We start from the raw sequence: 104,993 nt of genomic DNA, 5'->3' as shown, positions 1-104,993 counted from the left end.
GGAAAACTATGTTTTAAGTGTGAGTGGGCATCGGGGGAGCTGAGAGATAGTGTGGTTTAAATTCTTCATGATAAGCTGTCATTAGTTGCTCTCTTGAGTTACTACATTGAGAAACAGAGGTAAACATATTATTAAATACTCTGAAGTTAAAACTCTGGAATAGCTAAAAATGGAAAAAGTTCTGAGAAGTGGAACTGGGTGTAGGGAATTGTGTGTGTTTTTTTGCTTTGTCCCACTCTGTACTGGTTGAATTTCTTTACCGACACATATTATACCCTATCAGAAGCCCCCCACCCCACCCCACCCCCAGGCCCCACCCCCTATGGGCCCATGGAAGGTGGACACTCCCTTCCCACCTCTTTCTAGCTTGGCTTCCTGTTTGTACTGCAGGGGCTAGAGTTACATTTCCCAGCCTCCCTTCCGGCTACCTGAATGCCACCACCCCATCCCGGCATAATTAATTCCCCACTTCACCAAACTGGTCAAATAATAATCTCTCCCAAAAATGTGGAACTGGAAATGAGAGACACTATTTGGCATCTGCTTGTAGCTGGAATGAAGGGCAAATAGATTCAGGAGCTGTGGGATGATCATGCATGGAGAAGAAAAAACAAAAGACAAACTCTTAAGAGTATGAAAAACAACCCCAGACTGGGGGGAAATATTTGCAAAACGCATATCTGATAAAGGACTTGTATCCAAAAAAACCACAAAGAACTCTTAAAACCCAACAATAAGAAATCGAACAACCCCATTAAAAAGGGGCAAAAGATCTGAACAGATACCTCACCAAAGAAGACATACAGGTGGCAGATAAGCATAGGAAAAGATGCTCCGCATCCTATGTCATTAGGGAAATACAAATGAAAATAACAATGAGAGCCCACCACACGCCCATCAGAATGGTCACAACCCGGAACACTGGCAGCAGCAAATGCCCACCAGGGTGTGGACTCTCGTTCTTGGCTGATGGGAACACACAATGGTATGATCCCTTTGGAAGACAGTTGGGCGGTTTCTAACGAAGCGAAACATCGTCTTCCCATACAACCCAGCCACCATGCTTCTGGATATTCACCCAGCTAAGTTGAAGACTTGTGTCTGCACAAAGCCCTGTACACGAATGTTTACAGCAGCTTTATTTATAATTTCCAAAAAACTGAAAGCAGCCAAGTTGTTCTTCAGTAGGTGAGTGGATAAATTGTGTTACATACATACAATGGAATATTATTCAGGAATAAAAAAAGAAAAAAGCTATCAAAGCCATGAAAAGACATGGAGGAAACTTGAATGCAGATCTCTAAGTGAAAGAAGCCAATCTGACAAGGCTACATCCTGTATGATTCCTACTATTAGACATTCTGGAAAAGGCACAACTTTAGAGACAGCAAAGAGATCAATGGTTGCCAGAAGTTGGGGAGGAGAGGGATGAAAAGGCAGAGCACAGAGGATTTTTAGGGCAGTGAAAATACTCTGTATGGTACTGTAATGGTGAACTATGATACGTATTTGTCAAAACCCATAGATGTGGTCCTACCTGGTTTGGGTCAGTGGATAGAGCGTCAGCCCAAGGACTGAAGGGTCCTGGGTTCGATTCCAGCCGAGGGCATGTACCTCGGTGGCAAGCTCCCCAGTCCTGGTCAGAGTGCATGCAGGAGGTAACCAATTGATGCGTCTCTCTCACATCAATGTTTCTCTCTGTCTCTTCCTCTCCTTTCCCCTCTCAAAAAACAAAAACAAAAACAAAAAAGCATAGATGTGTAACATGAAGAGTGAACCTTAATGTAAACTATGACCTTTAGCTAATAAGGTATCAAGATTGGTTCATTAATTGTAACAAATACACCACACTAATCCAAGATGTTAATAATAGGGAAACTGTATGGAAAAGATAGATGGGAACACTCTGTACTATCTGCTCAATATTTTTGTAAATCTAAAAGTGTTTTAAAAATAAAGTCTTGCCAAAACCGGTTTGGCTCAGTGGATAGAGCGTTGGTCTGCGGACTGAAGGGTCCTAGGTTCGATTCCGGTCAAGGGCATGTACCTGGGTTGCGGGCACATCCCCAGTAGGAGATGTGCAGGAGGCAGCTGATCGATGTTTCTCTCTCATCGATGTTTCTAACTCTCTGTCTCTCTCCCTTCCTCTCTGTGAAAAATCAATAAAATATATTAAAAAAGTAAATAAATAAATAAAGTCTTGCCTTAGCCAGTTTGGCTCAGTGGATAGAGCATCAGCCTGTGGACTAAAGGTTCCCGGGTTCAATTCCAGTCAGGGGCACATGCCTGGGTTGTGGGCTCGATTCCCAGAGTGGGGCTTGCAGAAGGCAACCAATCAATGATTTTCTCTCATCATTGATGTCTCTCTCTCCCCCTCTCTCTCCCTCCTTAAAATCAATAAAAATATTTTTTTAAAAATGAATAAGGCCTTAATTTTTTAAAAGGCAATTTGCAACATGAGAAGAAGGTAGCAGACATGCAGAGAGGAGAGTCCACGTGGCAACAGAGGGAAGAAAGTGGCCAGGGCAACAGCTCCCTGACTGGTGGCATATGTCTGGTTCCCTGTTCCAGGCACTTGTGAAGCCCAGATGTGCTCCTCTGCCCCCAGATCCTATGACATACACGCCCCTGTGCTCCTTACTTACGCTGCTCTAAGGGGGTTTGTTACTTGTGTGGTCACACTTCTAAAGCCATCATCCAAGAGGACCAGTCTCGGTGAGGTGATGACACAAGAGGTCTAGTCTGGCAACCAAAAAGTAATTTCCGCATACTTCAAGTTCAAGTACGTTCCTGAGTACTATAAAAGAGATACTTGCAACATCTTACAGAATCTTCTTTTCTTCTCTGACCCACGTTGCCACACACCATAGTTACTCCTACAATTCTTTCTTTAAAAATTCCTCACCTGCCAGGGTGAGTCTGTTGGTTGAGCATTGTCCCGTGCACCAAGAGGTCACTGGTTCTTTTCCCAGTCAGGGCACATGCCTGGGTTTGGGGTTCAATCCCCCAGTAGGGGGCATGCAGGAAGTAGCCTATCAATGTTTGTCTCTCATTGGCATTTTTATCTCTCTCCTTCTCCCTACCTCTCTCTAAAATTAATAAAACCATTTTAATAATAATAAATTTTAAATATATACCCCAGCCAGTGTGGCTCAGTGGTTGAGTGTTGACCTATGAACCAGGAGGTCATGGTTTGATTCCTGGTCAGGACACATGCCCAGGTTGCAGGCTTGATGCTCAGGAGGGGGCATGCAAGAGGCAGCCGATCAATGATTCTCATCATTCATGTTTCTATCTCTCTCCCTCTCCCTTCCTCTCTGAAATCAATAAAAATATATTTTTTAGCCCTAACTGATTTTGCTCAGTGGATAGAGCATTGGCCTATGGTCTGAAAGGTCCTGGGTTCCATTCTGGTCAAGGGCACATGCCCAGGTTGCAGGCTCAATTCCTTGTAGGGAGTGTGCAGGAGGCAGCAATCAATGATTCCTTCTCATCATTGATGTTTCTATCTCTCTCTCCCTCTCCCTCCTTCTCTGAAATCAATAAAAATATTTTTAAAAATATATATACCCTAATATATATAAAGAGCTAGGTGCCATCATGACCGAACAGGTGACCGGTCACCATGAAGTGCATGGAGCACCTCTCGGTCCCTGGCCCCTGAGCCGCTCACCATGAGCGGGTGCTGGTGGCGGGGCGGGACTGGGGACTGTTGAGCAGCAGTGGCGGCTGCTTCGTGGGGTGGCCATGAGCTTAGCGGAGCAGTCACCCGAGCGGCAGTGAGTTTCGCGAAACAGTCACGGGGCGGGGGAGTTTCATGGAGCGTCCAGCAGCTAGCTTCACGGGCGGCAGCAAGCTTGGCAAAGCAGTGGAGGGGCGGGGGGAACCTCACAGAGCAGTTGAGGGGCCGTGAGCATCATGGAGCTTCCCAGAGTGGCGAGCTTCACGTAGCATTGCAGGGCGGCAAAGGCCGTGCGACGGAAGCCAGGATAGACCTAGGGACCCTAACTGCGCACGATTTTGTTCACGCTGGGCCTCTAGTATATCTATAATAATAAAAGCATAATATGCTAATTAGATTGGACAGCCAAATGACCTTCCGGACATCATTCCGGACATCCTTCCAGACGAAGCCACGGTGGTGGGGGCTGCAGCAGAGGCAGTTAGAGGCGATCAAGCAAGCAGGCAAGCAGTTAGGGGTGATCAGGCAGGCAGGCGAGTGGTTAGGGGTGATAAGGCAGGCAGGCAGAGTGGTTGGGGTCAATCAGGCAGGCAGGTGAGTGGTTAGGGGTGATCAGGCAGGCAGGTAGAGTGGTTAGGGGCGATCAGGCAGGTAGGCAGAGTGGTTTGGGGTGATCAGGCAGGCAGGCAGGCAGAGTGGTTAGGGGCGATCAGGCAGGCAGGCAGGTGAACGGTTAGGAGCCAGTGGTCCCAGATTGTGAGAGGGATGCCCGACTTCCGGTTTAGGGATCCCTGTGGGATCAGGCCTAAACCAGCAGTTGGACATCCCCCGAGGGGTCCCAGATTTTGAGAGGGTGCAGGCCAGGCTGAGGGACCCCACCCCACCCCCGTGCATGAATTTCATGCACTGGGCCTCTAGTTTTTAAATAATAAAGAAATAAATAATAAATAGCAAGTCCTCAATGCCCTAGCTGGGTGTCTCAGTTGGAGCGTCATCCCAAAACCAAATAATGTTGCGGATTTAATTCCCAGTCAGGGCACATTCTTAGGTTTCAGGTTTCTCTCTCTCCCTTTAATTTTTTTGTTGTTATATTCACCCGAGGATATTTTTTTCCATTGCTTTTTCAGAGAGAGTGGAAGCGATAGAGGGAGAGGAGACAGAGAAAGCAAAACTGATGGGAGAGAGACACATGGACTGGTTGCCTCTCACATGCACCCCAACTAGGAGCAGGGAGCAAAGCCATAACCCAGGTACATGCCCTTGACCAGGAATCAAACCCAGGCCAATGCTCTAACCACTGAGAACACTGGGCAGAGCTCACTCGCATGCTCTCTCGCTCTCTCCCTTTTTCTCTCTCTAAAATCAATAAAAACATATCCTTGAATGAAGATTTAAAAAAGAAAAGCACTCCTCAAAGCAATTTTCCCAAACCCTAGTCTCTACACCTTTTATCTTCTCCCAGCCTCCCTCCATCCTCATTCTGCATCATCAAAGCCAAGAAGCCTCCGGGGAGACCGAATCCTCCTGACATGGTGTTGGAAGGGGTGGATGAGGCTGAGTGGAAAAGCTAGGATCGTCTGTCATGGGCACACTCTGCCTGGGTGATCTCATCCCTCGCGTGGCTTCAATTACCATCTCCATACGGATGGCTGCCAAATCTCTGCCCGCAACTCCAGGCTCTGCTCCGAGCTGCAGATCTGCGTACCAACTGCCTCATCAACATTTCTCCTTGGGGTCGACTCGGGTAGGGTTACATTCTGCTGTGAGTAACAGAGACCGAAAATACGGTATCCTGAACAAGAGAGTGTGTTTCTTTTGCATGTAAAAGCCTAGAAGCACACAGCCCTCGGCGGGCATGGGGGCTCTACTCCATGCCAGTGTCCTTGCAGGTCCCTGTGACACTATCATGAGCGTGTGTCCCTCAACCTTATAGTCCAACTTGGTAGGTGGAATTACAGTCATCCCATCACATTCCAGGCAGCAAGATGCAGAAAAGCAGAAGGAGGCACGAGGAACAATGGGCAGCCAACAGCGGTGTTTAAAGGCTGGAAGACGCCACATAACATATCTCATTAGCCAGAACTTAGTCACACGTCCAAGCCTAGCAGCAAGAAAAGCTGGGAAATCCGTTCTCTATCCTGGGTGGCCATGTGCTTGGCTAAAAAGAGAAGATTCTATTATTAAGAAGAAGAGAATCGACATGAGGGAGGAAGCAGCCAGCATCGTCTACACAGCAGGCCCATAATCTCCTCCCGCTTGCCATGACTGAAGTGGAATTATCATCTTCCACCAACATTTCCTTTTCCCTCCAGGTCTCTGTACCCCTACACCCTAGCAGAGGGTAACTCTGTGGGGCAGGGGCAGGCAAGGGGAGGTGTCCCCGGAGCTAAGTGAAGGGGTGAGCAGAGAGAAAATTGTGCAATGAAGCTAAACTCCCAGGGGTCTGGAATAGAGGTCGAAGACCCCAAACAAGAAGGTACCCAAGTGCAGCAAGTAAGGTTGGGGTTTCCTGAGCAAAGGGCCAAGGGTGCCTGCTGAGGTAGGAGACAAAGATAGCACCAGGGACACACACACCCAGCTCCTCATCCGGCTCAGGGCTGATCCTGTCCATTCCATCTGCCTCCTGTTCACTCCACCACCCATGCCTTTGTCTGCACCCTTTCCTTCTGCTGGCCTGCCCTTCCTGCTTCCCCACATGAGTAACTCTCTCAGTCATCTTTCAGGGCTCAGATCAGGACCACCTCCTCCAAGAAAGCGCCCCTGTGACCCCGCTGGGAGCTCTAATAACATCACACTGGGGAAGGGGCTGCCGGTGGGCAGTGTCCATGCAGAGTTCTTAGATACGGGGGGATGTGGAGGACCAGTGTCATACGGGGTAGGGTATTAGGGAGGTGGGACCCCAGGGCCCTCTTTGTATGAAAGAGGAGGTGCCAGCTGCCCTTGCAACCATAGAGGTAAGGCGCCACCAAGGCTGAGCCTTGAACTCCTGGCCACAGCAGGGCCTCCCACATTCCCATACCCAATGAGGGAAATTATGCAGACAGAGGCTGTGAGCCAGAGAGAGGAAGTCCACCAGGGTGGGGGCAGGTGGAGCAGTTCCCGGAAGGAAGCCCGCACCTCAGGAATCTGATAGAGGAATACTCTAGAGGCCTCTGTCCCAGGAGCCCCACCTCCTGTCCCCAGCCATTCGGGGAATCTGCCTCTGGGTGCCCGGGTACTCCCTCCCCTCACCAGCCTCCTGCAACATGTGGCCCAGGCAAGAGCACAGACTCTGGGACTGCCCCTGGATCTGTGCTCCGTTCGGCCTAAGTCTCAGCTTTCTCCTCTGTGGAATGGGGGTGGAGGGTCCTCCCCCTGCTCCCCACAGGGCGTTGTGGCAGCAGAAGTGGCAGTGTAAGGTACCCAACTAGGTACCAGCACACTATGAAGCACAGTCAACAGGGTCTATTGGTGTAAAAAGCCTCTGCCCATGCCCAGCTGGTGTGGCTCAGTGCTTGAGCATTGACCTGTGAACCAGGAGGCCACAGTTTGATTCCTGGTCAGTGCACATGCCTGGGTTATGGGCTTGGTCCCCAGGAGGGGGTGTGCAGGAGGCAGCCAATCAATGATCCCCTCTCATCATTGATGTTTCTGTCTTTCTCTCCCTTCCTCTCTCTGAAATCAATAATACACACACACACACACACACACACACACACACACACACACACCAGGGGCCCAGTGCACAAAATTCGTGCACTGGGGGGGAGGGGGATCCCTCAGCCTGGCCTGTGCCCTCTAGCAGTCCAAGACCCCTTTCTCCTTACCGCTCAGCACCCTGCTCCTTAGCGCTGCCACAGAGGTGGGAGAGGCTCCCGCCACCACCACTGCACTCGCCAGCCGAGAGCCCAGCTTCTGGCTGAGTGGCACTCCCCCTGTGGGAGCACACTGACCACCAGGGGGCAGCTTGTGCATCGAACATCTGCCCCTTGGTGGTCAGTGCACATCATAGCAACTGGTCGTTCTGGTCATTCTGCCCTAACGGTCGCTTAGGCTTTCATTATATATGAAAGCTCTGCCCACCCTACCCTTCCTTCTGAGGTAGGCTGTGGGGGCATCTAACCTGCCCCCTGGTGCTCACGCACTTGAGTTCATGTGTGTGTGCATGTGCCCCAAGCTCTGGGGCAGAGCAAGCAGCCGGCTTGGCAGGGTGGAGAGAAGACTGAGAAGTTTCCTCCACGGCCCCTCAGCACACGTAGGCTTAGGTGGGGGGATGACGTGTCCTAAAGACAAATGTCACCTCTGCCCTAAAGCTGCCGGGCCAGGCTGCCGGGAGCTGGTCCATGCTTGCTGTTTCAAGGGACCTGGCATATATGGCATACTGTTCTTAATATGTTTGCTCACCTTCTAGGCACTATGTGTTTTAACCAATGTCTCTGAGAAAGGTTGTTTCCCCAGGTAGGGATTTTCCCCTGAAGTTAGGGAGGGAATAAAACCTCTTAACTAAGTGCCAGGCGGGTAATTAATCACTTTAACTACGAACAATCATGCTTAAGCTACATAATCTTTACTCCCTGGAATGGAGATAAGAAACGCCCTAACCTTTGAAATAGAGATTGATAGGATTGAATCAACTGGTATAAATACAGATGTAAGAAGACAGAGAGAGAGACAGAAATTGGCACAGAACCTACACAGAACGTTCTCTAGAGACAGAAGAACTTCGCTGGAGAGAACATGGCAAAAGATCCTGGACAGACACTGGCCTCAGAACCTAGAGACAGAACCTAGCGAGAGAACATAGCAAAAGATCCTGGACTGAACCTGACTACAGAAATTGGCAAGAGAACCTGACTAGAACCTGGTGACTGAACCTGGCTTGAGAACCTGGACAGAACCTGGCTGGAGAACCTAGCGAGGGAACATGGCTACAGAACCTGGCTGGAGAACCTGGAGAACCTAGCAAGAGAACATGGACACAGAACCTGGCTGGAGATCCTAAGCAGAACCTCTCTGGAGATCCTAACCAGAACTTCGCTGGAGATCCAGACCAGAACTTGGCTGGAGATCCTGGCTAGAGATCCTGGCTAGGCTGCTGATCAACTGAACGCTGTCTCCGTGTCATTCCTTCTTCGCCGACTCCGTCTACGCCTTTGGGAACCCCTGGACCTGCTGGGGTTGGACCCCAGCACCAGGCCAGGCAGTGGATCCCAGGAAAAGAGAGCCTTACTCCTGCCTCTCAAACCCAAAGTTTTCCTAAGTGCCCCACCCCGTGGTGACCAGGACGGGGGCTCTCTGAGAAGACACAGCACCCACAATAGGACCCAAAGGGCCAGTTTCTCCCTGGGTGTCCAAACAGAGAAGGATGTTTCCTCCCAGCAGGTCAGGACTGGCCCAGGTGGAGCAAAGGAGCAGGAGGCAGGTGTGCTGGAGGGCAGGGGATGGGGCTGGAGGTTAGGGCTGGGAAGGGCAGCTTGAGAGGTCAGTCAAGGGCAGTCCACACCTGGGATCTTCTGCTTTAGCTAATGGGGAACCATGGAAAGTATGGGAGTGGTGAAGCAATGAGACCAGATTTGCACCTTTTTAAAAAAATATTTTTTGGGTGGTTTCAGAGAGGAAGGGAGAGGGAGGTTGAGATAGAAACATCAATGATGAGAGAGAATCATTGATTGGCTGCCGCCTGCACGACCCCCACTGGGGACCGAGCCCTGACCTCCTGGTTCATAGGTCGACACTCAACCACGGAGTTGTGCCGGCCAGGCCAGGTTTGCACCTTCAAAAGTCTCCTCTACTTGCATGACAGGGACGGACCGGAGGGGCAGGGCTGGCTGCACTGTCACCCACGGGACAAGATCCTGAGCAAAGGCCAGAGGAGGGAAGCCTGGCCTGAGAGAGATGGCTCCTGGAGGACACTCTCAGAGGCTGATCTTCCTCGTCCTGCCCCCACGGGGAGAAGCAGGAAGCCGCTGAGGTCGGCGGGTGGGCCCACAATGGCGCCCAAGGGAAGAGGAGGGAGGTGCCAGAGCACAGAGAGGACAGTGAAGGGCAGGGGCTCTGCAGGACACTTGTCCACGCCCACCTGGGCCCAAACCTTCTGATGGCAATTGACTGGAACCTCCTCTAACTTGGAGCAGGATTCATGGGGATTATTTGCTATCCTCTGTGTCAGACTGGAAGCTGCCCAAGGGTGGGGGCCTGTGACTCCCAAGTCAGGCTGAGCTAAGGGGGCCTGACATGGAGGAGGGGGAGGGCAGAAGGCTGCCAAGCAGGAGGACGCCCAGAGATCCCCACCCATGAGTCTTCATTCCTGCTCAGAGCCTGCTGCCAGCCCCCCAGAGATGAGCCAATCTGTGGAGCTAAAGATGGGGATGGAGGAAAACCGGGAGGAAAAATGAAAAACAAGAGGCAGGTTGCATTTGAGGGGCCAGACCTTCCGCCTCTTCCCCGTGCACTCACAAACGGCCACACTTCCATCCTCCCAGGCTGTTCAACCTCTGAACTGAAAGGAAGGCCTGCCAGCCCCCATCGCACACTTGTTACACACTCACAGACAGACAAATAGAAACACTCACACACAGCCCTAGCTGGTTTGGCTCAGTGGATAGAGCATCGGCCTGTGGACTGAAGGGTCCCGGGGCGATTCCAGTCAAGGGCACATGCCTAGGTTTCAAGCTCGATCCCGAGGGTGGGGCATGCAGGAAGCAGCTGATCAATGATTCTCTCTCACCATTGATGTTTCTCTCTCTCTTTCTCTCCCTCTCCCTTCCTCTCTGAAATCAATAAAAATAAAAATATATTAAAAAATAAAAATATTATAGGGGACTGTCTAGGGCGGGGGGATAAAATGGACACATATGTAATACCCTTTGTAATACTTTAAGCAATAAATTAAAATTAAAAATTAAAAAAATAAAAATAAAAATATTAAATAATACACACATCACAAGAGACTCACTCAAACACAAGCATACACATACACACAGTCACAGATACAAGCAAACACACCCACACACATACACATGCTGCCACACCAACAGATACCCACACTCAGAGCAGCCAGTGGAGGTTGCTAACTAGATACCTGGCTGGCTTACTGGCCAGGTGGTGACATCCAAAATTGTCTAGTGCAGCACTCCCCCTGCCCCCAACCTCCTTGCAGGTGGCTCTGGGGCTGTGGCAGGGCCGGAGGGGCAGGGCTGCAATAAGGACAGCAAGCCTAGGGGAGGTGACAGCTCAGCTGGGGAGCCTTTGAGCTGGGCAGAGAGGAGGAGGGAGGAAAAATGGTTTGGAGTGGGAGGCAACTGTGATGCTCAAAGAACTGTGGGAGCCTTGGGAACTGTGGGAGGGGGTTGGGAGAGCAGACAGAGACCAGGTCCCTTCGTGCGGAGAGCTGGGCTGAGCCACCCTGAGCCTCGGGGCACATTTGGTGGCGGGAAGGGGCCCGCTCAGGCCCTGCCTGAACAAGGAGGTCCTGGGCCCTGCCAGTGGCTCAGAGGGCTGCAGGTTCATTCCTGGTCAGGGCACTTACCTAGGTTGCAGGTTTGATCGCCTACAGGAGGTGATGGATTGATCTCTCTCTCTCTCTCTCTCTCATCAAATAACAACTACTCGCCCAGCCGGAATAGCTCAGTGGTTGAGCATCGATCAAACTGTAAACCAGGAGGTCACGGTTCGATTCCTGGTTAGGGCACATGCTTGGGTTGCGGGCTCCAGCCCCAATGCAGGAGGCAACTGATCAATGATTCTCTCTCATTGTTGATGTTTCTGTCTCTCTCTCCCTCTCCCTTCCTGTCTGAAATCAATAAAAATATTTTTTTTTTAAAAAAAAGGAGGTCCTGGGGACACAGTCAGCTGCCTTACAGGGGCTCAGCAAAGGGGGTCTCCACCCTGCAGACCCCCTTTTTGGAGGCCACATCCCAGCATCCCCAAGAGGGCCTGAGTTAGGTCAGGACGAAGTCTGTGCGACCCCACAGGAGAGGAGGTAAGATGAGTTCTGGGTGAGCCCCTCTAGACAGCGGGGACCCAGCGGGTGAGCACCCTTCTCTCCAGGCCTCAGACTTCAGCAAGGACAGAGCCAGGCCCACTCCAAGGGCTGCCTGCACCCTCAGTTGGGCCTCCTGTCTCTCTCACCCTTGGAGACCAAGCTAGGGGTGGCAGGGTGGGCGGTCTGGGTCCAGGGCCTGGGGGTCTGGGACAGGGTGCTGCGAGGGGCCTGGGGCGGGCTGTCCCTCCCCAGCATGTAGGCTCTCCCCGTGGGTTGCCTAAGCAGAGGCCGGGTGGCCCTGTCGGGGAGGCAGGGGGCCCCTCCGCCGCCCGCCGAGCCGCAGGAGGCCGACCAGGGGTATGGAATTCCTCTCCCCTCCCTCCCCCTCCGCTCCTCACCCTTCTCCCCCACCCCACCCCCCGGGCTGCCGGGGAGCCGGCCGCCAGGCGCTGGAGAGGCTGGGGAGGGGCCCTGGACGCCGGGCCAGGCTGGCCCCTCGGCGGAGGCCCCGCGCAGGCAGGCCCCGCCCCGGCCTCGCACATCTGGGCTGGGAGCGCGGGGCCCACCCGGCGGCGCAGCCGCGCGGCCATCCGGCCTGGGGGAGGGGGCGGCGGGCGGGGTGGGCGGTGCGGGGCGCGGGCGGGCGGCGAAGGGACGGCACGTCGAGGGCTGCGGACGCCGCTCAGGGCGCTGCCGCGGGCTGTGCGGTCGCGGGCGAGGCAGATCGCGCTGTCGGAGGGCGGAGGTGAGTCCCGGGCGAGGGGCTGGCGGAGAGGAGAAGGGCGCAGAGGTCAGCCCTCCGCCCCGGGCCGCCCCGTCCTGGGCTGTCGGCTGAGACCCCGCGGGGACTTCCTGAGCCCGGGACGCCGGGTTGGGGACAGATCGCAGGCCCTCTCTCCAGCGGGGCTGTGGCTGTGGGCTCCCCTCCAGGCGTCGGACCCCGCACGCTCCACAGAGGGGCCGGACAGACTCCTTGCTGTGGGGTGGGGGTGGGGGGTGAGGCTGGGGGCTGCACCAGGGGCGCATTTGTGGAGAGCAGGCTGCCTAGACCTGAGGTAGATACCTGGTGTGTGTGTGTGTGTGTGTGTGTGTGTGTGTGTGTGTGTTGGGGGGCATCTTGGATGGGAGGGGCGCTGGTCCCGGGCCCTGTGGTCCCAGAAGGTCTGGAGTGGCTGGGTGGTCGGGGTGCCACAGTTGCAGACTGTGGACTGGCCTCCTGAGCGGGGAACTCTGGTTTTCCTCTGTGAGGCTAGCTTCCGGGTCCAGGTGGGGTGGGTCTGGGCTCCCTGCAGGCCGGTGGAGCTGTCTGTGAAGCAGGCTTGTGTGGGGGAGAGAGCCTGGGAGGGAGTGGGCGCTAAAATATGGACTCCCTGTGAGAGCAAAGGCAGCCAGTTGCCCCAGAAGGTAAGGGAGGTGATGGGGGACTGGTGGGCAGAGGATGGGAGGGGCTTCAGGCCCGGCTCTGTGGGACAGAGGTTGTTTATGAACTGGCTGCTCCCATGATGAGGACCCACTGGGTGGGGCAGGATGCGTGGAAAGACGGGAGGGGCCATTTCTGTCACCCCTGCCCCAGTGCAGAAGGAGGCAGCCTCCCAGCGGTCCCCCCAGGAGAGACTGGACTGGAGCAGCCCTTTGGGGTTTCTGATCTGCCTCTTGGGCCCTGGTTGGCCCACTCTCTGCCTTGAGAGACATGCCTGTGGCCTCCCTTTGCCTGCTGAGTCCAGTCCTGTGCCATTAAAGGGCTGGCAGGAGGCTGAGAGAGAGCAGTGGGTGGGAGAAGCTGGAATATGTGGGAGAGAGGGGGGAGCTGTAAAGATCTGGGTGGGCTCTTTGTCCTCATGGGCAGAGGACAGGTACATGTGGAGCCCTGAAATCCAGCAACATCACGTGCCCCCAGCCTCGACACCCTCACCCCAGGAATAGATCCTTGGAGAATTCTCTCCATCAGGCAAGAAGTCCTAGGCCTTGTGATTTGGGGGACTCTCTAGGATGGGGATCTCCAGTTTCAAGTCCCTACTCAGCCACACCCTGTCCTGGTCCCCAATGACTGATTGATCATGTCTGTTGGATAGAAGTCAGTGCCAGAAGTCATAGTGAAGCTGAAGATTAGAGGTCGATATGAGGTCAAGGGCCAGGGGTCATCAGTCTGCGGGCAAGGATGGGTCAGTCCATGGGCAGGGTTAAGGATCTGTGTCTGTGGGTAGGGTAGGGGTCAGGTTGGGGCCAGAGTTTAGCCTGTGCTTGTAGTCAGGAAATGAAGTTACTTTCTGTGTAAATCAAACTGCCCCACCCAATGATTCTTAAACCCAAGCAGCAGTAATCTGAAATTAACAGGCCCCTGGGACAGCGTCTTCCTCACCCCATTTCCAGCCATGGACTCTGCGCAGACATACAGCTTTGGGGAGCGGAGGTGGTCCTAGCCCCATGTTCATCATTCTCCTTAAATAGTTCTGAGTGTGTGTGCATGATGGGGGTGAGGGGGCATGTCCTGAAGACAGGTGGTGCTGCCACCCCCTCCACCTCCACCTCTCAAGGAATCAGCAGGATCCTCCTTTTTAAAAAAAAAATATATATATATATTTTTTTTATTGATTTCATAGAGGAAGGGAGAGGGAGAGAGAGATAGACACATCAATGATGAGAGAGAATCATTGATCAGCCCCACCCTGGGGATCGAGCCCACAATCCAGGCATGTGCCTTGACCAGGAATCGAACCAGGACCTCCTGGTTCATAGGTCAACGCTCAACCACTGAGCCATGCCAGCTGGTAGAATCCTCCTTCTTTAACACAAATTGATTCCGGTCTTCCCTCCCTCCCTAAAGAACGAAGCATGACTAGAATAAACTCTCAATCAGACCAAAAGCTTCTAAGAAGAGAAATTCAGAATACACATCATGAAGGGAAAGAATACTATTCACGTCTGTCCAACTCCCTGTCTTTTGTCAACCACCTACTTTTTAAAAAAACATATTTTTATTGATTTCAGAGAGGAAGGGAGAGGGAGAGATAGAAATATCAAATGGCAGCCTCCTGCACGTTCCCCACTGGGGATCAAGCTGCCCTTGACTGGAATCGAACCCGGGACCCTTCAGTCCCCAGGCCGATGCTCTATCCACTGATCCAAACCTGCCAGGGCTCAACCACCTTTTTACCTGAACTTGATCCTCACAAGCCCCCTGTTTGACCCATTTTTCAGAAAAGGCACCAGGGCACAGAGAGGCAACCAGGATACACTCCACCCAGATGCCATTATAGGTCCTTGCCAGCCCTGAGACCCCAGTGTAAGGGACTCAGTGAATCACACACTCAGAAATGAAAGGTAACTGGACCAGCTTCAGACAGTTGGCGAGATTATAGGCACTCAATTTAGATGTGGAATCCAGCTTAGAGTGACGACTCCTAACTCTTTTTTCCTGGTGGTTCTAGATTGTTTCTCCTCCAGATATAATCGCCTTGGTCCAGAAAATCCATCCATTCATTCAACAAAGTGTTTCTCCGGCACTTAGTTCAGAACTTGGCACAAAGAAATGCTCAGTAAATTTTTGCTGAAGAATTGAAATGATGTACAAATAGGGCTGCCAGCTTCTCCTTTGTGGCCTAGATCCACTGTGTGCTGGTAAATGTTTTACAGTCAACACTACAAAAGGGAGAAAACCCAGATTTGTAGTGTTTGCCAATTTCTGTGATGTAAATGCTCCCACCATGGCTGATTTCAAGCTAGCAATGTGGTGTCAGTGAATGTGGAATTGGGAAGAGATGCAGAGAATCTGCTTTTGCCAGCTGGTGGGAATCAGCTCCAGCATGCCACTCCATCACCCTGAACTGGGCTCCTGTCCCTGGCTCTCAAAGCCTGTACACACCCCATCTATTTGCTTTCCCTTTCTCAGCATCTCTGTGCTCTGTGAACGCCCATGACCCGCCCCTGTCTTTCCCCCTGATTCTGATTCCTGGACATCCAACTTTGCACCTCCAATGATAGCAGGATTGAATGTATCTGGAAATCTCCATGATGCTGGCCATGTGGTATGATCCTGGACATGCCTGGATGTCTGTGCATGACGGGGCTGAGTTGTGTGAACTGTGCATTAGCAAGGATGTATATGTGCATGTGTGTGTGTGTGGGTGGGGGCGGTATGACAGTGCCCACCTGTGTCTGTTGGTGTTCTATTAGCAAAACTTCCCGGCTACAGAGAGGGAGTGGGCTCTGGGCAGCTCCCCTTAAGCTTTTTGCTCCTCCAGGTATTGCCCATACATCAGCTCCTGATCTCAGCCACCTTCCTGGAAGTGCTAGCTCCATTCGCCTACCCTCTGCTCTCTCCTCACCTAGGCTTACCTGACTCCCACCCCTTCTCGTCATTCCACCCAAATGCAGCCCTGGGCCACAGTTGTTTCCAGTCTCATCTAACAACTGAGATGCCATGAAACCACAGCAGACATCTAGGTCTCCTCGGCCATCCCACCTTCTGGAGTCAGCCTTTATGCGAAGGGTCCTTTCCCTTCCCTTCCCCCACTCTGCTTTCTGCCAATGACCCCCAGACACACATCTCCACCTCAGCTTCTCCCTGGCCTCTAGAGCATAGATCCTCTGGCTCCTCTGGCAGTTCCTGAACTCCAGCCGGAAACACTGCCCCTTGCGCCCTGCAGGCCTGTGTCTGTGGGTAGGGTAAGGGTCAGGGGAGCTTGCCCTTCTCCAGTGTTCTCCATCTCACCACCCATCTGCCAGTTTGAATCAGATACTGTCATCCTTGACAACTTCTTCCTAATCCCCATATCCAATCCTGCCACCTCCATCAGCCCTGCTGGTTTTAACCTCTAGCTTAATTGTACCTACTTCTGTTTCAAGATACACAGCCATGAGCATCATCAGTCACCTGGAGCCCTGATTGGGCTTCTGCTTCCGTACTGTCCCACTGCAACCCACACCCCCAAGCAGCCAGAGGAACTTTTAAAAACGCAAATCCAGTCATGCCCCCACCTCCACTCTGCCACTGCAAAACTTTCAAGATTGCCCAGCCAGTGTAGCTCAGTGGTTGAGCATCAACCGATGAACCAGGAGGTCACGGTTGAGCCCCGGTTGGGGCATATGCCATGGTTGTTGGCTCGATCCCCAGCGTGGGGCCTGCAGGTGGCTGCCGATCGATGACTCTCTCTCATCATCGATGTCTCTATCTCTCTCTCCCTCTCCCTTCCTCTCTGAAATCAATTTAAAAACTATATTTTAAAAAACGTTCAAGATTTGTTGTTGCCCTTTATTTAACACCAAATCTAAAATAGGGTCCGCGAGGGCCTGCCTGCAGGGCCGGGCCAGGCCAGCCCCTCTCTCCAGCCTTACCATGCTCTCCTCTGCCGCGCTTGTAGCCAGCTGTGACCTTGGCTGCATCATTTGTAACCTCAAATCCACTTGGGTGTTTATCTGATGATAAGCAGTTCCCCGACAGGTTGTGGGCCCCTGGGGCAGAGACAGTGTCTCTGGGTCTGTCTCCGATGTCCCCCAGCACCTGGCACAGAGTGGGCACCAAAAGCATTTAGGACCATCCTGATTCCAACAAAGCAACTGTTAAAAAAAGACCTTTCTGAGAAAAGCTGGGACGGTGGACTGAGCGTTAGATGAGATTAAGGAATTAATTTTGTTACACATGATAAGGGTGCTGTGGCAATGTTTTTAAAAGTCTATCTGTTGGAGAGACATAATGAAGAATTTATAGGTGAAACAACATGGTGTCTGGTATTTGCTTCAAAAGACTCCAGCCAGAAATAAATAAATAAAACAAGTAAGCATTCCATGAGGGAACAAAGGAACAAATAAATGTTATTTGCATGTCTGTTCCTGTTCACAGCCTCAGGGCCTGCGAAGATGCTGGCTGTCCCGGAGCTGGGCCTGCAGGGGCTGTACATTGGTAAGAATCCCTCACCTCTGCCCCCACCCACCTTCCACTTGCCCTTGTCTGGATAGGGGTGCCTCTCCCAGAAGTTCCTGAGAGTGTATGTGTGTGCACACAGGACTGTGTATGTAAGTGTGTGTGTTTGTGCACGCTTCACTCCTGTGTGCACACAGAACATATCTGTTCATGGGACCCTGTGCGCGCATGCACATGTGTGCATGTGTGCATGTGCGTGTGTGTGTGTGTGCGTGTGTGTTTGTTTCTGTCTGTCTATCTATCTGTTTGCTGTGGGCAGATCTCTGTGCAGGGCCTTGTGTGAGACTGTGTATATCTGCAAGTAGGTCTATGTGCACGGAATTCTGTGTGTGTGTGTGTGTGTGTGTGTGTGTGTGTGTGTGTGTGTGTAGGGGCGGGAGGCCAGGAGGCAGGAGGGACACTCCTCAGGAAGTCCACTCACAAAGACCTGGTGGGCTGGGCCTTCCTTCCTGCCTCCCTTCCCAGGCTCACACCACACAGCGCCTTGGCCCTTCAAGCTAGAGCTGGTGGCAGGGCCTAAGCCTGTGCTGGTCGCCTGAGAAAAGGGAGCTCTGAGGGTGTGACCAAAATGCCCTGCCTCTCCAGCACCCCAAGACAGACTCCAGCCCTGTCCCAGGCACTTTCTAGAGTCCCCCTCATTTCCTGCCCCTCACATATGTTCCCAGGGTACCCAAGGCCAGAAAGGGCTGGGAGCTGTCAGGGCCACCGCCAGGGCAGCCGCTGAGGGAGCACAGGCCCTGGGCCCCGGCTCAGCCTGAAGCCAGACAATTTGCTTTGCCCGTGGGTCTTTATGCCAGACTCCATCAGCCGCCCCATCCCCATGCCTGAATCTCAGGGCAGCCCCAGTCCTCCTCCCAGGAGCCCTAGGAAAGCCCAGAGTGGTGGCGACAGGCCACCAGCCCACACCTGGGGGATGTCTAGCAGACAGACCCCTGAGCTGCCTGAGCCTCCAAGCCAGGCTTTGGGCTGCCTTCTGGGGCTGTGTTGCTTCCTTCCACTGAAGGCCCAGCTCGGTCCTGGGCCTGTGAGTGAGGCTCACTGGGGCCTCATGCCCCCCAATGCTGGCTCCACGTGCATGTGTTGTTGGGGGGGTCGGGGGATGACTTGGGCTTCACTTCCTATTTTTGTGGACACCCCTCAGCTCAGGGCTGGGCTGGGGCGGTGCTGCCCAGCCTTGATTCTCACAGGCAGCCAGCTGGGCCTGTCTTTGGCCCTTGGCGGGAGTACTGGGTATACTGGTTAATAATGCGGATGTTTTTCAATAGATGAAGTTACACATATGTTGATATATATGCGATTTGATATCTATGCTATTTTGTTGTATTGCTCCTTCAGATTACCATTTGTTCCGGTCGATGGCACACGCACTTTCCGAGCAGCACTTCAAAACGTACGAAGAAGTGGAAAATTAGGTCTCTGAATGGTTTGCCTAAAAACAAGAAAAGTTCTATTGGCAATATTAACCAGTTAATAGCCAGTCTGCATTATTAACCGGTTAATACGGATTTTGTAATCAGAGAAAATACGATAATTTCAAGAGAAACATCAAAAGTGCTTTATTCAAAGTAATGTCCATCCCTAGCTACACATTTCCCCATCTTTCAGGTCATTTGTGGATACCGCCCCAATAGAAAGAAGTTTTCTTGTTTTGAGGCAAGCTATTCAGAGACCCAATTTTCCACTTCTTCGTACGTTTTGAAGTGCTGCTCAGGAAGTGTGTGTGCCATCAGTCGGAACAAGTGGTAATCTGAAGGAGCAAGTTCTGGTAAATACGGCGGGTGGGTTAATACTTCCCGGGCAAGATCTTTTAACGTGTCTTTACTAGTAGAAGCGGGCTGCTCTCTCAGGTTCTGAGAACCATGTGGCTGAACTCTAGGGGGAGGGGAGCAGTTAGGTCTGTAGCTCCCCCACCTTTCCTGGTTTCTCCACCTTCTACCCCAACCCAGGCAGGAGCTCACCCACCCCATCTCTCCTGCTCTTCTATCTCTGCATTCGGTCTGCCCCCACATACGCTTCTTGGTCTTCCCCCCCCCCCGCCCCCGTGTCTGAGGGGTGCTGGGGGAGATGAGTAGTCCCCAGGTGAGGCATGGGTCATCCTCCAGGGATGGTCACCCTCAGCCCGCTCCTGCCTCAGGTGCCCCTGCTCAGCCTCATCCTTCCTCCCCTCCCACCCATCCCCCTTCTTCAGCAGGGCACCCCTGCCTTGGCCCAGCAAGGACCGATGGGAGAACCCCCCAGGCCTGGGGCCCAGCTGCCAGCCCCCTACCCTGATCGTGCCACAATGTCTTCCCCTCTCTTTGCAGGCTCCAGCCCAGAACGGTCCCCCATCCCCAGCCCACCCGGCTCCCCAAGGACCCAGGAAAGCTGTGGCATCGCCCCCCTCACACCCTCGCAGTCTCCCGTAAGCCTGGCGTGGGCATCTGGGTGGTGGGTGTCCAGAGTGGTGTGGAGGGGGGTTGGTGATCCAGAAAACAAGACCTGGCAGGGCCTGGGCAGGGCCGGGGGTACCACTGTGCCTCCTGCCCCAGCACACCCCAGTCACGCTCTCTGCAGAAGGGCTACCCTTACGTGACCTTGCACTTAAGGGGTAACAATTCTATTGAGGTGAGCCCCAGTACTAACACCCAAATACCCCCTCCAGGATGACATCCCGGGGCTATTGCAGCTCACCTGCCGGGGGCAGGCGTATTTCTGAGCATATGGTTTTTTCAGGGTCTGCACTGGCCCTCCCAGGGCTACCCCGCCCCCCTCCTGTCCAGTATAGCCCCACCTGAGGAAGAGGAGACACGCTGCTAAAAAAATACAGAGTTTGGAAATTACTAGCTTGAACTATCCAGGACATAACCCTCCCCCAAGCTCGCTGGGTCATCTCACTCCAGACAGCCTCACCCAAATTATTGAGCCTGGGGGCCCCTTTGTTCTCAGGGAGCCAGGCCTAGGAGAAGGCAGGGGCCGCTCTGGGCACGTGCACGGGGCCTCTCCCCTCTGCCACAAAACCGACAGTCTGGTTGTGTCACTGTGGCCACAAAGAGCACAGGGTCAAGTATACACAGGTCCATGTGCTGTGAAGCTGCCAGGAGGAGCGTAATTGCTCCCAGCTGGACCCGGGCTGTGAGATGGTGTGAGATGGGGGTGGGCTAAGGCTGTGCAGACAGAAGGTGGGCAGAGAACCAGGAGCCAGGAAAACAGGAGCTTGAGCTAAAAGCTGCGCAGGGCTGCCTGAGAGGCAGTTGGCATCTCCAGGGATCAGCCGGGAGCCTGGGAAGGGAAGGGAGCCCAGGCAGGCAGGTGGGAGGAGGTGAACCAGGGATGAGCTGGACCTCAGTCAGGACAGGGGGTGGGGGCTCCCATGTACACCCAGCCTGGCCCTTGGGCTGCTCCCTAACTCCAGGTCTTGCACTTGCAGAAGCCTGAGGCCCGAGCCCCCCAGCACGCCTCCTTCTCTGTGGTGGTGGCCATCGACTTCGGTACCACTTCCAGCGGCTATGCCTTCAGCTTTGCCAGTGACCCTGAGGCCATCCACATGATGAGGTGAGGGCCACTGGGCTGTGAGATTGGGTCGGGGGAGAGGGGTTGGGCCTGGTCCCAGAAGTACTGTCACTGAGGAGACATGGGGTACCCTCAGAGCTCCTGCCACCCCAAGTCTGGGCTCCCCTCTGGGGTAAAAGTTTGGAGGATGGCCCTTGGCCTGTGCCCCCAGCCTCCATTGGAGCAGTTCCCTGCCCTCTGCAGGAAATGTTGGGCTTTATTTTTAATTTTAAAACATTTTATTGAGATATAAAAAACATACAGGAAAGTACACAAATATCTGGGCTTGCTTACAAACACATACTACTAGTACACACATATATGTATGAATATTTGTGTGTTTTAAATAAAAACGGAATATCGCCGAAACCGGTTTGGCTCAGTGGATAGAACGTCGGCCTGCGGACTGAAGGGTCCCGGGTTTCGGTTCCGGTCAAGGGCATGTATCTGGGTTGCGGGCATATCCCCGGTGGGAGATGTGCAGGAGGCAGCTGATCGATGTTTCTCTCTCGTCGATGTTTCTAGCTCTCTATCTCTCTCCTTCCTCTCTGTAAAAAATCAATAAAATATATTTTTTAAAATAAATAAATAAATAAATAAAAATGGAATATCATACAATTTGCTTTTTTTATTTTTTATTGATTTTAGAGAGAGAGGAAGGTAGAGAGAAAGAGAGAAACATCAATATGAGAGCATAACATTCATCGATTGCCTCCTGCACGTCCCCTGCTGGGATTGAACCTGAAACCCGGGCATGTGCCCTGACCAGAATTGAACTGGCAACCTTTTGGTACATGAGACGATGCCCAACCAACTGAGCTCACTGGCCAGGGCCAATTTGCCTAATTTAAACTTTCAACACTATTCTGTAGACATTTCATGTCAATACATAAAGCTACCACTTTCTTTTTAACAGTTGCATAGTTTTTCCATAGTATGGATGTTTCAAAATTTATCCATTATTCTACTGATTGTTTGTTTGTTTGTTTGTTTTGGGGGGTCTCTAAGTTTTCACTATTACAAAAATAATGCTGCAAGGAATCTCCTTCCTTGAAAACTTGTGCTGAGATTTCTATGGAGCAGATTGCTAGAGGCAGATTCCTAGGTCTGACATCTCAAATGAAATACAAGGACATAAAGGACCAGAGGGCTAACCGAGTTGACACAAGTCACACAGTTGTTATGAAAGAGATGATCAAAAAATCTATCCTGATGTTGAGTTTTAGTTGAACAAAACATTTCTTTAAACACTCCCTCCAGCGCTGATCACACTCCCTGATCCTTAGAGTGTGTCTTAGTGGGGCTGCAGCCAATAGGTGGAGCTCTAGAAGACCCCAAAGCTCCCAACTCAGACTGGAATGGGGGATCAGGGACTTGCCCAGGGCCCCGGAGGCTGGATGGAAGGGTGGATGGAGAGACCTATAGTCAGGTCCCTGCCTCACAGGTACAGGGACTTGACCTCCATGAGCCTGGACTGTCGTTCCCCTTTCTCTGCTCCCCCATACCCACAACGGCTCTGAGCACTCACAGTCCCCCAGGGTCAGCACACGGCAGCCGAGGCCACGCTGCGCCCCATGCTGGAGCCAAGGACACATGAAGGGACACTGCCTCTGTCCTGTGGAGGTGACAGTCACAGGAAGTCACTGGGGGACGTCCTGGCCTCCTCCCAAGCCTTCCCCACCCCTACCAGACACCCAGTCCCATCACTTCTGTCTCCTTACTATCTCTGGAGTACCCATCCACTTCTCTCCACGGCCACCACCCTCTCTCACCTGGATGGTTTTTATTCTCTGCCCTCCCTCCCCTCCAGGCTGTTGCTACATGGGGACCTGTCACCTTTCTCAAGGCCACTGTGATCATGCCTCTTCACCCCCCCAACCTAACCCCCAGCAAGAGAGAATTCCGATACGGCATTTGATGTTCTTTAGCTGACCTTAACACTCCTGTCTTTTCTCCTGCTGCATTTTGAGCTAACCTACAGCTAGTTCTCCTGTTCTTTCACATCTCTAAGCGTTGGCACATACTGTTCTTCTACCTGGATTCCCAGTACCTTCCCCAAAGGGCCACAGTGGCAAGCGTGGCCTAGAGGAGTCAGGAAACCAGGGAAGATTTCCAGGTCAGAGAACTGGGCAGGGAGTTCTGGGTGGCGGTCTGCTTGTGCCTGTGAATAGGGAGGTTTGGAATGTCATTCAGGTTTTGGGGGACCTGGCAGAGGTGCAGTCAGCTGGGGTATTGCTGCTGAGGTGGGTCAGACAGGAATGTCATGAATGCCCTAAAGGAGCTTGGCTGTGGAGGACGGCCCTGAGCGAGGCGAACTAGCTGGCAGGGAGAAGGCCTCTGCTAGGATGCTGGAGAGACACATGAGGAAGCCAGACCCAGGCAGATGGATGGATGATGGCCTGCTGCTCCGTGTTAAGGGTGCAGGGAGACAGGTCAAATGATGAAGGGAACCCAGAATGCCGGGTGCGTCCCGAAGCCCCATGAATAGGGAGGATCCAAGAGCAGCATTCATGGAGATTGAACTGGATTCCAAGCACCATCTTTCTTTTCACAAGAACCCTAAGAGGCAGGTACTGTTATTATTCCCATTTTACAGTAGGGAAGGCTGAGACTGGGGGGGGCTAAGTGGCCTGCCAAGGTCACATAGCTCACCCCAACGCCGTTATCCAACCCTCCCCCCCAAGTGAGGGTTGCTGCTGACCCCACTGATAGCCCTGTCTCTACAGGAAATGGGAGGGCGGGGACCCCGGCGTGGCGCACCAGAAGACCCCCACCTGCCTCCTGCTGACGCCGGAGGGTGCCTTTCACAGCTTTGGCTACACTGCCCGTGATTACTACCACGATCTAGACCCCGAGGAGGCTCGGGACTGGCTCTACTTCGAGAAGTTCAAGATGAAGATCCACAGCGCCACTGTGAGTCACATTCTGGCTCAGGACCGTTCAGGCCAGGGAAGCGGGGTCAGGAGGGGAAGGGGCGGGCCTAATGGAGGGTGGATGGGGTGTGGTGGCGAAGGGACGGAGCTTGGAAGTAAAGAAGGGATGAAGGCGTGGCTGAGGGTGAGGATAGGGTTAGCAGAGAGGCGGGGCTAAAGAGGGGCTGGGGACAGAACTAAAGTGAGATTATAGAGCAAGTGGGACGGTGCCCAAGAGGATAAGCACCAGGAAATGGGGTGGTTTTAAGAGAGAGGTCGTCAGGAAATGGGGGCAGAACTACGGCCTTCGGCAGCGTGGCCCTGTGTCCCTGCCAGGATCTCACCTTGAAGACCCAGCTGGAGGCGGTAAATGGAAAGAAAATGCCTGCCCTGGAGGTGTTCGCCCATGCCCTGCGCTTCTTCAAGGAGCATGCTCTTCAGGTGCGCTGCGGCCCCATCCCCAGGCCCACCCTTTCCCCTTAGCCATCCCTGGCCCCTGGCAGAGGTCAGAGGTCATCTTCTCCACTCCCCTGCCTTCTTGTCTGGGAGAGCCTGCATGGGCCATATATGTGTTGGTGGAGGGGGTTAGCGTTAGGGATTTTTCCAACTCTGCTGGAAAGCCCTTCCTGAGGCTTGATTAGTTCTTCCAGCTCCCACAGAGGGCTGAGGACACCCCACTCAAGCCAGCCGCTCATCTCACTGCCCCTCCTGCCCCAGGAGCTGAGAGAGCAGTGCCCCTCGCTGCCGGAGAAGGACACTGTGCGCTGGGTGCTGACGGTGCCCGCCATCTGGAAACAGCCCGCCAAGCAGTTCATGCGGGAGGCTGCCTACCTGGTGAGGACACGCAGGCAGAGGGGTGGATGTTGCTCAGGAGGGCCCCAGGGATGGCCCCATACATCCCCTCATTCACCCACCACCCTTGGGACCAGAGATGCATTGTGGGAAGACCTCCAGCCTTTACCTGCTGGGCATTTTGGCGGTTATGTTGCCACTGGGGGAAGGAGGTGGCTGCAGGAACAGAGGACTGAGGGACAAGAGGCCCTGCCCAGGCCAGCTTAGCCAGTGTCTTAGGTCAGGTTTGCTGAAAGCAGAGCCCAGGATGGGAGTTGTGCGTTGGTCTGTTGAAGAAGGGCTCTCAGGGGGTGCGGGAGGCTGAGCAGGGCTGTGGAGTGTGACCTCAGCCTGACGCCGTGGAGAGCTCTGGAGGGAGAACTGTACCCCCGCGTTGGCCACACCGAGGCAAGGGGGCCAGCTTTTTGTTACTGGTTACTGGGTAGAGGGGGATCCTCTCCAAGTGAGGCGGTTCCCATTCGGCTGAGGGCAGCTCCAGAGAAGGGGGCAGCTGTGAGCCAAGAGCAGCCACACTCCCAGTAGCTGGGCAGGGTACTAAGAACATGCACGTCATCCAGCATCAGTATTTTCAGGAATCCACCACCCCCACAGCCCCAACCACTGTGAATTCCTGCGCACAGGAACCTCTGAAGGGAGGTGGTCTGGGCCAGTGTTTGCTGGTTTTCCTACCATAAGAGATACCCGAAGGTCTGGAGAAAGATGGGTGGCGCTCAGGCACTGCCTCTCTAGTAGAGATGGGGGGAGAAAAGGGAACAGCCTTCCAGAGCAAGACTCATTGCTTGGTCCTGACCCTGGGGCTTTGGAGGACGCCCTAGGACCTACAAAAGGGGTCTCGGGGCTGCCTGTAGACCCCTTGGAGGATACCAGGGCCCCCCATGGGTCAGGCATGTGCCCAGGTGCCTATGCTTATCCTGGAAGAAGCTAACCCTAAGCCTAGTGGGCATCCCCCTGCAAAGACCAGAATGTAAGCGAGGATGTGCCCAGCTAGAACAAACACACCCCCCCAGCCATAGTGCCCCTCCTCCTGCCAGTTTACCCATTCTGCTTCCTCCCACACCGTTCCCGGGCTGCCAGCTCAGGAAGGGCTGGCCCTGGCAGGAAGTCTGGATACCTACCCCTCCCCACCCCCCATCTCGTCAGAATCCAGGGAATCCCACAAACTCATAAAAGACTTTGCACAGGGACTCCCCCATCCTGATGCAGGAAGTAACAGCTCCCAAATGTTTTTCTCCCCCCAACTGGCCTGTCTTGGTGCCTGGAATTTCACTAGGAGTTTCCTTCCTCCTACATGAGATTCCCCAGAAACAAAGTTCCCCTGGGAGTGGGGAGGCCTGTGGCCACTGTGACACCAGCCTGGTGAAGGAGGGCTCAGTGAGCCAAAGGGGTCCCCACCATCTCATTGGGTTGATGGTCTGCCCATTATTCCCCCCACCCACCCACCCACCCCCCCCCCCACACACACACACACTATGCTAGAGTCTCCACTAACACCCTCGGCCAGTGCCCAGCTGGCCGGCCAGCCCTGCTCCTGTGAAGGGGGCCTTGCTGCAGCCCAGGCCCTTTGGGCAGCTCAGAGGGCCAGATCCCAAGGTGCTCTAGGTTTCCACTCTGTCTAGGGTCTCTCCCTGCTGGGCAATCCCCTGGTGTTCTTCAAGGGCAACTGTGGGGCAGCTCCAAATTTGTGCAGCATGCCGGGGCCTGAAGGGCTAGCATGCGTGGGGTGTGATGGGGAGATGGGAGCCCCCACAGGCCCTGGGTGCCTGCCCTGGGCGCCATCTTAGGTGTGACAGCCCACGGGGCTCCTGGCCCTGCCCACAACCTATCTCCAGGCGGGCCTGGTGTCCAGAGAGACTGCAGAGCAACTGCTCATCGCCCTGGAGCCTGAGGCCGCCTCGGTCTACTGCCGCAAGCTGCGTCTGCACCAGCTCCTAGACCTGAGCTGCCGGGCCCCAGGCAGCGGGCGCCTGGGCGAGCGCCGCTCCATCGACTCCAGCTTCCGACAAGGTGAGCCATCTCCAGGGCCCCTGAGACCAGAGACTCAGCCTTGTCCAGCATGGAGGAGAGGCCCGCCTCCCCTGGAGCAGCCCACGAGGGGGCAGAAATATCCTACCTGGAGGTCCGGTGGAAGGGGGAGGCACAGCCCTGACCCGGGGGAGCCCAATCCCAGGGCAGCCCAATCCCAGAGCAGAGGTTTCACCTTGCCCTAGGGGAGGACTGTCCGAGGAGGGACGACTCAGCCCAGCCCTGAGTTTGGGGTCTGGGGAGATAGCCTACCCTGGGGAGGGGTGCTTGGGTACTGACCAAGGAGGACGTCAGCCCCCCTCTGAGCCAAGGGAGGTCTCCAGGCGCTTTCCCCTAAACAACCCCTGGATCCTCTGCCCCCCTCATGGCACATCAGCGGCTCCCCTCCACCCCCACACCAGCCCAAGCTCCTGCTGCAGGACCAGGCACTGAGGCAGCTATAGTCGGCCTTGTTCATTGTGACCGGGAGAGGCTCCAAGTCCTGGGCTCCCTGGGTCCCCCAAGACCTACCGGCACACACACACGCAGCTCCTTCAGACCCTCCCAGCCCCGATTTCCCACAGCCTGAGCCCTGGCCCTGCGGCCAGAAGTGCTTCCCCTCGGCTGTTGGTTACTGAGCAGGAGATCATCCCATCAGGTTCCTCCAGACCCTTAGGGGGTCAGCACCCCCTCTCCCACTCAGGAGTGGAGCAGGAGTTTCAGGAGCGCCGGCTGCTCATGGAGGGCGCTGGCGGGAGGATGAGGATTGAGCGTGGTAGCTGAGACACCTCCTTCTAACCTCACTGTCCTGCTCCCCCTCCACCCCCAGCCCGCGAGCAGCTGCGAAGGTCCCGCCACAGCCGCACGTTCCTGGTGGAGTCGGGGGTCGGAGAGCTGTGGGCAGAGTTGCAAGCAGGTGGGGAGACCGGGAGATGTTGGGATATGTCTTGGGCCCTCCAGGCCCCTATATACTGATAGGAGGAAGGGAACATTCAGGAAGTTGGCTCCAGCCCCTAAAAACCCCTCCCTCCAACATCTGCTGTGTCTAACCTGGCAGTCCCTTCACAGTCACCTGCACCCTCACCCCACTCACAACCATGCCCCTAACTCATGCTCCTTGCAGAGTTGCAGAGCCCTGGACCATCCCCCCCTCTGCGCCCCGCAACCTTCTCAACCCCCACCACACACACACACACACACTCATATCTCGTGCCCCTAGCCGGTGGCCTTAGGTTCAAGAACCTGAATGAAGCCTCTCACACCTCCACATCGCCACCCCTGCAAGTAGGACTCAGGACCTGCTTGGAGCAGGGCTGGAGGCTGGTCGGGAGGAGGCGCAGGGCTGAGGGTGCAAGGCAGGCCACAGCGTGTGCTCACGCTCGCCGCTGCAGGAGACCGCTACGTGGTGGCAGACTGCGGAGGAGGCACTGTGGACCTGACGGTGCACCAGCTGGAGCAGCCCCATGGCACCCTCAAGGAGCTCTACAAGGCATCAGGTGAGTAGCCAGGCAGCGCCCTGGATACCCAGCCGCCAATGCCCTCTGGCCAGATGTCTGCACTGGCGCCCCCTTCATCCCCTGCCCCACCCCAGGTGGCCCCTATGGCGCGGTGGGCGTGGACCTGGCCTTCGAGCAGCTGCTGGGTCGTATCTTCGGCGTGGACTTCATTGCCACCTTCAAAAGGCAACGGCCAGCAGCCTGGGTAGATCTGACCATCGCCTTCGAAGCCCGCAAACGCACGGCAGGCCCTCACCGTGCGGGGGCGCTCAACATCTCACTGCCCTTCTCCTTCATCGACTTCTACCGCAAGCAGCGAGGCCACAACGTGGAGACGGCCCTGCGCAGGAGCAGGTGCTTGCGGGCCATGGACTCAGGCGGGGTGTGCGGATGGGGAAGGCCCCTTAAGGGAGGGTGTAGGCCGCAGGGAGCAGTGGGAGTCAGCCTAAAGCACAGCTCTAGCCAGCCCTGTGGCCGGGGCGGAGCATGAGCAGCCCAGCTAGAAGAGAGGCCCCAACTGGAGCAAGGGCATCATGGGCCTCGGGAAAAGGGCCAACGTCTATATCTTCTCTCCCCTTTCCACCTACACACACACACACACACACACACACACACAAACACACACACACTCACACACTCACACACACACTCACACACACACTCACACACACACACACTCACACACACACACACACTCACTCACACTCACACACACACTCACACACACACTCACACACACACTCACTCACACACACACTCACACACACACACACTCACACACTCACACACACACTCACACACACTCACACACACACACACTCACACACACACACTCACACACACACTCTCACACACACACACCGTACTAGGAGGCTAGGGAGGCTCCTCTCCCGGGACCTCATGCCTGGAACAGAAGCAGGCCCTGGCTGAAGCCCCTGGGAGAGTGGGGATTGGGGGTAACACATAACGTGCAGTCAGTGCCCAGGCACGTAGGCCTGGGCCAACAGTGGTACCCAGGGCCCTGACGTGTGGACCTGTGCCCCCTTCACCGGCAGCGTGAACTTCGTGAAGTGGTCCTCACAGGGGATGCTCAGGATGTCTTGCGAAGCCATGAACGAGCTCTTCCAGCCCACCGTCAGCGGGATCATCCAGCACATAGGTGAGCCCTGAGCTCGGGTCCTCCATTACCCCACACACACACCCAGGTGCGGGAATAGCTGCCTCTGTTACTGCCTGGAAACCCCACACATCCATACACTGGAATGAGACCCAGAGTCATCTGGAACCCTGGAGGAGTCAGTGCGTTGGGAAATGAGAGCTAGGAGGGGCTGTGTGTAGTCTTACCAAGTTAAATAACCTCTGGTGCCTCAGTTTCCAATTTATAAAATGGGGTGATAGTATCGGGTTCCCAAAACCGTTATCACAGGGATTTAAAGGAACTGAAGTATCTAAAGAGCTCAGTGTCTTATGCGCAGTAGGCATTTATCAGGTGCATATCCTTCTCTCGGGGCCTCCATGTGGGGGAGGGGTGTACTGTTGGGGAGGCAGAGCCCTCAGTGAAAGCGCTCCGTGTTTTTCTTCATCAAAATAGGGCAACCGTTTTACAGTTGAACTGGCTAGTTTCTAATTGCCAGGCAGGTGGGGAGGAGTGGCCGCGCAGTGGTAGCCTCAGCAGCTCATGCTGTCCCTCTCATCCCCTCCCCTCCTCCTCTTCCCCCACCTCCACCCCCTCCCGCAGAGGCGCTGCTGGCGCGGCCGGAGGTGCAGGGTGTGAAGCTGCTGTTCCTGGTGGGCGGCTTCGCCGAGTCAGCTGTGCTGCAGTACGCGGTGCAGGCGGCGCTGGGCCCCCGTGGCCTGCGCGTGGTGGTCCCGCACGACGTGGGCCTCACCATCCTCAAGGGCGCCGTGCTGTTCGGGCAGGCGCCCGGGGTGGTGCGGGTGCGCCGCTCCCCGCTCACCTACGGCGTGGGCGTGCTCAACCGCTTCGTGGACGGGCGCCACCCGCCGGAAAAGCTGCTGGTCCGCGACGGCCGCCGCTGGTGCACCGACGTTTTCGAGCGCTTCGTGGCCGCGGAGCAGTCGGTGGCGCTGGGCGAGGAGGTGCGTCGCAGCTACTGCCCGGCGCGCCCCGGCCAGCGGCGCGTGCTCATCAACCTGTACTGCTGCGCCGCCGAGGACGCGCGCTTCATCACCGACCCGGGCGTGCGCAAGTGTGGCGCGCTCAACCTCGAGCTCGAACCCGCGCCCGCTGACGGCGGCCCCGACGCCGCCGGTGCGCCCCCCGGCCGCCGCGAGATCCGTGCCGCCATGCAGTTTGGCGACACCGAAATTAAGGTCACCGCGGTCGACGTCAGCACCAATCGCTCGGTGCGAGCCTCCATTGACTTTCTTTCCAATTGAAGGCGCCGGGGGCGCGCTGCCAGCCAGGCTGCCCGGCCCCGCCAACTTTCGGTCCGGGGCGCAGGGGACCGGGCCAGGGCGTACAAACATCCTAGTTCTGGTATCAGCGCTCCTTACCCCGCCCTCCTGCCCGGGGGGGGGGGGGGGGGGCGGGAGGCATGAGGTCGCAGGAGGGTAGGTGGAGAAACATCCAGAGGCTCTGGCTTTGGGATTAGGCCCAGACTGACTGTAAGGCTGAAGGGTCCTGCCAAGGACTGGGGTCAAGGAGGCTTGATCGGGACACCCACAGGGAACACGTGACTCCGAAGGCAGAATGCTCCAGATGACTGGATCCTGGCCAGAACTGGGGGTGGGGGTGGATACAGTTGGGAGGGAGAGGCCAGGCAAGGCCCATAGCGGAGGGGCAGCAGGAGGGAGGGGCCTGGCTGGGACTGGGCGCAATGCACCGATCGGTGGGCTCAAGCCACACAGGGAGCAGGGCAGCGCAGCCCGGTACCACAGGGAAATGACTGGAAGCTGACACAAGAGGGACAGGGGTAGTAGGGCCTTCCTGGGGTGGTGCTGACCACCCAGGTGTGACTGTTAATTGTAGAAAGGGCAGTAGCAGGCTAATGAGAAGCATACAGGGTGAAGGCACTTGTGAGGGAATGTGGGAAGCATGCTGGGGGCGGGCTTTCCTTTGGGACAGATGGCGCTCCAAGGGCAACCTGTGAATGACCCACTTGAACCCTATCCCAGCCACAAAATGGGGGAGGGGCGTTAGGAGGACAAAGGGGACACTAACGCCTGTCTCAGCTCTGCCAGACAACTCAGTGTGCCCTTATGCCAGCCCAGGACACGCAACAGCGCTACCTGCCCGAGGTGACAATAAAGCATTTATGCTGGTACCTCACAAGAGGGAACCCCAGTTATGTAGTAGAGGGGGCCTGTGTTCCAGAAAAAAGGGAGAAAGCTTTCAGCTGTGCATGGGGCTGGGAACTGACCAGAAAGAGGATGCTGGTGTCTCCTTGTCAAGTATCCCAAACAGAACTCCTCTCTCTGGCCTGGGCAGAAGGGCCCTCCACATCCGAACTCTCTTGGCAACTGTTCTCAGGCCTAAAATGCCATCACCTGTAGACAGCTCTTTGGGGACTAGGCACTGGAATACCACACAGTCCCTTGCCTCCTAAGAGTAGGCGCTTAGCCAGAACTACCTTGGCCCAGAGTCTAAGGGATTGGGCGTTCTCAGGACCCTGAAGAACAAACATTCCACTGGTCTCTGGTATCCACTGAAAGTTTTATTTCTTTAGGATTTCATCCCAACCATTGTTTAAAAACCAAGTGACACACACCTGGGTGCAGGAGCTGGGAACTGCACCTCCCTCCACTCACCATAGACAGCAGTGGGAGAGGGAGGAGGCAGGAGAGGTGGCTTACATGAGACAGCAGCAGCAGTAATGGAAATGATGACATCACAGCCAGCTCCCTCCTCTCCAGGCCCTGGCTGGAGCTCCTATGGCTTGCAAGTGGGGAGGGATAGGTAAAACCCACCCTAGGTCCTCCCCCTCCCCCACCCCTCCTCAGATAGCCTCCTTAGGGGCTCAACCCATTTCTTCCCGCAGGAGACTGAGGCACATGGAGAGGAGGAAGTGGGAAGAGGAAGACACAGGAGAGGCAGGGAGGTGGCATGAATGAAGGCAGAGGTGAGGCGTGGGCAAGGCCCCAGCTTAGAGGCTCCTAGACACACCACCCCCATGCCCGTCCTAGGGACAGATGAGGAAGCCACACCGTCATGCAGCATCTGGGGAGATGAGGTGGAGATTAAGGCTGAGGGGCCCCAGGGTGGGCGGGGGCATGGGCCTCAGTCGAAGCCGTGCCAGTCGCTGTGTTCCGAGTCGTATTCTAGCTCAGCACCCACGCACTTGACACCATCCAGCAGCATGGGTGTGCCATGGTGCCGGTCTGCAAGGCAGGCTTCAAGTCAGTATGCCAGGCTGGACCACTGGCCCCACCCATTCCAAGAGGACCCCCCACCTTCTCTCTGGGCTCTATTGAGGGGAGGGGGGGTAGAGACACTCAACAAGGAAGCGGGGAACCCCAGCCATGGCAAGGATCCCTTTTTCAGACAGGAGGGAGGCAGGATCCCCTTTTGGCCAAACAGGCGCTTCCCTCCCCTAGCCAGATGCACACCCTGCGCTCTCACCCATGACGCGGGCCTGCACCACCACTCGCACACAGGTGCCTGTGCCACCTTCACAGGCTAGCAGCATCTCCTCCTTGAGGACGCCTTCCTTGTGCGCCGTGTACTCACACTTGACGCTGTAACCTGTCCGGGCAATCAGCAACTCCATGGCCTCCAGCCCCTACCCCCCAGCGCTCATTGGCTCCCTCCTCCAGAGGAACAAGGATAGTCTAGGACCTGTGCCCCTGAAGCTGGGGCACAGGCGTGAGAAATTTCCCATTCTTCAATGAACTCTACATGCCTCAGGCCTGTGGACACCCCATTAAGGCTCCAAGGATCAAACTTAGGCTTCCAGGAGGAGGGACTGCTGATTCCCCAAAAAGGCAGGCAGGGAGAGGGAGTGATTGGAAAGTGGGGGTGGGCAGGCCAGGACTTGAGCAGATTAGGTGGCAAGAGGCAAAGGCCTGAGGGAGTTTGCTCAATCCACTTAAGGGTAAGGTCATGAGGAGGTGGGGGGACATGTGACTGAAGCTGGGGCTTCTGCACATAGTGAAACTGATGCCCTAGCCCAGGGGTCCTCAAACTTTTTAAACAGGGGGCCAGTTCACTGTCCCTCAGACCGTTGGAGCGCCAGACTATAGTTTAAAAAAAAACTATGAACAAATTCCTATGCACACTGCACATATCTTATTTTGAAGTAAAAAAACAAAACGGGAACAAATACAATATTTGTACTTGCATGTGGCCCGCGGGCCGGAGTTTGAGGACCCCTGCCCTAGTCTATGGAGGGAGTGGGGGCTGAAGCTAGCAGGGTGGGGAGAGGCAGCCCCCAGCCCAAAGCCCATGTGGGGGCTAGGAGGGAGCCTTGAAGTTCCTAAGGCTCCAGCAGGTTGCTCTTGAGGGACATGAGGGAGGGAGGTCTGAAGGTCCAGAGCCAGTTCTTCAGTGGCTCCCATCATCCCAGTGAGTGAACTATCAGGCAGTGGGGCAGACATAGGCCAACAGTGTGAGCCCATGGGCTTCTGTCCAGGGAGTGAGGCCTGGGGCAAGGGACCTGCCAAGTTGCCACACTGTAAGCCCATATAGAAGGCACCATGTTCCCAGCTGCTGAGGTGCCTGTCCCCACTACGTGGGGGGAAAGAGCATCCCATGTTCTCACTCCCATTCACACCCAGGCCCTGCTGGAGGAAGGCAAGCCTCCGGCACCCTGAGCAGAGGACGCACCTTCTGGGACAGGCATGATGCTGAGGAGCTTGAGGTGCAGGCTGGGCACAGGTGCCTCTCGGACGTCCTTGCTTAGCCTCTGCACCGAGGGCAGAGTGAAGGTGATCTCATACCTGTGCAGGATCTTCAGGAAGCCAACCTGCAGCAGGAAGGGTGGAGGAAGGAAGCACCTTCACTTACAGCCTCCCCCAGGGCCCATGCCATCTATGATCCTGTGGGCCTTTGCACCTGTTTCCCTGGGGATCCTAGAGGGTTTATCTGCCCCCTCCACTCCAGCTGGTCCACACCCCAAGCCTGGTGACTCCAGGTCTTTCCCCGAGGACCTCACCTCACGGCTGGGCCACACACTCCTCAGCATCTGTCTCATGGGCCCCACAGCTCCGCAGTGGCCCATTTTATAGACAAGGAAATGGACGCTGGGAAATGACAGGCTACAGGCCTCTTGGCCACACTTACCATGAGTAGCACAGAGCAAGGTACCAGCCACTGCCCAGAAGGGGCCATCCCCCTGCCCCCATCACTACTATCCCCTGCCCAGAGCCAACAGCCCTGGGTCAGGGACACTGGTCCTCCAGTCACTCACGTGGAGGCGTGGGGCAACATAAATTGCACAGAATGAAGGCTGGCTTAGAATTAGAAACTGACACGAGACCAGCTGTGTCAGCCCAGAGCTGGCCCACGGACCTGGCACCAGCCATTGAACCCAGGCTCCTGCCTGCCTGCTGGCATCTAAACATGGATGCCTGCCTGCCCACTCAAAGGCTCACTGTGTCCAACAGGCCCGACTCAGGGTCCAAGCAATTTCTGTTGTTCATACGGTGCTTGGCAACCGATGCCCTCTGGGATAGACGCCATCCTTGGAAACTCCAGTCGTATGAAGGGTCACAAGCCAAGGTGGCTGCTGAGCAGGCAGGCTGACCGAGTGCCAGTCCAGGAGGCACAGAGGTGCATGCTGTACCCACAGCTCACATGCACACAAACTCTTCTGTTCATGCTTTCAGGGGCCGGAGGGCCCTGTCCCTGGGGGCCAGTTGGGGTTGGCCGCATGGAACATTTAGCCTTTCAGTGGGATCAGGCTGATGCCAGTGCGTGATAAAGCTCAGTCCGTGTGGCTCCCGCACTCTGCAGGTGGAGGACACACTTCTCCAGAGAGCTTTCTGGCTGGGCCTGCCAAGGATGGCCCTGTGATGCAGCTGCACCACTTGCAGAATTTTCCAGGGGAAATACTTAAAGATGTGCAAAAAAATACTCATCACTGCCCTCTTTCTAACAGTAAGAAATAGAAACAGCAGTAACACCAGGAATAGGGAAGCAGCTAAATCAATGATGATACATATAATGGAATACAGTTGTAGAATCTCGTGGAAAATGATTTACTGATAGAGGCAGGAGACGGTTCACAACAGAAGCAAGCAAAAAACAGTGTTATACTGTGATACCAGCTTTTTGTTTATGGAAACAAAGCTATAAAAAAAAAAAACTAGAATGACAAACATCAAAATATTAACCATTGTTATTTCTAGATTCTAAAATTGTGGGTACTTTTAAATTTCTTTATAGTTTTCTCTATCTTCCAAAGTTTCTGTAATAGACATGAATAGATTTTGCAATTGGGAGTGGGGGAGAGGGAGAGATTTTTTTCAAATCTTCACCCGAGGATATTTTTTCCACTGATTTTCAGGCAGAGTGGAAGGGGGGTAGGAGGGGAGAGAGATAGAGAGAAACATCGATGCGAACCCAAACCAGCCAGGGCTATTTTTTTAAGTTTTATTTCATTCTGTTTATTCCCTTGGGGAAGTTGTCCTAGGAGAAAGAGCAAGGATTGGGCAGAGAATGGTATGAATCTGGGCCCCTCCTCAGGGTGGTCTCGATGGACCAGATGCCCCCCTCCCCTGGTATTCCTGCTCAACTTTGGAGCTCTGGTTTATTGTCCAACCTGAGGGCGTCACTCTCTGTTTCCCCGAATCCATTCCTTTCAGAGAGTTTCTCCTGCCCCTCCCAAGTGGATGTGGAATCCAACAGTGTCCCAAGAGTTGGAGAAGCCACACTGGAGGGTGTGTAAAGTGTGAGCAATAGGAGAAGGTGTGCTCCAAAGACCAGAAAACATGGGGCTGAATTAGCCAGCAGTTTGGCAAAAAAAGGAAAATAAAGTCATACCTTGTTATTAGCATAATGAGTCTCCCAATTGTGTAACATACATACATTCTTCCATTTTATTCTCGAACCAACTCTATGGGATGTGAATTGTCTTCATTTCAGAGAACAGGAAGCTGAGGTGAACTGCCCAAGGTCTCGGAGCCTGACTAGCAGACCTGGACCTGAACCCAGGCCTCAGCTTAGAGGATGTGGAACTGACAGGCCCAGGAAGCCAAGCAGGGCTGAGAAGGAGGTGGAGGAAGTAAGACTAAAGGGGGAGGGGAGCCGTGCACATACCTTAACCAGAAAGCTGCCGTCACTCTCCTGGGTGACCATGACCACCGAGTCATGCAGCTTCTCATCGAAGTGGACGTGGCTCTGGGAGCCCTCCGCATCGTGGCCTGCTGCAAAGCGGATACTCCGGACTCTGGGCTTGTTGCCTAGGCAGAGTGGAAGACGGCTCCAGGGACTGCGGGCTTCCTCTACCCCCAGGAAATGGCTCCTCCTTGTTGCTCCTCTACCCCCTGCAAGTGCCCTTGACATCACACAGCACTCACTTTCAAGGCTAGGCCACATCCTACCAGACTCTGGGGATCATGAGGCTTGAGGCCCAGTCCTCCCACAAAAAATACCCGAAGAATGGGTGTCGGGAATTGGCTACTATCACACCTCACTTAGGGAATAAGGCTGACACCAGACATAAGAAGAGACAGTCTTCCAGACTCTCACCTAGCCCCAGGTGGACCAAGGCCCAGCCCTGGCCTCAGGAAGCCTCCCCAGGGCTCTCCTCCACAGGGCCACGCTCCCCCTCTCTGGGACCTTCTCTTCCAGGTATCCCTGTGCCTGAGGTCCCTGTCTGCCCCTCCTGATGACCCCAACCTGGTCGGGGTGAGGGGCAAGGACAGGAACAGGCTCCTTGGGACCTGTCTGGGAGTGGGAAAAACAAAAGGGGGGCAAACCCCACACTGAGCCCACCACCTGGGAGAGGCTGCGCTGCCCCTAACTCGTCCTGGATCACTGGCAGGAAAGATGGGAGAACCCAGGGGAGCCTCCAGGACCCTGCCCAGAGACCCCCTCATCTGTGTAACCCTTCACAAGACCCTCTGCTATCCCCAGAGGGATCAGGTTCTCCAAAGCCAGGAGGCAGGGGTTGAGACAGGCAGAGTATCAGGAGCCAATCCTGGGGGAGGTCTGTCTTACCAAGAGCAAGACCCCAGTCCTCTCTGGCCCCCACCGTCCCGAGGGCTCCCAAGAGCCCTGCTCAGAGTCCTCCTGGTGCAGGGTCTGGCCTCGCCCTGGCCTGGGTTCTTACACGCTTGGTGGAGGTCCAGAGGAGCCAGCCTGGCACTGCCACATTCTTTGCTGAGACCCCAGACCTGACCCTTAAATCTCATCAGCGCCCCCTGCCTAGCACCCTCCAGGAGTCCTTCTGACACTGAATGAACCCAAAATCCCTTTCTGTGGCTCTACCCACCTCGCCAAGCTCAGTGCTCACCCAAGCCCTGCACGTCCCTCCAACCCCCACAGTGCACCGCAGAGGCTGGAACACAGGGGCATGAGGGCTCATACCTCCAGCACACCAAGGGGTCCCCACATTCCCTGCTAGGGCTGGGGTGTACCCTAGGACCTGGCATAAACACTGGTGCATTTACTGATGTAATTTGTGCTCACATTCAGACACACACACACACACCCATACACACAGCCAATGCAGGCCCCACAGGCAATAACACCCCTCTCACCTGCACTCGCTGGAAGGCCCTGCAAACCCCACCAGGCCAGGAAGGCACTCACCCTTGTTGGCTGCAGCCATGGATGCCCTCCCTGCCACGGGGGAGACACGCAGCTCCTTCTGGACCCTGCTGTGTAAGCTCAGCAGCCTCCCATGCTCCAAGGACAGCAGCAGGAGCCTGTAGGGTAGGGAGTGGGGAAGGGAGTGGGAAGGCAGGGATCAGGTCCACCCATGGCCTGAGAACAGAGACCTCCCTTTAGGAAGGACCCAAACCCCTGCTGTTCTTAGCAGCCCAAGTGGTGCCTGCACCCTCTAGCAGAAGGAGCTCTGCCCCCAACTCCTCTACCCACACCCCACCTTCACCAAGAGCCCTCACCCCGCCTGACCCAGGGCCCAAATGGCATGCACGGAGCTGCAGCTTCTGGGTGCCAAAGCACCAGCACAGAACGTGTGTGCCCAGGCCCCTGAGGCTGACAGGAGGGGCAGTCTGGAAAGGAGGGGACTTCTCTGGCTCTTTCCAGGAGCCAGTTCTAGAGCTGGTGACACCAAGGGGTGTACCCTCCGGCAGCCAGAGTCCACAGTGTTCAGGTCATATACCCAATAAGTTGGGTCCAGGTCAGAGTCAACAGTATGTTTGGAGGGGAGCAAAAATGGGGGTCTACATAAGACATGTCCTTGGGGCTTTCCCTACTGGTGACTGACCAGGGCCATATACAGAACAGACGCCTATGAAGGGGACTGCCCTCCCCCGCTCAGCTCCCCAAAAGCAGGCAGCCTCAAGGCAGGGACAGCGGAGGTGCCCAGGAAGCCTGTGTGAGCAGCCCGGCCCCTGTGGGCTGAGCTGGGATCATCTTAACATCAAAATGAATAATGAGCCTGTCAGTGTGGCTCAATGGTTGGGCAATCCATGAATCAGAAAGTCACAGTTCAATTCCCAGTCAGGGCACATGTCGGGGTTGCAGGCTCAATCCCCAGTAGGGGTTGTGCAGGAGGCAGCCGATCGATGATTCTCTCTTATCATTAATGTTTCTATCCCTTTCTTCCTCTCCCTCTCGCTGAAATCAATAAAAACATTTTTTTTAAAAGAATAATGAGTGCAACTGATGGAAACAGATGGAATACATAAAACTGGAGCAGTCACAGAGATTAGGAAAAAAAGGAGAGAGAAAGCCAAACAAACAAACCCAAACCCTCATTTGTCACCACTGACAGTGACAATGCCCTAACTCTTTACACTGAAAATTGGCAATAACGAGAAATAATTCAGCCTGTCTCCTGGCCTTTCCCGTAATGAAATTGCCCTGGTGGTTAGAAGAAAGCTCTTTTTTACAGAAGAATTCTCGCTGTTAAATAACAAAGAAATGACCAAATGCCAAGTAATTCTGCAACCCCCAACTCGCGCTGGAGGCAGTGAGTCAGTGGATGGTAAACCAGAGGAAAAAGGTTGACAGAAGTAGATGCTTACAGATGCTCACGTGTCACCAACAGATGACCTAGAGTTCTTAAGGGGAATGACATGAGTTTGCAATGGAGAGATGTGACATCAGCCAGTCAGGCACCGGTTAATCGCCCCTCACTCACAATGGGACCTGACACACTGATACCTCCTGATGTGAGGCAGCACCAAATCACAGCACCACTGGCAAGGGCCCAGCACCCACCTGCCCAAAACGTCTAACTTGGATCTAATCAAGGCCCCAGCTCCAACTGCTGGCTTATTGAAAACACAGAGGTTAGTGGAACAAATTAAAGGACTCCACAAGAAAGCAATGAGACACACCCAGAAGGCAGGATAGCCTTTAGGACAACTGACCTGTCTTGTTGTTTTTTCCAAACTGCAAGAAAAATAAAGGGAGAGTTTTTTAGATAGGGGATGGGCAAAAAACAGACTACAGGGCTGCTGCCTGTTTTGTTTTGTTATTGATTTTAAAGAGATGAGGGGAGAGAGAGAGAGAGAGAGAGAGAGAGAGAGAGAGAGAGAGAGAAACATCAATGAGAGAAATACCAATCTGCTGCCTCCCACAGGTGCCCGACCACCCTGTCGGAGGATCAAACCCACAACCTGGGTGTGTCCTGACTGGAATCGAACCTGCCACCTTTCATCAGGGTATGGGAGGAAGCTCCAACCAACCAGCCAGCCAGCACCACTGTCTGTTTTTTGTCAAGTTTTATGGGAACACAACCACACTCATTTGTTTACCTATCGTCTAAAACTGCTTTTGCAATAAAAAACAACAACAACAAAAACTAGTTTGAGTAGTTGCCACAGAGACCACATAGCCTGCAATGACTAAATTATTTACTATCTGGCCCTTCACAGAAAAAGTCTGCCAACTGCTGTTCTAGATTAACACACAAAGAGACCAAGAAGGCAGGGACTCTATGGGACAAATGACCTGGTTTTTTCCACTACACCAGCTTCAAGAGAGAAATAAATGGGGCAGGGGGTTTCTAACTACCCATAAAAAATACATTTGCGGATAATTAGAAAATGTGAATGGGACTGGTTCTTAGACGACATTACGAAATAAGAGCTTATATTTGGTGAGATGATGAAATTGCATTCTGTAGAGAAGTATGTCCTATTTTTCAGAGATACACACTTAAGTATTTGGGAGATGAGTGACCCACGAATGATCTCAGCTAGTCCAGGGAATGAGGAAGGGAAACAAACCACAGATTGGTGGCCTCATAGGGGCTGGGCCAGCAGAGGGCATGACCTGGAGGTCTCGCAGGCGCTAAGCTGCCTGGACACCGGCTTCACTTCCCTTCCCACTTCCCAGTTCAAGAAGTCCACCCAGGCCCAACCCTGCCTCATGGGCACGGTGATCAGCTTGGGTGCCAGGAACCCCCGATTGAAGGAGGCTGCAAAGGAAAGGCAAGGCTTGGGTCTCAGGAATGCAGGAGTCACCACAGCAGGTACAGCCCAGGCCAGCACACATCCCCATCTCCTTGGAGGCTAGCTCTCAGGCCCCACTCAGAGTGCAAGGAGGGTTACTATGCCCCCACTCATCATCTCTGGCCTGGGCTGCTCTGGGTCTATTTACCCCCAGGGATTCTGGCTGTAGGAGAGAAGCCTACCCCCACCCCATCCACTCCAGCCACCTTCAGAAACTATGGACTCAGAGTATGTGAAAAATGGCCATGAGCAAGGGGTACCGGTTCACCTTCCCACTTTCCGAAGAGGCTGTTCCAGCCACACCTCTGCAGGGGGAATGACTGTCCAATGCCCACAAGATCCCTGCATCTCCCAAGATACTTCCTGGAGGCCCTGGTGAAACTCATAACCAGTGGCGGATCAGCAAAGGCTCCTGGGGACTCTTCACAAAAACACTCTGACCCAGTACTTGCAGGGCCCCCTCCCTGTCTTCCCCACAATGCACTGCATGTTGCCTGCCTGGAACAATCCTGTCCCCCAGGCCTGGATCTCAGCCCCAGCACAACACCACACCCCTGCCCTTCCCTGAAACACCTTTAAAAGGATCCCCTTCTCATTTATGGGATCATTTCATGTCTATGTTTCCTTTCAAGGGCAGTAACTGTCTTTGCCAAACTCTGTCTAGGCCAAACTCTCCCAGCACCTGGCAGGGAGAACCTGTGTTCAGTTCATATTTGTTAAATGAATGAATGACCAAACTAAGCGGAGCCCAAGTCGGGGCCTTGGCTGGGCCCTCTTGGCAACTCTCTTACCAAACGCTCTCAGGAAGAGGAAAGCCCTACCCCACTCTCTTAGCCAACCTCTGCCCTGGAGGGCACACCCCTCCCCCATCTCAGTGTACAGCCTCCCACTAGGCATCCTTCTAGCCTTGCCACCATCAACCGGTGATCAACGCTTTCCATCGTTGACATGAAAAGCCCAAAAGGCAGGGCCTGCATAAAGCCAGAGAGTAGGACCTGCATCTCCTGCACTGACCAGCAGAGGGGGAGGCAAGTGACTTCAGGGGCCCAGAGCCAGGAAGAAGCGAGCCTCCTTTCTCACAGCAGGAGGCTGTCCCCTGGAAGCCAGACTCTTCACACAATTCCTTATCGGAAGCAGGAGGAGGAGGTGTCCAGCCTCCTCCTGCTGCACTGTGTCCACAGGGAAGTGCGAGGCCCCTTCCTGTGCCAGCCCAGTCCTGAGTATGCCCCCAGCTGCACAGCCTTCTGGAGCCAGCAGGGGCATGGGCAGGAGCATGGTTCCCGAGCCCAGCAGTCCTGGTCCAGATTCAGGCTGCCCGGAAACGTTACTGTACATCTCTGTGCCTCAGTTTCCTCATCTGTAACACAGGAAAAAGCAGTGGCCTCTTCCTCAGAGGGTTTGGTGCAGCTGGTGTCTGAAGCTCTGACAATGCTCCCCAGTTCACCCCCACCTTTGCAAAAGCAAACCCCCAAAGGCCTGCTTTAGGAAGCAAAGGCAATTTCAGGGCAGCACTGTGGAGAGAGAGGACTTCAGGCAATCCTGGAACAGCCAGAAATGGCCCTCAGGGTGGGCCCCCCGGGACTTCAGCCTTCTCAGAATACAGCTCATGGGTTGAGGGGCCTCCCTCCCCCTTTCCACCTCCATCCTGCTGTCCCCCTCCTCCACTCCCAGGCCAGGCAGGTCCCCAGGGATTGACAGAGAACAGACTGCTGGGAGCCTGCTGTCCTCAAACCCAGAGGAACTCACAAGGCAGATGTGAACAATGTACATCCTGGAAAATACCCCCAGCCCAGCAAGAAAAAAAAAAAATTACACCCTCCCCCCCTCCCCTTAGATAGGCTATCAACAGGTCAGGGGTGGTACCAGGGACAAGCCACAGGATGCGGAGGGCTGAAATGGCCTTAAGGGCTTCTTTGGCTCTCAGTTACTCTCAGGGAAATTGGGGGAAACTTCTTTCTAGAGGACAGAATGCTGCCAGCTCAGGTCCCTCTCACCTTTAGAGAGAATTGCTGCTTCAAGGTTACCCTATCCAGGGCAGGGCTCAGCCAGGCCCAGTGAAGTGTCTGGCGCGAAGAACAGGCCCAGGGACAATGACAAGTGAGTGGACAGATGGACAGTTACACAGAAACCCAGAGTTCTCAGCCCCTTAGACTCCGGCCCCACAGGGTGCTGTCTGTCACTCCAGGCTGTCCCACTCCCCCAGACTGGAAGGAGGGCCTATGGCAGGTGGAGCTCCAGAACCGCCACCTTCTTGGGTTTCTAGCTCAGTCCCCAGTAGGGAGCATGCAGGAGGCAAATGATCAATGTTTGTCACATCAATGTCTGTCTCTCCATATCCTTTCCTCTCTCTAAAATCAATAGGGACATTTTTTTAATTGCTCAAGCTTGTAAAAAGATTCCCACTGGGGCCACTGACCTGCTGGCTCCAGAACCCAGCAAAGACTGAATACAGTGGGGACGCACATACTTAGACCAATGCCTGGGAAGGTAAGACCGGAAGTCAGGTATGGCTGTGGCAGTTTTATATCAACTCAGTTTGGATGTGACTCCATTTCCTTGTAAGGAGAGGTATGAGTGTTCTCTCTCTCATCCATCATGCCACACCCTCCTATCTCCCCAAGAAGAGCTGCCTTCCTCTATCTAGCATCCCCTCCCCCCAAAAAAACCCTACCCCAAGCCCTCAGCTAGAAGGTGCTTGGATTCCCTCCGGCGTCCAGACTGCCTGCCCCACCCTGGCAGTCCCAACTAGTAAAGGCCAGGCAGGGTCCAGGGTTTGTCAGCTGCCCCTGACTTTCCTCAGTGCTACTCCTGCTTCCTAATGCCGAGAATCAAGAGGGAAGGCGATCCAATGGCTCCTTCCTCAGTCCAGCAGGGCCCCTGCTCATTCACAGGAACTCGGGTTCAGAACCTAGATGCACCAGGGGGCCAGGTGTAGGACCTGTATCTTCTCCCGCCTCCATCCCCAAGGATGTGGCGCCCCCATCCCCGCCCCCTTCTCCTCCTCGCCGAGGACAAATGAGGGTAAAGGACCCCAACCCCCAACCCCCATCACATCCCTCCCGGTCAGTGAGGCAGCGTCTCTGTCTTCAAAGATAATCCTGTGCCCTCCCCACCATGACCTCTGTTGACGCAGTCTCTGGAGCCCGCACTCCCCGACATCCCCGCCCTCCTACCTGAGGGTGCCGAGGCACGGGAGGCTCAGAGAGGGTACCCGCCCAAGGTCACACAGCGAGGCAGGGGCTGCAGCTGTGGGGGGATGCGGATGGCGCTGACCCCATTACGCCCCCGCCCTCACAGTGTCACACGTGCCCCGGACAGCGCCCCACAGAGATACCCCAGCTACACAGGCTGATGGTCACCGCGCCCCCGGGGTCCGGCATCTCCCCAGCTCAGATGCCAGAGCGCCCTCCCCAGCCCGGCCCTGACAACTGAGCGCCCCTCCACCGCCCCAGCCGCAGGGGGTCTCCTGCACCGACTGCTTAGGACACAGGCTCCGCTGGGAGGGGATCTCCGCGAACGGGAGGGACCGGCAGGTAGCGGAAGGAGAGGCGGTCTTACCGTGCGAGGCGCACCCCGGGGCCCAGGCGGGACTACTGAGGCGGGGGCAGTGGCGACCCCGGCGGCAGTGGGGGTCTCAACGCCGAGCACGAGGAGGGAGTCCTGAGTGGCACCCACCCGCCTCTCGGGCACGCCCCCGCCTCCGCCCATTGGTGGACCGAGGGGGTGGGGCGAGGATTGCTTCAGACCAATAAGCGGGCGCCAGAGAACAGCCAACGGGCGTTGCGCCACCGCATCACGTGCAGGGCCGTGCGCCTGCGCAGTGCGAGCCCTCGCTTAGGGCCCCGGGAGGTGCGGTGATGCAGGCAGCGAGGCCGCCCGACGTAACCTGGGGCCAGCGCCGCGAGGAAAGGAGACAGGCAAGGAGGAGTGCCTGGAGGAGGTCCCGCCGCGGCCCACTTCCCCTGTGGAGTTTGCACTTCCCGCCTCTGCCTCAACTTGGAAAGGCCTCCCCTAGGCTCTGCCCCTCCAGCGGTCGGAAGGCGGGGCTCAGGGCTAGGTGGGGCACCCGAAAGTCGCTCCCTAGCTTGCTTCCGCCATCGATTCGCGCATCTCTAGGTCCAGTCCAGGAGCCGCTCTGCGAACCCTGGGTTTTGGCCTCTTTCCCTCCCACCCTTACCCCCCTGTCTCGAAGGAAGCGCTCCGGCGCGGACCTGAGACTCCTCCTGGGAGCCCTGCTCGCGGAGATAAACATCAGAACAAAGGAGGCACGCGGGGTGGGGGTTGGGAGAACCAGGGGCCCTCCGGGACCGCAGCCTCAGCACCGGGTCTCCAAGGAGGCGGTCGTCATGGCAGCAGGATGCAGGATGTCTTGGCAGCAGGATGCCCCTAGCTCAGCGCTGCAAGGTGGGCTGTGGGCGCCGGCAGGGGGTAGCGGTGGGAGAGTCTTCAGCGGCTCTAGCTGCACCTCCGCCTGCCTGTGCTTGAACACACACACACACACACACACACACATACACCATTTCCCCGGCGGGGACAGAGTTCCTAAAGTGCCCGCAGGGCGCCCTCCGGAGCATGCCGCGCCCTCCTTCCAACGTGACTAAGGGAGAGATGGCCTGAGCGGCTGAGGGCCAGCTTCCTTTCAGAAGGACCGGATCGCTGCCTTTGGGAGCCTCCAAGGCTCCTACCCTGTGCTTTTGTCTGCACGCTGTTGGCAAACTAACCTTCCTGAGCTCTTGTCTCCATCGAGTGCTACTCTGCTGCAAAGCGCTCCTTGCTCTGCCACTGTCTCCAGCAGAGCCTCACAAACTTTTTAGCAGATTTTTGGGTGACTCCTGCACATTCTGGAGTTTGAGATGCTGTCCGCAGGTGCTGGCACTGGGAAATTTCCACCCAGCCCGCCAGCTCCTGCCAGATGCTCTCTCAATACCCAATCCCACCTTCTATGCACTCTACTATGCTCCCCCTCCAGTTTGTCAAAGTAAGAAACGTTCAGACCTGCAGAGAATTTGTGTGAGTTTATTTGAACCAAACTGATGACAGTTGCCAGGAAGAAAAACCTCAACGGATTGAGAAAAATGCTTCGAAAAATGGCAGTTCTGCACCCTGCTTTATACATTATAATCAAAAGAGAAGACATAAGTGGATTAAATGAAATCCATTGGCAATAGATTAGGGAGGTGGGAGAAAGCAAATCTGGGGGGTTGGGGGGAGAGAAACTCTGGGATTGGATAAAAGATAAAATGATAGACACACTTCTTTTACATAGGTGGGTACAGAATAGTTAACAGTCAACAATTTCATGATTGCCCTGACTGTGTGGCTCATTTAGTTAAGCATTGCCCCATGCACAGAGAGGTTACCAGTTTGGGCACATGCCCAGGTTGTTGGCTTGATCCCCAGTAAGGGACTTGCAGGAGGCAGCTGATCAAAGTTACACGTGCTCCCTCCCTCTCTAAAAATAACCAAAAAAAAAAAATCAATAAAAACATTTTTAAAATAAATTTTTAAAAATCCCATTATCATGATAATAACAGTGAGGGAATTTGTAGTCTCTGTTCTGGTGTGGTTGTTGCACCCAAAAGGTCCAGAAAAAGGGAAATTACCTTGACATTCCAAAGGTATGTTATGATAGATGCCAACAGACAATAAACAGGCTCAACTAAGGTAAAGACTGACCTTTGTGCCCTAGCCGGTTTGGCTCAGTGAATAGAGCGTCGGCCTGCGGAATGAAGGGTCCCGGGTTCATACCGGGTCAAGGGCACATGCCCAGGTTATGGGCTCAATCCCCACTAGAGGACGTGCAGAAGGCAGCCAACAATGATTCTCTCTCATCGTTGATGTTTCTATCTCTCTCTCCCTCTCCATACCTCTCTGAAATCAATAAAAATATATTTTTAAAAAAGAAACAAAAAGATTGACCTTTGTCAGGGAAGATTCTAGCCTAGGACTTGATTACCCACCATAAACTGCTTTTAGTTAAAAGTTTTCATTTCAGACCATTCTATGTGGTTGTTTTAGGTCTCTGAGTAGGTAAGGCCACCACACAGGCCTCCCCTGATCTTGACAGGTTTAGTATGTGGCCCCTTTTCATCTAAAAATTGTACTCCCATGTCTATTCTATTCTTCAAGCTATAAAGTTGGCAGATAGTGGGCCCAAAACTGCAGTTGTATTTGGTTTAGCTTAAGTGGGCTTTTAAAAATTCTAATTTTTCTTTTTTTATATATTTTATTGATTTTTACAGAGAGGAAGGGAGAGGGATAGAGTTAGAAACATCGATGAGAGAGAAACATCGATCAGCTGCCTCCTGCACACCTCCTACTGGGGATGTGCCCGCAACCAAGGTACATGCCCTTGACTGGAATCGAACCTGAGACCTTTCAGTCCACTCTATCCACTGAGCCAAACCGGTTAGGGCTGTAATTTTTCTTTTCCTCCTCTTCCTCTTCCTCCTTTTCCTCGCCTCCCTCTTTCTATTCTTCCTCTTCCTCTATTTCTCTTGAAATATCAGAAGATCTAACAAGATGGACTCACATTCCAGCCTGGCACCAAAGGCTGGCACATCAATTTGCCATAGTTCCCACCAATCCCTATTTTCTCACATTAATTTTCTTTTCATTTTTTATTAACTTCAGAGAGGAAGAGAGAGCTAGAAATATCAATGATGAGAATCATCCATTGGATGCTTCCTACATGCCCCCTACTTGGGATCAAACCCAAAATCCAGGCATGTGCCCTGCCCAGGAATTGAACTGTGATCTACTGGTTCAAAGCTCAACCACTGAACCATACTGGCCTTCTCACATTAATTTTACCTTCTGGATCTGTGAAGATATTTGATTTCATATACCTTCCTTATGCTACCTTCACACCTGGAATGCCCTTCCTACTCTCCTCTCATGGGCCAAACTCATCCTCCCTTCAAGAACAAGGTAAGGCCTGCATTCTTACATCTTTCTAGCTAACTTCCCAAATCCATTCCTGGCTCTTTCCAACAAAGACTAGCTGCTGACTGTGGACTGTCTGGTGCTACAGTAGTCCTTCTCTGAACTGTGATTTAGCTGTTTGTGTTTTCAGTTTCCTGCCATCAACCATGATCCCAAAGTATTAAATGGAAATTTCCAAAAATAAACTACTCATAAGTTTTAAATTGTGCACCATTCTGAGTAGCACAAAGAAGTCCTGTGCTGTCCTGCTCCATCCTGCCCATTACGGAAATTCACACTATATATGCTACCCACCCATTAGTCACAGTAGTCAACTCTGTTATGAGATTGGTATCAGAGGGACCACCATCACATAACTTTTAGTACAGTATATTGTTATAATTGTCCTATTTTATTATTAGTTATTATTGTTATTAATCTGTTATGGTGCCTAATTTATAAATTAAATTTTATCATAGCTATGTATGTATAGGAAAAAACAGTATGTGTAGGGTTTGGTACTCTCCGAGGTTTCAGACATCCTCTGGGGGTCTTAGAAGTTAACCCCAGTGGATAAGGGGGGACTACTGTATGTTATAGTGTATATTCTAGTACATGTCTTGGTAAACATATGGATGCATTTCTCTTGAGTATATATTGAGGAATGGAATTGCTGGAACATGGCTGTGGTGGTTTCATAATGTACCAATTTAGAAGGAATTACATTTCCCAGAATTCTCTTCCATGTGTGTTTCCAATTAGGGTGGTCCACAACAGACATTTTTGCATGAGATTTGGAGGGTAGAAGAAAACAGTGGCTATATTGGTTTTTACACCTGCAAGGTCTGGAGCTCCTGCCTATCCACTTTGTTGCTGATCTGCTGGCTCATCTCACTGGCAGGGTAGCACCCAGGCCCATAACTGCTCCACCTTGCCCTGGATCCTCCTTCAGCCTCTCTGACTCCTGGGCCAGATAGGAAAGGGCCCCGACTTCTCCAGCACGACACCCGTATCATCAAATTTGGAGGCAGTGGGAACTAAGGTGAGTTTCAGTTTGTTCTCGAAGGCTCCAGCTTGTGCTCATGGATTCCAACTCATCCGTTCTCTGCCTCCCCCCCCCACACACACACATACACTTTATATCCATCCTTCCTTCCCAACTGCCTGACCTGTGAACTTTGAAGTCCAGAATCAGATGCGAAACAACAGCCTCTTTAACAGTTACCTGACGTCAAGTCCCTGTAACAAAGTCTTTCTGCTTCTCTGATTGAACTCATACAATAGCATAGGCTTATGCTTAATTTTATATGAAACTGCCAAACTGTTCTGAAATGTTTGTACTCACACTCTCAGCAGAGTATGAGAGTTCCAGTTACTTCACATCCTCATCAATATAAAAATTAGAAATTTTGTAAAAACACAGCACTGCAAACCAAAGCAGGCCACCAGACGTCAGCCTTTGCTCTGAACCATGCCCTTGTAGATGACAATTTCACAATATCTACCAACATTGCAAATACATGTATTCTTTTTAAAAAAATATGTTTTTATTGATTTTAGAGAGAGAGAGAGAGGAAGAGACAGGGAGAGAAACATCAGTGTGAGAGGGGAAACAGATTGGTTGCCTCCCGCACATACCCTAACTAGCGATTGAACCAGCAACCTGGGCATGTACCCTGACCAGGAATCTTTCAGTGCACAGTACACCAGCAACCTTTCAGTGCACAGGACAACATTCAACCAACTGAACCATACCGGTCAGGGCAAATGTATGTATCCTTTGACTGGACAACCTCAGTTCTAGAATTTATCATGCAGATATACTTGTACACAACATTAAATCATGAATGTGTGAGGTTCTTCATTGTTGTATTATTAATAAAAGATTAAAAATAAACCAAGTGTCCATAGAGGGCTGATTAAATTTGGTACAGACAATAGAATTTTATTTGGAAGTTTTCAATGTACCAGTACATACTGTTATGGAAAAATATTGCATTAGTCAAGGTTCTCCAGAGAAACGGAACCAATGGGAGACAGAGATAGATGAGTTAGCTCATGCAGTCATGGAGGCTGGCAAGTTGCGAGAACTGTAGGATGAGTCAGCAAGCTGGAGTCCCAGGAGAGCCCATGGTTTTGTTCCAGTCCAAAGGCTGGCAGGCTCAAGACCCAGGAAGAATTCATGCTTCAGTTAAGGTTCAAAGGCAAAAACAAAACAAAACAAGCCCATCTCCGAGTTCAAAGGCTGTCAGGCAGGAGGAATTCTCTCCTACTCACGGAAGACACAGCTTTTTTATTCTAGTCAGGCCTTCTTCAACTGATTGGAAGAGGCCCCCTCACATCAGGGAGAACAATCTGCTTTACTCAGACTACCCATCTAAATGTTAATCTCATCCAAAAACACCCTCACAGAAAACACCCAGAATAACATTTGACCAAATGTCTGGGCACCCTGTGGCCCAGTCCAGTTGGCACACAGCATTGACCATCACATATCTAAAAGAGACCATGTTGAGTGGAAAATCAAGATACAGAAAAGAGCCGTTTGCCTTGTTTTGCTACACAGAGAGCAAGATGGGTCACCAGCAACTCTACTGGAGCCATCTGAGGAAATTTGGCCAGGGTTCTCCTTCTTGCTGCGGCTGCTCAAACCGCCACACTGTGATCTGGAAATACGGCCTCAATATGTGTCGCCAGTGTTGGTCAGTACATGAAGGACAGGCTTCATCAAGTTGGACTAAGTGAACTTCATGAATGGGTCATTCAAGACATCTATCTTATGACAGAATGCTACCTTTTTGTACATAAAATAATTTTTAAAAAATACAGAAAAGAGTGGATAATCTGCTTCCTCTTTATATTAAAAAAGATGGGGGTAAGATAACAATAAATGTGCATATTTGCTTGTATAGTCACATTAAGATACTATGGAAGAATATGCAAAAACTAAAGAAAAAGGTTATCTATCGGAGGTGTAGGGGACCCAGGAGAGTTTTCACTTTTTATGTTTTTGAAAAATGTATATTTTAAATATTTTTATTGATTTCGGAGAGGAAGGGAGAGGGAGAGACAGAAACATCATTGATGAGAATCATTGATCGGCTGCCTCCTGCATGCCCCCCACCAGGGATGGAGCCTGCAGCCTGGGCATGTGCCCTGACCAGTAATCGAATCAGCGACCTTTTGGTGCATGGGTCGACAATGCTTAACCACTGAGCCACACCAGGTGGGCTTATATGTTTTGATGTGTTTGATCTATTCAAAATATTAAGTAACAAAAAATGTTAAATGCCTTTTTACATGCCTTTCCCCTCCTAGGATTGTGAAAATGGAATACAAATCTTGTTTTATAGTCATCCTTGTGTTCCTGGTATTTAGTCCATAGTACAAACTCAATAAACATTTGAGGAATTAATGAATGAATGAACCAGAAGAAATCTGATTTAGTGTGGATCAGAAAGGTGATAGGGGAGTGAGGAGCAGAGTGGGAAAAATATGGTAGTGGCTGTCAGAAGGGAAGTTTAGAGAACAAGAGAGATGTTTAAAGAAGAGTTACAGACATAATGTGTGATATAATCCACCTTCATATTTGTTCCCAAGAAACATTCAATTAAAGTCTCCACTGCTTTTAGGGTTTGATCTGTAGGGTTTTGAGATATTAAAACAGACTCAGGCATATCTGGATAGTAGGAATAGGGTGGGGGGACTCAAGGAGGAAGAACCTCTAGGACCTGGCCTAGCCTCTCTAATGGAGGAGGTCAGCAGACTCTTAAGGGGGTAACCCCAATTGCTGAACCTGCATTCTGGGTCCATTGTGCTCTTGTCAGGCAGAACCCTGCCCTACCCTACACCCTGATCCTCAGACCCCTCTACAAACCATGCCTTCCAGCTCCACACACAGGAGCATACAAATACAGTCCATGGATGAAAGGTTTAGAGAGCAGAACACTGAAGACCCAATGCAGATGATGGAGAGAGAACAGTGCTAGACTGGGTCAATATGTGTGCAGGGCTGCGGTTAATTTGGGTAAGACAGAGGGCCAGGCTGCAGCCAGTGTTTAACCTAAGACCAGGCTGAGTGCAAGGGAAGGGCACAGACCAAGGCCATGAATAGTTATCAGTTTTTATTTGTAGTAATTTAGGAACTCAGGTAAATAGAATTGGACACCACATAATCCTTGTTTGTTTTTTAATGGTTCAGAACAATAAATAACCTCACACTTTCTCCCCAGTTGTCCATAAACAGCCCATTTGTGAACACTTGTAAACCCACCACTTGCCCCAAGAACTAAAACATTACAAATAACTTATATCTACTTATGTGCCTCTTGCATCTCTGCCCTCTGCTTTCTCTCAGAAGTAACCCCTATCCTAGATTTTATCTTCTGTTGCTTTTTCCTCCTTGTAGCCAGCTTCTAAAATGGCTCCCATTGATCTCTCCCTCCTGGTATTCAAACCTATGTGTTCCTCTCCCCTTGAATGTTGGCTGGATCTAGTGACTTATTTCAAATATATAGAATATGACAGATGTGATGGATGTCACTTCTGTAATTGCATTAGATAAGACTATAACTTCCGCCTTGCTAGCATCTAACTCTCTCCCTTGCTGGATGATGAGGAAATGAGGGCAGCCACCAGCCAACAACCAGCAAGAAACTGAAGCCCTCACTCGAACAGTCCACAAGAAACTGGACTCTGTCAACAACCAGATGAACTTGGAAGTGAGTCCCTCCCCAGTCAAGCCTTCAGATAAGACTACACCTCTGGTTAACAATTTGATTGCAGCCTGTGAGAAACCCTGAGGCAGAGGACCCAGCTAAGCCATCCCTGGACTCTTGAGCAACAGAAAATATGAGATAATAAATGCTGTTTTAAGCCTTTAGGTGTGTGGTGATTTGTTACACAGTAACAGATAACAGTTCTTTTGCTATTACAAAATGTGTTGCTATGAACATTGCTATACATGTGCCCCAGAACACAAAACACAAACCTAAGTTTCTCCTGGGTATATGCTGCATATATGCCTAGGAACAGAATTGTAGGAGGTTTAGGATTTACAAATGTTCAAGGTTACTGGTCAGAGTTAGGGTCACACCATGGCCATGGTATCTCCGTCAGGGTTGGGAGTTAAGCTTGTCTTCAGTCCATAAAACTTGGGATCAGTCTATGAGCAGGGTTGAGAGTCACACAGAGGACACATTTAGGAGTCAGTCCACAGGCATGGTTTAGGGTGAGTATGTGGCTACATTTGGAGAGAATCTGAAATGTGGGTTTGGACAGAGTTGGAGGAGACTGTGAGGGTGGATTTGGGTGTCAGTCTAGTAAGGCCAGAGTTAGAAGTCAGACTCTCCTAGTGCAGAAGACCTGATAATGTAGTATCATCAGCCTACAAAGCAGTGGCCACCCAGGGCCCAGCCGCCCACAAGGCAAGACCCATTCTGGGCATAAAGGGCCCTCAAGGGGTGAAGGGTGCAGCAAAAGGGAGGCAGGACCACACTGTCCACCAGGATCCAGGCAGAGAGAGAAGGGTAGCACAAGAGAGAGAGCACACTGCTTTTAATGGGGGCAGCCTTGTCCCATATACCCCAAATATTCTCAACTCTGCCCCATGGGAGGGGAGGGCGATTTGGGATAGGCACAGCCGATGTCTTCCCCACACCTGGCTGAACCCCTCCTCCTCCCGTCCTCTCCAGCAGCTGCCCCCCTCCAGCCTCCAGGCGGGTCCCAGGTGAGAGCAGAGAGGCAGGGACTCCCTCCGCTTCCCCAATGGCCCAGCGCACAAAGAACTAGATGGAGACATCACTGTTCTCACGGCTGGATGGGGCCCGGGTTCTAGTGGTGCGGACCCAGTGCGGGGCCCATCCCCCAAAGCCCAGCACAGGGAGCTCCAAAGCGGAGCGCCTGGTGTCTCTCACTGCTTTGGGGTACACACCAGGCCTCCGCACACGGTTTCTGGGTTCTGGAAAGTGGTCCATCCTCCTGATCCGGATGGAGCGGGAGGAGGTGGCTCAGTTCCGTGCTCAGACTTAAGGGCTCCTGTCCCACCGCCCACCCACCATGCTCACCCTCACCCCGAGGGAGGGGCTCCCGGAGGCTCTTGGGAGCAGCTGGACCCGCCCCCTTCCCGCCCTGTTAGTCCGCGCTCTGTGGGTGCATGGGCTGTTCTGTGGGTGTGTCGGCCTTTTCAGGGCTCTGGCAGACACTGGGGCATCCCTGCGTCCTGAGCAGCTGCTCAGCTCACCGCTGCTTCCGTTCCGCCTGCTGCAACCGGCGGGAGAGGTCGTCGATGCGCACGTTCTTAAGCTGGAGCAGGTGCTCCAAGCGCCGCACCTTCATCTGCAGGACCTGGGCGGCCGCGCAGAGGTCAAAGCCAGGAACCCCCTGCCCTCATCCCGTCCTCCACAGGCCCCAACCCCCGCACCTCCCAGGGCTCCCACCTGCACAGTCTCCTGCGAGGCCAACAATTCCTGCTCCTTCTCGGCAATCTGGAGGATGACGCTCGGGTCGCCGTGCAGCACCTGGCTATACCCAGGACGCCGGGGCACCGGCTGCCGGCCCCCCCTGGGGTGGGAAGCAGCTTAGGGGAGGCCTGGCCCTCATCTTTCCAGGGCCCCTCGGCCAGGTCTCCCCACTCCCCTGCCCCATTCCTGCCTTCCCTACCTCCTTACCTGGTCAGGTAAGGTCAGGAACTCCCAGTTTCCTTACCTGAGCTGCCCCCCTCCCTGGGTGTCCTGGGCACCTTCCCCTCGGGACTTCTGGGACAAACCTGAGAAGAGGTAAGTGGTGGAGTAACCCTTCTGGAGTCCTATTTTCCTGTCTTTCCCTCCTCCCTCCCCCCAAGGAAGGAAAGGAGAAAAGCTCCCGTTGGGAGGGAGGAAAAGTAAAAGCCACTTTACCCACATCCATGTAGCCACTGCCATCCTGGGGAACCAGCTCCTAAAAGAACCCCAGGGGTCCACTGTGAGCTCGTGCTCGCCCATCCCCAAAGGGCCCCATGTCCCTTCCACCCACCGTCCCCCAGGCCAGGCTCCCTTTAACCAGACACCCTTCTTCCGCACTTATCGCCACGGTGGGGCTTTCTGCAGGCTGGGAAGCTCCCTCAGAGCAGGGGGAGAAGAAGTCTGAGTAGGTGGCACCTGTAAGGAGCCCGAGCCCTGCTTCCTGCGCCTCCGCCGCTCCTCCAGGCGCTGCCTCAGTGGAATGAGCACCAACTCCACCACGCCCGGGGTGCACTGCACAATCTGGTGCATCACGTCCTCCGGCACCGAGAAATTCAGCTTGTTCAGCACCTTCCTGGAGGGTAGACACAGGGATGGCGGACCACGTCCCCAGGCAATGAAGTGAGGGAGGTGGGGGAGAACAAGAGGGGTGCGGCAGCTGCTGTGCTAAGTGCACAGCCCCGGGGGGGATGGAAGAGCACCGTACCTGAGCCCTGTTCTTGGGTGTCCCAAGTTACCTTTCACCTCCCCAATAGAAGAGTCCCTTAATTTTGTCACCAGACAATTCTGTCTGCCTGGGCTGTGGAGACCACAGGAGGTGGAGGGTCTGGAGCAGCCCTTCCTGGGAGCCCAGGGTAGGGGCCAGAAATCCTGCTAGTGCACCCAGATATTCTGGTACCTGTTCAGGTGACCCCAGTTGCTGAGCTTCTGCTGGAGAGAGTTGGCAGGGACATAATTGTGCATCTCCACCATCTTGGGGAAGTAAAACTTGATGACTTCTGCAACCAAGACTGAAGGAGTAGGAGTGGGAGCAGACATGAAAGAGGGGGGGATGGGAAAGGGAGAAGAGGAAGAGAGAACAAATGGGTGGAATGGGAGAATCATGGGGGGCAGAGTGGTGGGGCCAAGTGGAGAGGTGGAGATGTGGAAATGGAAAAGGATGATAGGAAGAGAGGGGCGAAAGAGGGCAGGGGAGGGTGGGGAAAAGGAAGTGAGATCAGTGATCAGCTGGAGACTAAGCCTCCAGCATACTCCAGAGGGGCTACATTCCTTCCCCATTAACTCAGGGCATTTGAAAACCGTGGTCTCTGGTGTCCTGATAGAGAAGGAACCTCCATGGGAGCCCTTCAGAATCCTGGGTCTCCATCCTAGGCGTAAATATAGATACACACACACACACAACACCAAAGTCCCAGGAGAAAGTCATAGACTCACATAGACATATGTGATAGATCCCTCTACAGATATGCACATAGGATAGAATGTGTAGATACACAGGATACATACCTTTCCAGACACACATAGCACACACACACACACACACATGTCCAAGCACACATACAGCACACAGAGAGATGGACACATACACATATTTCCATCACTGGAGTTCCAAGAGACAGTCACCAACATACACACAGAAGCACAAAGAGTCACACATTAAAATCCCAGGAGACGATCTTAAACACACAGACACCTTCACAATCACGAAGCAACACATATACACACAAGACTCCCCTACATACATACAGGACAAAATGTGTCAATACACATAGGAGCACACACTCTGACTCCCATAAGATAAACATATAGAATATAGCAATGTGCATGCACACACGCAGAGATGCAAAAATACATACACAGATATGCACCTTAGTCATTAAGTCCCATGAGAGTGTCACTGACTCACACACACAGGCTCCTTTCTGCAACTGAAGTCCTCGGAGATAGACAACCCGCCAAACATGCACACCACACACGTACACAAGCATAAAGATATGTTTGCACAAAGACCCCTTACACAAGTGCATACAGGACAGAAATGTGGACATACACAGGCGCACACCTCCGTCACTGAAGTCCCGGGAGAGATTTCTCTTGGGCCGGGACAGAGGGATGTTGTCTATCCACAGGTACAGCTGGTGCAGCGCCTCCTCGTCCACACTGCCCGCCATTGGCACCCTCGGCAAAGGCAGGCTGATCCAGCCGTGCAGCGTCCAGTCCCAAACTCACGGCCGCTCAAGCGTCTCCTCCCTCGCCGCCAAGGGCGTCCAGACCCGCTTCTGCCTCTCTAACCCGGACACTCCCGTCCCAGCTGGGAGAGGCCATATTGTTTTCTGAAACCATGACAACCATCCTGGCCTCCAGAGAGCAGAGGCTTCTGGGAGTTGTAGTTTGTCCCGGTTACCTCCTCTCAGGCCTCCAGATTTGAAAAGGCGGTTATAGGTGGCCTTGTCTTCCCCGTCTCCCAAAAAGAAATAATTTTTGCCCACGCCACCTGAGGACCAGCTACTGGCTCGCTCTGGGTCCTTCCAAAGTCAACCAGGCCCGCAGAACCCTGCACCAGCATCCCCAGGACTGGGACCCCCTTCTGGATTATGTAGCGGTCAGTCCCAAGTGAAGGCAGCATCTGCGGCTTCCCATCCGGACTCTGTGATAGTACCGCCTTGCTGGATCCCTCCTCAAAGCTCTGTGCTCATAGGCCCATCCCCACGCCCCCAGCCCCTCCCATCCCCAGCCCAGGCCCAGCGGTATCCTGGTGGGGCATTTAGTATGAAACCCAGACGCCCAGGGAGAACACCAGAGCTCAAGGCCAGTGTCTTGGGCAGGACATTTAACTCCTCCCTATTAGCCTCCTTTGTAAAATACTGATAGTTCTCACCTACTTGTTTCAATGGGGTAATAGGTAGGAGAATAGGAAGGGTATTTACAGAAGACCTGTATTTGTATGGGGACTGCTGGAACAGGAGTTTATAGATAGAAGAGCTGCAAGAACTCCACATCCCTCATCTCCATCCCAAAAGCTATTCTTCCATGGGTCAGAAATTGACCTCAGCAACCAGTTCTATTTCAAGAGGGCTACCTTTAGGTGGATTAGGAAGATGGGTGCTTCCTTAGTGAAAGGGCGCAGAGTATAAGAGCAACTTCAAGGGTCATCCTAGGGAGAACACTTGCTTCCACACTAGCGGTGTAGCTTTGGGTGAATTACTGGACCCTCCCTGTGCCTGTCTTCTCACGGTTTTACCTACCTCATAAGGGCGTTGTAAGCATCTAAAGTGCTTAGCACAGCACCTGAGATGTGGTGTTATCAAAAATTAGATGATCTGCCCTAACCAGTTTGGCTCAGTGGATAGAGGGTCAGCCTGGGGACTAAAGGGTCCCAGGTTCAATTCTAGACAAGGGCACATGCCAGGGTTGCAGGCTCGATTCCCCCCAGTAGGGGGCGTGCAGGAGGCAGCCAATCAATGTTTCTCTCTCATCATTGAGGTTTCTATCTAGCTCTCCCCCTTACTTTCTGAAGTCAATTTAAAAATGTATATTTAAAAAAATGAGGTGATCTCAGTTGCAGCGAAAGAGGTGTTCTTATAGGCAGGAGACAAATGGAAAGGATTTGCCTTGTTATTTGAGGTAAGGGACTTGGATTGGCCAGGGCCACGTGGGGAGAAGGCTACTGCTCCCACCTACTTACACCAAAGCAGGCCAGGAGGTAGGTGGTCTCCCCCTCATGACTTTCTGGTCTCCTCTCCAAGGCATAGATGGGGGTGCAGGGAATGACTGTAAGGGGAATCCCTATAACTGTTTGCTGTCACTTAGTTTCAAAGCCTTCCAAGGCCTAGAAGGGATCTGTGTGTCAGGAGTGCGGAAAGCCAAGGGTGGAGCGGTGACTCCACTTTCTGTTTTAAAGTTGTGAATGAAAAGGGGCCACATGCTAACCTGACTAACTCAGGCAAGGCCTGCGTGGCGGCCTTGCAAACTCAGAGACCTAAAGTAACCACAAAGGATGGTCTGAAATCAAAACTTTTTAAATTAAAAAGCAGTCTATGGGGGATAGTCATGTCCTAGGCCGGTATATTCCCTGCCAAAGATCAACTTTGATCTTAACTGAGCCTATTGTCTTTTTGCATCTACAATAAACATACCTTTGAAAAGTCAGGGTACCTTGTAACTTTTTTTTTTCTGGGCCCCTCAGGGCACAACCAGTGCACCTGGGCGAAACTACAAATTACCTCATTGTTATCGTGTTAATTGTTGACTGTTAACTATCCTGTATCCACCCATGTAAAAAGAAGCACGTGTCTATCATTTTACTTTTTACCCAATCCCAGAGGTTTCCCTGCTTTGCTTTCTCCTGCCTTCCTAATCTATCACCCATATCATTTTACTTTTTACCCAATCCCAGAGGTTTCCCTGCTTTGCTTTCTCCTGCCTTCCTAATCTATCACCCATAGATTGTAACCCACTTATACCTCCTCCTCTGATTGTAATTTATAAAACAAGGTGACAAACGGCCATTCTCTGGAGCATTATCTCAGTATGTTGAGATTCTGCTTCCCAGTAATTTGGCTCAAATAAACTCACAAAAATTATTTACAGATCTGAATGTTTCTTCGTTAACAAAATCATACATAGAGGCCTTGCCTTTCTAGAAGAGACCACACCCAGGGCAGGCAGGAGACAAGATTACCTGCATAGCCCCCCTACCCCCTTTACATTCTAGGGTGGAGAGAGGAACTGCAAGGAGGTGGGGGTGGGGAGGGAACCAGAGGGGTGATATGCCAGGCCTAGCCAAGGTGGGAAAACCGGTTTGGGGCCCAGAGCTCCCTTCCCTGCTCAAGCTCAGGCCCTGCCCTAGGTGGAACCGCTGGGGCCTGAAGGCCTCAATGCTGGAGGGCCAGGAAGGCGAGACTGGCCCTGAAAAAAAAGCAAGGGGTTAGGATCATCAAGGGGCCTGTCTTCACCTTTGGACTGGAGGGCACTGCAAAGGGAGTTGCTAATTCATTTTCAGTTTCTTGTGGGGTGCAATCTCTCCCCAGCAATATCACCTTTCTTCTGCCACTGTCCCCAAGGACAGCCACTAGGCTTGGAGATGCCCTCTTGAGGCACCTGTATGCCCCTCCAAACTCCAACCTGTAGCATAGGAGCTGCCCTAGCACCCCTTTCTTTCTGACCTCTGGTCCCACTCCTTAAACGACTTTTAAAGAGCCTTGAGAGGCCTAGTTCCCGGGTGCCTATATAGTTTAATTTAGCCCAACAGAGACTGCAGCTCCCTCCCTCCTGTCCGTCAACTGACCCCAAGCTTCTCTCTAACCCCAAAGCAGTAGAAGGCCTGGCTTCCTCAAAGCCATGCCCAGGCAGGTGCACTGAAGACCCCTTCCTCCCCAAGTGTAGATCGCATTTAGACACAGAGGTGGCCTCTCACCCTAGTCAGGGCCTAGGCTGTGGCCACTCACTCAACACTTGCTTTAATGTCCCCCAGAGCAAGGAACAAAGGAAACTGGGAAAGTATGTGTCCCCAAAACAGACGCAAGCCCAGACCATGAAGGATGATGCACCCTTGGCTGTTAAAACATTCACCCCACAAAAAGGGAGTGGATGGATTTATTGAATTCATACTGGGAAAGGAGCAGCTGGACAACTGGACTCTGGGCCCAGACCCAGGCCCCTTGCCCAAGATAGGACCCTGCCAGGAGGAAGGAGAGGCATGGGGCCTGCAGCTGCCCACAAGGGAAATGCCCACTTTCACTCCCCTGGAGGGCTTCTTGGGAACCTCCCATCTGTTAAGAAAACCTAGGGCCAAAGTAACATGGGCTGGGCCAGAGAAAGGGATTGGGGAGGTGGGAAAGCAGGCAGAAGCAGGCTTAGGAGCCTGTGGTTAGACTGTGCTTCTTGAGGCGGTCTGGGGGCAGGGATGGGGGGCTGCCAGCCTCATAGGGGCCTAGGCTGGACCTTCCTCTGAAGCCCTTCCCAGAATGGCTTTGGGGTCCCCCCCCACCAGAGACCTGGTGTGGACGGCAGAGGGGAGAGGCACTGTCTGGCCGGGAGCCTCCAGGGCCCATCCCTGGTGGCTGCTGTGGCCTAGTCCACTGATGGCATGGTGTGGTAGCACCGGACAGCTCCCCACCTGGTCCCCCAAGTTCAGGGGCAAATGGGGAGGAAAGAGGACTCTGAGAAAGAGGCAATAAGCAGGCAGTGAGGCTGACCCCAACCCTGGGCCCTACCAAGGTGACTGGGCTTGTTCACAGGGCCGGGGGAACATCGCTAAAGTGATGGTAGCATCTGGGGCTCCCTACTCTGGCTCCATCCACAGCAGCTGCCCAAAGAGTCCTTTTGCCCTGGGCTGGTGCTGCCACATCTGGGTTGAGGAGCATGGCTAGGCCCAGTGGCTCAGCTTTGATGTCCAAGACCCCGAACGCCTGCCTGCCTGGCATGGTTCTTCCTGGTCACATGGACCAGATCGTGTTCCAAGTGGAGGATGTGGCTCTGCACACGATCATCGATGGGGAAGGAGGTCAGGTACCTCTTTACCATAGCGAAGTAGGCCATGGCCTCCCCAAAGCTAGGCACAGGCACCTCATCACCATCCTCATCTTCATCATCTTCATCGTCATCGTCTTCATCGTCGTCCTCCTCTTCCTCACTGTCCGACTCAGAGTCTGCCTCACCTTCCAGGAAATGGAGGGTAGGGTACTGGGCCTCCTCCTGGGCACCATAGCCTCCGAAGCTGCCACCGGCCTCCATTACACCCTGGGCCCAGTCCTCTGCCTCCAAGCCCTCAGAGGAGCTCTCCTCCTCCTCCTCCTCCTCCTCCTCTTCCTCTTCCTCACTGTCATCAACATCAGCCTCCTCTTCCACCTCCTCTTCCTCCCCCAACTCCTCTCCTTCCCCCCCTTCTTCCTCTTCCTCCCCTTCCTCCTCCTCCTCCTCTGCCTCCTCCTCCTCCCCTTCTCCCTCCTCTTCCTCTTCTTCCTCCTCCTCCTCCTCTTCCTCTCCCTCGCTCTTGAGGGCAGTGGTGATGGTAGCATTTGGGCCACCCCCAAAGCCAGCCTCACGAAAGCAGGCAGCTATGTCAGAAGGCTCCACTGCCTGCCAAGCTGCAGCCACGAAGTGCAGGGCCTCCATGAGGCTCAGCTGCAGGCCTGAACGATCTTGGCCCTCTAGCGCAGCCATGGCCTTGAGCAGCATGGCCTGGCGGTAGTGGCCCTTCACCTGTTGGACAACTCCCCGCTCCAGTGGCTGCACGGTGCCGGGCGGGAGGAAGGCTAGCTGCACATGCCGGAGGCCTGAGGTATCCACGGACTGGGCGGCCAGGCGGCCAGCAAGCAGCAGGACTCGGCGAGACTCTGCGGCCATGCGGGTGTCCAGGGCCTTCAGGTACTTGGCCAGGGCCTGGGTGGTAACTCCACCCTTGGAGTTGGCGGTGTAGTCGCAGGGCAGGCCGGCTTGGCCAGCACGGGGCTTGGCTGACTTGCCCGCCACCAGCGGGGGCAGCTTCTCACTGCCGTCGGCGTTGGCGCACAGCAACACGCTCAGGCGTTGGGTGGCCCGGCGAGCCCGTCCATCGCTGCCGCACAGCCCCGCGGCCTGATCGGGCAGAAAGTCGTACCATAAACTGGTCTCGGTGGCGCTGAACACGTCCTGGGAGGCGTAGCCCTCGGCCACCGACGGCGGCTGCTCCTCCCGAGCGCGCCAGCCCGTGGTACTGCCGCCGCTGCCCTCCGAGGGCACCGCCGGCGGGCTGGCGGGCGCTGCTGGGGCTCGGGGAGCGGCGCTGCGTGAGCGGGCGCGGGCCACCCCACTGCAGGACACGACTCCGTGGCGCCGGCGGAAGCGGTCCAGCCAGCCGTTGGAGGCAGTGAAGTCATCCATGCCCAGCTCCTCCGCGATCCGCAGAGCCTTCTCCTTGAGGATGATGCCCTTCACGGGCAGGCCGGCAGCGCGGATCTGCTGGAACCAGGCGATGAGCAGCCCCTCGAGCTTGTCGTACGGAGACAGCTTGTTGGTCTTGCGGCAGGTGGAGGCCACCCCGTACTTGCGCTCCGACGCCAGGATGGCGCGCTTGTTCTTCAGGATGGTGCTCAGCGTGGACGGCGGGATGTTGAAGCGCCGCGCGATCTCGCCCTTGCGCAGGTCCGGGTTCTCCTCCACCTCCTGGATGATCCGCGACTTCTCCCGGAACGTCAGCTGCCGCCGCTTGGGGCCCATCCCGGCGCGCCCCCCGCCCCGGGGCCGGGCGCCACCGCCGCCTCCCCGGGGCGGGGGGCCCGGGCCCGCGGCGGGGGGCACCTGGTGGCCTCTCCCGCGCGCCCCGCCCGAGACAAAGCGGCTCGCGGGGCAGCCGGCAGGGTGGCGACCCGGCCGGGCCGGGGACACCTTCGGGGGCGCCGGGCGGCGGGCGGCAGGCGGCGAGCGCGGACGAGGGCGGGTGGCGCGGGCACCGAAGGCAGGAAGTGGCGAGGCGCGGGGAGCGCGGCGAGCGGGGCGGAGCGGGCGGAGCGGGATCTCGCGGGAAGCGCGGGGACGCCCGGCACCGCCTCCCGGTTCTCCGCGCCCACCCTCCTCCCTGCCACCCCGGACCGGCCGCCGGAGGGCGCTGCGGCCTGCTGGACCCGCCCGCGCTCGGGATCCCGGTGACCTGGGGACAGGGGCGCCGTGCCTGCCCACTGAGCCGGGTGAGCCGCGATTTGCGGCTTGTGAAGAAGAACAATTGTGTTTTCTGTTTTATTAAGGTAAAAATAATCCACGTTTTTGGCGGAAACTGAAAAATACAGGAAACTAGAATTCCCCTTTCACCCCAATACCTGGAGAGATGCTCAGGTAACATTTTTATACAGTTCCAGTCTTTTCTCTAGGCACATGCAGTTTTCTTTTTAAAAAATTTTATTGCATAGCCAAAACCGGTTTGGCTCAGTGGATGGAGCGTCGGCCTGTGGACTGGGGGGTCCCGGGTTCGATTCCGGTCAAGGGCATGTACCTGGGTTGCGGGCACATCCCCAGTGGGGGATGTGCAGGAGGCGGCTGATCGATGTTTCTCTCTCATCGATGTTTCTGGCTCGCTATCTCTTTCCCTTCCTCTCTGTAAAAAATCAATAAAATATATTTTAAAAAATTTTTTATTGCATAAAACTGGCATCAGACTGTATTAGACTGTATATCTGGCATCTCCTGCAGTTTTACCTGGCATCGAGTGATTAGAATTTTGCCATATCGGTAAAGTATTGCCAACATACTTTTTAATGGTTGTATATTGTTCCAATTATGGATGAACTAGAATCTATGTAGCTTATTGTTACACATTTATAATAGCAACACCAGTTTTAAATCTATTTGACAGTGATCCCACAATTCATAAACACTGTAACATCTCAGTGTGTCACATGCATATAGTCATAAATGTGTTTGTACCTACAAAAATAACATCATGTATATACTAGTACATAGGCACACATACACATGAATCCCCGAAACCTCTTGTTCCTGAACCAAACACATAAAAATGAAGTTCTTAAAACATTGAATGTGCTACAGTATTTTAAAAACCTCTTAGAGCGCCCTAAGGTGTGGCTCAGTTGGTTGGACTTTCATTGTCCAGTACACTGAAAGTTCGAAGGTTCCATCCCTGATCAGGGTGCGTTCTAGAGGCAGCTAATCAATGTTTCTCTCTCACATATCGATGTTTCTCTCTCTTCCTCTCTCTCTCTAAAATCAAGGAAACAAACAAGCAATCAAAAAACTCTTAGACTGTCCAACTGGTTGAGCATGGACCTATGAACCAGGAAGTCATGCACATGCCCAGGTTGCAGGCTCAATCCCCAGTGTGAGGTGTGCAGGAGGCAGCCGATCAATGATTCTTCCTCATCATTGATGTTTCTCTCTCTCTCTCCCTCTCCCTTCCTCTCTGAAATCAATTTTAAAAAACAAAAACAAAAACTCTTACACTAACGTAAGGAGTAGGTAGAGAGGAAGGCTGTGACCCCAGGCAGACAGGCTGAGTGAGGACCTGGAGCTGGATGATGCTTCAAGTGAGTGGATGTAGACAAAGAAGAATAGAGAACCAAAGACTGTGCCCTGGGCTCTCCAAGGTTAAGGGCTCAAGAAAGAACTAGCAAGAAACTCACGAGATGCAGGAAATGTGGTATATGTATACAATGGAATACTGCTAAGACATAACTTAAAAATGAATGAAAGCTAGCCATTTATGACAACATGGATGGACGTAGAGGGGTATTATGCTAAGTGAAGTAAATCAAAGATGAATACCATATGATTTCATTTATATGTGGAATCTAAGAAACAAAACAAGTGGATAAACAAAACAAAACAGAAACAGATTCATAGATACAGAGAACAAAATGATGGTTGCCAGAGGAGAGGAGAGTGGGCAGTGGCGGGTGAAAGGGACGAAGGAGAATAAGAGGTACAAACTTCCAGTTATAAAATAAATAAGTCATAAGGATGTAATGTACAGTATAGGAAAATAGCTAATAATATAATAACTTTGTATGGTAACAGGTGGTTACTAGACTTATTGTGGTATTCACATCATAAGGTATGTAAATGTGGCCTGGCCGGCATGGCTAAGTGGTTGAGCCTTGACCTATGAACCAGGAGGTAACAGTTCAATTCCCAATCAGGGCACATGCCCGGGTTGTGGGCTGATCCCCAGTAGGGGCCATGCAGGAGGCAGCCTATCTATGATTCTCTTTCATCATTGTTGTTTCTGTCTCTCTCTCTCCCTCTCCCTTCTTCTCTGAAATCAATAAAAATATATATATTTTAAAAGATACATACATAAATGTCAAATCACTATGTTGTACACCTAAAACTAATATAATATTGTATGTCAACTATACTTTAATTATATATAAATTATAATCTGTCCAGATTATTATGACCACCTGACATTTGTAGGCAAATTAGCTATAATTTAGCGCTGAAGTTGCTAGAGGGCCAGACCATTATAAATAGGGAAGCAGGTTGTTTACCACAACAGTAGCAGTGATTTTTTTTTTCTGAAGATGTGGGTAAACAACACGATTTAACAGCCTTTGAACGTGGGATATATTTGAATGTGAGTGGCCAGATTATTATGACCACCTGACATTTGTAGGCAAATTAGCCGTACACTGCATCGTATGGGATATGGAAGCCGAAGGCCTGTTCCAACACCTTTGCTGTCTGCAGTTACCAAGATAAAATGTCTCCATTTCACACAGGAACACAAGGATTGGACAGTCGAGCATTGGAAAAAAGTCATGTGGTCCGATGAATCACGTTTCCAGTTGCATCATGCAGATGGCAGGGTGAGAATTTGGAGGAAACAGCATGAAAGCATGCACCCCACATGCATGAGTACAACCCTTCAAGCTGGTGGGGGGAGTGTTATGGTTTGGGGCATGTTTTCCTGGCATGATTTGGGCCCTTTAATTCGTGTGGAATGACGTCTGAATAGCACAACATACCTAAGTATCATTGCTGATCAAGTTCATCCTATCATGTTGATGGCGTATCCCAATGGAGATGGCTTCTTCCAACAAGACAATGCGCCATGCCATGGTGCTCATATTGTGCAGGAGTGGTTTCAAGAACATGAGGGAGACTTTACCTTGCTTAGGTGGCCCCCACAATCACCAGATCTCCATCCAATTGAGCATTTGTGGGACGAAGTTAAAAGAGCCATCAGGCATCTGGTTCCACAACCATCAAACCTCACAGAACTGGACAGTGCTATTCATCAGGCATGGTGTCAGATTCCTCGCATCACCTTTCAACATCTCATGGAGTCAATGCCAAGAAGAATCGCCGCAGTATTGAAGGCAAAATGTGGCCCAAGGAAGTACTGAGGGACCACAGGAGGGCTCCAGGGCATGTCCGGCCCATCTCACTCAGTCCCCAATCAGGCCGGACCCCAGCAGCAAGCTAACCTATCGGTGAGAACATCTGCCCCCTGGTGGTCAGTGCACGTCATAGCGACTGGTCCACTGGTCAATTGTCTGCCCCCTGGTGGGTAGAAAGAGAGAGAGAAAAAACATTTATGAGAGTCGTTGATTGTGTCTCCCACACATGCCCAGAGCTGGGATCGAACCTTTAACTCAGGTTCATGCCGTTGACTGGGAATCGAACCTGAGACCCTTTGATGCGTGGATGATGCTAACCACTGAGAAACACTAGCAGGGCAATAATATATTCTTATTTATTTTTTTAATTTTTAAAATGTTTTTTATTGATTTCAGAGAGAGGGAGGGAGAGGGAGCGATAGAAACATCAGTGATAAGAGAGAATCATCAATTGGCTGCCTCCTGCACACCCCTACTGGGGATCAAGTCCAAAATCCAGCCATGTGCCCTGATCAAGAGTCAAACCGTGACCTCCTGGTTCAACTACTGAGCCACACCGGCCAGGCAATATTTTCTTTTTTTTAAAATGGAAACTCGTGAGGAACAGCTGAAATGTAGGAGGAAAACCACGCCTGTATGGTGTTCTGGAAGCCAAGGGAAGACAGTGTAACTCACTGCTGGTTAGTGTGCATTTCTCCTTTCATGCGTGTGTTGGCCATTTGAATCCTTTGGATTTTCTAGTCAGATCTTTGCTCATGTATCCCTTATATTTGTTTTGGTTTTTTGTTGTTGTTGTTGACTTTTAGGGGCTCTTCATCTCTGAGCAAAATCTTTAAGTATATTGCAAATATATTCTACATTTGTCCTTTAACATAGTCTAGGGCAGTGATGGCGAACCTTTTGAGCTTGGCGTGTCAGCATTTTGAAAAACCCTAACTTAACTCTGGTGCCGTGTCACATATAGAAATGTTTTGATCTTTGCAACCATAGTAAAACAAAGACTTATACTTTTGATATTTATTTTATATATTTAAATGCCATTTAGCAAAGAAAAATCAACCAAAAAAGTGAGTTTGCGTGTCACCTCTGACACGGGTGTCATAGGTTCGCCATCACTGGTCTAGGGAGTCTTAGATATGCGAAGTTTTAAATCTTTAAGTAGGCAGGTCTATCAATTTTTCCTGTAATGCTTCTGGGTTTTGTGTCTTACTAAGAGAGCCCATTCCCACCCCTGAGATAGAAAAAAAAAAAAAATTCCTCTAATCACAAGATCCAGAAGAAAATGTAGGAGACTTTTCCCTTTGCAGGCCAGATCAGTGCTTGGCCCATAATGGGTGTGTGGTCCCGTGCAAAGGTGAATATAGGGCCATCTGTCTGAGGATTCCTTTCCTCACATCTTCAGGAAACCTTGCTACATTTTGGAGATTTCATCCGTGTGACATATATCCCTCCTGGCTTATCCTCACCCATTCTGGCTTATCAGTGGGTGTTTGGGTGATTGCTCTGTGGGTGGGCTCCCCTCACCCCCAGTACCTTGCTGAACTTTCCGAGTTTTCTTCAATAAGCAAGTACTAACAGTCCCTTTACAATGAAAAGGAGCCCTGGTGGGTGTGGCTCAGTTGGTTGGACATAATCCCGTTTGATTAGGATCAAGTCACATGCCAGGTTGCAGCGGGCATGCAGGAGGCAGCCGATCATTGATTATCATTGATGTTTCTATCTCTGTCTTCCTCTCCCCTCCTGTCTTTGGGGGCGGGGGGCGGGGAGCCAGAAAAAAAATAAAAATGAAAACTATGCCTGTTCTTTGGAAAATATTTTAAAATACAGAAATTTTTGAGGATAAAAACATTTAATCACCTTTATTTATTGTTTGTTTGTTTTTGTTAATCCTCACCCGATGATATTTTTCCATTGATTTTTAGAGAGAATGGAAGAGAGAGGGGGAGAGACAGAGAGAAACATCAATGTGAGAGAAACACATCAATTGGTTGCCTCCTGCAGGAGCCCTGACCAGGGCCCTGGGCCGGGGAGGAGCCTGCAACCAAGGTACATCCCCTTGACCGGAATCGGATCCAGAGACCCTTTGGTCCGCAGGCTGATGCTTTATCCACTGAGCCAAATCGGCTAGGGCAGTGGTTGGCAAACTGCAGCTCAGAAGCCACATGCGGCTCTTTGGCCCCTTGAGTGTGGCTCTTCCACAAAATACCACGTGCAGGCGCGCACGTACAGTGCATTTGAAACTTCGTGGCCCATGCGCAGAAGTTGGTATTTTGTGGGAGAGCCACACTCAAGGGGCCAAAGAGCCGCATGTGGCTCGCGAGCTGCAGTTTGCCGATTACTGGGCTAGGGCAACATTTAATCACCTTTAAGTCCACCACTCAGAGAATATCCTTAAAGGACACTTTTCTGTGCATATTGGTGGTTTTTTTAAAATATATTTTATTGATTTTTTACAGAGAGGAAGGGAGAAGGATAGAGAGTTAGAAACATCGATGAGAGAGAAACATCGATCAGCTGCCTCCTGCACACCCTCTACTGGGGATGTGCCCACAACCAAGGTACATGCCCTTGACCGGAATCGAACCTGGGATCCTTCAGTCCGAAGGACTCTGAGCCAAACCGGTCAGGGCTGTGCATATTGTTATTAATAGGATAACATTTAGCATAATATTTTGTAGCCAATATTGTGAACATCTTTTCATGTCAATAAATGTCTACATCAGTGAGTTTCAAACTTCTTTTATTTTAGGAACCCTTTTTTCCAAAGACCATTTTCCATGTAATCATTCAGTTACTTATTGGGCCCAGCAGGGTGCCAGGCATTCCTACCCTCCAGTGCCTGTTCTTTTTTTTAAATACATTTTTATTGATTTCAGAGAGGAAGGGAGAGGGGGAGAGAGACAGAAACATCAATGATTAGAAAAAACCATTGATTGGCTGCCTTCTGCACTGGGGATCGAGTCCACAACCCGGGCATGTGCCCTGACAGGGAATCAAACCATGACCTCCTGATTCATAGGTTGATGCTCAACCACTGAGCCATGCCAGCCGGGCGCCTGTTCTCTTTAAAGGCTGAAGGTTGCCCTGGCTGATTTGGCTCAGTGGATAGAGCATCAACCTGTGAGCTTAAAGGTCCTGGGTTAGAGTCCAGTCAAGGGCACATGCCCAGGTTGTGGGCTCCATCCCCAGTAGGGGGCATGCAGGAGGCAGCTGGTCGATGATTCTTTCTCATCATTGATATTTCTATATCCCTTTCCCTTCCTCTCTGAAATCAATAAAAATATTTTAAAAAAATAAAGGCTGCAGGTATTACACAGGTATTGCACCCTCATTGGCTGTTCCCATGTTGAAGGACACCCACCTTATGCTCCGTGTTTTGTTGTTATTAAAAATGACTCAATGAACATACATACATCAGTATGTACTTTTGTCATATCCTTAAGAGAAATCCCTAGAAGTGGAATATTGGGGCCAGAGGCCAGAGGCCAGGCTGGGGCTGGAGCCTATTTGAGGTGCTGGGAGAAGGGAGGAGAGGCAAAAGACATGTCCCTGCTCTTCAATAGCTCAGTCAGCTTGAGGAAATGAGACTGAGAAAAGAGAACAGGAGGTTTCAGTGCGTAAGGTCCATACTTTCCAGCATTTCCGCTTTAGGAATTCATGCAATGCGTACTGTCTGCATCACTGCAAAAACTAATAACCTAAATGTTCAGCATTAGAGAACTGAATAAATATATATCATTATGGTACTAATATGGATCTGTCTCCAAATAAAATAGAGAAAGCAAGATGTACAACGATGTTTCATGTTCTGTTTGTATATTTATAAAGATATGGGCATACATATGCTTGTAAATATATAGACCTGCCCTGTTCACTGTGGTAGCCACTGATCTCATATGTGACTACCCAGTGCTTGAAAAGTACATTCCAAGTCCAAGTTGAGATGTGCTGTGAGTGTAAAATGTACATTGGGCTTTGAAGACTTGGTACCAGAAAAAAGTATGTAAAATGTATTATTCATAATTTTTATGTTAATATGTTGAAATGATAATATTTTTAACACATTAAATTAAGAAAACTAATAAAATTTTATGTTTCTTTTTAATTTTTAATGTGGCTACTAAAACTTTTTGAATTACATATGTGGCTCATATTTGTGCTTCCCATTATGTTTCTTTTGGCTTGGACTGTTACAGACTATGCAACAAATTTATAATAGTGGCTGCCTCTGGGGAGGGAGATTGAATGATCACTACCTCTTTTGTACCAGTTAAATTTTATCCTTTGTCTGAATTTTTGGTACCATGTACCAATTTTTTTTTATTGTTAGTTCATGTCTTTTATTAACCCAAATACAATTAATTACCTGTCTTCTGTTGAAGCAAATACAAGTACCTGTCTTCTGTTGAAGCAATAGGTCAGACAACATTGCCACAATAGTGTCTGTCAAAGTGGCTGGCCGTAAAAACTCCAGCACCACATTCATCTGAAGGGCACTTCTGACGAAGGCAACTGACTTTGCCATTTTCATCCACGCTGTAGTATTTCAGGACAGCCAGCTTCACCTTCTTTCTCCTATTCTTATTCTTCTTGGGAGTGAGGTAAGACTTCTCCCTTTTCTTAGCACCACCACGAAGTCTCAACACAAGATGAATGTTGAATGTTGTAGTCAGACAAAGTACATCCGTCTTCCAGTTGCTTGCCAGCAAAGACCAGTCTTTGCTAATCAGGAGGAATTCCTTCCTTATCTTGGATCTTGGCCTTTACATTTTCTTTGTATCTGAGGTTTCGACCTCCAGAGTGATGGTCTTCCCGTGAGGGTTTTCACGAAAATCTGCATCTTGGTGGCAACTCCACCACCGATGGCGGGTCGGAAAGGAAGAGCGCAAGGCAGGCCCACATGGTTCCTGGGGCTGCTACCGCAGCCCATGTACCAATTTTTAAAAATCATTTAACATGTTGCCCTGGCCGGGTGGCTAAGTTGTTGGAGTGGCGTCTGGGACACCATAGGGTTGCAGGTTCAATCCCCAGTCAAGGCACATACAGGAGCAACCGATAGATGTTTCTCTCTCACTGATGTTTCTCTCTCCCCCTTCCTCTCTCTCTAAAACTCAAAAATAATAATTTAAAAAGAAAACATATCCTCCGATGAGGATTAAAAAAAAAACAACCCACAAAAACCATTTAACATGTCACAATCCATGACCCCCCCCCTCCAAAAAAAAAGGTACCAGAAAAATTAGTCCCACAAAGATGCTGTTTGTTAACAGGCTTGGAGAAGCAGGATTTTACGAGCATGTGGTAATTTTTCCTCTTCTCTGGCAGTGCTCTGGGGTCACACCACACTCCTTAACCAAGCCCAGTGCTTGATGTGTACAGTCCGCTGCCAGGTCATTCTTTTCCATGGGAAGACAGAGCTTTCAGCCCAGAAATGTGGCTGGATGGGAGGAGTTGATCCTCTGACTATGATGTTTGCAATTGCTTCTTCTTCTTTTTTTTTAATCCTCACCAGAGGACATATTCACTAATCTTTTTAGAGAGAGAGAGTGGGGTGGGGAGAGAGAAAAACATCAATGGATTGGCTGCCTTCCATACATGCCCCAACCGAGCATCGAACCTGCACCTCAGTATATGCCCTGCCCTGCAATTGAACCTGAAATCTTTTGGTGTACAGGACAATGCTCCAGCCACCTGAGCCACCCCCCGGGGCTGTAATGTCTTTTCTTTTCTTTTTTTTTTAAATGTTTTTATTGATTTCAGAGAGGGAGAGGGAGAGAGAGATAGAAACATCAAAGATGAGAGGGAATCATTGATCGTCTCCTGCATGCCCCCTACTGGGGATTGAGCCTGCATCCCAGGCACGTGCCCTTGACTAGAATCGAACCCGCGACCTTCAGTCCGCAGGCCAGTGCTCTATCCACTGAGCCAAACCCGCTAGGGCTGCAATTTCTTTTAGCTTATTTTTATTGACAGGGTGTGTTTTTAACACATCTGATTGGCGAAAGGAGGTTCAGGAAGATCCACAGAGCTGGGATGCTCTGGAATGACCCCTCTGTGGTCCTGGCTCCTCTCCACTGGCCCAGAGGTGACAGGACTGTGGGATCTCAGCGACGGGAATATAGCGGCCCTCTCCCCACCTACTCCCACCACCTCTGCACACCCTGTAGAAGCAATGTGTGGGTAACCCCTGCTGGGCTGATTTTGACCATGAAACCCTCAGGGTAGTTTTATTTCTGGTCTTTTAGGTGGGAGACCGACCGCCAGGCAGTCACGGCCTTGAATCTTGGAGGTTCGAGCAGGACTCTTGACCTGAAACTTCAGCCTTCCTGCCCAGCACACAGCATAGCTCCTGGCACAGCACAGGAGCTAGGCAAAATGTTGAGAGAAGGGTCACCATCCCCTCCCAGGTCATCCCTCTGAGGTGGGACTGGGTCTTCCCATCCCCTTCCTCTACACGTCTGTTCCCTGGCAGGCCCCTGGGAACCCCCACTTCCAGCCCTCCCTTTTGCAGCCAAGGTTGGGTGGTTGGAACTGCAGGAGAAGGGGGGAGGCTGCAGCTCCTGCCTGCCAGAGGCCCGCCCCTCCCAGCCGAAGACCTCCTCTTCCCTGGGAAGACAGGATGCAAAAGCGGCTTGTCGCCCACTTGATTTTGGGTAAAGCCTTCCTGCCTCACTCCAGGACAGCGGGCTCGCTGGAAGGTGACTAGAGAATTAGAAGCTGCTCAGTTTAAACTAGTGACAAGTTCCGCCTCCCAGGTGATCAAAGAGACACCAGTTAAACAATGTGATGCCCATCGGCACCACAGTAGCCAAACCACCAACGGACGGGAGATACTTCCATAACTGGGTTTTGAGGTCACCGACACCCTCGCCATCAGAACCCCTGTCTAGACCACCCATCAGAGCTCCTCTGGTGCAGCCAGAGAAAACTGGGCCCCTTGGGGTCACCTCTAACCTGGACCCCCACCCCCGGAAGCGCCCACCGCGGGTCCACCTCCTACGCTGGGGGCTCCTGGAGGGAGCTGGGCTCCGGGGAAGCCCGTCTGGGGCGGGGAAGCTGCGCGGGCAGAGCTGCCAGCGGGGACTCTCGGCTCCACCAGCTGCCCGGCCGGCGGCTTTGAATGCGCCCATGAACTTCACACCGCGGTGTCCCGGTCTGTCAGGCGGCGAACACGGCCTCGCAGAGCCCGCCCCTGCGTCCGCCGACTCCCGGGACGGAGCCCCTCACTGCCTAGCGGTGCTCGTAATGACATCCAACCGCGGGGATCCCTCCCGAGGCTCCCCCTGGGGCCCGCTCCGCTCGGGGTCACTCCAAACCACATCCCGAGAAACGGGACCTGGGAAGCCAGGATGCTCAGGCCCTGGGACCTCGGGGTGGGGTGCGGGGGGTGGGGCCTGGGAGGAACCCCAATTCCTCCGCTTCCACCGAAGCCTGAAACTGAGCGGGCCGGGCGGGTCTCGCCTCCGCGCCTTTCCCCCGCGGGGCCCGCCCTCCGGCCCGCCCTCCTCTAGCCCGCGCCCGGATTGGCGGCGCCCGGCGGCGCGGCCGCTGTTATTTTTCGAATATATAAGGAGCAGAGGTGGCAGCGGCGGCAGAGGCTTCCCGCACGGGCGGCTGATCCCCGCGCCCCTCCACCCCTCCCCGCCCTCCCCGCTTCCCTCTCCTCCCTCGCCTCCCTCGCTCCGGCCCCGTTTTCCTCCCTCCCCCCCGCCTCCACCCCAGGCCCGCGCCCCACCTGGTCCGGGCCAGCTGTGCCCGGCGTGGGGGGGTGTCCCGCGATGGAGCTGCTGCAGCCGGACCCCGCCGCACCGAGCCCCGCTCTCAGCCCTGCCGGCGTGCGCGGGGGCGCCGAGCGTCCGAGCCACCTCCCGGGCCTCCGGCTGGGAGCTCAGGGCCTCTTGGGGTCTCCGGAGCGTGCGGCCACTTTCTCGCCGGTCGCCACCCTCACCCAGACCATGCACGACCTCGCTGGACTCGGCAGGTAGGGCGCCCCAGGGAGGCCGGGTGTGGGGTGAGAGGTCGGCACTAGGGTGTTGGTCCCGGGCCTCCTGGGGAAACCCCCCATGGGATCCGAATCCGAGAGGCGAGTAAGGAGGCATCCCGGGGAGAGCCTGCTTTGGGGACCCGGGACAGGGGCGGTGAGGCCGGGACTGTGCGGCTTACACCCTCTAGGTGACCTGTTCTTATTCGGCACCAGACTCTGAAGATCCTCTTTTCCCCTCCTCCTCCCTCAGTGTGCCTCCATCATGCTGCCTCCCTATTGCCCCTGTCGCCACCATTTTGCCCCAGGCAGGGGATCAGTGAGCCTGGAGGGGAACTAGAAGGCAGAGCAATCCAGTTCTCCTAGGTCCCTTGCCCCTGCTCCCTCTACCCCTAGTTCTTTCCTGGGGGTTAAAGGGTTAAACACTGGTCCTGCTCCCTGAGTTACCTGCAGGGTCCCGGCTGGGTTGTCCTCCCAGCTACAGAACCCCAAGTCTTGGCTCTCCCTTTAGGAAGGCCTGTGGATGGGTAGGAGCCTAAGGGCTCTGGAGCAGTGGTTCCCAACCTTCCTAATGCTCCGACCCTTTAATACAGGTCCTCATGTTGTGGTGACCCCCAACCATAAAATTATTTTCGTTGCTACTTCATAACTGTAATGTTGCTACTGTTATGAATCGTTATGTAAATATCTGAGATGCAGAATGTATTTTCAGGGGTCGAGACCCACAGGTTGAGAACCGCTGCCTGGAGGCTGCTCTACTGCCCCACCCCCAGGATGATCCCCAGCCCAGCTCCTTCCTCTTGTCTTGGGCTCCCCTCCCCCTGTACCCAGGAGGATCTTTCTTAAACCAACCAACGAAGAGAAGACACTTAGGGCCTCTGTAGGAGCCTGCCTACAGAGAAGAGGGCAGGTTTTCCATGCCATCGCCTACCTTGGGGCAGTGCAGAAGCTGGATGGGCCCTTCGGAAGTGGGTGGCTGGTGGGAACATGGGCCAGCCAGCCCTTGAACCCCCCATTTACCTTTCTACTTCCCTGGGTCCCTGCTCCCTTCCCAGGGAGGCCCCAAAGAGTCAGGTAGGCAGCCTGCTCACATGCCTATCCCTGTCCCCGCGGCGAGCGTCAGCATCCTCCCTGTCGTCTGAGTCCTCTGAATCTTCTGATGCAGGTGAGGCCCAGGGGTGCCAGGGGACTTTGGGGGGCTGCCTGAGCCTCCTCATTTCCCTGCCAATCAGACTAATGTCCTTCCAACAACCGGGAGGTCTGAGAAGCCTCCCCGGCCCTCCTCTGGCTGGGGCTGGGCTCACCACATCCAGGCGGAACCGGTGGTTGGGTGGGGCCCTCTGCAGGAGATGAGATCTCACCTATTTAAAACCAAAGCCCCTGAACCACAGCCCCACCTGGGAGGCATTAGGACGGAAAGCTGGTTATTTTATAACACGCACTTGCCCCCAGCTATAGAATCCTCCTTTTAAAAAGCTGTTATCTCTTCCAGAACAAATGATCTTAAACCAGTTCAAGAAAAATGCTTAACGAAGTTTTGATTTACAAACCATGTAGAAGTGTTTTCATAGCAAATAGGGAGTGGAGCCCTGGACAATTGGGGGGCAGCCTGGGCTGTTGGGGTCCATGGGTGGGTTTTGCTTCATTTTTTTAATGTGTCGATATTTAAAATAGAAACAGGTTTTTTTCCCCTTCTGAATAGGGTTGGGACATGGTGGGGGAGAATACAGAAAATGGCACTACTTTCAAACCCAAGCACTCTGTTCCCTCAGGGCTCTGCATGGATTCTCCCAGCCCCATGGACCCCCAGATGGCGGAGCAGACGTGAGTAAAGAAGAGGGATCCCCACTACAGGACTTGGCACCTGCCTTTGGGAATCCCAGCTGTAGGAGACACTCACTGGGGAAGCCTGGGAGAGTGGACAGACCCCCCTGGGTCCCCATATGGGGGGACTAATTGACCTTCCTAAGTTCTGGGATCTTGCTTGCTCCCTGTCTCGGAGAAGGGGCTGTTCTCACAGGAGCATCTGAGAGTAGGCTCAGGGTAGGGTGGTGGGGACAGCGGCCTCTGGGAGCAGCAGATGCTTGACGCTAGTCAGCCCTTATGGGAACATAGGCTGGTATGTGTGCTGTTTTCCTTTCTGCCTATACATATGTGTGTGTGTGAAATACCACAATTTTAAAACATGGTCCAACTAATTCAAAACTTTTGTCACTCCAGGCCACACAAAATAGTTGCTACAGGCTGGTTTGGCTCTCAGCCATCCTATCAGCAACCTCTGGCTTCAGTGACACTTGACCCTCTTGTCCACCCCTGGACCAGGCTCTTTGAGAGATGGACTGGAGAGGGAGCTGGTGGGCTAGATCCCACCCGCCTTGGTTGTGGGGCAGGAGTAGTACTTTCTAGAACACAGCTGTCCCATCCAGCTGTTCAAGCCTCCGCAGGGAGAGCAGCTGCCAGGTATTAGTGAGAACAGCTGGGCATCCCCCGCCTGGGCTGGGGGGACGATGGCTTTGAGTTTAGGGCAGTGGCTGTTTTTTCTCCCACAGCCTTTGATCAGACTAGGCTGGGCTGGGCTACAGGGTTTGTTCACAAACAGGAAACGAGAAGAGAATTGGGCGGAGGGCCTGCAGGTTAGGTTTTGGTGGCAACGAGCTGTCCCTGCTTTACCCCAAGGCTCAGGTGCAGATTGGAGACCAAGCCTATGAAATTGGTCATCCCTGATGCCAGGTTGTCTGGGCACAGCCACCTGCCTACACCTTGGGGCCCAACCCCCTGTCATTTTAGTCCTCAGTGCCCGCCCCCGCTGCACCTGCTTTGACGGTTACAGTTTTTCAGAAAGAAGCGTGTGTGTGTGTGTGTGTGTGTGTGTGTGTGTGTGAGTGTACGCATAGATGCACAAAGCCCTGATGGCAGGTGGTCTCTGGTAACACAGCTAGAGGGGGTGGGGCCTATCTACAGAAGCTGGTGCTCCAGCCTCAGAAGGAACATCTGCTGGAATTCCTTGCCTGCTGGCCTCTCCTCAGGCAGGAGGAGGGGGTGGGACAGAGGCTGGGTCCTGAAAAATTCCACAGGAGGGAGAAGAGGGTGGAACCCTACACGTTTGTCACTAGGGGGTCTGGCATGGCAAACTGGCTGATCCAAGGGCACACTAAACCGGACCGCTGTCCTGGGGGGAGCCCAGAGAGCCCCACACAAGGGGAGGGAAGCCCAGCCTTGCTGGCATCCAGGCCCTGGAGACACCCACATTGTCGGCCAAGGCCTGTCAACATGGGATGGATGAATGCCTTTCCTGGCGGCCATATGGCCCCGCTGAGGTGATTTGCATACAGGTGGAAGGCCTGTGGGCAGGCTGGCATGACCGTTGTCTGGGTAACGCTCAGCCACCTTTTGACCTACCCCAGCTGTCTCCATTGCTGCCATTCTCTGGGCCCTCTTCCATTCAGGGAGCCTTTAAAATCCCAGGCTGACTCTCATCTTCCCCCTCCTCAATAGCTGGGTCCCCAGATAGTTGACATTCTTTCTACTTCCCCTTTCCACTGTCCTTAGCCCTGGTCCTCAGGTCTTGTGGACAGGGGACCTGATGCTGGAGGTGGGTGTTGGGCTGTAGTGGGAAGTGGGCTGCATGGAACCCTTCTCTCTCCTAGGTTTGAGCAGGCCATCCAGGCAGCTAGCCGGTTCGTTCGAAGGCAAGTGCTTGGGCTTCCCCTTACAGGCTCCGGTGGTCTACCCACCATAGGCTACCTCTGCCCCCATTGGCAGGGGCAGGGTGCTCAGGGCCCGGGTGGAGGGGCATCCTGTATGCTCGCCACGACGGTCCCAGACTCTCCAGCCCTGACGTGTCCCTGTTTCCTTCTGCAGCAAGCAGTTCCCCATCCGACGCTTCCAGTCCTTGCCGGTGAGTGCCCGCTGAGGCAGGGCAGGAGGGTCCTAAGGCCCAACTCCTGGTCTGGCCATGGGAGGTGGAGTTTGGGAGGTGAACTGGTGAGCAGGGGCATTCAGGGGAGGGATGGGAGAAGGTAAGGCCTGGGCTGGTGCCAGAGAAAGGTAACCTTCAGTACCTGCGGCCCCCCTGGCTCCCCAGGTGAGGCTTCTGGGCCACAGCCCTGTGCTACGGAACATCACCAATGCCCGAGCGCCTGGCAGCTGGAAGAAGAGTGAAGCGCGTGACCAAACTGCCCACAGCTCCGAGGAGGATAAGGAGAATGTGCGCGTCCCGCAGGCCAGAGTGGGACCACTCCAGGGAGAGAGAGGGGCCTGCTGGGTGGTGCTCTGGCATGTGATGACACCACCTCCCCCCGCCCACAGGATGGGTTCGTCTTCAAGATGCCATGGAAGCCCACACATCCCAACCACGCCCATGCTCTGGCTGAGTGGGCCAACCGCAGAGCAGCCTTTGCCCAGAGGCCAAGCTCGGCCCCCGACTTGATGGTACATGGGGAGAGCTGACCCTTGCAGGGCAGGCGCACAGGGCAGGTGCCCCCGAAGGCAGCCTGGGGATGGGAGGGTGACTGAGCCTGAGGCAAAGGAACCTTTTATCAGAAGGAGAGGGGTGGGGACTGCCTTGGGTCCCCACCCCTGAGTAGCCTGCATCTGTTTGTCACCCGTACAAGTGTCTCACCCCTGAGCGGAAGATGGAAGTAGAGGAGCTGAGTCCCCTGGCCCAGCGCTTCCCCCTGACCCCCACCAAGGGAGTTCCTGACGAAGATGATGGGTTTGTGGACATCCTGGAGGATGACTTAGAGGTAGGCAGTCTTGCTCCATCAGGCCCCCTACATCTCCCTCCCTGGGATGTCCCAGAGGAGAGCTCTGAGCTCCTGCAGCAAGACTATGACCGCATCCCAATGTCAGAGGAATCTGAGGTAACGGAGTCACAGCCTGACCTCTGGCCAATCAGAGAAGAGCAGGTGGCTGGTGCTGCAGTGAGGGGCGGCTGGGCAGGGTGGAGGGAATGCGCCCCTGCACGGCTTCTCATGGTTCTGTGCAAGCCCCAGCAGTGAAGGGTCCCTGCCCTCCTGGTTCTGGGGGGCTGCCCAGTGTGGAGGTGCTGGCAAGGCCAGAGAAGGCTGCGCTGGAGGACTGGGGCCTGAGGGATTTGGCCTGTGCCTGTTGGTGTGACCCATATCCTTGCTGATTTGGCTTCAGGACACTGATTCAGTTCCCCCAGGCATGGAGAGCCTCATTAGCGCCCCACTGGTCAAGACTTTGGAAAAGGAGGAGGAGCAGGTGAGCTTCTGGGGTGGCCGCCTACCCTCCAGGTGGGATTGGGGGCAAGCAGGAGCTGAGCACTCTGACCCCCGATCCACTGCCCTTGCCAGGACTTCATCATGTACAGCAAGTGCCAGCGGCTCTTCCGCTCTCCGTCCATGCCCTGCGGTGTGATCCGGCCCATCCTCAAGAGACTAGAGCGACCCCAGGACAGGGACCTGCCCGTACAGAACAAGCGGAGGAAAAGTGTGACCCCTCTGGAGGAGCAGCAGGAGGCCGAGGAACCTGTGAGAGCCCTCCTCCTGGGGCGGGGCTGCCACCTTTCCAGGCTACCCTGCAAGCCCTTCTCAGCCAGGGTGCAGGCAAGGAGGGGTACCAGCCAGACTGGGCCTGGAGGGGCAGCTCCCCCCCTGATCCTGGCTGCCGTCTATCTCACAGAAAGCCCGGGTCCTTCGCTCCAAGTCCTTGTGTCACGACGAGATTGAGAACATCCTGGACAGTGACCACCGCGAACTGATTGGGGATTACTCTAAGGTACCAGCTGGCAAGACCGCCAGGCTCCACCCCTCGCCAACGGTAGCCCCCTCGCCCAGCAGCTGCTTCAGTGCCACCCTCTCTCACCAGAGGCCCCTTTGCTCTGACCTTTGCATACTCTCCCCTGGACTCTACTCAGTCTCCTGACGCTATCTCACGTGTGTCCACGCATCAGCAATGTCTCCACCTTGGAAAACATTTCCAAACGGACGTCTAGCTTGACCCTCCCCGGACCTCATTCCCGGGCTTGGCAGAACTGGAGGCAGAGGCAGGAGTCTATCGCTTCTGCTCCCCTTCATTTCCCCTTGGGAGGTTGTTCCTGGGGCATCAGACCCAAAAGGCTCCTCTCGGTGGCTATGGGAATCAGAGCTGAATTTGAAGGTCGAATCAGGTGTGGCCTCTTGGGCTTGTGTCACGACGAGGTTGAGAACATCCTGGACAGTGACCACCGCGGACAGTTCCTGCTCCTCGTCTTACCCATTTCACCTTCTTCCTCTGCTCTTTCTCAAGCTCTCTCTCTCCCCTCTTCATGCAGGCCTTCCTCCTACAGACTGTGGATGGGAAGCACCAAGACCTCAAGTACATCTCACCAGAAACGGTATGTGCAGATGAGCTGTTCGTCTGTTAACCTTCGCTGAGAACAGGCTGCAAGCACTGGGTAGGGAAGGGTTAGGAGCCAGCCTCTGACCTGCTGGAACCCATCTCTGTGGCTTCCGCAGATGGTGGCCCTGCTGATGGGCAAGTTCAGCAACATCGTGGAGAGGTTTGTGATTGTGGACTGCAGATACCCCTACGAGTATGAAGGCGGGCACATCAAGGTGAGGCAGGGTGACCAGAGAGGTGCTGAAGACCCACTGGTTCTATCCTTCATCTGTGGGGGCGCCCTTTCATGGGGAAGGGTCCTGCCCAACAAGAGGTGGGGGTCACCCTTTTGAAAGATGGGAACTGCCTAGGGGCGGCGTCTGCCAGCCAGGCCCAGGGCAGTGGCCTGACCTCCGGCTACTCTGCAGACTGCTGTGAACCTGCCCCTGGAACAGGACGCCGAGATGTTCCTGCTGCAGAGCCCCATCACACCCTGTAGCCTGGACAAGAGGATCATCCTCATTTTCCACTGTGAATTCTCATCTGAGCGTGGGCCCCGCATGTGAGTCCCAGCTCCACCCAAGCTTGTAGGTGCTGGAGCCGTCCTGTGGCCAAGAGCCTGAGCCCAGCCCTTCCTTGACCTGGGCCTCTTGGCTCATCTGACCGCCTGAAGCAGACCTCATCCCTGCTTCCTTGTGCACGGCACCCTCCTGCAGTCTTTCCCATCAATCCTCACCCTCTACCCATTGTCACCCCCGCCCCCAAATCTGATCCCAAGCCTTCAGCAGTGTCCTTAAAACCCTGTCCCAGTCCTCAGTGACATTGACCCTCCTGGTGTTCAGATGTCCTTTCCTTCCCTCACCGAGTCTTGTCCAGACCTCCTGAACAGATCTCTTGAATTTTGGCAACTTCTCTTCGTTCTGCTTCCCCTTTCCCAGTCCAGGCCAGATAACACTAACAATGATCCCACAACTGCCTTCTAGAAACAGGCTCCCTTGGTTTTCCTTCTTCCTTCCAACTCCCAGCCTCTTCAGTGCTCAGGAGCCGGACTGACCTAAAAGTGCCTGCTCTCCAGCTTTCCCAAGGCGCTCAAAGGAGTGGGTGCAGGGAACAGGTTCCCTGAGGTCCACCCTACTGCACGCCCAGCTCTGACTCCCACACCCATTGGTCCCAGGTGCCGTTTCATCAGGGAGCGAGATCGAACCATCAATGACTACCCCAGCCTCTACTATCCTGAGATGTACATCCTCAAAGGCGGCTACAAGGAGTTCTTCCCGCAGCACCCGGTACCGCAGGCAGGGGTGGCCACGGCCTCTGGGGGAGGGTTGGACTGCAGGGAAAGGGCTTGGCCAGGCAACACCCTAAGAGAAGGGAAGACTGCCCCCCCAATTGCCCATGCCCCCATATTGATTGCCCTCTCCCATCCTGCCCTAGACCTTCTGTGAACCCCAAGACTATCGGCCCATGAACCACGAGGCCTTCAAGGACAAGCTGAGGACCTTCCGCCTCAAGACGCGCAGCTGGGCTGGGGAGCGGAGCCGGAGGGAGCTCTGCAGCCGCCTGCAGGACCAGTGAAAGGCCAGCCACGGACTCACCTACCTTCATTGCCTCGAGTGGCCTGGGCACCAGCTACCCAGAGGCTTATAATAGTGAGGATCTGCTGGAGGCCCCAGGACAGTGAGGGTGTCCTGTCCATGCGCCCCAGCCCTGATCCCCTTGTCTCACTCCAACCATACTCCATACCCTGGTGCCACCCCTCTACCAACACCCCATCTCCTAGAAGAACCCAGCCTGTTGACAGTGAAATTGGATTATGTCCAGCTCAAAGGAAGTATTTTGTGTCCAACAGGAATCTTTTGCTTTTTTTCTTTCTTGTTTGGGTTAACCCTTTGTCTCCCTGTGTCCAGAAAAGTCCCCTTTTTCCTAGAGGCTTTGTTTGTGTGTTTGAGGCTGAGGGAAACCACAGCCCCAAGATGGGCCAGAGCCGCACTCCTCCCTGCCCTAGGAGTAGCACTGTGCCCTGGCCCTCAGTAGCACTCCTGCGTGTGTCTGCCTGTTCCTGCTTTCTCGTTCCCTCTTTCCTGTCCCTCCTTACGTACACCTCCAGCACAAACGTAAGCTCTTACTCTTCCTGTTTCAGTGTTACCTGCATGCCTGACTTGTCTGTCTGATTTTTTTGCCCATCTCAGGTCATTCACAGGTGGTCAAGCGGTCACCAGAAGGGAGGGATGCCCCACCCAAAGTTACCCATTAGGCTCTCCCGGTCCAGTTGGGGTTATGGACTCAAACCTTATTTACCCACTTGGCCTGTCTTCTGTTGCCTTGGAAAGGGATGTTATACTTGGGGGCCCCTGGGTGAGGGCTAAGGCCTGCGTCCTTAACCTCACTGGAAGCCCAGCCCCCACTGCTGTGAACCCTGGGGCCTGACTTGTGAGAACTTGCTGCTGTCTTGTCATGAATGAACAGATGGATGGACAAACGGATGGATGATAAATGGATGGAGAGCTGTAGATGCACAACGCCTCGCACATAAACCACTGCGTGGAAGCATTTCAGCGAGCGTGACAGCCTTCGGCGGGAGTATATATGTGTCTGTCTGGACAAAATCTTTACACTTTAAGGTTTGAAAATATTCAAGAGGAAATGTCGAGGTGGCAGCTAAACCAAGGTCAGAACCACCTCTGACTTTTTAATCTCAGGATGTGGGAAGGGCTGTGCTTGAAGGCCCTGATGAGTCATCTGTTAGGGCCTTGTTTCAATAAAGCACTGAGCAAGTTGAGCAACCAGCATTGTGTTCTCTGTGGAGCCCTTGACAAGACCACAGCCAATGCAGATGGTGGGATAGGGCAGGGCAGATCGGCAGATTGGGGCTGGAAGACTCCTGGGGAGGCCACCTCATGCTGTCTTCCCAAGTCTTCCTGAGACCTTTCCCCTCATCTGGCTACTCAAGCAGCCTTCCTAAACTTCGAACCAAGAAGGCAAGAGTAAACCCATCACTCCTCTAGAACTCATTGCACACCACCTCCTTGCTCCCCTCTGACAAATGCTCCATACCTTGCTCTTCACAGTTCCTTGCCTTTGCATCTGTTGCACCACCCTCAGAAAGGCTCTCCCTTATCTGTTATTCCTCCTGTAAGACTCCATTTCAATTGTCACTCTCAGGAGTCTACCAACTTACCAATCCAATGCCCTGTCAGGGAAATGGATTTCTTCAGTATCCCCAGTGCCCAACAGAGCGTCCACCACCTAGGACAGTGGTTCTCAACCTTCCTAATGCCGCGACCCTTTAATACAGTTCCTCATGTTGTGGTGACCCCTAATTTCATTGTTACAAATTTAACATAATTAAAGCATAGTGATTAATCACAAAAACAATATGTAATTATATATGTGTTTTCCGATGGTCTTAGGCGACCCCTGTGAAAGGGTGGTTCGACCCCCAAAGGGGTCGCGACCCACAGGTTGAGAACCGCTGACCTTGGAGATGTTGAGTTCAAGATCAGCAAATGGGAAACCACCAATCTGGTAGAATTGGTCCCAGGCCCAAACCTGGTGTCTCAGGAAACCCTCTGGGAATACCACTGCTCTGTTAACTACCCCACCCCCACCAATGTGAGCTGCTGGTGATTGCAGGAACTCCTTTGCAAATGTACACATAAGATGCTGTCTGACAGAGTACACACAGGGCAGGGGTCATTACCACTTTCTGTGGAAGTTCATCTACCTTCCAAAGTAGGTGGTGGGATGATTACTCACTTTGTTTTGCAGATGGGGATGTGGAGGCTATTTCTAGCAATTAGAAGGGACTCCGGGTTCCAAGGCTGAGTCTAAAGGACACTTGCCCTGTCTTCAGCTTGACCTCCAAGTTTGTTACACCTAAAGGATTGGTTTTTACTCCTGCTCCAGAGCCCCCTACAAGGACACGTGTGTGTGTGTGTATGTAGGTACCTGGGGACTGGGTCTCTGCTCAGGGAGTGTGGGGCCCTGAAGACTCCAGAACACACACACACACCCCTCCCCCCGCCCCATCCACCAAGCAGGCAGCTGACACAAAGGCCAGCATTTGTTTGGGTGAGGGAGCTTGCCCCAGAAACGCAGAAACAGCTGTGCAGGCCCCTGAGTAAAAGAGTGAGCCCTGAGCATTATCCTGCTGAGAACTGTCTGCCCCACCCTAAGTGCTCAGATGGTCTCCTGACTCCCCCTATCTGGTTTTACAGAGGAGGAAGGCAACGCTGCCCAGAGCGGGCACTCACTTGCCCCAGGTCACACAGCAGATATACTCAAAGCAGGCATTCCAGCAATCCAGGACTGTCTCACTCCTCACTTCCTGCCTTGGTCCCAGAGCAGCCAAGGGGGTGGGGCTGGGCTGCCTGGCTTCAGCTCTCAGTGTACTCTTCCCACTCCATCCGTCTGGATCAGGCCACATGGGAGGAGGGAGCTACGGGCACTGCGTGTCTAACAAAGCCCAGGCTGTGTGCCAGGCGGTGACATGCACAGCCATGTCTGCCCTCATAACCCACCATCAGAGTCATAACTGCAGTCACGGGGCATAGTCTGCTCCAGACACTTTTATATATTATCTCAAGCTCACCAGGGCAGTTTTCAGCTCATTTTGCAGGGAAAACAGAAGAGGAGGGCAGGGAGGGGATTTGGGGCAAGCCAGGAGACAAAACTTCCACAAGAGAAGGCCCTGGTGCAGGCCTGAGCCTAGGGGAGGGGTTCACCTTTCCAAATCAGGCCAGGGTCCCTTCTGACGCTGGGAAGTTCAAGGGATGAAGCAGAGGTGCCCAATCCCCCAACCCTCCAGCAAGAGAAGCTCTAACTGTCTTCCTGGATGCTCATAAAGGGAAGAGGATCAGACAAGGAAGTGGTTTAAATCCTGGGCTGCTGGCCAATTTTAAAGGTTGTTTTGCTTGGGCCAGGGTGGGGCAGGAATTCTAGTCTGCGAGGAACCATGTGCGGCCGGCTCACGTGGTTAAAGAGCTGCATGCGGTTGGGCGCAAGTGGGAATCTGGCCTGTGCCAGGCCTAGCCAAGTCAGCAGGCAGGCCCAGGGTCTGGGCATCATCGGACTTGCTCTCCAGGTAACTTGCAGTGACAATTTTAAAAAATAATGTTTTCAGCGCGCTCTTCCTCTGGGGAACGTGCCTGTGCCATTCCGTCCCTTCTCTCCTTCCCCCACAGGCATGCGTCTCCTAAACTCTAAGGCAGTGGTCAGCAAACTGCGGCTTGGCAAACCGCGGCTCGCGAGCCACATTCGGCTCTTTGGCCCCTTGAGTGTGGCTCCTCCACAAAATACCGGCTCTTCCACAAAACACCGACTTCTGCGCATGGGCCATGAAGTTTCAATTGCACTGTACGTGCACGCCCGCACGTGGTATTTTGTGGAAGAGCCACACTGAAGGGGCCAAAGAGCCACATGTGGCTCGCGAGCCGTGGTTTACCGACCACAGCTCTAAGGGATACAGGGGCGCCGTGGGCAGTGGGAGCTGGACCTGGGCTAATTCCTGAACCTGTCTCCAAGACTCCCTTTTCTCTGACTTCCCTATGAGCTAAAGCAGCCCAGCCTCAGCTCTGCTGTTGCTTCTTCTATGCTAAGCCCTTCCTTGTTTCACTGTCCCCAGCTTTAATAAACGTCCCCTCATACTAAAAAATAATAATAATAAAATTAAAGTTATGTTTTTGTTTCTTTAAATTGATTTTAGAGAGAAGGGAAGGGAACGGGAGAGAGAGAAACATCAATGTGAGAGAGAAACATCCATCAGCTGCTTCCTGCATCCTTTCCTGGGGATTCAGACAGGAACCCAGGCATTTGCCCTGCCCAGGAATAGAACCCAGCACCCTCTGATGCATGGGACGACAGGACAAAATAATGTTTTTTTGCTTCACGCAACAAAATAATGTTTTTTTCGTGTGTGTGTGTGTGTGTGTGTTCAGTTGAATAGTCAATATTTCCTGGAGGGCACACATGTGAAGCATAGAGCAGAGACCTGAAGAACCGGCACGCAGCTCCAGGTTCAGGAGTGTCTCCAGTCCCACCTTTCTTCATAGTCCCTCCCAGTTACCTACACTCTGAGGTCACCACTATTCCGGCCGCTGTCACAGATTAGTTTCACCTGTTCTAGAGCCTCATCTATGTGAAGTCACAGAGCTCTTACTCTTTTGTGTCCGGCTTCCTTCAGCATGATAATTTTGAGACCCATCCATGTTTCCTTTAGTAGTACTTTATTCCTCACGGTGTAGTATTCCATTATATGAATATACTCCTAAATTGAATTATTCATTATACTTTTCTATCATGACTTTTAAATTAAAAAATTAAGGTATAGCACTAGCCGGGTAGCTCAGCTGGTAAGAGTGGCGTCCCAATATTTCAAGGTTGCGGGTTTAATCCCTGGTCAGGGCACATACAAGAATCAACCAATGAATGCATACGTAAGTGGAACAACATACTGATGTTTCTCTCTCTTTCTCTCTCCCTCTCTCTCTCTAAAATAAATCAATAATTAAAAAAAATATTTTATTGATTTCAGAGAGGAAGGGAGAGGGAGAGAGAGAGATAGAAACATCAATGATGAGAGGGAACCATTGATTGGCTGCCTCCTGCATGCCCCCTACTGGGGATTGAGCCTGCAACCTGGGCATGTGCCCTGACCGGGAATCAAACTGTGACCTCCTGGTACATAGGTCGATGTTCAACCACTGAGCCATGCCGGCCAGACAGTAAATTTTCTTTTTTATTAAGATATAATTTATATGCAGTCAAATTCACCCTTTTGAGCGTACAGTTCTATGAGTTCTGACAAATGCACACCGTTGTGTAACCTCCACCGCAATCAAAATATACTAGTTGGTCATTTTCATTCTGCCCTCCATGGATTATTTGGGACTATTTCAATTGTACTGAAAATATACCCGGGAGTGGAATTGCTGGGTACAGTGTGTATGTCCAGCTGTAGTATTTTCCGCAGTTCTCCAGGGTCACTATGCCAACTGATTTCCCACCTGCAGTGTCTGAGAGTTCTGTTGCTTCACATTCTCATCAGAATTGATCACTTCTAATCTCTCTCTCTTTACCAGAGAATTTAATTGTTGCAGATGGCGAAGAGCTCTGCTCTCAAGGCTGACTCTACGAGCCATGGCCTGGCAGGCGTGGGCCGGTGCGCCACAGACCCAGCCTGTTTTCTGACTCTCCTATACTGAAATGCTAGCCTTGCTTTTTTTTTTCTTCTCATCAGAGTCTTTTAAAAAGTTACAGAGACTGTGGAGTTATTTGGCTGTGTGTCACTGGCTTGTATCCATCCACGGACAGCTCACAACCATCTAGAAAACTTGTGATTTGTAAAAAAGTCTTTATCCCTGGAACCGAACACACAGGCACCGTACTTTCCAGAGGCAATAAACTGTTGATGCAGAGGGTGTTGAGACAGGGAGGCCCATGGCCACGCGGGATCTGGAAACAATCAGGAGAGGGAAGCTGAGTAATGACGGAGAAGTGGCTGTTTTGCAGCCATGAAAGTCAGGCCTGAGAGAACGTTGGGTGATGTGAAGTTATTCACAGCCTATTGTTTAAAGAAGACAGTGGGTTATAGGACAGAAGGTAAGAAGCAATCCCACCCAACTCCCACAGGAATGTGTGTGGGCGTCAGGCATCGCTGCGGGGTTGCCTCTGCCCCACCCAGCCCACATTGCACGCACGCACACCGCTGGGAGGGGGTGGCAACCGCAGCTGCCAGGCTCTGAGTCAGCATGCCTGGGGCAGCGGGAGGGGAAAGGGCCTCACGTGTCTGGGCCTGAGCCACCTCGTGGGGCCTCCTGGCTCTCAGCCCTGCAGGAAACAAGACGAGGCCGCCGTTTGAAAGGGCCAATCACACTTGGACGAGTCTTCCTGGTGCCGAGCCAAGACTACTTCCATAGGCCCTGGGGCTCACTGAAGGAGGGCTGGGAGGGAGCTTCCTGGGTTGGGCCTGGGAGCCCTGGGTAAGGAAGTCACCAGTCTGGGTGGGAAGAAGTTCCCAGGCCTGGGGTGTAGGGGGTAATTAGTGCTAAGCTTGTGGCCTCCAGGAGCTGGGGGCAGGAGCTAAGCCAGCCTCTGGGGTGACCCTGAGGGGACAGGGGAAGAAGGGGAAACCCAAGGGGAGGGGAAGGAGCAGGCTAAAATCAATCTCTTTTGACACGAACACCGGCGTCTGCATACGTGTAACATGGTGAAAGTTACTTGATCTTGCTGTGCCTCAGTTTCCTCATCTGTAAAATGGAGATAATAAAGCCTGTCCTGCCGGGCCAGCCTGGCTCAGTGGTTGAGGGAGAAGTCTTGCCCAACTTTGGTCCCCTTTATTCTAGAGCAACCACATCCACTAAGTCTCAGCTAGCCGGTCTTCTCTAAAAAGCAGAGAATAGTTTCCTGCTTTTATCTCCCAGAAATGGCTAGATAGCCTTAGCAGGAAGTCAATCAAAAATCCATTGCCTGAGGCTCGCAGATTCCACCTAATAGCTCTCCGCAGTCCAGAAGTAGGCGGTGGCTTGACTGGTGTGGCCTGAAGTCTTGGGGTCTACACAGATCATTGATAAGGGTTTCCAGCTGTCAAAAGCCAACAGGCTGTCCTGCGTCTGGAGAGTGGAAGTGGGACCTGGGACTTGGTCCTAATGTCTGGGGGAAGCAGCAGAGCTTCCCAAGCCAGGCTGCCCACCAGCCGTTCAGGACCCTGCTGCGCTTGGGTAGGTGGGGAATAGAACCTGCTTTGCAAATGGAGTCAGTGTCATCAAGCGCATCCTAGTGGTGACACCAAGGGAACCAGAGGCAAATACCAGGCTGCTGGCCACGGTCCTGGGTGGAGAGCAGAGGAGGCCAGGGTGTGGGGAAGGGGCCGCTGTGAGGGTCTGTGGGCACTCCGCCAAACTCAGAAGACCGCTGAGAGGAGCAGGCCTGGGGAGTGAGGCTATAGTCCCCTCTGCCCACAGCCAGAGGGAGAGGAGGGAAAATGGCAGGAAGCTGTGCCCATGCCCCCCGTCCCCCAGTCACATTTAGGCAGGTGGGACAGGCCTCAAACCCAGCCATCTGTCTGCTTCCTTCAGGCTCCTTTAATTTTTTTGTCGTGCTTTATTTCATTTTTCTTTTCTCCCTTCTCTTGTCTGTCTCTGTCACACACACACCCATCTATGCCAATCCCGCAAACCCACATCGCCACATATTAACTGTGGGCCTGGCCCCACCCCAGTCCCTAGGGTAATCACTATGAAAGCCTCACACACATAAACATGTACACACACTGCCCTCATCACTTCAGAGGCCTTATAACCCCACGAAGAACTGGGAAGTTCAGCCTATCCACCCCCCTGCTCTGGGCTGCCACCAGCCCAGAAGGCCCCAGCTGCTTTAGCTCTGCTTTCCTGTTCTGCCTTTGGATTAATAGTTGCCAAAATTTATTGATTTACTGAGTGCCTACTGCACGCCAAGCTCCATCCTGCTGCCTCACCTGGGAAGGAGATAGGCTGCATGTAACAGAAGCCCCACACAGCAGTTAACAAAACCAAAGTGTGTGTTCCTCACTCAGCAGGAAGGCTCTGTGTGTTTCAGAGACCCAGGCTCTTTCTCGCCTCGCTGTCCTCAGCACACGGCTCTTTTTGTTTTGTGTTTTTTTATGTGTCCCATGCATGAAACAGCTCTGGCCACAAACATAGGCATCAAGCTAGGATGAACTAAGGACTGTACATCTGCTCTGCCCTGGCTGATATAAGAGCCACACCAACAATCAGGTGTCGCCTTGCCCATTGCCAGGGGGTGCACATGGCTTTTTATTTTTAAACTAGAGGCCCGGTGCACAAAAATTTGTCCACTCGGGGGGGAGAGGGGGTCCCTCAGCCCGGCCTGTGCCCTCTCGCAGTCTGGGACCCCTCGGGAGATAACGACCTGCTGGCTTAGGCCTGCTCCCAGGTGGCAGAGGGCAGGCCCAATCCCTATGTGCAGCCCCTGGTCGGGCTCAGATCAGGGCCGATTGGGGAGTTGGGGTGCCGCCCCCTGTCATGCACAGAGCAGGGCGGATCTGGAGGTTGCGATGCCAAGCTCAGTAACGCTCAGGGTACGGCCAATTGGGGGGTTGGGGCACCGCCCCCTGTCACACACAGAGCAGGGTGGATCAGGGGGTTGGGGCACCGTCCTCTATCACCCACAGAGCAGGGCCGATCAGGGGGTTGGGGCGCCGCACTGTCACACTCAGGGCAGGGCCGATGGGGAGGTTATGGCTCTACCCCGTCACACACAGAGCAGGTCCCGTGGGGGGTGGGGGGGTTTGGGCGCTGCCCCCTGTCACGCTGATCCCAGTGCCGGGAGGCCTCGCGGCTCCGCTGATCCCGGTGCCGGTGCCGGGAGGCATATTACCCTTTTACTATATAGAATAGAGGCCTGGTGCATGGGTGGGGGCTGGCTGGTTTGCCCTGAAGGGTGTCCTGGATCAGGGTGGGGGTCCCACTTGGGTGCCTGGCCAGCCTGGGTGAAGGGATGATGGCTGTTTGCAGCTGGTCACACACCCTTTAGGGTGGGAGTCCCCACTGGGGTGCCTGGCCAGTCTGGCTGAGGGGCTGAGGGCCGTTTTCAGGCTGACGGGTGACTGAAGCTCCCAACCGCTCCTTTTTTTCTTTTTTATTCTGGGCCAGCTTTAGCTCTGAGGCCTCGGCTGCTGAAAACAGCTTTCTGGCCTTTGTTTACCGTCTGTATTTTTTTTTAAAATATATTTTATTGATTTTTTACAGAGAGGAAGGGAGAGAGATAGAGAGTTAGAAACATCAATGGAAGAGAAACATCGATCAGCCGCCTCCTGCACATCTCCCACTGGGGATGTGCCCGCAGCCCAGGTACATGCCCTTGACCGGAATCGAACCTGGGACCTTTCAGTCCGCAGGCCAACGCTCTATCCACTGAGCCAAACCGGTTTCAGCTACCGTCTGTATTTGATACAATATTGCGGTCCGGCTGGCTGAAGCCCTGCTGAGTAAAGCAGGTTTCTGGGGTTTTGTTTATCTTCTATATTTGCAACATAGTTGCTTAGAGTCACAGCTGAGAGGCCGGCAAGTCAGGCGGGGAACATTGGAGTCCTCCTTAACTGAAGCAAGCAAGCCTCCCTGTTCGCATCAGCTGCCTGGCTGCCAACCGCCATCTTGGCTGACAGTTAATTTGCATATTGCCCTGATTAGCCAATGGGAAGGGTAGCGGTTGTATGCCAATTACCATGTTTCTCTTTTATTAGTGTAGACTAGAGGCCCGGTGCACGGATTCGTGCATGGGAAGGGGAGTGGTCCCTCAGCCTGGCCTGTTCCCTCTCACAATCCAGGACCCCTCGGGGGATGTAGCAGTGCGCTAAGCAGCAGGAGGAGCCCGAGCTGGTGCTGGTGTGCACTGCTTGTGCTCATCCCAGCTCGCTGCTGCTGTTGAGTCAGGAGATGCTCCCGCTGCCACAGCTGCGCTCACCAGCCATGAGCACAGCTTCTGGCTGAGCAGCGCTCCCACTGTGGGAGCACACTGACCACCAGGGGGCAGCTCCTGCATTGAGCGTCTGCCCCCTGGTGGTCAGTGCACGTCATAGTAACTGGTTGACCGGTTGTTCTGGTTGTTTGGTCATAACGGTCACTTAGGCTTTTATGTATATAGATATGTTTTTGTTGATTTTTTTTTAGAGAGAGAGGAAGGGAGAGGGATAGAGAGATAGAAACATCGATGAGAGAAAAACATCATCAATCACCTGCCTCCTAAATGTCCCCTACTGGGAACGGAGCCTGCAACCCAGGCATGTGCCCTGATCAGTCACTTCTTGGTTCATGGGTCGATGCTCAATCACTGAGCCACACTGGTTGGGTGGCTTTTTTTTTAACGAGTCGTGCCCCTGTGGCTACTTTTGTTTGTTTGTTTGTTTTTAATTGATTTTAGAGAAAGGAAGGGAGGGAGGGAAGGAGAGAGGGAGAGGGGAAGGAAAGAGAGAAAGAGAAACATTGCTACATCCATTGGTTGCCTCCCACACTTGCCCTGACCAGGCATCAAACTCAACCTGAGTATGTGCCCTGACCATGAATCAAACATGCCACCTTTAGGTGTGTGGGATGACACTCCAACCAGCTGAGCCACACTGGCCAGGGAGCACATGGCTTTTGATCTCGGGGGCATAAGCTGGCAGAGGGGTAAAAAGTCAGGAATGACACCTGAGACTGCCCCACTTATCTGGACACCACCTCATCTGGGTCCCCCACCGACTTCAGCATAGTTGTTCAGGCCAGCTGCTCCCTACGGTTTCCTCCACGCACCTCACACAGGCTGGCCCCCCAGTGGCCTGGGACTTGGACTGGACTCACTGCCTGAGGAGTAGACAGAGGCTGGAATACTGTATTCTGGATGCCAGGTGGCGCCCAGTGACCAGAGCCCTTTGCCAGCTCTCTGCTGTAATCAGCTGGCAGACACGAGTCCTGGCTGAGAGTGATAGGGACTGGGGATCAGGAACTGAGGCAACATCACCCCAGCCTTACGGCTGAGGCCCCACACTCTGGTCCTGCCCCTCCATCCACAAATAAGTTTGTGTGTTGTACTTGTGGTCAAAATGCCCACATGCCCTGCCCACCCCTCTAGGCTCCCTTCAGGCCTAGAGGCAGAAGGGCCCAGAGTGCATGCCCTTGGAGGGCCCTGGCGCCCTGTCCTTCATTTTTTCAGTTGTCAAGGACTGTGTTTGGGTTGGCTCCAGGCCTTCCTTGTGCATGGCCCTAGCTGAGTACCATATCAGGCAGGATCCCCATCAGGGACATCACTATCATAGTCTGACCCTGGGTGCAAAAGGGGCACCTGAAGGCTAAGGGGTTGTTTGGACAGGAAGGCTTCCCGAAGTTTTGGTCTGAGCACATGTTGAAGGATAAAAAGGAAAGAGCCTTCCAGGCTGAGGGAACAGTTAGTGTGGGGGTGGGGGTGTTGGTTTTGAGAAATAGAACACTGGGACACATCTGGGGAGGCTCCAGCAGTTCCCATGCCAAGAGGTAAAGAAAAGGAGTGTGTATTTGTGCGGGGAGAGCACCCTAGGCAGGCACTGAGACCCAGGACACCTTGTGGGGCCCCAAACACCTCTCGGCCAAGCCCCCATTGGGGCTTTTACCCCATGCAGGGCTCTGGAAGCTGGCACTGCTTCAAGTTTAAGGTATAAGCCTCTCCACTATGCCTCTGATGACAAGGGGGGAGCTTGTTAGAGGTGGGAGTGTGAAAGGAAGACTGGTCAGCCTGCTAAATCCTAAGGACTTCGCTGGGAAGTGACTGACCTGCCAGGGACACAACGCTGGGACCAGAATTTGAATCATTCTACTCCAAACGGAGCCCTAGTTTTAACCCACTGCAGGAACCACAACCCAGAATCACCCCCCCCCCCCCCAAACCGCACAAATATGCATATTTTCCCCCAAGTCATAATTTCCAGGAATCTGCATTTTTAAAAAATTTGTTTTTATTGATTTCAGAGAGGAAGGGAGAGGGAGAGATAGAAACATCAATGATAAGAGAATCATTGACTGGCTGCCTCCTGCATGCCCCACACTGGAGGTCCAGCTGCAACCCGCCCCAACCGGGAATCGAACCATGACCACCTGGTTCATAGGTCCACGCTCAACCACCGATCTGCATTTTATCTGACGCCCAGTGATTCCCACGCATATTGGTCTGTTTGAGAACTCGGGCTCCACGTTCAGGTCCCGCCAGCCTCACAGGGCTGGCAGAGACCATGGGGGTGGAACCCCGCCCTCCGGCGATGACTCGGCCCCCCGGCCGCTTCCTGAAGGTCCACGGGACGGGTCGCTGCGCCCCCTCGCGGCCACCGGGGCCAGTGGACGAGCCCTGCATTCCCGGTCCAGGAGTGACGGGCGTGGGCAACGCCGGGAGCTCGGAGCTCGGAGTCTTACGTGGGAGGAGGAAGGTCGCCCGCGCCGGATGTCCAAACGTGGGAGCGCCTGGAACGCCCCCGCCTGGCGTACGGAGCACCGCACCCTGCGCCCGTCACCCTCCTGCACGCGCCCGCGACTCGGGTGCGCAGGCGCCCAGAGGCCGCGCAGCCGCCATTGCTCCCCCGCCAGCGAAGCGCCTGTTAGAAGCCTGCGGGAGCAGAAAGAAGGTAAGTGCGACGCCTCGAGGACAGCGGCAGGGGGCTGAAGCGGTAGCATACTCACGAGAGGGTACCCCTGCATAGCCCTCGCCGGCTGGAGCAAGGAACTACAACCCCCAAAATGCACTGGGCTGCAGGGTTGCGCGAGGCAGTGACGTTAAGGGTCTGTGCTGCTGCCTTTTCTCTGTGAGGGAAACGCCGTGGCGAGGGCTGATGACGCGTTCTTCTTCTGGTTAGAAGGTCAATGGAGGTCAGCGGGCTCTGGTTCTGAGAGCGCCTTCGCGAACCTTCTTCCTGTCTGACCAGATTAAGTCGAAGATGTTGCCCAGCCAGTGTGGCTCAGTGGTTGAGCTCTGACCCGGAGGTCACGGGTTGGATTTCCGGTCAGGGCACATGCCTGGGGTGTGGGCTCCATCCCCAGGGGGCGTGCAGGAGGCAGCCCATGGATGTTTCTCTCTCGTAAAACAAAACAAATAAAAAGTAAACATATCTAAAAAATAAGAATAAGAAAACTAAATAAATCGATGGTCTATTTTTACTTAACTACAAATATCTGTGTACTGTGTACCCCCTGCCTTTGAACCCTGGCTGGCTATGGAGCCACTCAGACACCATCATGATCATCATCATCACCATCATAATTATTATTTAGTCTTTATTTTGAAATAATCTCACATTTTAAGAATTTTTAAGGAAAGAACTCCCGTGCCCTGGCCGGTGTGACTCTAAAGGGGTTAAAGCGCCTACCAGCCCCTGGTGTGGACCGGCCCATGGGAGGGTCCCAGGTTCCAGTGGGGCCAAGGGCAGCACCTGGGTGGCAGGATCTGTGCCTCCCCCACTCCATGGCCCATGGAAGGCAACCAATTGATGTTTCTCTCTCACATCAAAGTTTTATCTCTCTCCCCTCTCTCCCTCCCCCTCCCTTCCTTCTTTTTCACTTTTTCTGAAAAGCAATGGGGAAAATATCCCTCGGGGGAGGATTAAAAAAATAAAAAAAAATAGAGAATTCCTGTATCCCTCATGATAATTAAGTTAGTTACAGATGTGATGCCCCTTTGCCTCTATGTTTAGAGGTATATCAGTGTGTATTCCTTTTTAACATGTTTTTATTGATTTCAGAAAGGAAGGGAGAGTTAGAAACATCAGTGATGAGAGAGAATCATTGATTGGCGGTCTCCTGCACGCCCCCCCTACTGGAGATCTGGCCTGCAACCCTGGACATTTGCCCTGACCGGGAATCCAACCATGACCTGGTTCACTGCTCCATGCTCAACCACTGAGGCATACCAGGCATACCGGCCATACGGGCCCAGTATAAGTGTGTATTCTCTACAAAGAAGGACATTACCCAGTGTTCAAAATCAGGAGATACTGATCAAAACTATTATCTAACGTGTAGTCTATATTTAAATGCTTCCAGTTGTCCTAATAATGCCCTTTATCGAAACTTCCTTTTTCTTGGATCGGGATCCCATCCAGGAACATACCTTGCCTTCAACTGTTTTGGTTTCTTTAGTCTTTCATTCTGGAGCAGCTCTCCAGCTTCCCTTGACTCTCATGACTTGGACACTTTTGCATATTCCTGGCCAGTTGTTTTGTAGAACTGAATTTGAGATTGTCAGATTTCTTCACTCCCAGGCTGTTATGGGCAGAGGTGGTGCTGGCCAGACTTATTCAGAGGCCGGGGGTGTGTCTTGGGTGGGTGAGGAGGACCAGTGACCAGCCACACCAGCCTCCATACAGACTTCCAGACCTTGCTGGGCCAGACCCTTTCTGTGGTTGCCTCCCCTGTTGGGGGTTTCACACTCATCTCACTGAGGTGTTTGGCTTCCCTGTAGCACCCACCCTGGAGCCATGGTCCACGCTTTCCTCATCCACACCTTGAGGGCCCCACAGGCAGAGGAGGGCCTTTGCCGAGTGCTCTATTCCTGCGTCTTCGGTGCCGAGAATTCACCTGATGACCCACAACCACACCGTGCTGAGAGGGACAGGCTCCTCTGCAAGGAGCAGATTTTGGCTGTGGCCAGGTAAACCACATAACCTAGTATAGCTCTGTTATTGGTGGAAGTGGGGGATCCCTTTCCTCACTGGGTGCTGGGGGATGGGTCCTTAGGATCTCTTGACAAAAATAATTTTCTGAGGCTCGCCCAGGAGGATGAGTTATTTTCATTTACGTGGAATTACATCCCTGCATTCCCAAGATCCCACTTCCCTTCATCCAGTCCAGGAAGAGATGCAGCTGGGGATTCAGCAGAGCTAGAAGCAAGGGCAGTGTCCAGAGTTTCCGTTCCATGGTGGCGCTGGGTCCCGCACAGCATTAGGCTAGTTACAGTCCATTAGTCCATTGTGTGTGGGGTCTACATGGTTGTGAACCACGTGGGCAAATGCAGGGGAGCCAAGGAGCGAATCCCCTGCAACAAGAGTCCCGAGTGAACCGAGAGACAGAGAGGGAACTCCTTTGTGTAGAAGCTAAGTATCTTTTTTTAAAAAATATTTTTATTGCCCTAACCACTGTGGCTCAGTGGATAGAGCGTCGGCCTGCGGACTGAAGGGACCCAGGTTCGAATCCGGTCAAGGGCATGTACCTTGGTTGCGGGCACATCCCCAGTAGGGGGTGTGCAGGAGGCAGCTGATCAATGTTTCTCTCTCATCTGTGTTTCTAACTCTCTATCCCTCTCCTTTCCTCTCTGTGGAAAATCAATAAAATATATTTTAAAATATATATATATATTTTTATTGATTTCAGAGAGGGAGAGAGATAGAAACATCAATGATGAGAGAGAATCTTTGATCGGCTGCCTCCTGCACACCCTGACCTGGGGTCGAGCTCGCAACCCGGGCATGTGCCCTTGACCAGAATCGAACCTGGGACCCTTCAGTCCATAGGCCGATGCTCTATCCACTGAGCCAAACCAGCTAGGGCAGGAGCTAAGTAGCTTAAATCTTCCTGTGCTTGCAGTGGCTACACCTACTCTGACCAATGAATTGTTCCCAGCTGTAACTGACAGACTAGACTTTATGTCACCTATACTTTACTGGGCATGCTCTATTCCTCCCCTGTACAGACTCTTCCCCCAGAGATCTGCGGGGAATAGACCGGTGGCTTTGCAGCTTCTTGGCAAAGCTGCACAAATGGCACGCTCTTACCATTTGGCCATCCCCCTGCTACTTTCCTGCTAATAACTGGATTAATTACAGTGGTATCAGCCCCACAACTTCATTGAATACATGCCTAATTGTGATAGGTTTTCTGGGGAGCACAAGAAACAGGGGGACTAAGAATCAGAGAGGAAGTTTTAGAGTCGTATTTTCCAAAGAGTCTTTTATAGTTGTTCACAAGTGTTATGTGCAAAAGGGTTAAAGAAAGTATTAATGCCTTTATTATTGTTTAGCTAAGATTTATTGAACCTGAAATATGTGCTAAGCATGTATACACACTTATGTGTATATATGTATGTATACACATACATAGTTCATGTGTATGAACTCATAGGTACAGTTATTATCCCCACCTTACAGATGAGTCAACTGAAGTAGAGAGAGTTTAAGGAACGTAACCTACACAAGATTATGCTGCTAGAAGGCCATAGAGGTGGGATTTGACTGTAGGCAGCAAGCACCAGTATAGATTAGACATGCTTTGCAGTGCAAGAATTCTCAGGGCCTTTAGTGTGCCTGTAGGCTTTATACATCTCTAAGTAGGAGAGGGAATACGGTGCAAAGGAAGCCCTCATGCTCAGAGCCTTCCGAAAGCCTGGGATCTAGAGTACAGTTTGGGAAACAGTGTTCCAGTTGGAGTGCCTGGGATCTAGAGTACAGTTTGGGAAACAGTGTTCCAGTTGGAGTGCCTGGGCTTGGACCTTCCCATCCCAGACTGAGTCCGTGGGTGCCAGAACCCGGTCTCTGTGCGTTCTGGCAGGAGGATTAACACTCTGAGACAACCTGGTGTCAGACCTCCGCCATCCTCTTGTTCCTCTGGACCTCTGCCCCCTTGTGTGGCACAGAAAACCAAACATTGCTTTAAGACCAGCCTGTGCATGGCCCAAATTGGAGGGCAGTTCAGGAGAAATGAGAGAGTGCCTTCAAAAGCCTGGATGGCCAAGAGAAAGATCTTTCTTTTGCATTTGGAGAGGGTTACAGGAGGGAAAGTGGGTGGAGAGTTTGGGCAGCCCGTGTTAGACGTGGCTTCTCATTGGTTGCTTTTCTTTATGTTGAGGAAGCAGATGGGTCAGGATTTCTTCCCCTGGTGCCCTTTTTCAGCCCAAGGAATTCTGTTCAAAATCTGCCTTCTCTTGGCCACACTGAGTGAAGTGGTTCAGGGCCTGGAGGCTGGAGTCTAGATTTCTGTTCCAGCTCACACTTCCTTCTCTGTGGCCCTGGGCAGGTCACTTAGTCTCTCTGGGGCTCAGTGTCTATATCTGAGATATGGGGACAATGGCAGCTCCCAGCTCCACGGATGGTCAGGAGGATGACAGAAGTTGGTGACCCACCCACTCTCCCCAGGCAGGTGGAGTCCATGTGCCGGCTGCAGCAGCAGGCGTCCGGCAGGCCTCCCACGGATCTGCAGCCCCAGCCCTCAGATGAGCCGATGCCCCTGCACGAGGCCCCACGAGGGGCCTTCCGCCTGGCGGCAGGGGACCCTTTCCGGGAGCCTCGGACAGTGGTGTGGCTGGGCGTGCTCTCCTTAGGCTTCGCCCTGGTGCTGGATGCCCACGAGAACCTGCTGCTGGCAGAGAACACACTTCGGCTGCTGGCACGCCTCCTCCTCGACCACCTCCGGCTGCTGGCCCCTGGCACCAATCTCCTGCTGCGGGCTGACCGAATCGAGGGCATCCTCACCCGCTTCCTGCCCCATGGTCAGCTGCTCTTCCTCAATGACCAGTTTGTCCAGAGTCTGGAGAAGGAGTTCAGTGCTGCCTGGCCCCGCTGACCCCTCACTGCATGGGACTTTGCGAGAGGGCATTGAGGAAGGACAAGGATGTTCAGACACACAACCTGGTAAAACTTGGCATCTACCTCCTACCCAGCCTGCTCCCAGCTCTGGTGTGCTGCCACACCCAGGACAAGTGGATGGGACAAGCTGGCAGAAAAGGGGGCAGGGCAGAAGGTAGAGGTGAAGAATCACAGAACAGTCTGTGCCTGGAGGTGCCTCATGACTTATTCAGACTGCTACCAAGGGCAGCCCCTCTCGCCCTTGACTCCACTTTCTCCCATTCCCATCCGCCAGTCCTCTACAGTGCACCAGCTCCGAGTGCCAGGGTGGTGCTGGGGTGGTGAGGATCAGCTGCCTGGAACTCGGCCTATGTTCTTTTCCCAAACGCACAGTCATCACCATACAAAAGGAGCCTGAGACTCAGCTCCACCACAGTTCACAAATATGTCAGTCATTCAGGGGGATTCTGTAGGTCCTTTCGGGCTCAGTCCATGCTTGCCAAGCAGCCTCAAGATAATCCTGCGCTTCCCTCATCCGCAGGGAGAGAAGGTGCCATCAGGCGGGTGTAAGAAATCTGGCCTGGATGATGTTATCTTTCTCATTTTGAATTAAAAGCACCGACTATATGATTTTGTCACTGACCCCTGTAGGACAGGGACCCAAGATCGTGGTGGTTCTGCTCAGTGTTGCTCACGCCAATAAAATGAAACTGTTCTGTAAAGTAGATCAGAGAGTTTATTCTTTGGCCAAGGGATTGAGAAGGACGAGTTGTGCTCAACAGATCCCTTCTCCCCAATTCTGGAGAGTTAGAAAAGTCTTTTTTTAATTTTATTTTATTATTTTTATTTTTACCGTCACCATTAATCTCCTCTATGCCCTCTTCCACCTCTGTTCCCTCCCTCCCCTAGGAAAGTCTTAAAGGCTTTCGTGGGGGAGTCGTTAGGCAGGCTCAGGGACAGAGATTCCCAAGGAGGGGTGGAGGGTTCTGGGCTTGCTAAGGGAGCATGCACTGTTCCCAAACATGCTTGGAGCAGGCCTAGCCATACATTGCATGTATCATTTTAATGTTAAGCCTCCATCCCTGGGCATGAAGGAAAGTTTGTCAAAGGTTACGTGGGAAGGGGTTTCAGATGCCATCTTGGATTTTTCCAGCGCTTACCAGTGTTTTTTTTAATCTTCACTCAAGGATATGCTTTGATTGATTGATTGATTGATTGAGAGAGAGAGAGAGAGAGAGAGAGAGAGAGAGAGAAGAGAAACATCAATGTGGTGTACGGGACGACGCTCAAACCAACTGAGCCATCTGGCCAAGGCACAAACCGGTTTCTTCGTTGTGGTCCTTGGGTTCCTCATCTGGTTCCAGGCTGCAGGCTTAGCTATCTTCTCTTGATGAGTTCAGTCTCCTTGTGTGAGAGGGTATGTCGGGGAGAATACAAGAAAGTTAATGGAAGTTTAAAGATTAATAATGTGGCACGACCCAGTGACAATTTCACCCTCCATTTCTGTGAATTGAATTAATGCATTTCCGTTCCTCTGAGTAAATGCCTTTCTGTGTGGCCCTGAGCTGGGTGTCTGAGCCTTCATGGTTAAGGATGCCCCCAAGAGGCCTCTTGGGGGGTCTCTGCCTCTTGTCTGCCGTAACACCCCTGTCTCCTTATGTGCCTCCTTTGAGGGTAGCTACTGATTGAGGGTTAACCCCCGCCCCCCCCCCCCCAAAAACAAAACAAAACAAAACAAAACAAAACATTGTTCTGGCCTCTAGATTTTACCAGACAGCCCGAAGAGTCACTGGCCTGAATCAGGCAGGTTGAGCACCACACTCATCTAAGGAAACAGAAGAGCCCCATGTATGAAAACCCTCCTCTTCCAGCCTGTAGAGGCTCTTCTACGGGTGAGTCCCCCACGTGGACACCCTGAAAGGGAGCTGGCCAGGAGGTGCACACACAACTTCCTCAGTGCTTTTTATTGCCTCAGTTTTATGCAAAGTTCACCGGACATCTGGGGAAAGCGAAACTAAATTAAAAAACAATAAAAATGGTTTCAGGGGAAAACCATGCAGGGGACGTGAGAGGATTATTTCTAAAAAGGGGTGGTAAAAAAATAAATAAAATAAAAATTAAAAAGGGTGTGGGGGGGCTCTCTAATTATTATTCTCAGTAATTAGATTCAGGAAGATATCACTCCCATAAAGCAAAGAGAGGAACAGCAGAGAATAAGAACGAATTCTCAGAAAATAACAGTGTTATTGCTTACATTAAAAAGCCCATCCAGCCAAAACCGGTTTGGCTCAGTGGATAGAGCGTCGGCCTGCGGACTGAAGGGTCCCAGGTTCTATTCCGGTCAAGGGCATGTACCTGGGTTGCGGGCACATCCCCAGTAGGAGATGTGCAGGAGGCAGCTGGTCGATGTTTCTCTCTCATCGATGTTTCTAACTCTCTATCTCTCTCCCTTCCTCTCTGTAAAAAATTAATAAAATATATTTTAAAAAAATAAAAAAATAAAAGCCCATCCGGTGTGGCTCCGTGTTTGAGTGTTGACCTATGAACCAGAAGGTCACGGTTTGATTCCCGGTCAGGGCACATATCCGGGTGGCGGACTCGATCCCCAGTAGGGCGTGCAGGAGTCAGCCAATTAATTGTTCCTCCCTCATTGATGCTTCTATCTTTCTATCCCTCTTCCTTCCTCTCTCTCTAAAAATCCATAAAACATATATATTTTTTAAAAAGCCAACCGATACAGCTGGCGCCCTCTCCTTCCCCACAGGGTGCTTTCCTATCTTTTGCAGAGGCCGGAAAGGAAAAAAACTACATTTCCAAGACTCCTTTGCAGCTCGAGTTATGACTATAAACCAAGGTCTGACAGTTAGGTGCCCCATCAGAGGTTTGGGGGTTAGAGACCATCTTCTGCTGACAGCAAGGACACAAAGACGTGAGGCTCTCGAGCCAGTTTCAGCAGCCAGACTCAGTATTCCTGTGTCAACCAGATGTTGAGACAGAGCTCTGTGGAGCCGGGGGCGGCAGCAGTGTCCCCCTCACCTCTGACCACGGTTTTACAGTGATGTGCTCTCGAAGTCAGTTCCTGCGATAGCAGCCTCCTGACTCCGGCTGCTCCAGCCCCCTCACGATTTTCCAACCAACTAACTTCCTATATTAAATTCCTTCCTGTGAAAAAAACTGACTATGTCAAGTGTTGGTGAAGAAGAGGCGTGGACTATAGCACCTTGAACCATCAATAAATATACTGCTGGTGGGAGTGTAAAGTGGTACAAACCCTTCGCAGAAGTGTTTGAAAGCTTCTAATAAAGCTAAACATGCCCTACCCTATTGTCCAGCACTTTTTTTTTTTAAATATTTTTATTGATTTTTTACAGAGAGGAAGGGAGAGGGATAGAGAGTTAGAAACATCAATGAGTGAGAAACATCGATCAGCTGCCTCCTGCACACACCCCACTGGGGATGCGCCCGCAACCAAGGTACATGCCCTTGACCAGAATCGAACCTGGGACCCTCAGTCCACAGGCCGACACTCTATCCACTGAGCCAAACCGGTTAGGACTATTGTCCAACACTTTTTAAATAAGTGTGTAACTCCACAAAAAGACATATGTGAATGCTCATACAGTTTTATTCCTAATAGCCTGAACCTGGAAAAGCCCAAATAGTTCATTAAAATATAGAATGCCTGACTGGTTTGGCTCAGTGGATGGAGCGTCAGCCTGCGGACTAAAGGGTCCCGGGTTCGATTCAGGTCAAGGGCATGTACCTTGGTTGCGGGCACATCCCCAGTAGGGGGTGTGCAGGAGGCAGCTGATAGATGTTTCTCTCTCATCGATGTTTCTAACTCTCTATCCCTCTCCCTTCCTCTCTGTAAAAAGTCAATAAAATATATTTTTAAAATATTAAAAAAATATATAGAATGAATAAACACATTGTGATATCATATAATGGACTATGACTCAACATGAAAGCAAATTCCTGATAACATGCAACAACATACATGGATGTCAAAAACATGTTGAGTGAAAGATGCCAGACACAAAATAGTATATATTATCTGATTCCATTTATATTAAATTCAAGGACAGGTCAAACTAAACTGTGGTGATAAAATCAGAATAATGATTGGGGGTGGAGATTAATAAACAAGGATTACAAGGGACATTTCTGGGGAGATGGAAATATTCCCGATCTTGATCAAAGCGCTGGTCACACAGGTATTTACTTGGATAAAAATTAATCAAATTGCACATTTAACATTGGTGTATTTCATGGAATGTAAATTATGCATCATGTAAAAAAAACGCTTCCATGCACATAATACCTAGAGTGGTTTCTGTTTTCTTCACTGAACTCCAGATCCTGGGGGAAGGGCCCTTAGACAAGAGACAGCAAAGAAGGGCTGACAGCAGGCAGGGCACCAGCAGTGTGGTAGGAAGCTGGGGCCATGGAGGGATGTGGCCACGGAAATGTCTGCATTGGAGGAAGCCTGAATTTTCGGAATTCTGATATCTAACTTCAAAGGCATGTCCTGCTCGTGCACTCCTTTCCGTTTCCCACCAGCCCCCATTTAAATGTCGGTTGCCAAGCAACTATGCCAGTGGTTCTCAGGAATGAATAGCATGATGGCAGCTCCTGAGGGGCTGATGAGGAGGCCATGCTGACCACAGGGGCTGGACAGCTCTGGAGGAGCTGGATGCAGCAGGGACTGACCCATGAGCTGACATGGCCCAAGCCCCCACCTTCTGAGACCACTGAGATAGGGCTCATACCAGAGACCCTGTCATATCCTAGATCATGACTTGAGCCATCTCATGTGGCTTGTCAAGGCAAGGGGCACTGAAGCCTGAGGAAAAGAAAATACTAGAAGAAAAGACACCAGAGCATCACTAGCAGTTTTATCTGGGTGGTGGCATTTTGAGTACAGACTGATTTTCTTCACCCAACATGTCTGTTTTCCCTTATATGAACTATATGAGCATATGTCAATTTCCCCCCAGATTTATTGAGTACATATATTTTACTAACATCTGTACTAAAACTAACAGATGAAAATATAAAAGTTTAAAGAACAACAGCTTAGAAACTTACATGAAATGAGATTGTAAAGGTAGTGATCATATTTTGTTTTTCAGTTTTAAAGAGTTCCCTGAAGGGACTCAGACATGAGAACATGTCCCTTTTTGGGCCCTCTGGCACTGTCTTTGGGCCTGACTTTGTTGCCTAGAGGAAATGTGAGCTGGTGGTTGCCGAGTCATCACAT

General features: G+C 52.9%; 7 protein-coding genes, 1 long non-coding RNA gene and 1 pseudogene across 13 annotated transcripts; 4 read left to right on the top strand and 5 right to left on the bottom strand.

The window, feature by feature from the left end:
- Positions 1 to 12,296: 12,296 nt before the first annotated feature.
- HSPA12B (heat shock protein family A (Hsp70) member 12B) lies at positions 12,297 to 32,436 on the top strand (the record flags this gene model as incomplete). Of its 2 annotated transcripts, XM_081097622.1 has the most annotated exons (14): positions 12,297 to 12,390; positions 17,485 to 17,544; positions 19,869 to 19,966; positions 20,972 to 21,096; positions 23,820 to 24,006; positions 24,342 to 24,446; positions 24,723 to 24,839; positions 26,687 to 26,861; positions 27,688 to 27,774; positions 28,250 to 28,354; positions 28,450 to 28,708; positions 29,410 to 29,513; positions 30,093 to 30,721; positions 32,356 to 32,436. In XM_081097622.1, exons 2-14 carry the CDS (start codon positions 17,502 to 17,504, stop codon positions 32,422 to 32,424), a joined length of 2,103 nt encoding a protein of 700 aa, XP_080953748.1. In that variant the 5' UTR covers positions 12,297 to 12,390; positions 17,485 to 17,501. The 2 variants fall into 2 exon arrangements, with proteins under 2 accessions (XP_080953748.1, XP_080953749.1); XM_081097623.1 differs by lacking the exon at positions 32,356 to 32,436 and having other exon boundaries at positions 30,093 to 30,754.
- ADISSP (adipose secreted signaling protein) lies at positions 32,012 to 44,612 on the bottom strand. 2 transcript variants are annotated; one of them, XM_081097625.1, is made up of 7 exons: positions 44,465 to 44,583; positions 39,821 to 39,842; positions 38,070 to 38,185; positions 36,573 to 36,715; positions 34,140 to 34,278; positions 32,937 to 33,059; positions 32,012 to 32,695 (listed from the first exon to the last, which is right to left on the bottom strand). In XM_081097625.1, the coding sequence occupies exons 3-7, from the start codon at positions 38,086 to 38,088 to the stop codon at positions 32,595 to 32,597; spliced, it is 525 nt and encodes a 174-aa protein (XP_080953751.1). In that variant the 5' UTR covers positions 38,089 to 38,185; positions 39,821 to 39,842; positions 44,465 to 44,583; the 3' UTR covers positions 32,012 to 32,594. The 2 variants fall into 2 exon arrangements, with proteins under 2 accessions (XP_080953751.1, XP_080953750.1); XM_081097624.1 differs by lacking the exon at positions 39,821 to 39,842 and having other exon boundaries at positions 44,465 to 44,612.
- A 5,792-nt stretch (positions 44,613 to 50,404) lies between these two features.
- Positions 50,405 to 50,704, top strand: LOC308523923 (small ribosomal subunit protein uS14-like; the record flags this gene model as incomplete). Its single annotated transcript, XM_081098016.1, is given in 3 exon segments — positions 50,405 to 50,532; positions 50,534 to 50,548; positions 50,550 to 50,704. Coding segments are annotated over 3 exon segments (165 nt in total). The 3' UTR covers positions 50,572 to 50,704.
- A 2,670-nt stretch (positions 50,705 to 53,374) lies between these two features.
- On the bottom strand, positions 53,375 to 56,899 carry SPEF1 (sperm flagellar 1; the record flags this gene model as incomplete). 3 transcript variants are annotated; one of them, XM_081098013.1, is made up of 8 exons in its annotated part: positions 53,375 to 53,809; positions 54,072 to 54,175; positions 54,268 to 54,391; positions 54,536 to 54,596; positions 54,727 to 54,766; positions 54,967 to 55,123; positions 55,448 to 55,559; positions 56,612 to 56,899. In XM_081098013.1, the coding sequence occupies 8 exons, from the start codon at positions 56,718 to 56,720 to the stop codon at positions 53,617 to 53,619; spliced, it is 900 nt and encodes a 299-aa protein (XP_080954139.1). In that variant the 3' UTR covers positions 53,375 to 53,616. The 3 variants fall into 3 exon arrangements, with proteins under 3 accessions (XP_080954139.1, XP_080954140.1, XP_080954141.1); XM_081098014.1 differs by having other exon boundaries at positions 55,448 to 55,547; positions 56,612 to 56,720; XM_081098015.1 differs by lacking the exon at positions 53,375 to 53,809 and having other exon boundaries at positions 53,966 to 54,175; positions 56,612 to 56,720.
- Positions 56,900 to 60,106: 3,207 nt separating this feature from the next.
- On the bottom strand, positions 60,107 to 62,748 carry CENPB (centromere protein B; the record flags this gene model as incomplete). The annotated part of the gene is made up of 1 exon (XM_081097953.1): positions 60,107 to 62,748. One exon carries the CDS (start codon positions 62,746 to 62,748, stop codon positions 60,931 to 60,933), a length of 1,818 nt encoding a protein of 605 aa, XP_080954079.1. The 3' UTR covers positions 60,107 to 60,930.
- A 7,135-nt stretch (positions 62,749 to 69,883) lies between these two features.
- Positions 69,884 to 71,220, bottom strand: LOC308523697 (ubiquitin-ribosomal protein eS31 fusion protein-like; annotated as a pseudogene). The gene is made up of 2 exons: positions 70,776 to 71,220; positions 69,884 to 69,967 (listed from the first exon to the last, which is right to left on the bottom strand). The product of its transcript is annotated as a ubiquitin-ribosomal protein eS31 fusion protein-like (transcript).
- A 2,938-nt stretch (positions 71,221 to 74,158) lies between these two features.
- On the top strand, positions 74,159 to 84,052 carry CDC25B (cell division cycle 25B; the record flags this gene model as incomplete). The annotated part of the gene is made up of 16 exons (XM_081097702.1): positions 74,159 to 74,361; positions 75,417 to 75,526; positions 76,134 to 76,185; positions 78,009 to 78,054; positions 78,227 to 78,259; positions 78,446 to 78,568; positions 78,670 to 78,792; positions 78,975 to 79,106; positions 79,507 to 79,587; positions 79,680 to 79,856; positions 80,008 to 80,103; positions 80,639 to 80,701; positions 80,823 to 80,921; positions 81,114 to 81,247; positions 81,860 to 81,971; positions 82,120 to 84,052. 16 exons carry the CDS (start codon positions 74,159 to 74,161, stop codon positions 82,258 to 82,260), a joined length of 1,725 nt encoding a protein of 574 aa, XP_080953828.1. The 3' UTR covers positions 82,261 to 84,052.
- Positions 84,053 to 94,132: 10,080 nt separating this feature from the next.
- Positions 94,133 to 94,989, bottom strand: LOC308523568. The gene is made up of 2 exons (XR_013996360.1): positions 94,866 to 94,989; positions 94,133 to 94,791 (listed from the first exon to the last, which is right to left on the bottom strand). It is a non-coding gene; the product is annotated as an uncharacterized lncRNA (long non-coding RNA).
- AP5S1 (adaptor related protein complex 5 subunit sigma 1) lies at positions 94,525 to 101,828 on the top strand. The gene is made up of 3 exons (XM_081097602.1): positions 94,525 to 94,810; positions 96,640 to 96,828; positions 99,305 to 101,828. The coding sequence occupies exons 2-3, from the start codon at positions 96,656 to 96,658 to the stop codon at positions 99,729 to 99,731; spliced, it is 600 nt and encodes a 199-aa protein (XP_080953728.1). The 5' UTR covers positions 94,525 to 94,810; positions 96,640 to 96,655; the 3' UTR covers positions 99,732 to 101,828.
- The last annotated feature ends 3,165 nt before the right edge of the window (positions 101,829 to 104,993 follow it).

Source organism: Myotis nattereri, assembly GCF_964212035.1.
Source record: "Myotis nattereri genome assembly, chromosome: 8".
NCBI lineage: Eukaryota > Metazoa > Chordata > Mammalia > Chiroptera > Vespertilionidae > Myotis > Myotis nattereri.
This window is presented reverse-complemented; position numbering and strand designations above follow the sequence as displayed.

Bases quoted from the DNA above. Each gene is read 5' to 3' on its own strand.
- ADISSP (XM_081097624.1), bottom strand. The intron at 33,060-34,139 runs GTGCGTCCTCTG...TTGCCCGGACAG, and splicing joins CATCATGCCTGTCCCAGAAG to GTTACAGCGTCAAGTGTGAG. The intron at 32,696-32,936 runs GTGAGAGCGCAG...CCTGCCTTGCAG, and splicing joins GGTGCAGGCCCGCGTCATGG to ACCGGCACCATGGCACACCC.
- AP5S1 (XM_081097602.1), top strand. From the start codon at position 96,656: ATGGTCCACGCTTTCCTCATCCACACCTTGAGGGCCCCACAGGCAGAG. The intron at 96,829-99,304 runs GTAAACCACATA...CACTCTCCCCAG, and splicing joins CAGATTTTGGCTGTGGCCAG to GCAGGTGGAGTCCATGTGCC.